General features: G+C 41.5%; 1 protein-coding gene across 4 annotated transcripts; it reads left to right on the top strand.

The window, feature by feature from the left end:
• The first annotated feature begins 7,679 nt into the window (after window positions 1–7,679).
• Window positions 7,680–110,029, top strand: arhgap29a (Rho GTPase activating protein 29a). 4 transcript variants are annotated; one of them, XM_067989953.1, is made up of 23 exons: window positions 7,680–7,855; window positions 9,534–9,882; window positions 47,988–48,128; window positions 56,011–56,104; window positions 58,092–58,164; window positions 61,544–61,604; window positions 66,375–66,512; window positions 66,830–66,894; window positions 74,199–74,309; window positions 74,948–75,028; window positions 75,207–75,395; window positions 76,262–76,399; window positions 76,590–76,780; window positions 77,115–77,290; window positions 91,374–91,499; window positions 93,365–93,463; window positions 95,334–95,497; window positions 97,137–97,325; window positions 98,834–98,971; window positions 99,066–99,298; window positions 104,915–105,179; window positions 106,435–106,543; window positions 107,675–110,029. In XM_067989953.1, exons 2-23 carry the CDS (start codon window positions 9,621–9,623, stop codon window positions 108,577–108,579), a joined length of 3,948 nt encoding a protein of 1,315 aa, XP_067846054.1. In that variant the 5' UTR covers window positions 7,680–7,855; window positions 9,534–9,620; the 3' UTR covers window positions 108,580–110,029. The 4 variants fall into 4 exon arrangements, with proteins under 4 accessions (XP_067846054.1, XP_067846055.1, XP_067846056.1 ...); XM_067989954.1 differs by lacking the exon at window positions 75,207–75,395; XM_067989955.1 differs by lacking the exons at window positions 7,680–7,855; window positions 9,534–9,882 and adding an exon at window positions 39,355–39,413.
• The last annotated feature ends 760 nt before the right edge of the window (window positions 110,030–110,789 follow it).

The raw sequence follows: 110,789 nt of genomic DNA, 5'->3' as shown, positions 1-110,789 counted from the left end.
AGTGGGTTTAGAAAGGGGGAGGAATTGGACCAAATGCATACATATAGAACCAGTCCTGTTTTTAAAAATTATACATTCTCTCCTCATTTTTATATTTGTCATAAATTTTAAGATAGTTAGCAAAAGGAGCAGAGGGGAAATGAAGAGAATTTTTTTCACAAATGGGCTATGGGCTTTGCACGGCTTTGCGGAAAGAGTGGGACAAACTGGATAGCTCTTTCAAAGTGCTGGCACAGGCCGAATGGCCTCCTTCTGTGCTGTAAGATTCTATGATTTGATGTCCACGTTTATAATAGAAACTACCCATGTAAACATGTTACATGAAAACTGTACCCTCCCACCAGTGGTGACACCCCAGTGTCTTCAAGGGGGAATGGTGTATTTACAGTGTTTTCATTACAAAGATGGACATAGGAATTTATAATGGGAAAAGTTGACCAGAGGTGCAGACAGATGCATGATTTTTAATGTATTAACAAATCGATCTGTAGCTTTGCATACGTTGAATATGGTCTCTATCTCAGCTGGGGGAATGGTGGAAAGGGAGACAAAATATTTGACAGTGAGTTTTCAAAAATAAAACCTTCAATCAAGCATGAGGGAGTATTTTCAGGAGAGATGGGGAGGAGACTAAAGCAAGAGGAGAAAGATACGTTTTTAAAAAAATCTTAACGTGTCAAGGTTTTTTTTGTAAAAATAGTCTCTGTAAAAAAGATAGATTCAAACTTGATGTCATCAAAATAAAGTACAATTCAACAAGCTTAATAATTAGACAAGTTTAATTACTAATTAAACGTAGCATCGTATTAGGTGCTCACTCAGGGGCCTACACCCTCAACAAGCTGGACCGAAGAAAGGATAGGAAACATCAATGCCTATCATGTGACCAAGCAAGCGGGTGAGAATTTAAGATATTTTGAAAAAATTCCAATGATGTGCACAGCAGTAAATGATAAACCTGTTGTTTAATTTTTAAAAATCAATTGAGAGATTTTTAAAATTAAAAAGTACTGCTTTTTCTAAATTCCTCAAATCTACAGAATGCAAAAATTCCTGGTAATAGTACGAAACATTGTCTCTAAAACGTTGTCACATGCATACCAAATGCCTCATCCAAATCATTTTCTCAGTGCACATTTTTAAATCCCAGGATGTACTACCTAAGTTGTTCACATACCACTAGCCAGTACTCCTGCTTCTTTATATAAAACATCTTTAGAAATGCAAATAAATTCACAACAGCTCATAAAACAACCTCCGCCCCCCCCAACACGTGCTATGATAACTCCCAACAAATAGCTCACATTTTTATGAGGAAAAATGATAAGGATGTGAAACAATTTGGTAATTATGACAGAATTTTGAGTAATACTTCTGAAAGTACAAGGACAAAATAAATTAATGTTTCAGAATGTTAATCTCATTAAACATTCTTTTTTATGAATATTGTTAAAGCACTCACAAACAGCGATGTTGGCTGTGTTTGTGACTGGCTATAACTGGGGTTGAGTATTCGTATCTATAGCAAAATCTGAAAAGCAGATTATTATGGTTAGCTTACTAGAATTTAACAAAGACTGTTTGCTTAGTTTAATTTATGACTCACCACTAACCTTCAATAAAAAGTTGCTCTGGGAAAGGCCAGTTAATGAGACATTATGTTTCAGTAGACCCACTTACAGAACAGCTGTTAATTCCATTTTGTTCTGAACACTGTACATTTGCTTACCATTATGTTATTTAGATTGGAACATGCACCTCTTGGTGCAGATTTTAAAATAGCATGAAGCAAATAGATTAAAATTAGTTTCATATAAACTCCCTAATTCAACATCTCACTTGCTTTACTCCTCTTTGCATAACACAACACGTGTTGGTGATATTAACTGCTTCAGGTATTGGTTTGGAAAAGGATGTGCTACATTAAGGATTATAACATAACTCATCACAACGCCAATCCAATAGGTCATGCTCTAGCTTGGTTGGCTTTCTGCAAATGCCAAGTGGAGACTTGATATCCCACTGGGAGGCAGGGAAAATTAGAAAGTAATTCGCCTTTGGTCAGACTTGTTGCTAGCACTGCTTCATCTAGAAACTCTATTTACTACATCAGAACAACCTGACATCCACAGTCAGATCAGCATACTTTTGTCCAACAAATATGATCCAACAAAATCTGTCATAGTTATCTACCTGATAAGTTCCTGACTAACTTATAATATAAAAACTCAAATATAATGAAACTTATATCAAAAAGTGCAATAGAACTAATTAATAGAAAATACAGATACTGAATATGATTGTATTTATACAGTTTGCGGGCCTGGCATCATTGTACACTTGTACCTAACTTTGACACACTTGGGTTGGGTGTAATTATTGTACAGTGATGGTTTGTCTCATATTAACCACAGTCTTGAAATTTGAAATACTAATTTAGAGATTAGTACCTTAAAGTTTTCCTTAAAGTTTCAGCTTTGCAACCATACTCCCCCCGGAACCCAAAGACTTTGGTTTCCTGTAAGCTGCATTATAGTCAACAGCAAATATCATCTGACCCCTGAGATTTATATAGCTGCTCAGAATGTGCTTGTTTTATTTTGTGTAACTAGTCAATCTCCCATGGTACTGCACTCAGGGACTCAAGATCAAGTACAGTCTTCAGGTGGGGTTAGAGGATGGGGGACAATAGGGCCATTCTATATATTCTGTTTTCCTCGACAGAATAAAGGATAGCAAACATCAATGCCTATCATGTGACCAAGCAAGCGGGTGAGAATTTAAGATATTTTGAAAAAATTCCAGTGCACAGCAGTACGAGGACCTGCTGTAAATGATAAACCTGTTGTTCAATTTTTAAAAATCAATTGAGAGATTTTTAAAATTAAAAAGTACAGCCTTTTCTATATTCCTCAAATCCACAGAATGCAAAAATTCCTGGTAATAGTATTCTGTTTTTATTTTTATATTTCCATAATGAATTCCTATGTCCACACTTATAATAAAAACTGCCAATGTAAATGTGTCATGCTGTAATTACACCCTTTTACGAGTGATGGCGCTGCAGCATGTCAATGCCATGGAAGAAGTTGTAACTAAAGCATGACAAGTTTAGACAGGCAGCTTCCATTATAAATATGAGCATAGGAATTTATAGTGGAAGAAGCTGACACACACATGCACAATTTTAAATGTATTACAGATATATAGGTACATAGCAAACCTTATGGCAATTTGGGAAACAGAGTTGGTTGGAGCATAGTTTTATGTGCATATACATACATATGTAGAAATTACAACATGGAAACAGGCCATTTGGCCCAAGCAATCAATATTGGTGTTTATCCCCTCCAACAGCAGTAGTTGTAATCCGTTATTTCTTTCTTTCCTGTTACTATTTCCCTTTATTCTCTTTTCCTCCAACCACTTATCTAACGCATTCTTGAATGTTGATGTGGTCTCTGCTTCAATCACAAACTGTGCATTCCATAGCCTCACAACCCTCCGCATAAAAACATTTCTCCTGCTCTCTGTCCTAAATCTCTGACAATTAATCTTGCACATATGTGCCCACATATGTTCTAATGAAAATAGCCCCAATTTTTCAAGCCTTTCTTCATATTTGTACTTCCAGGCAGGATCCTCGTAATTCTGTGCTGTACTCTCTCTATTCCTTTTATATCCTACTTATGGTGTGGAGCCCAAAACTGCACGTAGTGCAGATAGTGGTCTTGCTAAAGTTTAAATAGATTCACCATTACATCGCAATTTTTATATTTTATATCTTTTGCCATAAAATCCAATATTCCTTTAGCCTTTTTATGGACTTATCTACTTGAGGTGTTGCTTTTAATGTCTTGTGAATCTGAACCCCCAAATCCCTCTGCTCTTCCATATCACCCAACTTTTTCCCCTTCAAGTTATAATTATTACTTGTATTTTTTTTAAAAACCAAAATGCACCACCTCTATTTATTGACACTTTTTGCCCATTCCATCTTATCAATATCCCCTTGCATCTTCCTTTGGCCTCATAATTATTTACTGTGGTTCCTATTTCAGTATCATCTGCAAATTTGGACACCACTCCCTCTAGCCCTATATCTAAATCATTGATATATACAGTGAATAGAAAATTGTGGAACACCACTACCCACTTCCAACCACTCTATGAAACTGCCCTTAATTACTACTCTCCGTTTCCTCCATTTTAATCCAATTTGCTACACTCCCCCTAATTTCATACCCTTTAATCTTCTGTAAGTCTCCTGTGTGGTACCTAGTCAAAGCCTTTCTGAGAGTCCATTTACACCATATCCACTATATTCCATCCACTATATCTGCCACCTCTCAAAGAACTCTATCAGGTTTGTCAAGCATTATCTTCCTTTCTGAAATCCGTGTTGGATGTATCTAATTATTTTCTCTTCATCTTTATCAGATCTATAAATCAAATATTTAGTCATTTCATCTTAAAGATTCAAAAATTTCTCCTACCACAAATGTTAAATGAATTGGCCTGTAATTACCCAGTTGTCTCCATTTTGAAGACTGCTCTTACAAAGAGCAGGTACAGGCTTGATGGGCCAAACTGCCTCCTTCTGTGCTGTAACGATTCTATGATTCTATGAAAATGGGTATTATATTGGCCACTCTCTAGTCCTCTGGCAAACATCCACACGCAATAAAACCCCAAAATATAATTTCTAAGGTCTTCCCCCATTTCCCTTGGGATCTTCGGATGTATGCCGTCAGGTCCTGCCAATTTTTTGACCTCCTTTAGCTTAATTAGCTTCTCAAATACTTTCCTTTTATTTATTATAATATCTCTCATCTCATTTTTAACCAATTCAAAATTTACCTCCTCCCCAGTATCTTTGTTTTTTGTAAACAGTTTCTCTGCAGTACAGGCTGAGGAATTGGGAGATGCAGAATTGAGGTGCTACAGAGCCACTACTAAAAGTGTGATAAGTTTACATAGGCAGTTTCCATCCTAAATGTGTAAGGAATCTTACAACACCAAATTATAGTCCAACAGTTTTATTTGAAAATCACAAGCTTTGTGATTTTCAAATAAAACTGTTGGACTGTAACCTGGTGTTGTAAGATTCCTTACATTTGTCCACCCCAGTCCATCACCAGCAACTCCACATCATTCTAAATGTGGACATAGGAATTTATGGGAAAAAACTGATACAACATTGTGACAACAGGAAGTAAGATTTTGTAGACAGGGTGTGTGTGCGTAAGATTTTCAATATAATATAAAAGATATAAATATGTAGAACTCATACAATTTTTGTTCAAAATATTTCAATAAGTTTAAATATCATGAATGTAAGTCGTCTCTTTTATCCTGTGGCATCACAAGATGAGTGAAAGTGTTTGGTCAAGTGATGAGTTTTCACATCAATGAACAATGCAATTCTCTCAGATGAGACTAAATAGTGCCACTAATTCGAGTTCATAATCTGTGTACAGTATATATAGAATCATATAGCTCTGTAAAATAGAGTATATTCATTTTTAATTGAGTTTTGTTTCTGTGCTCATCAAGGTGAGGGATATTAGTGCAGGCAACAGAACATTTCTCATTTCAGACACATTGCAGCATAAAGCACTCCCAGGTCAAGTATAGTTGGGTTTGATGTGGAGTAGTGCTTCCTCTACTCTGCCTCAACCTCAGAACACCACAAAATGCACCAATGTGACATTTTTTCCATTTTCTACAGCTACATTCTATGAATGAGACTGCTAATTTAATGGCAAATAAAGGGTCATTCTATGCTGTGGCCTAACAGGAACTGGATTGAGATGACACATTCATTTTGCATAGGTCCCATTCAGTCTGGGCTGGATTTGAACCCAGTTCCAACATCTAGACCACTGGCCTTTAACCAGCTACCCAGGGTATATTATTTCTCAATAAAATTCTCCCCTCTTTCTGCTGACCAACGCATAAGACTGGTGTAGTATCATATTGAATAAAACTCACCTTTTCAGGCACATGATGAAGAGCTAAACAAGTGAGAAAAATCATCAACTATGACAATGCCAAAAAAGTTTTAAAAATGTAATGGTAAACTACTCAGAGAAAACACTGAAAAAGTAAATGCAATTAAATAGTTTTTATACATTATTTAAAAACAAAACAATGTTTGGAAGTGTAGTCAATGCTGGAACATACTCTTAATTTGGATCACTATTGAACTTTGGTCTTGCAGTTTATGACCTCCTATTTGGGTGGGTTGTGGGCTTGCAACACACTCTCAATTATTATATATTTTCTTCATAATAAACCTATTGCAAGATATTAACATGGTAATATTTTTAAAGTGCTTTTTTCCAAATAGCAAATTCATGTAAATCTGTTGTTATTTACAAGACTGCTCTCTGCAGAGCGACTCAAAGGAAAATATTTTTCAGTTACATTACTTGTGTGAATATTTTAAAATGTAAATTATGAATGAGCTATTGAAAAGTATGTTTAAAAGAGTGAAAATATCTTAAGAACATCGACTTTTTCTTCCTCTTGGAACCAAAAACGTATCAAAGGGCCTTTACATTCCTGTCATCTTGCAGAACAGTAAATTAGTGTTCCATAGACTGTGCGTTCCTTACCTCAGGTATGTGGACTGCACATAGATTTCATCTTTCGTTTCAGGACAGATGGAATGCTCTATTGGCCCAACAAATGAGCTAAAGTTAATCTTTCATTTCAGAAATCTAATCGTCTGACAAAGGTAAAGAGAAACATTGTGGGAAAACTACTGTATGTTGGAGATCTCTACGTTACACTGAAAAAATGCATAGTACCTTATCACCAAGTATCAGAGGAAAAGGGCTCATTATTTCTTCAAAAGATCTGTTTGCATTTTATGCTAAGATATTCTACAGATGATCATTTTTCTCACTTTTTTTCTGGTCTACCCCAGGCTATGCTTCAGTTAAGGACAAGAGGATGGCATTAAGACTAGTAGACTTTCATCAATGCCACTCTTGAGTAGCTGCTAGACTGTTCGTGAGAATTGGCCAGTGATTGTTTACTGTCCAATTTTACCTTCTTTCCCTTCCCCTTAACAGCATGAGGGTTCTCAGGCACAAATCCATGCGTCAGTCTATGGTAATACCATTGTGCCATTCTTTATAGACATGTAAATTACAAATCCTAGTCTTTTGTTTCAAAAAAGTCTAGACCATTATGAATGGCACATTTTGGGAGGAAATGTGGCAGGTACTATCACAATATTATTTATTACTGGTGTAAACCAACAAAGTCTTTGATCGCGACAGCACCTCTCCTGATGTTAGGTTTTCAAGTGTTGAATCCACGAATGCAGTAAAAAATACTTTTAAAAAAACAAACTAATTTATTCGTACTGAATGAGAGACAGTGCATAGCTTCGCCTGTGCAGTTTTCCTAAATGGTTGCATTTTGTTAGAATTTGTACTCTCAGACGCGGAGGCACTCACAACCTCCACTTAAATTCAAAAATACGTGCACAAACACCCCCCCTTGCAACCCGATCCCTTGCCCCAAAGCTTCACCTGTTACTGCTGTTGGAGCCAGATTTCTGTGTTGCGAGAGGGGGGGGGGCTCGGGCTCTGGCTCTGGCTCTTCGCGGCACTCGGCCAATCGGCTGTCTGATTTTGCAGTCACGTGGTGCGGGGTGGGCACTGGACAAGTGTGAAGGTAAACGGCGGCGGATGAGTTTTTCACACCGAGCAGCAACGGAGGGAAAGGCGTCAAAGTGTGGTTTTGAAGCAGTCGTGTTAACCTTTTTTAGAAGCAAACCAGAAAAGCAATGACAGTAAAAAGATCAACGAAATTGTTTTGCGATACCTTTGTGAGGCGGGTGAGTTCAGTTTGATTTCTCCTGATAGAGATTGCTCAGTTTTGTTTTCAAACCCCCCCCCCCCCCACAAAAAAAATATTCTTTCTGTTTCGATTTTTTTTTAAAAAACCAAAAAAAAAATGAAGAAACCAAATCGGCGTTGTTTGAAGTTCAGTGAGATATTTGAAGATTTTCTGAAACTTGAGTGCGTTTACTCGGACGGACTTGCCCCCCTGTCCCCTTTAAAAAGTGACCGTTACTCGGGTTCCAGGGCTCGCGTTTCACGGAGAGGAGTGTGCGGCGCGCGCCCGATCCGGGCAAGCTCGCGTCGCCAAAAGCACCGACTCCCTTCCCCACCGACCCTGAGAGCGAGCGGGGCTCACACACTACCCAGTCTGTTCGCAGTGGCTTAAAAAAACATGGGATGATTGGTGTGTGTGGTTTGGTGGGGGGCGGTGTTGGTGGGTGTGGAGCTATTTAAACTAAAGGAATGCAAGAAATTCATTGCAAGATAAGAGCACCAGAGGTCCTAAGTAAGGGGTTATCAGCCAATGGATCTGTTTTTAAACTGGGTGCTTGAAACCACCACGTCTGCACTTGCTTCAGCGGAGCACCAGTTTTGGCCCAGTATATGTAACTCCGTTGGAGATTAGTAAAACAAAAAAAAACCTAAAATACAGTTTATAGGACTATGTGTTTGATTAGAAGTGAAACATTTTCGAAGTGTGAATATCGAACCCAACTGATCAGTATATTCAAATGTGCAGTACTGCGTTTTATTATCCGTCTGTACTGTTTGCTGCTGAAACGTGCGGTGAAATACTGGTAAAATATGCTGTTGAAAAAATTGAAGCTTGCTCATAATACAGCTCTCAGAAGTAAACAGGAAAATCTCTTACGACAGAAGTTGCGGCGTTGATGATATGGGTTATCAAGTTAGAAAAATAAAACTAAGGATATAATTTATTGCTAGAGGAGTGTTTTTGTTTTGCTATTACCTGATTTCTATGTGTTACTTAGTGCTATAATTTTAATGAGTTTGTAATCTGTCTCATTTGTCCTCTTGACATGTTGCCTGTAATGTGCTGAGATTCCCATCCTCTCTGGGCCGGGCATTAGTTGGCTCATTGTAAATGTCCTTTTATAACCTTTGTTGATGCATAAATTGTTTGTGCTAACGTTAGAATAATGAATCTGATTAGTTCTGGTGACTTTTGCAGTATTTTGCAATAGAGAACAAAACTACAATGCCTTGTTTTAGTTGTGAGGGATTTGAAAAATTATTCCCTGTTACAAAACTATCCCTGCTTCAAAACTAGATCTAAAAGCTTGAAATGTGGAAAGTACCTCAGTGCTAACTACTCCATTGAACTGATATTACAGTAAACAAGTGAGTTGAGCCTTATGCAGTAACTTAGTGGGCCATTGTACCCAAAGGAGTTGATTGAAGTAGTATTAATCTTTCTGTGTACAGCAGTTGTGGGGAGAGGGAAAAGGATCCCTCTTAGTGCCCACTAAAATGTTTTTTTATATTATGCATCTGTGGCTTGTTGAGGGGACATTTCTCTACAATAAAAGTGCTATATAAGTGCAAGTTATTGTTGGAAGGGATCATTTTAACATTCTATTAAAACAGAAAAAAATATTGAAGTTATCTTGAACACATTTACTAAACCTTTGTTTTCCATTCTTGTTCTAGGATCTGTCATCCTAAACTTTTGCAGATGGTGTTTTAGCCTTATCTACAGATTGCCCTAAGAAATTCGCAAGCAGCGCAACAGCTGGGATGTTGCGACAGACTATCGGAAGCAATAAACGTGGTTTGGGTTTTGCCCGTTTCTCCAGTTCAAATTTCTTTGCATTACCCAGCTCAGGAAACTGGAGTATGGGCCGAAGTGCCAAAAGCGATTCTGTCAGCAGCATCAGCTCTAACTCAGATTGTTATGACAGTCCAGTTGTGGACCCAGAATACATTATGCAGTTGGTGAATGATGTCAGGAAATTTGCAGATGTACTGGAGCATTTGAAAGAAGTCTTTCTTTCAGAAGGTGTGTCATTTATTTAATGCTTATCCCTCAATTTCTTAAGGATTAGCTTGATTTGGTAACTTGAAATCAGCAGAATAGTGGCAATGACAAATTCTTGCAGGTTTTGACTCTGCCTAAAGCCTGACTAAAGGATTAGTGTTAGTTACATTTATATTTCCTTGTACAGAGGATCCTTTCTCTTCTAAAGCACCAAGTATTGGTGGTGGTCTGTACTATAGGCCTAGGTTGCCCAATAATAAAAAATAACTCTTCTAGTGGTGTTTAGAAATATAAAACAAAAGATACTTGGAGTGAAGATTTTTTTTCATTCTCTGGATGTGGGCGCTGCTGGCAAGGCTGGCATTTATTGCCAATTCCCAGTTCCCCTGAGCAGGTGGTGGGCCTTCTTGAACCGCTGCAGTCCATGTGGTTCAAGTGCTCCCACAATACTGTTGCTTAGGAAGTTCCAGGATTTTGAACCAGCAGCGATGAAGGAATGGCAATTATATTTCCAAGGCAGGATGGTGTTTGGCTTAGAGGCGGTGTTCCCACGCACCATCTGCCCTTACCGTGCTAGATGGTGGAGGTCGTGAGTTTGATGGGTGCTGCCAAAGAAGCCGTGGTGAGTTTCTGCAGTGTATCTTAATTGAACAGTTCAGATAATACAGACCACAAAAGCAAAAGGTTGTGTGATCTCTTGACACAATATTGCACGATTGTTCGGCGATTTAAAAAGTTTGTATGTTATATACTTGTTTCTTACTTGAGTTCTTGAAATCACGATCAATGATGGAAATGACAGTTGTATAATGTTTGATTTTTATTTTGTGTGTAGAACTTTTTATGTTAAGGTTAAATACTGGGGAATGGAACATTTTCCATTTCAGGCACCATGTCAGCATCAAGCACCTTTCTTCCCCTTCTCCTCATCCTCCTCCTTCCCCCCCCGCCCCAGCAAATCCTGAGCAAACAAAGCTCTGTTAAGGCACTTTTTATTGCATGAAACCCACGTTGGCACTGTTTTGTGTAGTTGGCTGAAGCCAAATGTAAAATTGTCAGGACTTGTTATGTCTGGCTGCTGCAAAGATGTTTTGAGCATTTCAGGAACCTGGTGGTAGTAGTGCAACATTAAAAGCACCTTTGTACAGTAAAGCTTCCTCTATTCTGCCCCAGACTAGGACCCCTTACTACACCAATGTGATCCTTTTTCATTTTTCACACAGCCATATTGATGCTTCTGAGTAAGCTTGCCATTTAATACTGAAAATGGGGCTAATTTCATGTCATTGCATGCACATTTTGAGACATTCGAAGTGAAGATCAGATTGTCTTTGCTTTCCTCCTAACACCCACTGTATTTGATGTTTTATAATATATATCGTGTCCTGGAACTGTGAAAAAGGCTTTTGCTTGTGTGAGCAGAAATTTGGTATAGGGGTGTGAAATTAGTGTCTTGATTCTCAAAGCTAAAACTCCTGCACCCCCCAAATTTGGACTGTTAGCGTGGATTTTGGACTGTTGAATTAAAGGCAACGATGAAGTGACTGATGGGTACATAACAGTGGCATTTACCCTAAAACCACACTGAAATGCGCTTTGTGTAGATTAGACTAACCTTAATTAAAGGCTTAAATATAACACTTGACTACTAATAAAATGGACACTATTAAAACAAAATGGATTCTATTAACAAAGGGTCATCATTGCCTTTAATTCAACAGTCCAAAATCCACGCTAACAGGACTATGGATTTTCCTAGCTGCATCATTTAGTTTAAACTCAAAAAGCTCTTTAAAGTTACTGTTTATTGTACAGAAATAAGAATCGACTAATGTGTGTGGATGATGGGTAGGGGGTGGACAAGGTGGTATTTCAGCACATTGTTGAGCTAAAATGCACCTTAGGTGTTTTACTCCACTACTGAAAAATTATATTTTGGATTAAGATAGCCATTTAAATTTGGTACTACTTGGTTTTTAGAATTTTTGGAGCTGGTATTTGTAGTAAAGGTCCTTGCCTGAGAACTCTTTAATCAAGACATGTGCATTGATCATTCGCTTTTTGATATTACTTACATATTTATGGAAAATTGGACATGAAGTTTCAGTGAAGTGTTTTTTTTCAAGAGTTTGTGAATTGTTTCCACATTTATTGGGTAAATTAATTTGAAAATAAAAGTTTTTTTTTAGTGGTTTGTAGAACCATCAGTCAGAATAAAATGGACAGGCCATTTGAAATGATGGGAAAGAAGCCATGTTGATTTAAATCTAGTAAACTTCTTGTTATGTAAGAATACTAGAAATTGTGGTAGGTGATCTGCTATGGACCAAAATTAGTTTAGGTCTGATAATGCTAGTTCAAAATTGAGTAAAGTGGTGTTGTTCAATTTTTAATGCTAGCCATCTGTAATTTTTGTCATTTTCACATGTATACAATGTAGTTCTCTGCTTCCCTTTCTCAAAATCATGTATTTGTGTACATTGTATGCATGGATGAATGCATTGGGTAGATGCACTGCAGAATTGTCGTTGTATACCATACAATCTGAGTCTGATATCGCTTGGTTCATTCCCTCCCTTTCTTCCCTCTCCACCCTCTTAAGAACTGACACTTTGACGTAGTATCAACTATCCATTGCTTGTGGACTTCAACCTCCGAGGCTATTTCATTTGGTCAGTGAACTTTATTAATTCTGAAAGTTGCTGAGTGCACAGTGAAAACTACACATGCAGCCAAGAAAATGAAGCCTCTTACTCTTCCATGCAGAATTCCATGATCAGGAGGGTGTCCGAATGACATCCACTGCCATTTTATAATCTGCTTTATAAAGCAATCTACCATACGATCAAACTACAACTTCTTCAACTTTTTGTTCAATAAAAACATATGGCTTAGAAATACCTGCAGCTCATCTAGAAACTGAAATTGGATGTCTACTGGTCCTTATGGGAGGAAAGTTAGTCAGCAGGGTTCAAATTTTGAGTATTTTGTATTCTTGGCTGGGGGAACACATCTTCCTATTTTTTTTTCTCCTTGCTGAGCAAATAATTGGCAGAGTTCAGCATTATTCTGAAGTCATAAACCACAAGAGCAAAGCTGCAATAGTTTATAATAGCAGAACTTTGTGATTGAATGACAGAATGTAGTTGACTGCAAGTCTACATAATTAAGAAAAAAAATTGCTGGTGTGTTTCAGCATAGTGGAGTCGACAGAAGTCAAAGGACAAAGCTGAAATTACACCTTCAGATCTTTGCACTCCTACCCTTTTCATATTATAGAACTGCTTGGATGAGATATTACCAAGGCTCCCTTTAATATTGTGGGTGAGTGGGAAATTCTACAGCATAGGAGCAGAAAACAAGCAACAGCATATGTTATGGTTTTCAATAATATTTTTGGTTGCTGAACCTATTCTGACAGTTGAAGAATGCAAAATATCAATTAAAAAAAATTATCACAAATTGGCTAAGTGCTCTGTCTGTAACCAGAAAAAATAATGGGCCATAATTTGCTGCGTCTGCTGTTAGTTAGACTTGTTCTTGCACGTTTAGGTTTCTAAAACTTTTGCGTGGCAAGTTGCTGACAGTGCGAGGTGATAACTTCGCAGCGAGGGAAGCAGGGCATCTGGAGCCTGAGTGAACAGGCAAGCAACTGTGTATTTCCTTGACCAATTAGATTGAAGGATTGTGAAATTAACAGTGCAAGGACTGAGAAGGAAGTGTAAATTAGAGTGGGTGAATTCAATGTCAAATCAGGTACAGAAAGAGAGGAAAAGAAAGATTGGATTGAGAGATAGAAAAGTTTACAAAAATGTAATTTAAAATTTTACATTTTTAAAATCTCCAACAACAACAACAAAAATCTGAAGGAATGAGACTCCACACTTGTAACGGTTAATTTTCAGTGCCAGAAAGGTTGGTTGTAATTAACACTTATCATGCCACTAAAGGGGTACTTAGACGTAACTTTCTGTGGCGAGTTTAGCTCGTAGCAACTTCACGCCGTTCAATGCATTTTAGTGGTGAGCCAGACAGCGCGATGCTGGTTTCGCAAAGCTAACATCGGAGCAGCGCATCTTGGATAGTAACCTTTGGATTTCCACATTTAACTGTGCATCTGCCCCTCAGCTGAAGTTGCTGTAGCGTTTGCACGTAAATAACGGCGAGCGCCCTTAGCCTCATCGTTATTTTGACGGCCAATTCTGGCCTAATAATTCCTCCTCCTGGCACTAGAGGTGGCTCTAAGCAGGTCTCAGTGCCTCCAGAGGCCACCGGTGGTGAAACCTAACTTACTTAGTAATGCTGGTGCTGATGGTGACAGCATTGTAAACTAAAGGGCTAGTATGAATTTGGGACTGCTGTAAATACCTTTTAATGGCATAATTTGCTCCCATAAGTAGTCTGATGTCTTACTTTTAGAGAGTTGATTCATACTACCCTGTGTCTACTTGTACAGTAGTGCAACTCAAGCGTGTAAAGACAATACCCCATTGTGACCTGAACCAAATATTTACCTCTCTGAAGGTGGACCAAGCAAACATTTTGGGAGATGAGCCCTGATACAAATTGATCTTTATTTCACAGTAAGGCGAACAAGCAGAACAGCATCTATAATTGGAGTCACGTAATTCAATCAGTACACCTTATCTTCATAATTCAAAATACAGGACATACCACACTTCCCCACATAAATGGGTTGTCTTACTTGACTTAAACAAAATTACGTCTAACTCTCCTCCATTTCTAACCTCTTAGTCATCGCCTTTGCTGGTCCTAACTGCCTTGCAGCTTTCTGTTTCAATAACCTGACTGACTGCCTGCGCCCCTGTCTTCATCTCTTGTCTTCTGTTTACAGCAAAAAAGGAAAAGTTGTCCCCTGTTGAGCCCCCAGAACAGAGACTTGACAACACAATTGGACAAGCTAACAAATTGCTTATTATTTACAAACTATATGGGGAAACCACATGAAAGCATTTTACTAAGTACCAAATGAACCTTTAAAAAATTTTCACAAATGCACTTTGCTTCAAAACACAACATTTAAAGGTAACTTTTTTCCCCCAAATCCTTTCTATGGGAAAGTGGTCAAAAGATCTAAAAGCATGAGAAGGGGCCATCGGTGACAAGTCCTTTTAAATTCATCTTTTTCTTCCTTCCTCCAACACAAGTTGGATATTAATTTTTTTTTAAAAAACAAATTGTTTTTGGGATGTGGCAAATCCTGCAAGGATGCATTTATTGCCCATCCCTAGTTGCCCCAAGAAGGTGGTGGGCCACCTTGAAGTGCTGCAGTCTTTGAGGTGGTACTCCCACAATGATGTTAGGTAGGGAATTATTGAAGCTTGCAGCATGTAGAAGTAGTAGACTCCCTTCCCTGAAGGACATCGGGATATTAGGATATTCTTCATGGTTGTTTTCCTGGTGCTAGCCTGTAAATTACCAGAGAATTCAATTTCACAACTTGCCGTGGTGGGACTTGAACTATGATCTCTGGGTTACAAGCCTGGTGCTGTAACCACTCGGCTATCATCAATACTCAGTAGAGTTGTGCCTTTTTCCAGTCAAACAGCTGTGAATTGGCTCTCAGTAAATATTCAATTTAAGAAGCACATGGCCCCTCTTGTAATATAGCTGTGCATTAATTGAGACATAAATTCAACATATTTCTATATTAAAATTGAGATACTTAGAAAAGAAAGTACATATTCCTAGACTTCTATTTTATTCTGTGGCATACATCCTAGTACAAAACTGCAAAAAGCAAAAGCATATACGTACTCATTAACATCAATAGGATGAAAATCTATCTGTCCGCTGTGGAGTTTCTGTGTGGAATTATGTTAAGGAGTGTAAATCCAATTCAAAAGGGGCATGAGTTCTCTGAACAAAACTGCTCCTTATTTAGAACCACCCAAAATTATATTTTCAGTCTTGCTTAGAAAGGCCACAAGAATGACTGCAATATAATGATGAAAATATCACATTGTTGTAGTAGGGAGTACTCGTAAGTTAGATGCTAACCTTTGGAGCGGTACTGATGAGTTATCTTATTGAGGCACAATTATGCAGGGACGCTAATGAGAAGTCGTCAGGTGGTAAGGGTTTAAAATTTCATCAAAAGCTGATCTGGTCATGTCAACCTATGACTCCTGAGCTTTCGGCGGCTGAAAAACTGCAGAAACAGACTCTTTTCAATGGTTGAAGGATCTAGAACAAGGAGACATAGATATAAAATTAAATGTAAGAGATTTATGACAGAGTAGGAAAAATGTTTTTAGACAGAGGGTTGTGAAGCTGTGGAATGTATTTATAACCCAAATATTGATTACTCAGACTTAGAAATTGACAAAACACAGTTTTTACAGTCAATAAAAGTTCAGTTTTGAACAAACCTCCAAAGTGGATCAGAAGAGCCAGGATGAAATATGGCAGCTAAAGTTTTAAACTTGGGGAAGAGGAGAGATTTCGAAAGGTATGAAAGATTACATTGAGAGGAAAAAATGAAGAAAAGGGAGATACTGAAGTACAAACAAAATTGAAATGCTTACATTTATTTTTGGTTAAATTATACACAGATCTCCCATGGTGTCGCTCACGACTAGTCAAAGAAAACTATTACATAGAATTGCACAGAAATTAGAACTCAAACAAGCCATTCTGCCCAATCAGTCCATGTTGGTCTTTATCCTCCACGTGGGTGTATTTACATTCCACAGTTTCACAACCCTCTAGATGAATGAAGCAGTGACCATGTCAAAATTTAAGGCATAAGTTAGATAAATGGTTGAAGGAGAAGAGAACAAAATCGTATGGGAACAGGGAATAAAAGGGATTAAGACTACTGCCCATGTGCCCCTTTCTTGTTCGTTTTTTATTTTAATGTTTTTTTTCTCCATGTAATCTTTCATATCTTTTTGAAATCCCTCCTCTTCTACCTCCCCAAGTTTAAAACTTTCCCTGACTCTTTTGATCCATTTTGGAGGTTTGTTCAAAACTGAACTTTTATTGACTGTAATAACTGTATTTGTCAGTTTCTAAGTCTGAGTAATCAATATTTGGGTTTTACTAGTCACAGCAAAAAAGGGCTGCTGACTAAGTACACAGGTTCTCCAGCCCCCGAGCCTAACGTTGCTACAGACAAGTAAATTTGTCTATGGAACTGGAAGGGTTAAAGCATCTCACCAATGCAGACCTGGGGGAATGTTCAATATTCTTACCAGATGTAAAATTTATGTGTGTTGGGTATGACACAAGGAGAGAAAGAAATAATTCCTTAGTACTGATATCACTACATGTTGAGCATAAGTATTCAAAAAGAAAACAATCTACAATTGCAGTGTTAATAAAGTGTTGAACAACTTAGTAGGATCAGTCCTTGATATTTTGAAATGCCCTTTTTCTTTTGCTTATACATCAATTGAAACTTAAGGTGTCTTAATTAATTGCCTATTCAGCTAACAGTGAAATGTCAGTTAACAATGTACAAACTGGTGATGAACTAATCATTCTGGATGCCCATGAAAATCCATGATCACTTCATTTCAATGTTATTTTTCTTCCCTTCTGTCCTCCAGCACATTGGGTAATTGCAAACATCCTACATTATACCATTTCCTAAAATGAAGAAATATATGTACTATACTAACTTCAGTTGCTTTGAGTTTTCTATCCTTCATGTTTTTCCCTTCATTCTACGTAAAAATTAAAATCCAGTATCCTAAATTTTGTTTATCTGACGGCTACAAAGCTCAATAAGGGGCATTCTAAGGAATACACAACCTGCTGCTGAGCACAATGTGTTATTTGTAGAAAGCTTCATGTAAATGCTATCAATATTTTTATCTGGTGTCAGTCAAAATGAAAATACTGTGTTTAGTATTGCTCCTTTTAAGCAGTCTGAGCACCTTTTTATGGAGATTGACTCCCACTGCCCTATATCTACTTGTGCGGTAGTGGGACCCAGGAGAATGAACTGCCCTCGTGATCTGGACCTGATTTCTGTGTATTATGTACTCTTTCAGTTGATCTGAAGGCAGACCGACTTAACACTGAGTAAGACAAAGTTTGGTTTGCATCGTAAGCTGCTTTATTCCACCGTGGGTAAAACATATAGAAGAATGAGATTGATGGGAATCACTTGATACAATGGGTACAAGATTTGTTGTATACTGTTACACACAAGCATCAGCCTGCTCTTGTGGGTCATCTAACTCAACAGCATTATCTCTCTGTACTCTGTACTCTGTCCCACTGCCTAGGACAGTGGTTCACTCTGTTCACAGCCTTCTGCTGCTTGACTGCCTTTTGGTTTCTGTTTTCTGATTTTTGAAAAGCCTTTCTCAGCCTGCATAGATATCAAGAGGTTTCCAACACCAAGGTGTGAAGAATTTTATTCAAATTCTTTTTAACCTTATTAAACCAAATTCCTGTTTTCTCTTAAAAGAACCTGTCATTAATATGACTCATGACAATCCATGTTTGATGTTGAAGCAAAAACAAATTTTAAAAATAATTACACATTTGCAACATTACTGCTGTTCTGTTTGCTTTAAACAAGTATTTGGTACAATACAAAACCAGTACATTCCCATAAAAGGCAAAGGCTCCACTTTCTGAATGACCAGATATGGCCAACAAATTGTTCATTGTTTAGTTCTCTGAGAGAAACAACTTCCCATATTGCATTGTAATTACCACTTGTCTGCCTACCAATCCAATCTTGGCATGGGACTTTCTTTGGAAGTCCCTTTTTGGGCAAGTGTTTGCTAAATACCACTGAGGGTTTTCCAGGATTTAGGAAGCAGGCCCTTGGGGATGGGGTCCTAGTGTCCAACAGGACTGGGAGAGGGTTTTGGAATATTGAGAGTCTAGCAGTATTGGCATTGCTGGGATTTGCCAGTTTTGTGAGCTTCTGGAATTTGTCAATATTGAAGAGGAGAAGGAACAGGAGATTGGGACTTTTCTAAGTATAAATTTTTTTTTTTGTTTCTGCAATCCTGGCACTCAGAGCACTGAAGCAGAAAAATAATGGGCGTAGAATCACAGCTGTGGGTGCTCAATTTCCCTATATCTAGCCAGGAGTGTATGAATGGAAAATTCAGTGTGCGATTAGTGAGTTTGCTGACAAACTAACAAAATGATGCCATAAAATGCTCAAAAATTCATCATTTTCTTAGTTTTTAAACGTAAAACATTCCGTAAGCCTCAAATGGTTCAAGGTTTTTTTAATTGAATTTTCAACAGAAATAGAGCCAAATGAATAAAGAAATTTTCTCTTTTTAAAAAAAAATCATTTCCTTTCCTATCAAAGAGACCTGATCACAGGTGCGTTCTCTCTCCCTGAGGCGTACATAATAGAATTGCAACAATTGTTAATACATTTTAAATAAATGTTATAATTTTCCTGAAATAAAGTTTTTTGGAAAAAATAAAAAAGCTCTCGAATCCTCAAGACAAGGGACTTCAGTGCTAATGCTCGCATTGATGTTTGGAAATTCTGAAAGCTGCTCATGCCCTGTATTCACAGATGTGCTTGGAAGCTCTGTCTAAATATTCGGAGGTAAAAATATTCAGTCCAAGTCATTAAAACACAGTGCTTGTGTAATTGTTATTGTGAAATGTGTTGGGGGAGGTTGTATTTTGTTTAAAACTTTATTTTGGACATTAGAAATTTCAGTTACTGAGGATAAAAATGGCAAATGAAACATTTTTCAAAAAGTATCAAGCATGATTAAATGTTAACATACTATTTTCCCATTATAAAATGTCAATATGTTTAGGTAGGATTTTTTGTATTTATATAATTACATAGGCAGTTTCCTTTGGAAATGTTGATTTTAAGGGGGAGATTTTTCTGTTGTTGGATCCACTGTAGATTTTAAGATATCAGCCACTTTTAATCGTGCCATTCCCAAACTTACAATGGAAATAGAACGAGTGGGGACATTTAGGTCAGTCAGTGCACTGTTTTTGTGCATTTATTCTGATCTTCACATATATGCATCGCGATCAAAATCCTTGTGCTCATCTACAATTTGCCCTACACAACCTCTGCAACCTCCTTCAAGACTATGTTTCTACATATACTTTCTGTTCTTCTGACTCTGTCCTCTTAATTTTGCATCACTCCTACCTCCACTTTATCATTGGTCACTGAGCCTTCAGCTATCCTGGCCTCAAATTCTGGATTTATTCCCATAAACGCCTTCCACCTTGCTACCATTGTCCATTCCAAGCCTCCTTAAAACATACCTCTTGATACTTTGTCATTAGCCCAAATTCTTTTACTATCATTGCTCAGTGTCTGGTAATTTTTGCTTCGGTGCAGCGTTTTGGTACATTATAATGGTAAAGATATTTGTGTGCCAGGCATTCCGTTCCTGTAAGCAGATCCTATGTCTTTCACATTTAGAAATTGACTCTCACTTTTCTATAGCTACTTATAAGACAGAGTAACCTGAGGATGTAATAAAGCGTTCCCCTTGATGTTCAAACTGGATATAGTGTCTTTTGCAAGTGCCCTCGTGCGCTTCTCTAACCTTTCTGGTAGGTGGAATCTTTTACACGACAAGGAGATGGGGCTGGAACAATTCATTTTAATTTGCTTTGTTTCACAGAAAATGAACATACAGAGCAACAGTTATGATTGGACTCCAATTCAATCAATAACAACTTGTCTTTACGTTATAATACAAAATAATTAACATGCCGTGTTTCCTATGTCAGTCGGTTGTCTTGCTTGACAAACATAATAACTCATAGCTATCCTCCTGCATTCTCCTTCTGAGCCTTTTGAAAGCTAACCCCACACAGCTTTCTAAAACTTGACTGTCCTTGAGCATCTCTGTCACCACTCAAAACAGGGACTATGCCAGACAACTGCCAAGCATTTGGGGCGAGGGATCTTCCAACACAAGGGATGTGAGGTGTTCATTGATTACCGAGGCATGTTAATGAGTTGCTTATCGTTTAAGTCTTCCAGGCAAACAACTTTTGATGTCTTGCCAGTTAGCATATTATCCATCTTTCATCTCAGTGCCTTTTTTTTGGAGACCTGTTTGCTTTAAAAGCCTAACATTTTAAAAATAACTTCAGTTCCAAACCCTTTCAGTGGAAAATTGTCAAAATACAAAAATGTGACTCCAAGTATAGATTGCGATTAAGAAAGAAAACTATCATGCCATACATTTCCTTCCCCCTCTCTTTCTCTCTAGACTCCCGCAAAAGAAAATCTTGAGTTCTAAAAGCCTACTGTTCAGGATATTGCTACTTCAAGAGATCATTGATATTTTTGAGAGGATGTGACATTCCTGAAGACTGCAGCTCACTAGTTTGTGGGGGCCCTGATTCTTTATAGAACAATGCGGCTTGAGATTTTATGTATTTTCAGCTAACGAGCAACAAATCTAGGGCAGTACGTTTAGAAAAGAATTGCCGCAACCAAAAATGCGGAGCTGTGACCTACCCAAAACGTAGCAGACTTGTTAGAGCCGCAGAGTCGGTGGCAAGAACCAGAACTAGTGCCTGAGGTACTGGGAGGGCTGCGGGACTGGGGGAAGCAGACCCTGAGGTACTGAGACCAGGTGGAGTTGAGTGGCTGGGTCCCGCTCCCATGCAGTGTCAGTGGGTGTCTCTCTTGGAGCCCCAACACCAGCAACGGCGATGAACTGATCTTGGGTCTTTCTGAAGCAACGTTCCAATCCCATCCGCTGCAGATGGTAGTTCTCGTTGATTTGGTGGCTTTTATGTGACCCAATTTGGAAAAGCCATGTTGCGACTTTTAGCTACGCCACTGCTGCGGAGATATAAACTAATCTTGCAATGATCCCTAGCTGAGAGGATTGGTTGGTGACCTGTTCCCTGGTATCTGAAAATGCTGGCTCTAATTTTTTTGCCAGGAAACATGTACTCTCTTTCTGTTTATAATTCAATCAAATCCAATCCAATCTGTGAAAGGACTTTAGTTACCAGAAATGAGGGGAAATAGGACACCCTAAACTTAGCAAACAGAGTAGGAAAGGTAATTCTAACTGTAATCCTATAATTGAAGGGAAATAGCAATCATTTTATCAGTGTCATGTGACATTCATGAATAAACTTAAAAACCTCTCGTTGTATAATCCTGTGTATGTTATCGAATCATACAGCGCAGAAGGCCATTCAGCCCCTCGTGCCGGTGCCAGCTCTTTGAAAGCTGTCCAATTAGTCCCACTCACCTGCTGTTTCCCATAGCCCTGCAATTTTTTGCTTTTCAAGTAAATATCCGATTCCCTTTTGAGAGTTACTATTGGATAAGCTTCTACCACCCTTTCAGGCAGTGAATTCCAAGTCATAACCACTCGCTGCATAAAAAAAATTCTCATCTTCCCTCTGGCCTAACCAGTGATTTATGAAGGTTTAGCATAACTTCCTTGCCATTGTACTCTATGCCTCTATTTATAAAGCCAAGCATCCCAAATGTGTTTCATTAACAGCCTTATCAACTTGTTCTGGTCACCGTCAAAGATTTGTGTATGTGGGCTCCCAGGTCTCTCTCTCCCTGCGCCCCATTTAAAATTGTACCATTTCATTTACGATGCCTTTCCTCCTATTTCCTTCCAAAATAGATCACTTTACACTTCTCTGCATTGAAATTCATCTGCTATGCGTCTGCCCACTTCACCTGTCTGTCTATGTCCTTCTGAAGTCTGCTATCATCCTCCTCACTGTTTACTCCATTTCCAAACTTTGTGACATTTCCAAACTTTGAAATTATTCCCCCTATACCCAAATCCAGGTTATTAATATATACCAAAAGAGCAGTGGTCCTAATACAAACCCCTGGGGTACACCACTATATACTTCCCTCCAGTCTGAAACACAGCCGTTCACCACAACACTTTGCTTTCTGTCTGTTAGCCAATTTTGTATCCACACTGCCCCATTAATCCCATGAGCTTCAATATTGCTAACAAGTCTATTATGTGGCACTTTATCAAATGCCCTATGAAAGTCCATATACACAACATCAACTGCACTACCCTCATCAACCCTCTCCATTATTTCATTGAAAATAATATTCACCTGTCTGTCTATGTCCTTCTGAAGTCTGCTATCATCCTCCTCACTGTTTACTCCATTTCCAAACTTTGTGACGTATCCAAACTTTGAAATTATTCCCCCTATACCCAAATCCAGGTTATTAATATATACCAAAAGAGCAGTGGTCCTAATACAAACCCCTGGGGTACACCACTATATACTTCCCTCCAGTCTGAAACACAGCCGTTCACCACAACACTTTGCTTTCTGTCTGTTAGCCAATTTTGTATCCACACTGCCCCATTAATCCCATGAGCTTCAATATTGCTAACAAGTCTATTATGTGGCACTTTATCAAATGCCCTATGAAAGTCCATATACACAACATCAACTGCACTACCCTCATCAACCCTCTCCATTATTTCATTGAAAATAATATTTTAGTTGAGTTCAATGATCTGACTTTTTTTTGTGTGGGAGAAATATGCAAGCATCTTTTGTAAACAAAAAGAGCCATTGCATTTATATATCTTTCCAAAATGCCTTGAAGTACTTTGAAAAGCAGCAACTGCTATGTAGGTAAATGGATGTATGTATTCATAACCTATATCTATTCATGTTTAACGTGAATTCATTACATGTTTTGTCTTTGACACAATTGTGTACAATTTTTGCTGTTTGGCTCAGATTTTACTACGTGTCAGTCATACACATCATGGCCTCATTTTCTAGTAACCATCACAGACACTCCTAATTTTTTTCCAGTCATTGATCAAAAACACATTTCACTGTCTTTGAGCTTCATTCTGAATCCTGTCCTGCCCGCCACCCCCCCACCTTGCATTTTTGAAACGGCATAACTTGTAACTCACTGTGAGAAATGCCTCAAGGAATTCACTAATATATTTTTAAAAGTTGTACTCGGCATGCGTTTTGTCCATTGTACTTCACCATCATGCCTGTACATGTGCAAATTTTTAGAAATGTAGAAATGTTTGTGTCACTCCAAATGTTGCTTTTTGTCATAGATGTAAAACAATCACTTTTTTTAAAAGAAAGGCCGATCACCTAATTCTGGATGCTTTTATGTGAAGCCTAACACTTGCAAACATTTTCTAATCCATCACAAAGGTTTGTTTATAAGTGTTATTTTTTTTCATGTTTGCTACAGTAGAAATAGACTTGCGATGGAAAATAGTCTTCCAGGAATAACTGATGGATTTAAATAGCTGTTAAACACTAATTCAGACTTTGGAGCCAATTATTTCCTCTGTTCTTAATTTTCTGAAAATCAAAAATCTTATTTGCTTCTTTTCTTATGCTTGAAAATTAGTGACTGGACTTTCCTTTTGTAACAAGCAACATTTTTTTTAAAGTTTCAGATCTGCCTTTGATTTTCTCTCTGGGTACAACATTGCTGGTCACTCCTGTAAGTGGTCTAAGTATTTTGCATTCAGGAGTGTGCCTATATTGCCCAATACCTAATTATGCAATAACGTAACCTTGGGGGAAGGGGTAACAATAAGACTCCCTAATGATGCAAACTTGATATTGCACCTCTCATACCTGCTGTCATGTGCTTTTCCAATCTTTCGGCAGGTGGATTGGAAAACACTTAAACACTGAAGTGTTCAGATGAAAGATCATCGACCAAAACTTTAATTCTGTTTCTTTTTCCACAGCTGCTGCCTGACATGCTGAGTGTTTCCAGCATTTTCTGTTATTATTTCAGTGAAATGAAGCCTAAGGCGAATCATTTAAGCTGCTTTATTTTACTATCAGCAAGTGAACATTCAGAATAACAGTTGTAAACAAACCTCACCTATCCTCAAAAAAAAATAACAAGCCACACCCTTGTCCCTTTTGTTGAATATGTTTATGGTATTACCTTTACATCGAATCTACAGCACAGAAACAGGCCATTCAGCCCAACTGGTCTTTGCTGGCATTTATGCTCCACATGAGCCGCCTCCTCCCTCCCTGGCACGATTTCCTGAGATGCGCTCCCTGCGAGTGCCACTAGTTGGTGCTGTATTGTGGAGTCTCTGTTTTCTAATGTACAGAAGATATCTGCAAACAAGAATTAGCAGGTACATTTATGGACTGAAAACATTATTTGGAAAAATCCTGACCATTCCAAGCAGTGGTTGTGAAGAGAGAATCCCTTTTCTTTATGCATGCAATGAAATCTCCAAACCCATGCTGGCTGGTGAGGATTGGATTCTCTATGGAGGGATGTGCATTGGAGCACAACATGAGCTGGTCCTGATGGGGGGGGGGGTGGGGGGTGGGGGGGGGGGGTGGGGGGTGGGGGGGGGGGTGGGGGGGGGGGTGGGGGTGGGGGGGTGGGGTGGGGGGGGGGGGTGGGGGGGGGGGGGTGGGGGGGGGGGTGGGGGGTGGGGTGGGGGGGGGTGGGGGGGGGGGGGGGGGGTGGGGGGGTGGGGGGGGGGTGGGGGGGGGGGTGGGGGGTGGGGGGTGGGGTGGGGGGGGGGGGTGGGGGGGGGGGGGTGGGGGGGGGGGTGGGGGTGGGGTGGGGGGGGTGGGGGGGGGGTGGGGGGTGGGGTGGGGGGGGGTGGGGGGGGGGGTGGGGGGTGGGGGGTGGGGTGGGGGGTGGGGTGGGGGGGGGGGGTGGGGGGGGGGGTGGGGGGGGGGGTGGGGGGTGGGGTGGGGGGTGGGGTGGGGGGGGGGGGTGGGGGGTGGGGTGGGGTGGGGGGGGGGGGGGGGGGGTGGGGGGGGGGGGGGGGGTGGGGGGGGGGGTGGGGGGGGGGGTGGGGGGGGGGGTGGGGTGGGGGGGTGGGGTGGGGGGGGGGGTGGGGGTGGGGGGTGGTGGGGGGGGGGGGGGTGGGGGGGGGTGGGGGGGGGGGGGGGGGTGGGGGGTGGGGGGGGGGGTGGGGGGTGGGGGGTGGGGTGGGGGGGGGGTGGGGGGTGGGGTGGGGGGGGGGGGTGGGTGGTGACATCAGAGGATTCTGAATATGGGTGTCAGCTGGCTGGATGGGTTGGGATTATTGGAGAAAAGGAACAGTGAAAACATGGAAACAGCAAAAGGCCATTCAGCCCCTCGAGCCTGCTCTGCTATTCAATTAGATCATGGCTGATCTGTACCTCAACTGTCTTAGCTCCATATCCCTTGATGCCCTTACCTAACAAAAACACTTCTGAAATAAGTCATTTTCATGTTTTATCAACAAATTGGTGACTGACAGACTGGAAAAGCTAGATAAGTATATGAGGGAAAACGGAATAGAGGGACATGCTAATCGGGTTAGATGAAGTAGAGTGGGAGGAGGCTCGTGTAGAGCATAAATGTCGGCAGAGACCAGTTGTGCCTAAATGGCCTGTTTTTATGCTATAAATTCTATGTAATACTTCATCCAACCCTTTCTTTCTTCACCGCTTTTAATTGCAAAAACTGACTTCCTGAATCTTAGCTTCAAGCTGAGGCGAAGGCCTGCCCCTTGCAGTCTTTGGTTTAAAAATTGATTAACTCACATGTGCCCTTCTTCTCTTTGTGTCCCAAGCAAGTGGAAGAGCAGTCCCTCTGAGTTCTTACTTGTTCAGTGATTCACCTCCAAGCCAGTCAATAAAACGGACTGCCTTTCCTCCCCTGCCCTCCCCCTTTCAGGGTCAGGGTCTGGTTCTCACGAAACAATCCCCCGCTTTTGGGAATCATCCTGGCTTGATAAGTCCAGGATGACTCAATTGACTCTCATTTATCTGTTTGAAGTAGACTGTGAGTTGTGGCATTCCACAAACTGGCTGTTCTAGTTTTAATTTACATCTTCAATGCCAGGCCCATCAACACCTCAAACTCCCCTCCTTCTCTTCCCTATCTTAGTGGCTGCAGGCTATTGCTTTTTAAACCTGTGCAAATTCACCTTGTTTTAAAACACAATATCTAAACATAACGCATTCCCAAATCCTTTTCTTGGGGGAGAGTGGAATCAAAAGTCCCAAAATGTGACATTTGCACCACCATTAGCAGTTTTGGACACAGGATTGTAGGGCAAGATTTACTGAGCCAGAATTTATGGTTATGAATATAGCAACACTTCATTGAATTCCTTAGAGAAAATGAGAAACATTAAAAATGGCTAAGCAACCACACACAACACAAGGTAGCCTGCGTGGCAATGGACCATATCAAATAATCTCATTGCTAAACCATTGGTAAACTTTTTTTTAATGGAAAGGTTAAAAGTGGTGTTAATCAACCCAAAATATGCATTAAAGCAAAATAGTAAGATTAAGAAAAAACTTGTCGCTTACAAGTGCACTGACTCCACAATCTACAGATCAGATCAAAGCTCTGCAGTCCTGCCACATCCAGTCGTGAATGGTGGTGGACAGTTAAACAACAGGAGGAAGAGGCTCTGAACAACACCATCCTCAGTGATAGCAGAGTCCAGCACGTGAGTGCAGAAGACTTAGCTGAAGCATTTGCAGCCATCTTCAGCTAGAAGTGCCTCCACCCGAAATCCCCACCATTACAGAAGCCAGTCTTCAGCCAATTCAATTTACTCCACGTGATATCAAGAAACGGCTGAGTGCACTGGATACAACAAAGGCTATGGGTCCCGACAATATCCCGGCTGTAGTGCAGAAGACTTGTGCTCCAGAACTAGCAGTGCCTCTAGCCAAACTGTTCCAGTACAGCTACAACACTGGCATCTACTCGACAATGTGGAAAATTGCCCAGGTATGTCCTGTCCACAAAAAGCAAGACAAATCCAATCTGGCCAATTACCGCCCCATCAGTCTACTCTCAATCATCAGCAAAGTGTTGGAAGGTGTCGTCGACAGTGCTATCAAGCGGCACTTATTCCCAAAAACCTGCTCACCGATGCTCAGTTTGGGTTCTGCCAGGACCACTCAGCCCCAGACCTCATTACAGCCTTGGTCCAAACATGGACAAAAGAGGTGAATTCCAGAGGTGAGGTGAGAGTGACTGCCCTTGACATCAAGGAAGCATTTGACCGAGTGTGGCACCAAGGAGCCTTAGTAAAATTGAAGTCAATGGGAATCAGGGAGAAAACTCTTCAGTGGCTGGATTCATACCTAGTACAAAGGAAGATGGTAGTGGTTGTTGGAGTTCAATCATCTCAGCCCCAGGACATTGCTGCAGGAGTTCCTCAGGGCAGTGTCCTCGGCCCAACTATCTTCAGCTGGGTTATTGAAGCAATGTTGCTTCAATGACCTTCTCTCCATCATAAGGTCAGAAATGGGTATGTTTGCTGATGATTGCAGAGTGTTCAGTTTATTCTCAACCCTTCGGATAATGAAGCAGTCCGTGCCTGCATGCAGCAAGACCTGGACAACATCCAGGCTTGGGCTGATAACTGGCAAGTAATATATCAGACAAGTGCCAGGCAATGACCATCTCCAACAAGAGAGAGTCTAACCACCTCCCCTTGACATTCAACGGCATTACCATTGCCAAATCCCCCAACATCAACATCCTGGGGGTCACCATTGACCAGAAACTTAACTGGACCAGCCACATAAATACTGTGGCTACAAGAGCAGGTCAGAGGCTGGATATTCTGCGGTGAGTGACTCCCCAAAGCCTTTCCACCATCTACAAGGCACAAGTCAGGAATGTTGATGAAATACTCTCCACTTGCTTGGATGAGTGCAGCTCCAACAACACTCAAGAAGCTCGACACCATCCAGGACAAAGCAGCCCGCTTGATTGTCACCCCATCCCCCACCCTAAACATTCAATCCCTTCGCCACCGGCGCACTATGACTGCAGTGTGTACCATCCACAGGATGCGCTGCAGCAACTTGCCAAGGCTTCTTCGACAGCACCTTCCCAAACCCATGACCTCTACCACCTAGAAAGACAAGGGCAGCAGGCATATGGGAACAACACCACCTGCACGTTCCCCTCCAAGTCACACACCATCCCGACTTGGAAATATATCGCCGTTCCTTCATCGTCGCTGGGTCAAAATCCTGGAACTCCCTACCTAACAGCACTGTGGAAGAACCTTCACCGCTCGGACTGCAGCAGTTCAAGAAGGCAGCTCACCACCACCTTCTGAAGGGCAATTAGGGATGGGCAATAAATGCTGGCCTTTCCAGCGATGCCCACATCCCATGAACAAATTTTTTAAAAGTTTAATAAGGTCTTCAATCTTTGTCCTGCTGGTCATTAAAGTTGATATTTTATAAGGAGAACGGTAATGCAACAAAATCTTAAAGCAAGGACACCTGGCTTCACTGTGCAACAATTTATTTTTTAATATATTAAAAACTGAAAAGTTTTTCACTGTTTCTATACTATATTTAAATTCTTGTCGAAGTACTTGGGTACAGGAGTAGGCCATTCAGCTCCTCCATCCTGTTCCGCCATTCAGTTGGATCATGGCTGATCTGTACTTCTACTCCATTTACCTGCCTTTGCTTCATATCCCTTGAGACCCTTACCCAGCTGCAGGGCAAGCCTGGGTGATTTGAAGTCCCAACCTGTGAACGGAATTGCTTTGGGATACTTATTCCGTGGTAATGTTGAAATGTGCTATGTGCAAGGGAGATTGGAAATGAAAAGTCATCAAGAAATACACCATTGAAACAGATGTTAACCAGTAGAAGATACTTTCTTAATTTATGAAGAACTGCTTTTATATTGGAAGCAATTTTCCTAGGATTGTTTTCAATAACCTATAAACTAGAAAAAGAAAATGCTGGAAATACACAGCAGGCCTATTAACATTAATTGGTTTCTTCTAAAACTCGCTTTCACCGCCACTTCTCTTTCCTCAGCAACTGTCTCTAGCTCCGACATATTCCACGTGGTTTCCAACTTAAATTCCACCCTTCATGTTTCGGATCCACCCATGATTACAGATTTCTCCATGATATTCAGCATTCCTCAAATCACTGCTTGCCAGTTCCTGAGATCCACGCTCAATGCCATGCGCCACTGCATGCACGCTTTCAACCTCTCTCTTCAGCAGCACCGATTCACTTTTTTTCAGAGCTATCCTGGTCCGCAGTTCCATTTCATTCTTCGCTTTAACAAAAAACTTTTTGTCTTCCTTTCAGGTGTCAAGGACCGCGAGCTTCAACAACTCTTAGATACCAACACCCCTCTTGATCCTTCTTCCCCTTAACTTTCCTCTGACCCCAACCCTCTCTCCAATCTCACCCTTTGTTGCGTTTTCATTATCCCCTCTGACCCTGAATGATCAGACCTCAGCAAAGGCCTTAACTTCATCCCCTTTGGCTCCCACCTCAATGAATTTCGAGCTCGACATGATGCTGAGCTCTTCTTCCGTCGCCTTCACCTCCACATCCACTTCTTTGACCAGGAGTCTTCCCCCCCCCCCCCCCCCCCCCACCCCCACACGGCGGACCCTTTCTCCCGCCTTCAGAATTCTCATTCCACCTGGCCCCCTCCCTCTGGCCTCTTGCGTGCTCTCGATCTTTTCATTGCGAACTGCCGGCGTGACATCGGCCGTCTAAATTTCTCTACTCCCCTCACTCACTCTAACCTACCTCTCTATGAACTCGCAGCACTCTCAAGTCCAACCCTGACATTGCCATTAAACCTGCTGAGAAGGGCGGCGCTGTTGTTGTGTGGTGAACAGACCTCTACCTTGCAGAGGCTGAACGCCAACTCTCCGACTCCTCCTCCACCTCCCCCTGGACCATGACCCCCACCGACAAACATCAAGCCATAGTTTCCTAGACCATCACTGACCTTATCTCCTCTGGAGATCTTCCCTCCACGGCCTCCAACCTCATAGTCCCCCAACTCCGCACAGCCCGCTTCTACCTCCTTCCCTAGATCCACAAACAAGACTGCCTTTGGAGACCCATCGTTTCAGCCTGTTCTTGCTCCACGGAACCTATTTCCTCCTACCTTGACTTTTTTTTCTCCCCTTGAACAGTCTTTTCCAACCTACATCCTCGACTCTTCTGACGCCCTCTGCCACTTTAACAGTTTCCAGTTCTCCGGCCCTAGCCGTCTCCTTTTTACCATGGACGTCCAGTCCCTCTATACCTCCATGCCCCACTAGGACGGCCTGCGGGCCCTCCACATCTTCCTTGAATGGAGGCCCAACTGGTCCCGATCCACCACCACCCTCCTCCGCCTGACTGAACTTGTTCTTGCGTTGAACAATTTCTCCTTTGACTCCACTCACTTCCTCCAAATAAAAGGTGTCGCGATGGGCACCCATATGGGTCCCAGCTATGCCTGCTCTTTTGTGGGATACGTGGAACATTCCTTGTTCCAGTCCTACTCAGGTCCCCTCCCTCACCTCTATTTCCAGTACATAGATGACTGTGTCGGTGCCGTTTCTTGCTCTCACCCAGAACTGGAAAATTTCATCAACTTTGCTTCCAATTTCAACCCTTCCCTCGCCTTCACGTGGTCCATCTCCGATTCTTCCCTTCCCTTCCTCAACTTCTGTATCTATCTTCTTCTGTCAACCATTATTAAAAGCCCACCGACTCTCACAGCTACCTTGATTACACTTCCTCCCACCCCACTTCCTGTAAGAACTCTCTTCCCTTTCACCCAGTTTCTCCGTCTCCGTCGCATCTGTTCTGACGATACCACCTATTGCACCCAGTGCTTCCGATATGTCTTCCTTTTTCCTCAACCGAGGATTCCCCTCCACTGTAGTTGACCGGGCTCTCGACTGTGTCCGTCCTACTTCCTGTACTTCTGCCCTCAGCCCTTCCTCTCCCTCCCAGAACCATGATAGGATCCCCCTTGTCCTCGCCTTCCACCCCACCAGCCTCCACATTCAATGTATCATCCTCTGCCATTTCCGCCACCTACAGTGCGATCCCATCACCAAACACATCTTCCCCTCCCCACCCCTTTCAGCATTCTGAAGGGGCCGCTCCCTCCGCGACACCCTAGTCCACTCTTCCATCACCCCCAACACCCACTCTCCTTCACACGGCATCTTCCTGTGTGAGCGCAGGAGATGTGACTCCTGCCCCTTCACCCTCTCCCTTCCCACCGTCCAGGGCCCCAAACACTCCTTCAAGGTGAATCAGCGGTTTACTTGAACTTCTTTCAATTTAGTATTCTGTATCCGCTGCACACAATGTGGTCTCCTGATTACACTTTGGGGAGACCAAACGCAGACTGGGTGATCGCTTTGATGAATACCTCCTCTCTGTCCGCAAGCGTGACCCTGACCTGCCGGTCACTTGCCATATTAATTCCCCTTCCCACTCCTACTCTGACCTCTCTACCCTCGGCCTCTTACACTGTTCCAATGAAGCTAAACATAAGCTCGTAGGCATTTCGCAACCGTCCGGATTCAACATTGATTTCAATAACTTCAGATCATGACCGCTGCTCCCATTTTTTTGGTCAGCTAGTGCTGGTAATGGGTCTGCTGCTGCCATTTACAGCTACTCCTGATCAATCTTTTGTTTCTTAACCTGTCCAATTGCCTCCTTCCTTGCCTTGCACCATTTCCCTTTTGTCCTTTAATCACTCCTGCCCTCTACCCTCTCATAGACCTTACCTTTTTGTTCTTTCCTCCCCTGCCCCCCGCAGCCCCCTTTCTCTGGCTCTGTACTTGCTCAAAAACTTTTAACTCTTTTAACATCGTCCAGTTCTAATGAAAGGTCTTCGACCTGAAACATTAACTTTGTTTCTTTCTCCACAGATGCTGTCTGACTTGCTGAGCTTCTCCAGCATTTTCTGTTTTTATTTCAGATTTCCAGCATCTGCAGTATTTTGCTTTTGAGCATTAATTGGTTAATGTTTTGGTTTGTAGACCTTTCATCAATTTTGACACAGGTTCTACACCTAAAGCGTTAACATGTCTTTTCTCTTTACTACAACAACAACTTGCATTTATATAGCGCCTTTAATGTAGTAAAACATTCCAAGGGGCTTGAGTGGAGCATAAACACCGGCATACACCAGGTGGACCAAATGGCCTGTTTCTGTGCTGTAATTTCCATGTAATTAATTAAAAAGTACAAGTGTTTAAGGGTTGCAGTCATCTGGTATAAGCCTTGAAAGAGACAGTCGACTGCCATAGTTCTCCAATGGGGAAAAAGCATATAATCCTGTTTGTGTAGTTTTTGATGCTTTCATTGTGGAAGAACTTACTATGGTTTGTAACTCATCAAATTTAAGTGCTGTATGGAACTGGTGGTTTCAGCATCAGAATGAAAATGATCTATTGGAATTTCGGTTAACTTCAAGAACTGACAATAGCTCAAAAATGTCAATAAACAGCTGTTAACAGTGTTGTTGGTTACAAATGCTTTTCAAACAATTCTGAACAAATTTGTATTTAGAATTTCCATTGCCTAGTATATTATTTTCAAATTTATATTCCATGCAAATTAATGTAATAATGAAAATACAAGTAAAACAAATTTTATGTTCCCATATTTAGAAATTGTTATTGATAACAGTGAAATTAGCCATCACCAAAATGACTCAAAATAGCATTTCAGGGAAAGTAAAACTTGTACACTAATGGTGGAATAACTGAAATACATCGCACGTTTTATTTTCAAATTTCAAGTATAATCACTTCTGTTTTAGATGTAATGTGATTTTTGACTGTTGCATCAAACTTTTTGGTAGATCTTAATACATTACATATTCTCTGCTTCCATAGAGAATTATGGATTTTAGCTTAAGAGTAATGAGCCTGTTACAAGGGAGATGAATGCCATAAGAAACCAGTACGAAGCAGGAGTGTGTTATAGATATTCTGTGAGCCGCAAGATTAAGCTGTAGCTTTATATTTTAAAGCAGTTTGTCACTTCTCTTGATCTCTCTTTGCCCTGCACAATTCCTGGTTGAGGGAGTGGGAAAGTGCTGCTGTTCCATCTCCCTGATGTAAGGGGTGCAAGAGTGTTTACATTTTTTCCTTCCTCTTCCGTGTGGCAAAGTACTTGTCCCATTAATCTTTTTTTCCTCTCAGGTCAGAAACTGTTGGGATACAACCACATCTAATGCAAAGATCAGTGAGGTTAGGCTATAAATCTTCAGTTGTGATGCTTCAGAATTGTTTCGGTAGTCATTTGATATCTCTATCTCTAAAGTTACAATGCCCTGTGAGCACACTTCCCAAGTCTTTGTACTTCATTCATTTGTCCTCCAGATATAAACATAGGAACAGGAGTAGGCCATTTGAGCCCTTTGAGCCTGTCCCGCCATAAAAATGAAATCATGGCTGATCTGCATCCTAATTCCATCTACTTGCCTTGTCTCCATATCCCTTAATACCCTTGGCTAGCAAAAATCCATCAACCTCAGATTTAAAATTATTAACTGAGCTAGCATCTACTTTTTGTGGGAGAGAGTTCCACACTTCTACCACCCTTTGCGAAGAAGTGTTTCCTAACTTCTCTCCTGAATGGCATGGCTCTGATTTTAAGGTTATGTGCACTTGTCCTAGACTCTCCACTAGTGGAAAAAGTTTCTCTGTATCTACCTTATCAATTCCTTTCAAAACCCTAAAAACTTCAATCAAATCGCCCGTAACCTTCTACATTCCAGGGAATTCAAGTATAGTTTATGTAATCTCACCTCATAATTTAACCCTTGGAGCCCTGGTAACACTCTGGTGAATCTGCGGTGCACTCCTCCAAGGTCAATAAATCACATGATCAGAAGCCCAAGGGGAAGTTTTTAACATGCCCACTTTCGCACTCAATCTCCTATTCCTGCTTATTATGGTGCTCCCCTGTTGTATTGCCAGGTATTCTTTACATTTTTCTGGTCGTTTCAGTTGCTTTTATATTGCTTCAACATGTTAGAGATTTTTTTTGTGTGTCTATGAACTTGAGTTTGGGCTGCGACAAGGTTTTAAAATGTGTCAGCTTTGGCTTTGTGGTAGTGCTCTCATTTCTGAGTCATGTTCAAGCCCCACTCCAGAGACTTGAGCACATAATGCTTGCTGACACTCCAGTGCAGTATTAATGATTTTTATTAATGGTGACTAAGCCCTTTTTTAAAAGCAATTTTTTGCCCTTTTGTAATCTTAATGTCCCATAGTGAATTGCGCAGCATCTGTTCTCATTCCCTCTCTGTGGACAGCTTCCTTTTGTGGTGTAACTAACAAGTTTTACTACCTTATTAGTGACTTGAGTGTTGAAATTCCTTCCTCAATATTATACAGAGTTCACTAACAGCTTGTTGTAAGACAGTTGTTCTGCTTTGTGCCTTGTTTTTCTCGTCCCATATGACGAGTTCTCGGCTATAATGTCTGGAACAGGCAAGCTATTGAACCCTGAGTGAGGTGAGGAAAATTCTTGAGGTTGTAGTAGTCTGCACCCTGTGCACTTCACAACATAAAGTTAGATGCAGGTGTTATCCGTATTCTGAAACTATTAAAAAAAAATCAAAGTAATGATTAAAAGTTCAGACATGTAGCATCTTAATTTGCACAGATTGTGCAATCTAGATATGTGGTCAAAATAAAGGGTGTGGCAGGCTATTTTTTTTTAAAAGCCCTCCCCTGCCCCTAGCATAACGCACACTGTTCCGTAAATGAAGGACGAGTTGTGATCACTTGGACTGCCTTTATAATCAGCTCCTACAAAGTGTATGTGAGCTGCCTTGGGTGACCTACCTGCCTATATATAATGTGTGTCGAACACATATGTATTTGTGTAGCTTATCTCAACATGGTGTGTGTGTCTGAGTTGTTTTAGCTGCATTTTATTTCTAATTTTATTTGTTTCATGTGGCAGAATTTATAGAATTAAGTCTTGCATGTGTCTGTCGTGTCACATCTTTCAAAGCCGTCACACCCGAGGGTGCCAAATATTCACAAGGTTAAAAATTAGTGTTGGCTGAAATAAGCACTTACCTGTTAAGTTGCCAATCAAATATTTACTTGACTAAACATAAATGAATCAAAAGCATGTCGGCTCCTTATGTACGTACTAATGAGAAATGAGATAAGTAGGCAACAGAAAACAAATCAAATTACTCGATTTAAAACTACCAGTCTCGAAATGGTAAGAAGCATAAACCAGCAAATTGCTCAAGTAGTTTTGTGAACTTAGTTTGAACAGTCATATTTTTCATCTAGCTGAAAATATACCCATATAAGTAACATTTGTGGCTTAAGAACCCATGAAAAAATAAATAATTCAGAATAAAATGCATATTTTTACAAAGGTGCCTGTACAATAAATCCCTTGAAAATATTTCCTTGCAATGGCCTACCCTAGTGTTGGAAGTCTTAAAATTAATTTGGAGTGTTTGCCTGAAGCTTGAATTATTGAGATCAAGCTCCAGTAAAGTGTTTTTTCTCCCATGTATGCTCTGTTCCTGGGTTTGGCTGCACCTGAACCTGGACCTGAGTCCTAGATTGTGCTTACCCCTCACCCTCCCCCATCAGTGGTCCTAGCCTCATTTCTGACCCCCTCAGTGTTTCCAGTCACCTCTCAAGTAGACCTAATACTGCCACAACCCAAGCCCCTCGCCTTCTTTCTCAACCAGCCACGTTGCAGCACCTCACCGGCCTGACCCTGCCCCAGCTTCCAACCTGGTATATGTTGCTTTCCATCTTCCTATGAATCCTATGCCATGAGACATTGGGAATTGCAGGAGAAAAAGGAGACTACGAGGAGAGACGGAGATTATGAAAGTTGTATACAATGAGAAGTGTGTAACAGAGCGAGAGAATGGAAGATCAAGACAGAGAACAACTCAAAAAGTATTGAGTGGGGAAAGAAGTCACTAGATAAACACCTGAAAGGAGAGAGAAATCCCCGCACCCCCCCTACCATGAGCAGCGTTATTTGTGGTAAATTATACTGTTCTATTGCTTTTCATTTGGTGTAATACTCCTGTCGTTATATAATAGCTTATCCTCTGACTCACCATAAGGATTACCATGGGTAATCTGCTAGTTTTAACTGTGGTCTGGTTTTATTACCCAAGTGATATTTTAGTCAGTAACTTGATAATTGCATCTTGTGCTACATGTTTCAGTTTTAACTTTTTTTTAACACTCATAAGAATTTGATTCATTTGCATTAAATATAGTTTTAAATTTGGTTTTCAACACGTAGTCATTTTTGTTTTGAGTATGGACCTTAAACAATTTTTGTTTAGAATCTAAATTTGGATTTGGAGCTGTCCCTGCCATAGGTTTATGGTGATTTCTAATTGTTTTATCCAGCACTTTCCTTTTGAAACGCAATAACTGGTACAAACGAAAACAGAGGTGAGGTGAGAGTGACTGCCCTTGACATCAAGGCAGCATTTGACCAAGTGTGGCACCAAGGAGCCCTAGTAAAATTGAAGTAAATGGGAATCAGGGGGAAAACTCTCCAGTGGCTGGAGTCATACCTAGCACAAAGGACGATGGTAGTGGTTGTTGGAGGCCAATCATCTCAGCCCCAGGGATTTGGTGCAGGAGTTCCTCAGGGCAGTATCCTAGGCCCAACCATCTTCAGCTGCTTCATCAGTGACCTTCCCTCCATCATAAGGTCAGAAATGGGGATGTTCGCTGATGATTGCACAGTGTTCAGTTCCATTCACAACCCCTCAGATAATGAAGCAGTCTGTGCCCGCATGCAGCAAGACCTGGACAACATCCAGGCTTGGGCTGATATGTGGCAAGTGACATTCGTGCCAGGCAATGACCATCACCAACAAGAGAGAGTCTAACCACTTCCCCTTGAAATTCAACGGCATAACCATCGCCGAATCCCCCACCATCAACATCCTGGGGGTCACCGTTGACCAGAAACTTAACTGGACCAGCCATATAAATACTGTGGCTACAAGAGCAGGTCAGAAGCTGGGTTTTCTGCGGCGAGTGACTCACCTCCTGACTCCCCAAAGCCTTTCCACCATCTTCAAGGCACAAGTCAGGAGTGTGATGGAATACTCTCCACTTGCCTGGATGAGTGCAGCTCTAACAACACTCAAGAAGCTCGACACCATCCAGGACAAAGCAGCCCGCTTGATTGGCACCCCATCCACCACCCTAAACATTCACTCCCTTTACCACCGGCGCACTGTGGCTGCAGTGTGTACCATCCACAGGACGCACTGCAGCAACTCGCCAAGGCTTCTTCAACAGCAGCTCCCAAACCCGCGACCTCTACCACCTAGAAGGACGAGCAGCAGGCACATGTGAACAACACCACCTGGACGTTCCCCTCCAGTCACACACCATCCTGACTTGGAAATATATCGCCGTTCCTTAATTGTTGCTGGATCAAAATCCTGGAACTCCCTTCTTAACAGCACTGTGGGAGAACTTTCACCACACGGACTGCAACAGTTCAAGAAGGTGGCTCACTACCACTTTCTCGAGGGCAATTAGAGATGAGCAATAAATGCTGGCCTCGCCAGCGATGCCCACATCACATGAACAAATTTTTAAAAAATAAATAAATCTAGTCCTTCATGGAAAAATATATATATTATATACAATTCTAGTTTTTAAATTGCATATAGCAATTAGCGTTCGATGATAAATCTGATTATCATCTTGGGCAAGTTATAGTATGTTTACTATAAAAAGGTTTTAATTTTACTGGTTTCCAATCAGTCACTTTGAAATAGATCTATTGAAATAGACCTGTAATGACTGGACATGATTGGCATTTTTGTTTCTTCAAACTGCATCCTCCACACACCACTGGAGTAGGGCAGGCCTGAACTCACATTCTGGGGCGACCAAATTACAGTGCTTACCCCATGGTGCTTTTGACATCAGCATATGATGATGCAAATAATGTCAGACTTCATTGCATCCATATTATTGTGCAGTATGAGAGTGCTAAGTGCATGTTGGAGTAGCAGTTCATTTATCTCCAGATGGGAACAACATTCTCCTATTTTCCTGCTCCAATGCAGTTCAAAAAATATTTTTTTCACTTATGTTGTTCTTGAAGTCTTTGACCTTAGAACGGACATGGTCATTGAAAATAATCAGCCTCTGTAACTGAGTGTGAACTGCAACGTGTACTCTAGACATAAATACATGGGCCTAGAAATCAGATTGCGCCCAAAAAACGTGCGCCGGGGATGGGGCGTGCTAGTTACTATCAATCCGTGCTGTCTGCTAATTACAGTCCTTCGTGTGTGCAGCCAGCATTACCCACGCTACTCATTGGCTGCATGCCAATCGGGGTGGGGGATGCGATATCGGGAGTCTAGGACACTACTTAAAGGCAACCAGCACCTCTGCATTCTGGCTGCAGAGACACAAGAACAAGTTGCTGAGTAAATGGCTGAAGGAGGGAGCGAATGGGCATCAAGGTTCTCCGATGCTGCACTGGAGTTTGGTGCAAACAGTGGAGAGGAGGAGGGACATCCTTTTTCCCCCAGGGGCAGGAAGCCTTTAGGCATCTTCTTAGGAGGCAGTGGGAAGAGATTGCTGAGTATGATAGCTTCTATGGTGTCACAAGCTGCTGCCATGGTCATGAGCAAAAAAAAACTGATGGAAAAAGAAAGTGAAAGTATCAACTGAGCAAATGGATCGCAATTGGTAAACATCGTGTAAATAACATTTAAAACTAGGTGAAAATCTCACATTTGTGAGAGTTTTCAACTGAGAGTAAGTAATTAGGTCCTAATATTTTTTTCAGCATTGTATGTTTACTATAGTGTTGTCACTGCAGTTTCAGTAGTATAAAGGTAGCTTGTAAAATTTTCATACTATATCCCCATGAACTGTGAAAAAGATCCAGCAGTACAATTATTGTAGATTTTGCCCTTCTAAATTTTGTTTTTTGTCTGAGGAGGTCATTTTGAGCTCCAGGATACATGAATGAGCTGCTTGTTTGTTACAAGACTGTTGATGGGAGCGATATAAAGTGATGAATTAAGAGTGTTGTACAAGCTCATTGGCTTGTGTGATTTCTAACTCTTTTCTCTTCCCAGCCCACGGTGTGTTGGTACCAATAGGCTAAAGAAGCCTCGCGCCATCGCTGCACACCCAATTTTGCCCCTTACTACAGCAACAAAAAACAGGTTGCTTTTATATAAGTGCCTTTTAATGTCTTAAAATGTCCCAAGGTGCTTCACAGGAGTGTTATCAAACAAAATTGGACACCAAGCCACAGAGATATTAGATCAAAAGCAAAATACTTCAAATGCTGGAAATCTGAAATAAAAACAGAAAATGCTGGAAATACTCAGCAAGTCAGGCAGCATCTGTGGAGAAAAAACAGAGTTAACATTTCAGGTCAATGACCTTTCGTCAGAACTGGAAGAAGTTAAAGACTTAACCGCTTTTAAGCAAGTACCGAGCCAGATTTGCCTTTATAAATGTTTGCAATCTTGAAACGACCAACCTGCAAGCTGCATTTAAGATGTTTGTTACGGACATAGGTAGCTCAACCATGTATTGCATGAACTACATAACATACCAAGATGAATCCACCATTAGGGAAGTGCTCCTATTTTGCCCTCACCTCTCCATCAATGCCAAACCCCAGCCTCTCCTTTCTTCACTTCCATCCCACCCCACCATACCGAGAGATTTCTTTTTTGGCCATGAGCAATGTGATACAAGATCATCTTTTTGTGTAATAAGTGTCTTCTTGCATCTAGCAGTTCAATGCATTTAATGTATAATGCACAGTGCATTACATGATATAATATTCCTCTTAAAATAGTTTTTACCTCCAACGTGGTGACAAAACAGCATAGGCTCCAACTCAACACAAGCAATACCACTGAAAGTCTGCTAATATATATATATTTTTTTTAAAGCAGTATAGTTCTGCAATTATCAACTTGATACTTTTGAGTTAAAAGTTGACATAGTCTGCATCCAAACAGAATGAAACCTATAAAATCCAAACTGAGTAATACCCGGTAGGACTAATTTTGTTTCATTACAAACTCTGCTTATATATTTCCTTATAAGCACAGTTAACATTTTGGCTGAAGTCATGTAGATTTCTGAAGTGTCAAATGTAGACAGTCTGTTAATTATACTAGCAGATCTTGCTGCCAGTTCTTTCATGTGTATTCCTTATTGAAACAAAGCTACTTTTTAATTGGAAAACAACAGGTAACTTATTTATCAACCATGTTTGCTGACAACTGATTGAGACTGATTGAGGATGTTGCCATAGCATGGCATGTGACTCCAGAGATCCTGGTGTGCCACTAGTGTAGAAGTTTCTACGAAATACAATAACGTATTGAGTCAATATGATTTGGTAACTGCACAGTATGGGTGTGAAGAAGGTAGAAGTGAATAGCTGGCCTGTGCCAGAGTTTTAGAATTTGTAAGAACAAGGTATCTAATGATCTGGATTAAATTAATGAAAAGAACGAACGAACTTGCATTCACACAGTGCATTTCACAACCTCAAGATGTCTAAAAGTATTTTTGAAGTATTTCTGAAATGTAGCCACTTTGTAATGTAGGGGAAAATGAGTTACAGCATCTATAGTAAGTCTTATTTAAGCACTTACTATGAACTTTAGGATTTTTTTTTTCTTCCCTTTTCAGCCAGACTGTCTTCTAGATCCTAGCAATTGCCTCAAAGTTATGGCGTAAGAGGAGGCCATTTAGTTGTTCTTGCCTGCACTAGCCCCTCTCGCACTAATTTTATAGTCTCATTTTTCTGCTTTTTATCCCCCTTACCATTTTATATATTCAAGTAATTTTCAATACCACCTTGAATGTTATAATTGATTTTAGCAGAGATCACTTGTGGGAAAACATTCCACATTCTGATAATTGTGCGTGAAAAAGTTTCTTCTAGTCTCCCTGTTTATCTAGTACTTCTCTTGAGATCTTAGCCCCTTATCTTCAGTTTATCTACCAGTAGGAATTATCTTCATTTACCTTGTCTATTCCTTTTTATCATTTTGAACACATCTATCAAATCCCCCATTCCTCTCAAATCAGTTTGGAAGAATACAGCCATAGTTGCTTTAGCCTTCCCTTTTATAACTCGGACCCCTCATCCCTGGTATCGTCCTGATAAATCTGCATTCCAGAAAGCATAGAAGTCAATTTTCTGGAGCTTTAAAACCAATGCGCATACTATTTTTTTCCTAAACTGGTTGCTATTGTCCATAGTTATTAAACACTTCCTGTTAGAGTTGAATTTGCTTTGGAAAGCATAACCATATTTAGTTGCTCTTTCAAAGTACATAGGCTAGTATTGGATTGCTGCACATACTGACAGCAGAGAGATAATAATGCTTTGAGGCTTGAGAGGAAGGTTAGATTAGTGTCGTTGCACATATCAGAAATTATCTGTGAGGTAGCAAGCTTATTGTGTTGTGCTAAAATTGCCTGCAGCTCAAATAACACACTTGTCCATTCAGTGGACTTTCTGTTTCCTGTAGCAAGTTCAGATTTAATCCAGATCCACTGGTGTTTCCGTACATCACTCTACTTTTTTTTTCCCCAATTGCCCTTTTACTGAATTAAAACTCATTGTGCAAGAAAATTAATCTAACTGCACCCCAAATGGCCAGGTATCCGACCTTTGCATAACAACAACAACTTGCACTTATATAGCATCTTTAATGTAGAAAAATGTCCGAAGAGGCTTCACAGAGGCGTAATCAAAAAAATGGACCCCGAGCCAAAAGAGATATTAGGGGTGACCAAACGTCACAAGTGGGCTTTACAAGGGTCTTAAAGGAAAGGAGAGATGGAAGGCCGAGGCATTTAATGAAGGGAATTCGGAGTGTGGGGTCTTGACGGCTGAAGGCACAGCTTCAAATGGGGGGGGGGTTGCTGATGCATAAGAGGCCAGAGTCCAATGAAAGTAGGGAGGGGTCGTAGGGTTGGAGGAAGTTATAGAGATAGGGACGGGCAGGGCCGTGAAGGAATTTAACCACGAAGATAACATTTTAAAATTTGAGGCGATGGGAGACTCTGAGCCTCTGTAGGTAATCAGAGACAGGGGTGATGGGTGAGCGGACTGGTTGCAAGATAGGAAACGGGCAGTAGAGTTTTGGATGAGATTAAGTTTATGGAGGGTGGAGGATGGGAGGCTTGCCAAGAGAGCATTGGAATAGTTGAGTCTGCAGGTGATAACGGCATGGATGAGAGTTTCAGTAGCAGATATGCTGAATTTGGCGCACTGATGGGTAATGTTATGGAGGTGGAGAATAATTCAGGGTTGGAAACTCAGCTCAGGGTCAATTAGGACACTGAGGTGGTGAACAGTTTGGTTGAGTGTGAAAGTGGCCGGAAAGGTGGCATGGGTACAGAATTAGTGGCTGGGGCCAAAGACATTGGCTCCAGTCTTGCCAACGTTTAACTGTTGGGGAAATATTGTCAGGCAGTAGGTTAGTTGCCCTCCGGCAACAGTTCCAAATGCAGGACCTATATAGAAATTTCTCTACTTTTTAAGACATGGCGAGGAGAATGACATTTTTTAATAATTTATTTGTACACTTTAAGCTCCAACATAAGCGATGAGGGGTAAGTAATTCCCTTGCATTCCAAACTCAGCCACTCAGTTTTATCAAACCGTTACAAAGAATAAGAAGATTAAAACCGGATGGACCACTCAGCTGTGACCATTGAATTCGGACGCCGCCACCGCCACCACTGCCAACAACAAGCATTTAACGTAGCAAAACATCCCAAGGTGCTTCACAGGAGTATTATCAAACAAAATTTGATACCGAGCCACATGAGCTATTAGGTCAGGTGACCAAAAGCTTGGTCAAAGAGGTAGGTTTTAAGGAGCGTCTTAAAGGAGGAGGGAGAGGTGGAGAGGTTTAGGGAGGGAATTCCAGAGCTTAGAGCCTAGGCAAATAAAGGCACGGTCGCCAATGGTGGAGTGATTAAAATCGAGAATATGGAAGAAGCCAGAATTGGAGGAGCACAGAGATCTCAGCGAGCTGGAGGAAGTTACAGAGATAGGGAGCGGCGAGGCCATGGAGAGATTTGAAAACAAGGATGAGAATTTTAAAATCGAGGCGTTCCCGGAACTGGAGCCAATGTAGGTCAGCGAGCACAGGGGTGATAGGTGAATGGGACTTGGTGCAAGTTAGGATACGGGCAGCAGAATTTTGGATGAGCTCAAGTTTATGGAGGGTGGAAGATGGGAGGCTGGCCAGGAGAGCATTAGAGTAGTCAAGTCTAGCAATGATAAAGGCATGGATGAGGGTTTCAGCAGCAGGTGAGCTGAGGCAGGGCAATGTTTCTGAGGTGGAAGTAGGTGGTCTTAGTGAAGGAAGCTCATTTTAGGGTCAAATAGGATGCCAAGGTTGCGAATGGTCTGGTTTAGCCTCAGGCAGTGGCCAGAGAGAGGGATGGAATTGGTGGCTAGGGAACAGAATTAGTGGCATGGACCGAAAACAATGGCTTCGGTCTTTCCCATATTTAGTTGGAGGAAATTCGACGAAGGCACACCCAGTCCAGTTGACTCTGCGCAGTCCTCTGGGGACTAGTGCCAAAGTTGGGAGAGCTGTCCCACAGACCACTCGAGCAACAGCCGACATTGTCATACTCTCAGAATCATATCTATCACTCAATCTCCCAGATGACTCCATCACCATGCCTGAGTGTGGCCTGTTCCACCTGCAGGACAACTTGTGAGAGGTGGGGATGCAGTGGTATACAGTGGGAGTGGCCCTGGGAGTCCTCAACATTGACTCCGGACCCCATGAAGTCTGATGGCTTCAGGTCAAACATGGGCAAGGGAACCTCCTGCTGATTACTGCCCTCCCGCAGCTGATGAATCAGTCCTCCTCCATGTTGAGCACCACTTGGAGGAAGCACTGAGGGTAGTAAGGGCACAGAATATACTCTGGGTCAGGGACTTCAATATTCATCACCAAAAATGTCTCGGTAGTACCACCACTGACCCAGCTGGCCGAGTCCTGAAGGATATAGCTGCCAGACTGGGCTTGCGGCAGGTGGTGAGAACCAACATGAGAATAACCTACTTGACCTCGTCCTCACCAATCTACCTGTCGTAGATGCATCTGTCCATAACGGTATTGGTTGGAGCGAACACTGCACAGTCCTTGTGAAGACCAAATCTCGTCTTCACACTGAGGCCACTGTCCATCGTGTTGTGTGGCACTATCACTATGCTGAGTGGGTTAGATTATGAATAGATCAAGCAGCTCAAAACTGGGCATCCATGAGGCCCTGTGGGCCATCAGCAGCAGCAAAATTGTATTCCACTGCAATCTGTAACCACATGGCCTGGCATATCTCAAACTCGTCCATCACCATCAAGCCAGATGATAAATCCTGGTTCAATGAGGAGTGTAGAAGAGCATGCCAGGAGCAGCACCAGGTGAACATGAAAATAAGGTGCCAACCAAGTGAAGCTACAACACAGGACTACATGCATGCTAAACGGCGGAAGCAGCATGCTATAGACAGAGCCAAACAATCCCACAACCAATGGATCAGATCAAAGCTCAGTCACGAATGGTGGTGGATAATTAAGCAACTAACGGGAGGAGGAGGCTCCATGAATACCCCATCCTCAGATGGCGGAGCTCAGCACGTGAGTGCAAAAGACAAAACTGAAGTGTTCGCAAGCATCTTTAGTCAGAAGTGCCGAGTGGTCGATTCTTCTCGACTTCCTGCAGTCCCCACCATCACAGATGTCAGTCTTCAGCCAATTTGATTCGCTCCAAGTGACAACAAGAAACGGCTGAGAGCACTAAACACAGCAAAGGCTACGGGTCCAGACAACATCCTGGCTGTAGTGCTGAAGGCCTGCACTCTAGAACGAGAAGTCCCTCTAGCCAAGCTGTTCCAGTTCAGCTCCAATGCTGGCATCTACCCACAATGTGGAAAATTGCCCAGGTATGTCCTGTCCACAAAAAGCAGGACAAATGGAAACTGGCCAATTACCATCCTGTCAGCCTACCCTCAACCAGCAGCAAAGTGATGGAAGGTGTCGTCGACAGTGCTATCAAGCAGCACTTACTCACCAATAACCTGCTTACCGATGCTCAGTTTGGATTCCGCCAGAACCACTCAGCTCCAGAACTCATTACAGCCTTGGTCCAAACATGGACAAAAGAGCTGAATTCCAGAGGTGAGGTAAGAGTGACTGCCCTTGACATCAAGGCAGCATACGAACATTGTGGCACCAGGGATTCCTAGTAAAACTGGTCAATGGAGATCGGAGGAAAACTCTCCTGCGGCTGGAGTCGTACTTAGCATAAAGCAAGATGGTAGTGGTTGTTGGAGGCCAATCATCTCGGCCCCAGAACATCGCTGCAGGAGTTCCTCAGGGCAGCGTTCTAGGCCCAACTATCTTCAGCTGCTTCATTAATAACCTACCCTCCATCATAAGGTCAGAAGTGCACAGTCGCAATTCCTCAGATAATGAATCAGTCCATACCTACATGCAGTAAGACCTGGAATACGTCTAGACTTGGCTGATAAGTGACAAGTAATATTTGTGCCACACATGTGCCAGGTAATGACCATCTCCAACAAGAAAGAGTCTTAACAACCTCCCCTTACCATCACCAAATTTCCCACCAACATTACCCCGGGGGTCGCCATTGACCAGAAACTCAACTGGACCAGCCATATAAATGCCGTGCTGCTAGAGTAAGTCAGAGGCTGGGTAATTGGCTCACCACCTGACTCCCCAAAGCCTCTCCAGCATCTGCAAGTCAGAACTGTTATAGAATACTCTCCACTTGCCTGGATGAGTGCAGCTGTAACAAAACTCGAAGCTCGACACCATTCAGGACGAAGCAGCCCATCCACCACCTTAAGTATCCACTCCCTCCACCATTGGCGCAACGTGGCTGCAGTGTGCACTATGTACAGGATGCACTGCCGCAACTCGCCAAGGCTTCTTTGATGGCACTTCCCAAACCTGCGACCTCCACCACCTAGAAGGACAGATGCATGAGAACACCATCATCTCCAAGTCACACACCATCCCGACTTGGAAATATATCGCCGTTCCTTCATCGTTGCTGGGTCAAAATCCTGGAACTCCCTACCTAACAGCACTGTGGGAGAATCCTTCACCACATGGACTGCAGCAGTTCAAGAAGAAAGCTCACCACCACCTTCTCGAGGACAATTAGGTATGGGCAATAAATGCTGGCCTTGCCAACGATGTCCATATCCCAAGAATTAACTTTTAAAAATCTCAAATCAAATTTTGTACGGTATTGGTAACATTGTGCTAAAGAGTAAAATACTTTCAGGAAGTTCTTTTTCCTTCCTAGGTCTTTGACCTAGATATTATGCTACAGTAAAGGAAATGCATGTTTATGCTATTTCCATTGTCCCTATAAGCAACAGGACAAGTACTTTTTTATTTTAAAAAGCTTGATATAGAATAGGTGTTTCAGTAAGTAACCTGTTTTTGTATTCACATGGAGCATAAACACTGGCATGGATCTGTTGGGCTGAATGGCCGGTATCTGTGTTGTACATTCTATGTATTCAATATAGAACTGTTGCACTGGTAGATTGATGGGCAATTTTGTCCATTGTGCTGTTACCAGCAGGTATGTGGTACACCCACTGTCAGTGGCACACTAATATAAAGAAGGTGACCTCCACACCTCTGACAACACACAAAACTTGACTTGTTTTCTCAATTGCAATAGCAATCATCAGAAGTAGGAAATACTCAAGTGTACGTTTTAATGACCCTCCGGTGGACACCATTTTTCCAGGGTTTCTGTGGCTCTTCTACAGTAGGACGAGTGGGAGAACCCTCACGGAAAGTCACCCTTACTGAGTCTAATTTAAAAGAAACAATTTTTACAAGAAATAATTTTTCCCAACAAGTTAATTTATCAGTGGCAGGTTATTCATGCCCAATTTAATCACTGTTTAAAATATCACTAATTTTTAACTTTGGCCAGCTGTTTTTAGTGCTAGTCATTGAACCAGAATATGGTCTCCTATTCACTGTGCCTTAACTCCTTTTGATGCATAGAACCAGAGAAGATTACAGAACAGAATGAGGTAATTTGGATCATTGTGTCTTGTCACAACTCTTTGCCAGACCAATCCAAAATTAATCTCACTGCTCTGCTCTCTTCCCTCAGTCCTGAACCTTCCTTTGCTTCAAATGTTTAGTGAAGTACTTTGAGTACAGCATGTAAATGATTAAACTTTATTGGACATAGCTCTTTTTAAGGAGGCAAGCTAAACTGTTAACCTGAAGCATTATTAATGTTTTTCTTTCAGAAAATAAGAGTTTACATCTTATGGCCCATGAACGTCTAGGAGAGCTGTTAAGAGTATTAAAGGTGGTGATTAGCAAACATCAGTCGTTAAATTCAGTGGATATTCTAAGTGCAACAGGGACAGTCATTTCTAAAGTAAAAGGTAAGATTGAACAGTTCTTCAACTGCACAGTAATGTGTAAAATGGTTTAGCAAATTGACAACTGTTCATTGAAACTATTTTAAGTCGAGTGAGTTAAATGCTTTTAAAATATACCTTATACATAAGAGACGAGTACTGATTATATAAAAGCACAATACTTCTGCAAAATTCTAGTTGACCTTTCCATTCATGCCACCTCGCCCTCTTTTACTCTCTGTTTCTCTCTTGAGCACTCACGTCACATCCCACTGTCATGCCACCTCGCACACTCTCTCGGGCCACCTTGCTCTTGTTCTCTCATACTACCTCTCTTATACCACCTCTCTCATACCACCTCTCTCTTACGCTCTCATGCAACCTTGCTCTCTTTATGCTACCTTGCTTTCTCATGCCACCTTGCTCGCTCACTTTCTCATGCCACCACATGCGCGTGCTCTCTCTCGCGCCACATCGCTCTCTCGCGCCACATCGCTCTCTCGCGCCACATCGCTCTCTCGCGCCACCTCGCTCTCGCGCCACCTCGCTCTCGCTCTCGCGCCACCTCGCTCTCGCTCTCGCGCCACCTCGCTCTCGCTCTCGCGCCCTCTCGCTCTCGCGCCCTCTCGCTCTCGCGCCACCTCGCTCTCGCTCTCGCGCCACCTCGCTCTCGCTCTCGCGCCACCTCGCTCTCGCTCTCGCGCCACCTCGCTCTCGCTCTCGCGCCCTCTCGCTCTCGCGCCCTCTCGCTCTCGCGCCACCTCGCTCTCGCGCCACCTCGCTCTCGCTCTCGCGCCACCTCGCTCTCGCTCTCGCGCCACCTCGCTCTCGCTCTCGCGCCACCTCGCTCTCGCTCTCGCGCCACCTCGCTCTCGCTCTCGCGCCACCTCGCTCTCGCTCTCGCGCCACCTCGCTCTCGCTCTCGCGCCACCTCGCTCTCGCTCTCGCGCCACCTCGCTCTCGCTCTCGCGCCACCTCGCTCTCGCTCTCGCGCCACCTCGCTCTCGCTCTCGCGCCACCTCGCTCTCGCTCTCGCGCCACCTCGCTCTCGCGCCACCTCGCTCTCGCTCTCGCGCCACCTCGCTCTCGCGCCACCTCGCTCTCGCTCTCGCGCCACCTCGCTCTCGCGCCACCTCGCTCTCGCTCTCGCGCCACCTCGCTCTCGCGCCACCTCGCTCTCGCTCTCGCGCCACCTCGCTCTCGCGCCACCTCGCTCTCGCTCTCGCGCCACCTCGCTCTCGCTCTCGCGCCACCTCGCTCTCGCTCTCGCGCCACCTCGCTCTCGCTCTCGCGCCACCTCGCTCTCGCTCTCGCGCCACCTCGCTCTCGCTCTCGCGCCACCTCGCTCTCGCTCTCGCGCCACCTCGCTCTCGCTCTCGCGCCACCTCGCTCTCGCTCTCGCGCCACCTCGCTCTCGCTCTCGCGCCACCTCGCTCTCGCTCTCGCGCCACCTCGCTCTCGCTCTCGCGCCACCTCGCTCTCGCTCTCGCGCCACCTCGCTCTCGCTCTCGCGCCACCTCGCTCTCGCTCTCGCGCCACCTCGCTCTCGCGCCACCTCGCTCTCGCTCTCGCGCCACCTCGCTCTCGCGCCACCTCGCTCTCGCTCTCGCGCCACCTCGCTCTCGCGCCACCTCGCTCTCGCTCTCGCGCCACCTCGCTCTCGCTCTCGCGCCACCTCGCTCTCGCTCTCGCGCCACCTCGCTCTCGCTCTCGCGCCACCTCGCTCTCGCTCTCGCGCCACCTCGCTCTCGCTCTCGCGCCACCTCGCTCTCGCTCTGACAACTCCACGATCAAGGAACTTTCAGATGAAGTGGTATCAGAGACTGGTGCATAATTAGACCAAGACACACAAGTAATTCGGCACCTATTTTTAAGTTATAGATTCCGTCCTTTATTTTATATTTTCGTTATAAATTCTTGTGACTACATGTATAATAGAAAGTGCAGCACCTCCACTGGCGGGTGGCTGCAATTGTAGCCTAACAAGTTATATAGGAAGTTTCTATTATAAATGTGGACATAGGAATTTATAATTGAAAAAGTTGACGGAAAGCGCAAGCCAATGTAAGATTTTTCATATTTCAATAGATAGATGGTGATATATTCTCTATGTTAATGTTGTAAAAGAGCTGAACGTGCCTGTGTTTAGGAAAGGCTACAGCAGCAGAGAAAGGTATTTTGAGCGTGGTGAAAGGTAAGTAGCAGAAGGAAGTATATTTGAGTTAAAATAGCACCACCTAGTGGATTCGGGGCCAAATAATGACTGCCATTATTGACATAGGGAAATAGAGAATTTGCATTATAAATGTTGACCAAAAACTGTCTTAAAAACATTACTTTTTGGACAGAAAGTGTGCTTATACATTGCACTTATTAATTGCCTCAAATAAAATCAGAGCAGTCAGGAAAATCTTGCAATCAATAAAATATTTTTTTTGATATTTTTTCAGCTGCTATTTTTGCCCTTTAATCAGCAACTCTTGTGTCTGTCTGTGTGGTAGCAATCTTGCCTTTAAACCAGAAGATTGCATGTTCAGGCCCCACTCCAGGATTTGAATACACAATAGAGGCTGATGCTTCAGAGCAACAGTGAGGGAAAGGAGAGAACTTGCATTCACGTAGTACCTTTCACGTCCTTGGGATGTCCCAAAATGCTTCATAGCCAATGAAACACTTTTTTGAAATGTAGTCCTTATTGTACTATACCAAAACATGGCAGCTAATTTACACACAGTAAGGTCCCACAAACTGCAATGAGGTAAATGACCAGATAATTATTTTTGCTGGTATCGATTGAGCGGTAAATGTTGAATAGTGCCATCTCCGGTGTAGAACTTCCTTAGTACTGCACTGAAGTGTCAGCCTAGATTATGTGTTCAAGTCTCTTGACAATAAGAGGTTATGATATTGCTAGGATCGGGTGGAAGAGGGATGACTTGGCTGCTTAAAAGGATTTTGAGAGACAGTGATGTTTTTGGTTCCTGATAAATAAATTGTTTTCCTTACCAACTACAGATATATGAATCAAGAAATAAATGTTTCCCTCATGTAGTACTATTGCAATAAATAAATCTCTGCAAGGGGAACTAGGACAGTTCAAAACTATGTGGCTGCATAATTGTTTAGTAGTGTTGGGGATGGAGTCAAAGTGATGGTGTGTCAAATTGCTAATCATGTTTAGAGAGAAAGTGAGGATGACCAGGACCTAACATGCCAACACCCAGGTCTGCACATTGGAAGTAAAAATGATGGAGTATCTGGTGACTGCTTCACTAGAGCTCAGACTGCTACCATCGTGGCTGTGGGGACTACCATTTCCTCAGCCTTTCAATCCGTGTAGGAGAGCATGGAAAGGGGGCTTCCAGAGCATCACCATGCTCCTTCACTCTGTTCTCACGCAAAGAATTGGGAGTGTAGAGATGCAGCCCCATGACAGGGGCATTTGCTCCGTGGGCGAGACTTATGCTGTTCTTTCTCAGGATGACAGCACGCCTGCTCCCCTGCCAGCCTCTGACCCAGTGCCTTTGTTGGTTCCACACAGCTAGCTGGCCCAGACTGCCCTGGCCACACCAAGTTATGGCTGTCTGCAACCGAGCTCTCAAGGCCCAGAGCTGCGAGGTTGCCCACCATGGCCAACTTAAGTGCCTTCAGTGAATGATCAGCAGCCTTTCACCTCCCAGGCTCCCGCAACAGGGTAACCATCTCTGAGGAGCACCAGAATAGATAAACAAGCACCGGCACTATGAGATTGCACTAAGGTGATTTCACTTCACTATTAAGGGAAGGAAAAAGTTATTAAATCCACAGTGTGCATGATGTGAAGAGATTATATCTGTTTTGCATTGATATTTGTCTTCGTATTCATAATAAGAGGAAGACCAATGAGGTAGTAGTGTTGGAGGGCATTCAGCAGGTGGGTGGAAGGAATGGATCAAATGGTGTTTGACTGTTGGTGTGCTGGGGGGTGGGGGAGGCTTTTCTTAGGAAAATCTCTCCCCAATAATTTGTTGCCTTGCAGGTCTGGCAGCACTGGTCGGCCTTGGTCATCCTCTTCTTTCTCGTTCCCTTCTTCATCTTGCTCCCTGCACTACTTCCTCATGTGGTGGTTGCAAGGCTTAGCTCCTCTGAATGGCATAGTTGTGTAGCATGAAGCAAGCCACTACAAATCTGAAGACTTGCTCAGGGCTATACTCCTCCGCCTCTCCTCCGTCGTCCAGCTGAGTGGGACCGCACTTGTCTGGTTCCATTCTCATCTATCCAGTCGTAGCCAGAGAATCACCTGCAGTGGTTTCTCTTTCTGCTCCCGCACTGTTACCTCTGGAGCCCCCCAAGGATCTTGACCCCCTCCTATTTCTCATCTACATACTACCCCTTGGCCACGTCATCAGAAAACACGACGTCAGATTCACCATGTACACTGACAACGCCCAGCTCTACCTCACAACCGCCTCCCTCGAACCCTCCACTGTCTCTCATTTGTCACATTGCTTGCCCGATGAGCAAAAATTTCTACCAACTGAACATTGGGAAGTCCGAAGCCACAGTCTTTGGTTCCTGCTGCAAACTCCATCCCTCTCCCTGGCCACTGTATGAGGCTGAACCAGACCGTTCACAACCTTGGCGTCCTTTTTGACCGAGATGAGCTTCCGACCACATACCGCTCCCACCTCCGTTACATTGCCCTGCCTCAGCTCATCTGCTGAAACCCTCATCCATGCCTTTGTTACCGCCAGACTGGACTATTCCAATGCTCTCCTGGCCGGCTTCCCATCTTCCACTGTCCATAAACTTCAGCTCATCCAAAACTCTGCTGCCCGTATCCTAAGTTGCACTAAAACCCATTCTCCAATCACCCCTGTGCTCACTGACCTACATTGGCTACCGGTCCGGGAACGCCTTGATTTTAAAATTCCCATCCTTGTTTTCAAATCCCTCCATGACCTCACCTCTTCCTATCTCTCTAACCTCCTCTAACCCTCCGAGATCTCTGCATTCCTCCAATTCTTGCCTCTTGCGCATCCCCGATTTTAATCGCTCCACCATTGGCAGCCGTGCTTTCAGCTCCCTGGGCCTTAACTCTGGAATTCCCTCCCTAAGCCTCTCCGCCTCTCTACCTCTCTCTCCTTCTTTAAGACGCTCCTTAAAACCTACCTCTTCGACCAAGCTTTTGGTTAGCTGTCCTAATATCTCCTTATATGGATCGCTGTCAAATTTTGTTTGTTAACGCTCCTGTGAAGCGCCTTGGGATGTTTTACCACGTTAAAGGCACTATATAAATGCAAGTTGTTGTTGCTGTTGTTATACTACAGGACTCCACCGGATCAGTCCAGGCACCGGAACCTTTGTTTGAGGACGCCTATGGTTTGATCAATGAGAGCTCTGGTTTGACAGGCATAGACGTGGAGTGCTGATACAATGAAAGCTAGAGTTCCTGACAGGAGTCATGAGCCAGGTGTAGGGGAATACCCCCTATCTCTCTAAGGAGCCAGCCTGACATCCACTGGTCTGAGTCAAAGACGGGGGGATTGAGGACTGGTGCACTATGAAGGCATCACGACTGCTGTCAGGAAACCATTCACTGCCTGTGGTCACAGACCAGCTGAACACTCAAGTAGTGGAACCTCTTCCTGTTATAGGGGAAAACACAGGGAAACCTATGTGCAGTCACTGACACATTGCACCTGGGGAAATCCAGCGACGCGGGTGAATCCCGAGAGATCTCTCCTGTTGATCAGCAGCCTACGTTGGGACAGTGATGTATTGCTGCCTCCTTGCATTGAGGGCATCTGTCACTTGATCGATGGCGGTATGGAGAGCAAACTGACTGATGTTGCTGATGTCACCTGTTGCAGCCTGGAATGAGCTTGTGGCATAGAAGTTGAGAGCAACCGGTACCTTCAGCGCTACAGGTAGTGTGTGTGCTGTGGTGTTTGGTTCCAATTCCTGCTGCACCAAGTGACGTAGGTCAGTGACTGCCTGCCTGCTGTGGCGCAGCTTCCTCGCACTGCTCCTTTGTCATGTTGAGGTAAGACATCCTGTTCATGTAGGCCCACATCTTAGGTCTGTGTTGCTGTTGCTGCTGCACACGTACATGCTCACGCATACACCATTTTAAGTGTTTGTAGCTCTAGGCGCTCATTTTTGCAAAAAGTTGATATTGTCTTGCTGTTTAATGAGCAATATTTCCTTTAATGAACAAAATGAGGTATTTGATCAGAAGTGAAGCGTATGATGCCTGAAGTGTGACACTTTTGAGGTGTGAACCCTCTGAGAACACACTTTCAGGTGTGATACATTAGAAAAGTGTGATGCAATGAACAAGCGCTTGATGCAAGATTTTTTTGAATCTGTTTATAGATAGATGTGATTTCTAGAAGCCTTTCTCATTTTTTCAAGGAGCACTGTTTGTTTTAATGCAACATGCCAGTAATCCATTGCAGCTCAAATGGCCTGCTGTTTACACTAGAAAGTTCCATTTAAAATATGGAGCAAAGCAAAGTAGGGATAGACTGAGTAAGAAGGGGCAGATTGGAAAAAGTCACCAACAGGAGAGGACCAAGCTATTGAGATGTGTGTGAACATTTAGTTCCAATAGTGGTTTCTGAGATCCATAAACCACTGCTAGTAAACTTGTGTGTACTGTAAATATATTTTAAGAAGAAAACTATGGGTGTGGTTCTGTTTATAAAGTTGGCTAAAGATACTCCACTACTCAGGAAGTTATGGAAAGGTTTGCAGGGATTTGCTGGAAGCTTTGGATGTTTGCTAAATAAGTTTGGCAGTTGTAAAGATGTGACGAAATACTTGACCACAAATTACAGTTTTCCCTAAAATTCAAACTGAAGTTGTTTTTCAGACTCATGCTTGTGACTTAGATTGCACACATCTGAACAAAAACTGCAGGAAGTTTGTTTCCTTAAAACAAAACTTAATGAGATCAAAGGATTAAAAGCAAAAACTTTTAACAGAAGCCTTCCTGCAACAGGAAAAAAAATCTCCCAGTTTACTTATTCTGCGCACAGTTTTGACTGGTGTTAACGTTTGTAAGAGAGACGCAAAATGAGGATTTTGGCAGTGGCTTTTGTGATCCACCAGAGCTCTTTAAAATTTGTGTAATAATGGTTCACTGCAAAGTAATGAAACATATTTGAGCATATAAGCTTCTCTTGTGTAGTTTACAACGGGTAAGTTGGTTATGAAGGCAAGTATTTAGGCAGTTTGTGGTATGCTTCGAGTTTTATTCCAAACTTCAGAGTTTGCTCTTTCTGTGGGGAGGTGGAGAGGGGAAGGAACTGAAGCATTGAGTTGTAGTTGCCAGCTCCTGGGGAAGTGAGGTCTTCACAGTGAATTTTTATACAGGTTTGTAGAACCTGGAGAATCCTTTTTTCCCCATTGCCTTTTTTTTCTGTAATGATTGTACTAAGAAGATTGCATTGTAGTTCCTTCAAAGGAAGTTAATTAAAAAGTATTTAGTTATTTCTTATTTACATTACTTTTCACCCATTAGTGTGTTCAGTGGCACAGGAAACTGGTGCCTTGACCAGATTGCAGTCCCAATTTCAATATGACAGAAGTTCCAAGTGGACCTGAGCCTTTTGCTTATGCTTGGATGAAGAATGATTTGGTGCAATTTGTCCATGGATTTTGTTATAGCTGTGTTGGTATGGTCTGCTTGGCAGTTATGATATTCTCTTTTGTTGGGTTGTGTTATTCACAGAATCTATTTATAAAATTATAGTAAACCAGTTATATAGGTGCATATTTAAAGTTGAAAACACTTCAGTGCTCATTTAGTTGGTATACGTTCATTGAAGTAATCCTTATTGGTTAATCTTTACTGTATATTCATGAAGTGAACGCTAATATCTACCTTGTACAGTTGTACTAAACTATAATTTTCCTTCAGGTGCAAACTACAATGAAGTAAATGAAGACAAAAGAGAACATTTCAGTGAAATATTTGCTTCTATTGACACTTTGGCTTTCACATTTGGTAATGTGTAAGTAACACAACTTTTAGTGTAGGTTTGACTTTCCTTCTCTAACCTATGTACCTATCATAGGTATTTTAGGCTAAATCAATATTGATGATGATAAAGTTGAACTAATGTACAATTATGTCTCTGAAGCAGTAGCTCAAGATATTTTTTATAAATTAAACCAGTGAAAAATCATATTGCACCAGCCTTCTCATTGAACTGATTGGTTTAGTAATTGTGTGATTCTTCCTCCTTTCCTCATTCCCCACGCCCTTCAATTTTGTTCTTTTGTAAGTTCTAATTTTTGCTGGGATATAGTTCTACCGGCATTAATATCTCTCCAATGGTTTGTCCAAGTATATTGTGAACTTATATAGTGAATGTCAACAAGCTATTCAACTATTGCAGTCAAGTCCAATCCTGTTTTCAGCCCACATTGGCATATGAGCACTTTACAACGTGGTCACTGGTTAGCGATCAGGAACGAGAACCCTTCTGATTTTTTTTTTTAACCCATCCTTGTGTCTTGCCAGTCGTAGTACCCTAATTGCTATCCAGGTTGAATCCAAAGCTAATTCAACATAGACTGTGACATGATCCTGGGATCTTCTGGTCTGTAAGGTTTAGTGCTGTGCTTGGTGCTTTTTATCCACTACACTGTCAGAGAAACTGCATTTATGTGTTTAATTTATTGTTTTAAAAATGCATTTTTAAGGAGATATTGGCTAGGATTTGAAAATAAGCACTTGGTGAAATTGCTGCTTCGATGTTAAAGATGAAAAATGTTTACTTTTATTTTCCAGGGTCAATAGCAAGTTTTTTTTAAAGTACATTTTTTTAATGAGATACAATGTGAGATTAATGAAAAGGATTGAGTTTAACATATTTTCTTATGAATACCACAATTTCCCATTGTCGTGAATAATAAAGCAAATGTTATAAGCAGCACTTCAAGGGTTAAAGGGTTATTTTTTGGAAGAATATCCTCACGTTCATTTTGATTTTATATATATGTTTTGCAACCGTCCAGTAAGATTGCTGCTTTACCGTATCCTGTTTTGTAGCCACAAATTTAAAATGACTGGGTCATGTAACAAATCCTTTCGTAGCTTAGAGCTGTGGTTAAACCAGACAGAACATGAGCAGTCTACTTTTAAAATATCCAGTTACTAAAAAAGAAACATTAGGTAGTTTTGTGAAATAAATTTAGTTTCAAAAGTAATATCCAGATTGCCATTATTGTCACTTGGTTTATATAATGTGATAGTCCTGTTGTTTACTTAGTGTGTGCCACTTTTTATTCGTAACTTGAAATTGCTCCCAATATTGCCTCCACCAGTGACATACCTGGTATATATCTCATCCTAGTATTATATAGTTCAAATTGCTGTCCAGACAACCTAAGTTTGGAAGGACCAAAACTATAGTCTTCAACTTAAGTGGATGTGATATGAAAATTTCACATAACCCCCCACCCCCCCACATTGTGTTTTTATTTTAACCCTTTTAACAACACTATCTGGATTAGAGAAGTTAAGTTTGGGGATATGGGGTGTCTGAAGTATGTAAAATGTAACACTGTTGCTGAACAGTTCAGTTGAAAATATAAAAGGGGATATTTTCAAGATGTTGCATAAAACTCAAAATCCTGAAACTCCCTACTTAACAGCACTGTGGGAGAACCTTCACCACACGGACTGCAGCGGTTCAAGAAGGTGGCTCACCACCACCTTCTCTAGGGCAATTAGGGATGGGCAATAAATGCTGGCCTTGCCAGCGATGCCCACATCCCATGAACAAATTTTTTTTTTTAAATTTTAAAAGGAGCCTGAATAAAATTTCAAGGCATGGATTTTTTTCTCTCATGTATTGCTTAACAAGATGTATTATGTAGTTGTATAAATTACTGACGTTTTCAGAAGAAAGGGAATAAAGGAAATTGAAAGTCAGCTAAAAGAAGTATGAAAATATAACTGAATCTTTTAAATCAACCAATTCTGACTTACAGCATTTCAGATTTCCTCATGGGAGACGTGGACTATAGTACATCTATGGGACTCCCACTGAATGGGAGAAGCCGCGTAAGTTCACATAAAAATTTACACTAACTAGAAGCAATTGTGACCCACAATTGTTAGAGGATATGATGCTGACATTAGTTTGCTAAATCAGCCCTACAACCCTCCAAGATCACTGCGCTACACCAATTCTTGCCTCTTGCATATCCCCAATTTTAATCGCTCCACTGTTGGTGGCTGTACCTTCAGCTGTCCAGACTCTAAGTTCTGGAATTCCCTCCCTAAACCTCTCCGCCCCTCTACCTCTCTCGTCTCCTAAAAGGCACTCCTTAAAACCTACCTCTTTGACCATAGAATCATAGAAAGGTTACAGCATGGAAGGAGGCCATTCGGCCCATCGAGTTGTGTCGGAGCAACCTAGCTAGTCCTACTCCCCCGCCCTATCCCCGTAGCCCTGCAGATTTTTTCCTTTCAAGTATTTATCCAGTTCCCTTTTGAAAGCCATGATTGACTCTGCTTCCACCACCCCCTCAGGCATTGCATTCCAGATCATAACCACTTGCTGTGTTAAAATAAAAAGTTTCCCTCATATCACCTTTGGTTTTTTTGCCAATCACCTTAAATCTATGTCCTCTGGTCCTTGACCCTACTGCCAATGGGAACAGTTTCTCTGTATCTGCTCTGTCCAGACCCTTCATGATTTTGAATACTTCTATCAAATCTCCTCTCAATCTTCTCTGTTCCAAGGAGAACAACCAGCTTCTCCAGTCTATCCACGTAACTAAAGTCCCTCATCCCTGGAATCATTCTAGTAAATCTCTTCTGCACTCTCTCCTAAGGCCTTCACATCTTTCCTAAAATGTGGTGCCCAGAACTGGACACAATACTCCAGTTGTGGCCAAACCAGTGTTTTATAAAGGTTCATCATGACTTCCTTGCTTTTGTACTCTATGCCTCTATTTATAAAGCCCAGGATCCCGTATGCTTTTTTTTTAAACCTCTTTCTCTACCTGCCCTGCAACCTTCAACGATTTGTACACATATTCCCCCAGATCTCTCAGTTCTTGTACCCCTTTTAGAATTGTGCCCTTCTTTATATTGCCTCTCCTCATTCTTCCAACCGAAATGTATCACCTCGCATTTTTCTGCGTTAAATTTCATCTTCCAAATGTCCGCCCGTGCCACCAGCCTGTCTATATCCTCTTGAAGTCTATTACTTTCCTCCTCACTGTTCCCTACACTTCCAAGTTTTGTGTCATCTGCGCATTTTGAAATTGTGCCCTGTGCACTCAAGTCCAAGTCAAGAAAAGCAGTGGTCCTAGTACTGACTCCTGGGGAACGCCACTGTACACCTCCCTCCAGTCCGAAAAACAACCGTACACCACTACTCTCTGTTTCCTGTTACTTAGCCAGTTCTATATCCATGCTGCTACTGCCCTTTTTATTCCATGGGCTTCAATCTTGATGACGAAACTATTATGCAGCACTTTATCAATCACTTTTTGAAAGTCCATATACACCACATCAACTGCATTGCCTTTATCTACCTCATCAAAAAAACTCTTATCAAGTTAGTTAAACACGATTTGCCTTTAACAAATCCGTGCTGGCTTTCCCTAATCAATCCACACTTATCCAAGTGACTGCTAATTCTGTTCTGGATTATTGTTTCTAAAAGTTTCCCCACCACCGAGGTTAAACTGACTGGCCTGTAGTTGCTGGGTTTATCCTTATACCCTTTTTTGAGCAAGGGTGTAAAACATTTGCAATTCTCCAGTCCTCTGGCACCACCCCCCGTATCTAAGGATGATTGGAAGATTATGACCAGTACCTCCCCAATTTCTAGCCTTACTTCTCTCAGCAACCTAGGATGCATCCCATCCAGACCTGGTGACTTATCTACTTTAAGTACAGCTAGCCTTTCCAGTACCTCCTTTATGAATTTATAGCCCATCCAATATCTCAACTACATCTTTCTTTACTGAGATTCTCGCAGCATCATCTTCCTTGGTAAAGACAGATGCAAAGTACTCATTCAGTGCCTCCGCCATGCCCTCTGCCTCATTGAATAAATCTCCTTTTTGGTTCTTCATCGGCCCCACCCCTCCTCTTACTACCCATTTACTGGAAGAGTTTTGGATCCCCTTTTATGTTGGCCGCCAGTCTATTCTCACACTCTCTCTTTGCCCCTCTTATTTCCTTTTTCACTTCCCCTCTGACTTTTCTATATTCTGCCTGGTTCTCACTTGTGTTATCAACCTGAGATCTGTCATATGCCCCTTTTTTTTCTGCTTCATCTTACTCTCTGTCTCTTTTGTCATCCAGGGAGCTCTGGCTTTTGTTGCCCTACCTTTCTCCTTCCATGGGAATGTACTTAGACCGTACCCACACCATCTCCTCCTTAAAGGCCGCCCATTGTTCAATTAGAATCATAGAGTCTTACAGGAGGCCACTCGGCCCATTGTGCCTGTACTGGCTCTTTGAAAGGGCTATCCAATTAGTCTCACTGCCCTGCTCTTTCCCCATAGCCCTGCAATTTTCTGCCCTTCAAGTATTTATCCAATTCCCTTTTGGAAGCTAGTATTGAATCTGCTTTCATCACCCTTTCAGACAGTGTAACCCAGATCATTATAACTCTCTGCATTTAAAAAAAATCCTCCTCATCTCATATCTGGCTCTTTTGCCAGTTACCTTAAATCTGTGTTCTCTGGTGAACCGATCCTTCTGCCAGCAGAAACAGTTTCTCCTTATTTACTCTATCAGATCCCTTCATGATATTGAACGCCTCTATTAAATCTCCCTTTAATCTCCTCTACTCTAAGGAGAACAATCCCAGCTTTTCTAGGCAAGAGACTAGTGATGATTGGAGCATGATTGGTCTTATGATCAGGAAGCACTTTCAAATGTTAATGTGTTTGTTGCACTGTAGTGCCATATACATGGCACTTTCTGTCAATGCTTTTAGCATACCTCAACCCATAAGACATGTATATGCATTTTAGGTATGCTAAATACATCATTGCTGCCTGAGCATTCATTAAGATGAGCGATGTCCATTGTTTACAGCACACTGATATAAACTCAAATTAGATACAGTTTTGTTGGTTTGGTATTGTTTTTACAATGTACGTATACAGATTTGTTTGTTTGTTTTTGCATGTTTAATAGCTATAGTGTAAAAGCAGCAGCATCTTGAATTTGCTAATTTTAGGAAATGCACATTTACATACTATTTATATGTCATTCAGCTATTACAGGCTTAAAAAGAGCTATTGCTAACTGAGCTACAGCTGTTAAAAGAAAACAAACTTTATTTAAAAATTCCCTGCTGACAGATGGATCTGATGTTTTGGAGTTCAAATATGAATCGTTCCGTCCCAATTAATACTTGTCCAGCTCTATAAATAAATGCTGACTAATTTGTTTCTTTTTAATTTAAAAGTCTTATGAAAACCTGTCAGTGGGATCTAGAGGATCAGTTCAGGAAAAGGATGACCTGCAAGGTACAAATATGTTTTTAAAAATTGTTTTTTAATCTGTTTTTATTCCATGAAGTTTGATTTGTTTTGTGCAAATTGGCTGCCGTATTTCCTACATTACAACAGTGACTACACTTCAAAAAGTACTTAATTGACTGAAAAGCACTTTGAGACGTCCTGAGGTCGTGAAAGGTGCTACATAAACACTAGTTCTTTTCTTTGTTTCTTGTCTTTCTGTCTTTGTCTTTGTTTGTTAAACCTCCACATGTCTGTTCTCCCAAATATATTAGAAATTTTCAGTCTGCTTTTGTGATCCTAGGATAAACCAAGGGTCTACCAAGTTCTTGGTGCCTGAGCTTGATTCCAATTTATTTTTTTCTTCCACTCTTTTCCTCCCACCTCTTCAGGGTTCAGTTCAATAAAACCAGCTTCAGCGATCAGGTGAGAAAAAGAGTTGAGTGCAGTCAAACACATTCATTAGGAGCTTGTATGGCTGCAGAAAGCTGCTATGGTTGTTGCCTTGGACCCTTCTGCAACTGTCTCCAGTTCTGGTTACCTAGGTGTGACCCAGGACTCTAGTAGCCGGATCAGAACCTGATATCTCAGTGATGGACAGTGACTGATCCTGAGCACAACATGTGTATCTTTCAGCAAGCGCACCTGAATCATATCTCATCTTGGGGTCCAGTTGGCTGAAACCCAGAGCTCAAGCATGTGTAGCACCCCGGATCACAGGGATCTTTCCACCAGCTAGGATTTTGTTCTGTCATTCTCTCTCTTTATCAACTGCTCTTTCCCCCACCATGCAGTTGGCAGACAAAATCATATGCGACAAATTACTGTACTGCAACCCACAGCAATCTTATCCAGAACATGTGAACCATACTTGATGCTGCAGGCTTCGGATGGGCGCCATTTAACGACACCCTGGTGGTGATTTAGGTGCAAGTTTTGCAAATAAAAGAAATCATCCAGCATTTACTAATAAGTTAAAGCTGGGAGATGCTTGGGTCAAGAAGTTGTATACACACTTTTGAGATGTGGTTAGTTTCCTATCAGGTTCAGGGATTAATTTGTTTTTAGTACACCCAAATCAATTTGCTCACATTGCGTATTTCTTGGAGAGCTTAAAGCCAATGTATATACTAGTGGCTAGTTGGAAAACCTTTTACATCAGTCTGCCATGGTGTTCTGAAGACAAATGTTGTGTAATGTAAGTTTCCATGATCATAACATAGCTGTAGTAATTATTAAGGCTGCTCAATGTGTGCCATGACATTATGGATGCAATGTGCATTGCAACCCAATTTTTGGTAAGAAAATATTATGAAATGTCAGGGGTCTTTTTCTTAAATTCAGGAGGAAATCCGTTTTTATTGATTCAAAAATATCCAGGAATTTATTAATGAAAATCAGCAAAAACTAATTTTGAAGGTACCTACAAATATGGTCCTTCCCCTTAGAATTGGTGGGAATCCTTCCTGTAATAGGTTGCTGCAAAAATGAAATTAGTGATTACAAACTATTTTCTTACGAAATCAACAAAGATAAGTGTTTAAGATTTAGGTGTCAGCCGTGGCTCATTGGTAGCTCTCTCGCCTCTGAGTCAGAAGGTTCAAGTCCCACTCCAGAGAGGTGAGCACTTAATCTCGGCTGACACTCCAGTGCAGTACTGAGGGAGTGCTGCTCGAATGGAAGTGCTGTCTTTTGGATGAGACATTAAACCGAGGCCCCGTTTGTCGTCTTAGGTGGACATAAAAGATCCTATGGCACTTTTTGAAGAAGAGCAGGGAAGTTTCATCAGTATCCTCAACCATTTATCCCTCAGCCAACACCACTAAAACCAATTAATTTGTAATTTATCTGTTTGTGTGACCTTGCTGTGTGCAAATTGGCTGCCAAGTTTCCCTACATTACAACAGCGACCGCACTTCATAAAGTACTTCATTGGCTGTAAACCGCTATCCCAAGGTTGTGAAAGGCACTACATAAATTCAAGTTCTTTAAGATTTAGGTTTCTTTCGCATGTACAATAACTGATATGTACCACTGGTGCATTGGTGAAACAATAGGCTTTATTTTAGCACCCACTATCGGGTGTGTTCCTGGTGGGGGGGGCTCTGAAAATCGGGGAATCCTGGAGCGGGTCGGGAGCCCGACTCCAACCCGCCCACTTCCGGGTTCCCCACAGACGCGCCGACGTGCGCGCGCAGCCTCCGCATGTGGGACTCCCGCAGGCAATTAAAGCCAGCGGGGTGCCACTTGAGAGTATTTACCTTGCTATTTCAGGTCATTTACAGACCTGATTAAGGGAATATGTCAGGTGGGGTGGGATTTTAGAAACAACTGGGACTGTTTCCCATACTGGGGGAAACAGTCCCAGCTGAAATGGACGTGTTGCAGCTATCAGCCTGTGGCAGCTGCAAAGGTCCATTTGACAGGTGGGGGAGGGGAGACCCTCACCCATTGCAGGAGGCCACTCTGTCACTTGGGACAAAGTTTGGCCTCCACCACCCTCCTCCTGACAATCAAATTCACCAACTTGCACACTTACCCCGGGGTCCAGAGACATGTACCTACCTTGCGGACCCCCTCAGATGTACATCTTGCGGATGGGGGCCGCCGTAGCTGCAGTCACGACCTCCTCGGAGGGCGAACAGCATCACCAGCCTCGCCGGCCAAGCCGTCCACCTCTGACACGTGGAGCTCCACAACACAGTGCTGTGACACATCCACCTGCACAGCAGGAGGGAGGGCAACCGCAGAGAGAGATGCGTCGCAGGGGGCACTACCCTCGCAACAGGGTCCACAAACCGAGGCTCAGCTTCCTGGACTTCTCTGAGCAGCAGTGCACACGGAGGCTCAGAGTCACTCGACATATAGTCGTGGACATCTGCAGCCTCCTTCATGCCGAGCTGCTCCTGGCTGGCCCGAGCACCATCTTCTTACCTGTCGCTGTCAAAGTCACCACTGCCCTCAACAACTTCTCCTCCGCATCCTTCCAGGGTGCCACCGGGGACATCGCCGACTTCTCTCAGTCGTCTGCACAAAAGAGCCCTGCAAATACACCGACACCCACTTTGCAGTGACACAATGGGTGGCATCAGGTGTGGGGCTTCATAGTGATCCTCAGGAAAGGACATTATTGCACAAACCAGATAAGATTCGCAAAGATGTGGCAGCAGTGGTGCCAATATAATATGTGATGTGAGTTGATCAGAAATTAAATATAAGTAAAAACCATGACAAACCCTCAAACACCCTTGTGCATCCCCTTCATGCTCACAACACGTTTGCCTTACGCTTCCGACTGCACATATGTGATGCATGCCCTGTGGCTGCAGCACAGGTAGTGGCAGGTTGAGTGAGGCTGACTGTGAAAGAGATGCATGAGAGGGTGAGTATGAGATAGAGCCATGAGATTGTATGAGGATTGGGTTGAGTGGTAGTGGCGGGATGAGTACTGGCGAGGTGAGTAAGTGCAGGTAAGATGAGGATGAGGTGTGAGGGGTGATGTGACCGAGTAGTGTTGGCTGTGCAGAAGGAGATGTGGGGTGGGGGCGGTGATGTGGCAGACGGAGTGTAGGGGAATGAGTAAGTGTACTCACTTTGGCTGACCTACTTAGATCATTGCAGCGCCTCCTGCATTGTATGCAGGTGGGCAATATGTTGGTGGTGCAGGTGACCTCCTCTGCCACCTCGAGCCAGGCCTTCCTGGTGGCAGAGGCAGGCCGCTTCCTCCTGCCCGCCGGGGGAAGATCTCTGTCCTCCCCCTCCTCCTCACCCCATCTAATGATACCTGGAGTGAGGCATCATTAAACCTGGGAGCAGCCTTCCCCCTGGGCTGCTCCATGATGTATTTTTTCCTATTTGTTGCAGCATCTGTCAATGGAGGACTGCCCCTTTAAATTGGGCTCCTCCAGCTGACAGACCTTACTGCGCATGCGCAGTCCGCCCGACGCGCAGATAAGCAGTGGGGAACCCGGAAGACCAGGTAAGTGGATCCAATTAGGCTGCGATCGCGCGCGGGGCAGACTGATTTCGCCGGGCGCGTTACCCACGTGCCCAATAGCCCCCCCGCCGCAAACCCGCAGCCCTGGCAATATCGAGCCCAATCACAGCAAGGTACTCTGGATAATGTTTTCTTCCTTTTACCACCACCAGGTGTCAGCCAGTATGCTGTTTTTCTATAATTTTCGACCTGATGGCTTGGCTGAAAACAAACCTTTTTGAGTTGGTTAGATAGGTTTGGCAAAAGTAATGAGCAGCTTTGGAACACTGAATCAGTTAGTACAGATTACCACTAGGCTATTACAAATAAGGCATTTTTGGCAGACAGAACAATGAAGTATGAAACATCTAGTACCGAAGCAGATACTTTTCTGTTTAAAAAAATTAAAGCATCTAATACTAAGAGAAAACAGTTATAATAAAGTATAAATGGTGTATGTATTGCATTCCTTAATTTAATGCAGAATTTATATCTGACAGTTATCATCTACCAACTTTACTGTGCATTTGTATTATATTTGCATGCTGAGCAGTTAACTGACTGTAAAGAACATTTTACACTACCAATGATTCAGAAGACGTCGTTTCATTTTCAAGTGTTTCCTTCCTGCTTCATCCTCTTCCCTTCTCAATCCCTACAGTACATTTTTTGGTGTCAACTTGCATTAAGGTGAATTTCAAGGTCACAGTAGCTTTTCAGTCCAGACATCTTGGATGTCAGCTTGTTGCTGGAACTTGTTTCATGTCTCATCTTTGTTCCTTTGTTTCACTACCTGTTTTCAGGGACTCTCCGAGCAGAAGAGGTTGACAACATGCTACTTAAAAATGACAGTGGGATAGAGTCAGCTCTAATGTACACAAAAACTTGGTCAAAATATACCAAAGAGATTCTGGCCTGGTTGGAAAAACGGCTCAATCTGGGTGAGTTCTTCACTGTGCTGTCTTATCTTATTTATTAAAATAATTTAAAATCTGTTGTCTGGATTATGCTACAGTATCTATGTTCCTAATGTCACTTACATATTCAGTAACAATTTTGCAGAAGTAAATTACATCTTGCCTAATTTGTACATGTGCATTCTTGGTTATATTTGGTGTCATTTTAGAATTTTATGCTTTTGTGCCATATTATTGGTAATTGGTAAAAAGTTACTCAGACTTCTGCAAAAATTATTCATGAAGTGATGTAATTGTTTAATAGGGAATATATTTCTAACAATGTTTTTTAACTTGTGCAGATGTGGAATATGCAAGAAGTTTTTCAAAATTGGCAGAGTCAGCTAAGACATTTATTGATCAACAGGTAAATATCAAAATGTCCAAAGTTAACGGAATGCATCATTCCTTCAAATACCATTGCAAAATAAGCTGTTTAACAAATTATGAACTTTTCCCATTTGCAAATGTATTAAAAACTGTATTAAACATTATATTTATGCATTAAATTATAGTTAAGCTACCTGGAGAGAAACTTTCTGTTCATGCTCAGGATTACTACCAGTGCCACGTGCTAGTGAGTATAGGAACAGGAGAATAGACCGGATGAATGCATGGCTGCCGGGATGGTGTAGGAGGGAGGGATTTAGATTCCTGGGACATTGGGACCGGTTCTGGGGAAGGTGAAACCTGTACATTCGGGATGGGTTACACCCGAGCAGGACCGGGACCAATGTCCTTGCAGGGGTGTATGCTACTGCTGTTGGGGAAGGTTTAAACTAGAGTGGCAGGGGGATGGGAACCTGAGCGGGGAGTCAGAAGGGAGTAAAGTTGAGAGCAGCAAGAGAGGGGAAGACCCAGGGGAAATTTACAATACAAACAGTTGTTCAAGAACAAGTGAAAGGGAAAAACGTAGAGCAGCAGAAAAAAATTGTACTTTAGACACCACAGATAAAGTGAAAACTAGAAGGCGTAAGGCGATTAACCCAGCATCAAAGCTGAAGGTCAGGCTAGGGTGTGTGGCCCAACTAAGAGTTCTATATACAAATGCACGGAATATAAGGAATAAATTAAATGAACTACAGGTTCAAATTCAAATTGGAGGGTATGACATGATAGCTATTACTGAGACATGGCTGCAGGATGGTCAGGATTGGGAACTAAATATACCGGGTTATAAGGTCTACAGGAGAGATAGGGAAAATGGAAGAGGGGGAGGAGTAGCCTTAATGATTAGAGATGAAATCACTTCAATGATAAAGGAGGATATAACGAGGGGTAAGCAGCCAACAGAGACCTTATGGGTTAAATTAAGAAATAGGAAAGGATCGAAGACTATAGTGGGAGTTGTATATTGGACACTGGCAGCAGCTCTGAAGTGCTAGATTGTATAAATGCAGAGATTAGACAAGCGTGTAAGAAAGGCATAGTGGTCTTAATGGGGGACTTTATCTTTCATACAGATTGGGAAAAGCAGACTAGCAACTGTCAGAAAGGTAGTGAATTTATTGTGTGTGTCCGGGATAGTTTTCTACAGCAGTATGTCCTGGAGGCAACAAGGGGGCAAGCCATACTAGATTTAGTAAACAGCTTGACTGTGCGTGAACATCTATCCAATAGCGATCATAACATGATCGAGTTCAATGTTGTGTTTGTAAGGGAAAAAAGTGAATCAGCTGCTAAGATTCTAGACTTGGGTACGGCCGACTTCAATGGGTTGAGACAGAAACTGTCCACAGTAAACTGGGCAAATCTGTTGATGGGTAAAACGACTGATGATCAGTGGGAAATGTTTAAAGAAACATTTAACGTGATACAGAATCGGTTTATACCCCTGAGAGGCAAGAACTCTACTTCAAAAAAAAAACAGCCATGGACAACTAAAGAGGTAAAGGACAGTATAAGACATAAGGAAAGGGCATACAAAAAGGCAAAACATGGGACAGATCCTGGCAAATGGGAAAGATACAAAGTTCAACAAAGGGTCACAAAACAGATAGTAAGGGCTACAGAAAGAGAGTATGAAAAGAAACTTGCAAGGGATATCAAAACCAATGCGAAGAACTTTTATAGTTATATTAGGAAAAAGAGGGTGGTCAGGAGCAGTGTTGGCCCCTTAAAAACTGAAAGTGGGGATATTGTCATTGACAATGGGGAAATGGCGGACATGTTGAACAATTACCTTGCGTCAGCAGTTACAGTAGAGAAAGAGGATAGCATGCCGGAAATCCCAAGAAAACTTATATTGAATCGGGGACAGGGACTCGATAAAATTAACATAAGTAAAACAACAGAAATGAAGAAAATAATAGCACTAAAGAGTGACAAATCCCCAGGACCAGATGGCTTCCATCCCAGGGTTTTAAAGGAAGTAGGTGAGCACATTGCAGATGCCCTAACTATAATCTTTCAAATTTCTCTAGATTCAGGAACTGTCCCTCTAGATTGGAAAATTGCACATGTCACTCTGCTTTTTAAGAAAGGAGAGAGAGGGGAAGCAGGGAATTATAGACCAGTTAGCCTTTTTTTATTATTCATTCATGGGATGTGGGCGTCGCTGGCAAGGCCGGCATTTATTGCCCACCCGGAATTGCCCTTGAGAAAAGTTAGCCTAACATCTGTTGTGGGGAAAATGCTGGAGTCTATAATTAAGGATAGGGTGACTGAACACCTCGAGAATTTTCAGTTAATCAGAGAGAGCCAGCATGGATTTGTGAAAGGTAGGACGTGCCTGACAAACCTGATTTGAATTCTTTGAAGAAGTGACTAAAGTAGTGGTCGGGGGATGTCAATGGATGTTATTTATATGGACTTCCAGAAGGCATTTGGTAAGGTCCTACATAAGAGACTGTTAGTTAAGATAGAAGTCCATGAAATCGAGGGAAAAGTACGGACTTCGTTAGGAAGTTGGCTGAGCGAAAGGCAACAGAGAGTAGGGATAATGAGTAGGTAATCACATTGGCAGGATGTGACCAGTGGAGTCCTGCAGGGATCTGTCTTGGGGCCTCAATTATTCACAATATTAACGACTTAGATGAAAGCATAGAAAGTCTCATATCTAAGTTTGCCAATGACACAAAGATTGGTGACATTGTAAGCAGTGTAGATGAAAACATGACATTACAAAGGGATATTGATAGATTAGGTGAATGGGCAAAACTGTGGCAAATGGAATTCAATGTAGACAAATGTGAGGTCATCCACTTTGGTTCAAAAAAGGATAGAACAGGGTACTTTCTAAATAGGAACTTTTGAACAAGAGTAGGCCATTCAGCCCCTCGTGCCTGCTCCGCCATTTGATAAGATCTGTGATCTAACTCCATATACCTGCCTTTGGCCCATATCCCTTAATACCTTTGGTTGCCAAAAAGCTATCTATCTCACATTTAAATTTAGCAATTGAGCTAGTATCAATTGCCATTTGCGGAAGAGAGTTCCAAACCTCTACCACCCTTTGTGTGTAGAAATGTTTTCTAATCTCGCTCCTGAAAGATCTGGCTCTAATTTTTAGACTGTGCCCCCTACTCCTAAAATCCCCAACCAGCGGAAATAGTTTCTCTCTATCCACCCTATCTGTTCCCCTTAATATCTTATAAACTTCGATCAGATCACCCCTTAACCTTCGAAACTCCAGAGAATACAACCCCAATTTGTGTAATCTCTCCTCGTAACTTAATCCTTGAAGTCCGAGTATCATTCTAGTAAACCTACGCTGCACTGCCTCCAAGGCCAATATGTCCTTCCGAAGGTGCGGTGCCCAGAACTGCTCACAGTACTCCAGGTGCGGTCTAACCAGGGTTTTGTATAGCTGCAGTATAACTTCTGCCCCCTTGTACTCTAGTCCTCTAGATATAAAGGCCAACATTCCATTTGCCGCCTTGATTATTTTCTGCACCTGTTCATGACACTTCAATGATCTATGTACCTGAACCCTAAGTCCCTTTTGACATCCACTGTTTATAACTTTTTACCATTTAGAAAGAACCCTGTTCTATCCCTTTTTGATCCAAAGTGGATGACCTCACATTTTTCTGCATTGAATTCCATTTGCCATAGTTTTGTCCATTCACCTAATCTATCAATATCGTTTTGTAATTTTATGTTTTCATCTACACTGCTTACAATGCCACCAATCTTTGTGTCATCGGCAAACTTAGATATGAGACTTTCTATTCCTTCATCTCAGTCATTAATAAATATTGTGAATAATTGAGGCCCCAAGACAGGTCCCTGCGGGACTCCACTAGTCACATCCTGCCAATGTGAGCACCTACCCGTTATCCCTACTCTCTGTCGCCTTTTGCTCAGCCAACTTCCTAACCAAGTCCGTACTTTTCCCTCGATTCCATGGGCTTCTATCTCAGCTAACAGTCTCTTATGTGGGACCTTATCAAATGCCTTCTGGAAGTCTATATAAATAACATCCATTGACAATCCCCTGTCCACTACTTTAGTCACCTCTTCAAAAAATTCAATCAGGTTTGTCAGGCACGACCTACCTTTCACAAATCCATGCTGGCTCTCTCTGATTAACTGAAAATTCTCGAGGTGTTCAGTCACCCTATCCTTAATTATAGACTCCAGCATTTTCCCCACAACAGATGTTAGGCTAACTGGTCTATAATTTCCCGGTTTCCCTCTCTCTTAAAAAGCAGAGTGACATGTGCAATTTTCCAATCCAGAGGGACAGTTCCTGAATCTAGAGAACTTTGAAAGATTATAGTTAGGGCATCTGCAATGTGCTCACCTACTTCCTTTAAAACCCTGGGATGGAAACCATCTGGTCCTGGGGATTTGTCACTCTTTAGTGCCATTATTTTCTTCATTACTGTTGCTTTACCTATGTTAATTTTATCAAGTCCCTGTCCCCGATTCAATATAAGTTTTCTTGGGATTTCCGGCATGCTATCCTCCTTTTTCAACTGTAAATACTGACGCAAAGTAATTGTTCAACATGTCCGCCATTTCCCCATTATCAATGACAATATCCCCACTTTCAGTTTTTAAGGGGTCAACACTGCTCCTGACCACCCTCTTTTTCCTAATATAACTATAAAAGTTCTTCGTATTGGTTTTGATATTCCTTGCAAGTTTCTTTTCATACTCTCTTTTTGTAGCCCTTACTATCTGTCTTGTGACCCTTTGTTGATCTTTGTATCTTTCCCATTCGCCAGGATCTGTCCCATTTTTTGCCTTTTTGTATGCCCTTTCCTTATGTCTTATACTGTCCTTTACCTCTTTAGTTGTCCATGGCTGTTTTTTTTGGCAAGTAGAGTTCTTGCCCCTCCGGTATAAACCGATTCTGTATCACGTTAAATGTTTCTTTAAACATTTCCCACTGATCATCAGTCGTTTTACCCATTAACAGATTTGCCCAGTTTACTGTGGACAGTCTCTGTCTCATCCCATTGAAGTCGGCCTTAACCAAGTCTAGAATCTTAGCAGCTGATTCACTTTTTTCCCTTTCAAACACAACATTGAACTCGAACATGTTATGATCGCTATTGGATAGATGTTCACGCACATTAAAGCCGTTAACTGAATCTGGTTCATTACTCATTACTAAATCTAGTATGGCTTGCCCCCTTGTTGCCTCTCGGACATACTGCTGCAGAAAACTATCCCGGACACACGCAAGAAATTCACTACCTTTCTGACAGTTGCTAGTCTGCTTTTCCCAATCTATGTGAAGGTTAAAGTCCCCCATTAAGACCACTATGCCTTTTTTACACGCTTGGTAAAAAGTTAAAAACAGTTGATGTCCAAAGGGACTTAGGGGTTCAGGTGCATAGATCATTGAAGTGTCATGAACAAGTGCAGAAAATAATCAAGAAGGCTAATGGAATGCTGGCCTTTATATCTAGAGGACTAGAGTACCTTCTCGAGGGCAATTAGGGATGGGCAATAAATGCTGGCCTCGCCAGCGACGCCCACATCCCGTGAACGAATAAAAAAAAAACAAGGCAGAAGTTATGCTGCAGCTATACAAAACCCTGGTTTGACCACACCTGGAGTACTGTGAGCAGTTCTGGGCACCGCACCTTCAGAAGGACATATTGGCCTTGGAGGGAGTGCAGCGTCGGTTTACTAGAATGATACCAGGACTTAAAGGGTTAAGTTACGAGGAAAGATTACACAAATTGGGGTTGTATTCTCTAGAGTTTAGAAGGTTAAGGGGTGATCTGATTGAAGTTTATAAGATATTAAGGGGAACAGATAGGGTGGATAGAGAGAAACTATTTCCGCTGGTTTGCGATTCTAGGAGTAAAAATTAGAGCCAGACCTTTCAGGAGTGAGATTAGAAAACATTTCTACACTGAAAGGGTGGTAGAAGTTTGGAACTCTCTTCTGTAAACGGCAATTGATACTAGCTCAATTGCTAAATTTAAATGTGAGATAGATAGCTTTTTGGCAACCAAAGGTATTTAGGGATATGGGCCAAAGGCAGGTATATGGAATTAGATCACAGATCTTATCAAATGGCGGAGCAGGCACGAGGGGCTGAATGGCCTACTCCTGTTCTTATGTTCCTATGCTCACAGTACACTCTAATTCTTTTGCTGTGTGAGATCTTGTTTTTTTAAAAAAAATAACCTGCAATAAACAGCATTTCAAATACAATTAATTTTTAAAATATCTTTTTTTAAATGTGGTGGGAATGGGAAAACTGCATAGTTTATATCTGTATCACACTGTTGTTTACTCTGCATCAGTTTGTCAGGAAAATATTGAGCAGTGATTGTCTGCCTCGTACATGTTTGAACTTGCTCAGTCAGTTTGTTGGACCTCCTGGACACCTTTATAGAATTGCCCTCATAGTATTTTTAATGGTTTGGGAAAGCAGGTGCTCCTGTTGGTGCGCTCTGAACATTCAAATTTACCAGCTGGGAGCAGAGCTCCATGCATGTGTAGTTCACAGGCAGTGAATATAATGGGGTCTTGTACTCTGTGACTTCTAGTCTAATATCAGTAGTGAGCTAGCCTCATTTATTTCATAAAAGTGGCAAATAAATTACCTGTAGGTTAAAATAAGTTTTAGCACTAACATCGCAGTAGTAATGTTCAAGAGGGTTCAGCAGGGAACTATAGGATTAGTACCAGAACGAAGATGACTCGGTATGAAAAACAAACGTGTACCCTGGGACTTTCATCTCTAGAAAAGACAAGAATAAGGATATTTGATAGAAAATTTTATGAATGGGTTTCTGAAGAGTTTTCCTGCCATGGCATTACCATTGTCGAATCCCCCACCATCAACATCCTGAGGGTCACCATTGACCAGAGACTTGACTGGACCCGCCACATAAATACTGTGGCTACAAGAGCAGGTCAGAGGCTGGGTATTCTGCGGCAAGTGACTCACCTCCTGACTCCCCACAGCCTTTCCACCATCTACAAGGCACAAGTCAGGAGTGTGATGGAATGCTCTCCACTTGCCTGGATGAGTGCAGCTCCAACAACACTCAAGAAGCTCGACAAAGCAGCCGGCTTGATTGGCACCCCACCCACCACCCTAAACATTCACTCTCTTCACCACCGGCGCACCGTGGCTGCAGTGAGTACCATCTATAATGCCACCTCATAGGAAAAAGGATTATTGGATAGGTAGGCTAGATGGGCTAATGGTCTTCTGACCAAAATATATTAATATTTGTATAATTTATTTAACAGGTACACATGCCATTTCAATCAGTGTATATGACTGCCTTTGAATATGATGTTGAGTATAGTCAGGCTCTTCTTCAAACAGGAGTAGGCCTCCAATCAAATAAATTTATTCAGGTGAGATATTTGCAAGTTTTGTATTTCTTTTGCTCAGCAAAATCCTTTTTGCCTAAACTCATTGCAGAGAGTGGTTATTATTTCACTATTGCAAAGTCAGAAACTTACCCTATAATATATACTTGTATTTTATGACACCAGTTGCCCATCGAAGCATGAGGAGTTTGCAGTCAGTAATTACTGAATCAAAACTTCTGTTTTGAATTTATTTCCCACTCAAATATAACTTGCTGGTTCCTCCCAGGCTTATCAAAATGTTGACTATTCTTTGTATTCTGGGAATGTATGATTTCATTTCTGTCTCACGCATTTTTTTCTCTACTTTTTGATATCCACATGCTGTTCCTTGAGTGACCTGTTGGAAGGTGTCTAATAATAGTATGGGAAGTGAGCAGTTTCCTTTTCTCTTCCCTTCTTCAGTTCAGCATTTCTTCCATGCAGTTTAATTAAGATTAAGAATGTATTGGGTAGCAAAATTACCTGAATATGGGATTATTTCAGATGCATATGTCAACATTTGAAATTGCAGTTTGACGCTTGCATCTAAATCCATAATAATATGGTATTAATGGTTTTAGAAACCAGAAGGGTTGTCAACTATGGTATAAAATGGAACTTTGTTTTAAATGTCTTTGCAGCCACTTCTGTTACGAAGAAATGAACTGGATAAGCAGCGTAAAGAAATTAAAGAACAGTGGCAGCGAGAGCAAAGGAAAATGGTACTATGTTCTACATACTCTTTAAAATGAGCTTTAACCTGTCTATAACTACAGATTTAAAATAGTTTTAAAAACTTAAGTTACTGCTTTTTGACTTACTCCCCATTTATTGTTTGCTATATTTTTTTGGAAAAGAAGTGCACATCTAAATATTAAGATCCTTTTATGTACTTGACAGCATGAGGCAGAAACATCCCTTAGGAAAGCAAAACTATTGTACATTCAGCGCCAAGAAGAATATGAGAAGGCAAAGTCTTCTACAATTCGAGCAGAAGAGGAACATTTGACTTTAAGTAGTGGGCTAACTGGAAATTACAACAGACATCGTGAAAAAAAAAGAAAACTGGAAGAAGATGCTTTACAAAAAGTAACTTTTAATCCATTTTAAAACCTACAGGATGTTTTCTCCTAGATTAAAAGCCACCACTCTTTTTGTAGCTCCATAAAGAATGCTGCATGTTTTTAATTCAATTTGAGGGTATAGACGGAAGATTTGTATTATGTGCTCCAAAATTTGACTCGCCAAGCTGCATAAACAGTACTATATGTTTGGCACAATAAATGTTCCAACTACATTGGTTTGACAGTTAAAAATGTTAACTGATTTTCTCTACACTTATTATCCTGATCTTGATAATTCATTTAGGGTATTTTAACTGATTGCTGTCATTTCTAATCCTTGGATATGATATACTGTGCAATACATGGAGCATTTGCTTGGAAGTTAAAACTGCTATTTGATAGACATTAACAAATAGTAAGTGTCATTGTTTTTTTAAAATTCAATCAAAGTTAATTAATACTGCATAAGTCTATCATATATATATAGTAGGTACAGACAGAAGGAGGCCATTCGGCCCATCGTGCCTGCGCCGGCTCTTTGAAAGAGCTATCCAATTAATTCCATTCCCCTGCTCTTCCCCATAGCCCTGTAAATTTTTTCCCTTCAAGTATTTATCCAATTCCCTTTTGAAAGTTACTATTGAATCTGCTTCCACCAGTCTTTCAGGCAGTGCATTCCAGATCATTACAACTTGCTGCATAAAAAAATATTTGAGGTGTGGACTGAAGATTTCATCCAAACGTCACCATTTTAAATGGATGCAGTATCCTAGTGCTAAAGTTGTCTGCACGGTGATTTTTGCCTTAAAGGTTTAGTTACTGTCAAAACTAGGACAATAATGACTGGATCCATGCAGAATTATTTATAATTTTAAAATAACTGTTTTGCAGACTGAAGAGGCTGGAGAGCATTTCAAAGCTTCTACATCAGATGCCAATGAAAAACGAAGTAATATGGAAAACATCAAGAGTGATATACTGACACAACTACGTGAACTAGTCTACCAGTGTGATCTCACCTTAAAATCAGTAAGACCGTGTTTCGCAAATCATGCTTGCATATTTATAACTTGTATGAAATAGTTTCAACTTAAGAGACTAAAATTGATAAGTTTACATGTAATTCCTTTGATTACATTCAAAAACTTAGAATTGTAAGTTGCAAAACTACGATCTTTTGCAGAGTGTATTTCAATAAAAATAATTATGTCTCTTTCAGGTGACAGTCAACTTGTTTCAGATGCAGCATGCCCAAGTGGTGTCCCTTCCTGTTAACTATCAGTCTCTTTGTGAAAATACCAAGTTATATGAGCCAGGGCAACAGTATTCAGAATTTGTCAAATGTTTACCAAAGGAGGAAGTTCCGATAGAGCCTTACTTATTTCAGTTTTCGGTTTCATCAAATGGAGGGTAAGTGCATTGAGTGCTAGTCTTTAATTATTTTGGGGGAAGGACCTATCTGGAAGTGTGACAGTGGCACAGTAAGTTGGTATACTGTAACAAATAGATTTTCTGGGGCATAGACATACATAATGTGGGATTGTGCTTGTGTTTTTTTTTTCCCCACCACCTCACTGAATTGCCAATCTCAGCCTCGCTTACAGGGGCTGAACTGAGGCAAAAACCTTCCCTTCATTCATTTTATCCCTCCTTCTCCTCCCCACCCCCAAACCCCTAAGAATAAATTGATTGTAATAAATTGTTGAAAATTATTTCCTTTACAGTTGTTTTCTTTCCTCCGTAGGCTTCCATTTATTAAAAGAGCAACAAATAGCCCCCATTCATCACAAGGAAATTTGTCACAGACTTCAGCTACCTCAGGTGATCTTCCTCTTCATTCACCTGATGTTGAAAATCCTCTTCACATTAGGCCCAGTAATATCAGTGAGAAGCAATCAAGTAGCAGCACTGATATGCAAGGTAATTAAAAGGAACAAAATTATTTTTTCACGTATGCATTACGTTCAATGCCTGATAAGATTATAATACTTAATTGCTTTACATTAGCTCTTATGGGTTCAATTATATCTCTGGTGACCAGATTGATTTGAAGCAGTAATTGATTTCATCCTTTCCCAATGATATGTTACTGGGTTTTCAGCACATTTCATTGCTTGACGAGATACTTTGAAGATTTGCATAAAAGAAAACTATTAAAATATATCCTTTCTCCAGCTACATGTTTTTATTAGATTAATTTTTAATTAATTTAAAAGTAAATAACTAGTGTCGACAAATCTGAGCTATTGTTGCTTAAGGAAGCAACATGGTGGCAAGAGGCAGCAACGCAGAACTAAATTTAGGGGAAAAGTTAGTGATACCCAGAAGCTGGGAGATGCTTGAATTTCTTCTTCCCTTGACCTCCAAAAACTAAAGTAACTTTGAAAAGTTATTGAGAAAATAATAAGATGCCTGTTTCTAAGAAACTTTTGTCATCTACCTTGCGCCTTTCACAAATATAGGTCCATCCCTGTGTAGTCTTTATTTTCTTTTGTTGTTACATCGAAACTACAGCTCACAAACAGGCCATTCGGCCCAACTGGTCCATGGCAGCATTTATGCTGCACATGAGCCTCCTCCCTTCCTACTTCATCTAACCCTATCAGCATACCCTTCTATTCCTTTCTCCTTCATGTGCTTGTCTAGCTTCCCCTTAAATGCATCTATTCTATTTGCTTCAACTAATCCTTGTGGTAAGACATTCCACATTCTCCCCACTCTTTGGGTAAAGAAGTTTTTCTTGAATTCCCTATTGGATTTATTCGTGACTGTTTTAGATTTATGACCTCTAGTTTTGGACACCCCTACAAGTGGAAACATTTTCTCTACCGCTACCCTATCAAACCCTATTGGGTCATGCCTCATCCTTCTCTTTTCTAGAGAAAAGAGCCCCAGTCTGTGCAGCCTTTCCTGATCAGTATATCCTTCAGTCCTGGTATTATCATTGTGAATCTTTTTTGCATCCTCTCCGATGCCTCTATATCCTTTCTATAATATGGAGACCAGAACTGTGCACAGTACTCCAAGTGTGGTCTAACCAAGGTTCCTTACATTTGTCCACCCCAGTCCATCACCGGCATCTCCACATCAAGGTTACATAGGGAGAGGAGTAGGCCATTCAGCCCCTCGTGCCTGCTCTGCCATTTGATAAGATCATAGCTGATCTGTGATCTAACTCCATATACCTGCCTTTGGCCCATATCCCATAATACCTTTGATTGCCAAAAAGCTATTTATCTCAGATTTAAATTTAGCAATTGAGCTAGTATCAATTGCCGTTTGCAGAAGAAAGTTCCAAACATCTACCACCCTTTGTGTGCAGAAATGTTTTCTAATCTCGCTCCTGAAAGGTCTGGCTCTAATTTTTAGACTGTGCCCCCTACTCCTAGAATCCCCAACCAGTGGAAATAGTTTCTCTCTATCCACCCTATTTGTTCCCCTTAATATCTTAAACTTCAATCAGATCACCCCTTAACGTTCTAAACTCTAGAGAATACAACCCCAATTTCTGTAATCTCTCCTTGTAACTTAACCCTTGAAGTCCGGATATCATTCTAGTAAACCTACGCTGCACTGCCTCCAAGGCCAATATGTCCTTCCGAAGGTGCGGTGCCCAGAACTGCTCACAGTACTCCAGGTGCGGTCTAACCAGGGTTTTGTATAGCTGCAGTATAACTTCTGCACCCTTGTACTCTAGTCCTCTAGATATAAAGGCCAGCATTCCATTAGCCTTATTGATTATTTTCTGCACCTGTTCATGACACTTCAATGATCTATGTACCTGAACCCCTAAGTCCCTTTGGACATCCACTGTTTTTAACTTTTTACCATTTAGAAAGTACCCTGTTCTATCCTTTTTTGATCCAAAGTGGATGACCTCACATTTGTCTACATTGAATTCCATTTGCCACAGTTTTGCCCATGCACCTAATCTATCAATATCGTTTTGTAATTTTATGTTCTCATCTACACTGCTTACAATGCCACCAATCTTTGTGTCATCGGCAAACTTAGATATGAGACTTTCTATGCCTTCATCTAAGTCGTTAATAAATATTGTGACTAATTGAGGCCCCAAGACAGGTCCCTTCGGGACTCCACTAGTCACATCCTGCCAATGTGAGTGCCTACCCATTATCCCTCCTCTCTGTCGCCTTTTGCTCAGCCAACTTCCTAACCAAGTCTGTACTTTTCCCTCGATTCCATGGGCTTCTATCTCAGCTAACAGTCTCTTATGTGGGACCTTATCAAATGCCTTCTGGAAGTCCATATAAATAACATCCATTGACATTCCCCTGTCCATTACTTTAGTCACCGCTTCAAAGAATTCAATCAGGTTTGTCAGGCACGACCTACCTTTCACAAATCCATGCTGGCTCTCTCTGATTAACTGAAAATTCTCGAGGTGTTCAGTCACCCTATCCTTAATTATAGACTCCAGCATTTTCCCCACAACAGATGTTAGGCTAACTGGTCTATAATTCCCCGGTTTCCCTCTCTCTCCTTTCTTAAAAAGCAGAGTGACATGTACAATTTTCCAATCTAGAGGGACAGTTCCTGAATCTAGAGAACTTTGAAAGATTATAGTTAGGGCATCTGCAATGTGCTCACCTACTTCCTTTAAAACCCTGGGATGGAAACCATCTGGTCCAGGGGATTTGTCACTCTTTAGTGCTATTATTTTCTTCATTACTGTTGCTTTACCTATGTTAATTTTATCAAGTCCCTGTCCCCGATTCAATATAAGTTTTCTTGGGATTTCCGGCACGCTATCCTCTTTTTCGACTGTAAATACTGACGCAAAGTAATTGTTCAACATGTCCGCCATTTCCCCATTATCAATGACAATATCCCCACTTTCAGTTTTTAAGGGGCCAACACTGCTCCTGACCACCCTCTTTTTCCTAATATAACTATAAAAGTTCTTCGCATTGGTTTTGATATCCCTTGCAAGTTTCTTTTCATACTCTTTTTCTGTAGCCCTTACTATCTGTTTTGTGACCCTTTGTTGATCTTTGTATCTTTCCCATTCGCCAGGATCTGTCCCATTTTTTGCCTTTTTGTATGCCCTTTCCTTTTTTCTTATAATGTCCCTTACCTCTTTAGTTGTCCATGGCTGTTTTTTTTGGCAAGTAGAGTTCTTGCCCCTCCGGTATAAACCGATTCTGTATCACGTTAAATGTTTCTTTAAACATTTCCCACTGATCATCAGTCGTTTTACCCATTAACAGATTTGCCCAGTTTACTGTGGACAGTCTCTGTCTCATCCCATTGATGTCGGCCTTACCCAAGTCTAGAATCTTAGCAGCTGATTCACTTTTTTCCCCTTTCAAACACTACATTGAACTCGATCATGTTATGATCACTATTGGATAGATGTTCGCGTACAGTTAAGCCGTTAACTAAATCTGGTTCATTACTAAATCTAGTATGGCTTGGCCCCTTGTTGCCTCTCGGACACACTCAAGAAATTCACTACCTTTCTGACAGTTGCTAGTCTGCTTTTCCCAATCTGTGTGAAGGTTAATGTCCCCCACTATGCCTTTGTTACACGCTTGTCTAATCTCTGCATTTATACAATCTAGCACTTCAGAGCTGCTGCCAGGGGTGCTATATACAACTCCCACTATAGTCTTTGATCCTTTCCTATTTCTCAATTCAACCCATAAGATCTCTGTTGGCTGCTTACCTCTCGTTATAGCCTCCTTTATCATCGAAGTGATTTCATCTCTAATCATTAAGGTTACTCCTCCCCCTCTTCCATTTTCCCTATCTCTCCTGTAGACCTTATAACCCGGTATATTTAGTTCCCAATCCTGACCATCCTGCAGCCATGTCTCTGTAATAGCTATCATGTCATACCCTCCAATTTGAATTTGAACCTGTAGTTCATTTAATTTATTCCTTATACTCCATGCATTTGTATGTAGAACTCTTAATTGGGCCACACACCCTAGCCTGACCTTCAGCTTTGATGCTGGGTTAATCGCCTTATGCCTTCTAGTTTTCACTTTATCTGTGGTGTCTAAAGTACACTTTCTTTCTGCTGCTCTACGCTTTTCTCTTTCACTTGTTCTTGAACAACTGTTTGTATTGTAAATTTCCCCTGGGTCTTCCCCTCTCTTGCTGCTCTCAACTTTACTCCCTTCTGACTCCCCGCTCAGGTTCCCATCCCCCTGCCACTCTAGTTTAAACCTTCCCCAACAGCACTGCAAACATCCCCGCGAGGACATTCTATATAAGTTTAACATAACGTTTCTGCTTTTCAATTTTATCCCTCTAGAAATGAACCCTCATGCTTGATTTGTCTTTTTTTATGGCCTTACTGACCTGCATCACTGCTTTTGGTCATTTGTGTATCTGTAGCCCTAGATCCCTTTGCTCCTCTATCCCGTTTAGCTTCTTATTATCCAAGCAGAATGTGGTCTCCTTATTCTTCCTTCCAAAATGCACCACCTCGCACTTATGTATATTGAAATTCATTTGCCAATTACATGCCCATTCTGCAAATTTATTAATGTGCTCTTGCATTTTGACACATTCTTCCTTGTCAATTTCTTGTCGTTCACAAATTATGAAATTGGACTTCCGATTCCTGAATCCAAATCATTAATCTAAATTGTGAACAACAGTGGTCCCAGTATCAATCCCTGTGGAACACCACTTCTCACCTTTTGCCAGTCTGAGCAGCTACCCTTAACCCCTACTCTGTTTTCTTTTTTGAAGCCAACTTGCTATCCATTCTGCTACCTGTCCCCTGACTCCACATGCTCTGATCTTAGTCATGAGTCTACAATGCTGTACCTTATCGAAGCACTTTTGAAAATCCAACTATATTACATCAACTGCATTACCCTTGTCTACTCTTTCTGGTATTTATTCAAAGAATTCAATAAGATTGGTCAAGCATGACTTTCCCTTCTGAAATCCATGCTGACTATTCTTTATTATTTTCATTCTCTAGATGTTTCTCTAATACATCTTTGAGTAAAGATTCCATTATCTTTCCAACCACCAACGTTAAGCTAACTGGTCTATAGTTCCCTCGACTTATTTTGTCTCCCTTTTTAAATATAGGAATAACATTAGTTGTCCGCCAGTCTTCTGGCATTATTCCCTTTTCTAATGAATTTTTATATATATGTAATAGTGCCTCTGCTATCTCCTTCCTAACTTCTTTTAATATTCGTGGATGCAATCCATCTGGACCAGGGGTTTTATCCCCTCTAAGTTTGATTAGTTTATCAAATATCTTTCCCCCCCCCCCTTTCTATCTTAAACGTTTTTATATCTTTTTTGATCTCTTCTTCTAATGTCATACCCACCTTGCTAGTCTCCTTGGTAAATACTGAGGCAAAGTAACTATTCAATATTTCTGCCATTTTGCTGTCATTACCTGAGAGTTTATCTCCTGCATCCCTTAGTGGCCCTATCCCTATTCTGATTTTTCTTTTGTTATTTATGTGTCTGTAGAATACTTTACTATTTATATTCCTTGATAATTTAATTTCCTGGTTCCCCTTTTGCTTTCATAGTTTTTTTTTTACTTCTTTCCTGACCTTTTCGTATTTCCGTTTGTCATCCTCTCCTTTATTGTCTATGTACTTAGAGTATGCCTTTTTCTTTAGTTTCAATTTTACCCTTATCTCTTTATTCATCCATGGTGTTTCATTATTTGCTAGTTTGTTCTTGCTTTTTAGAGTAATATTTTTCTCCTGAACTCTCTTGATCACCATTTTAAATATTTCCCACTGCTGTTCTATCTTTGTCAAAAAAATTTTCCAGTTTATCTTCCCTAGTTCCATTCTCATCCCCTCAAAATTAGCTTTTTTCCCAATCTATTACTTTGGTCTTTGTTTTACTTATGTCTTTCTCAATCTTTATTTAAAACCTCATTATGTTATGATCACTATTCTCTTATCTGCTCAAGTTCATTTCCCATTACTGGATCCAGCAGTGATTCCTCCCTTGTCGGGCTTCTCGCATACCGTGTAAGAAAGGAGTCCTGTACACAATGTAAAAACCCTATTCTCTTTCCCCCTTTCTCTGCCTCTTGCCAGTTTATTTGGGGGTAGTTGAAATCTCCCAAGATTATTATTCAATATTTTTTACTCATTTCATGGATTTGCCTACATATTTCATCCTTCACTCCCTTTCCACTATTAAGTGGTCTGTAGAATATACCTGTTAACCTGATCAATCCCTTCATATCCTTTGTCTCAATCGTAAACAATTTTACAACACCAAGTTATAGTCCAACAATTTTATTTGAAATTCACAAGCTTTTGGAGGCTTCCTCCTTCCTCAGGTGAATGTTGTGGAAATGAAATCCTCGAACCCTTCGCATTTATAAATCACAGAACAATACCTGGTGATTACAGATAGTCTTTCCAACTGCCCATTGCCAAGGCAATCACAGTGTGCAGACAGAGAGGTGTTACCTAAAAGGCCACCGAATATACAAACCACATAGAAAAGACAGCAAATGACCCGTTATATTAAAAACAGATAACATTTGTTCGCTGGTGGGATTACGTGTAGCGTGACATGAACCCAAGATCCCGGTTGAGGCCGTCCTCATGGGTGCGGAACTTGGCTATCAATTTCTGCTCGACGATTTTGCGTTGTCGTGTGTCTCGAAGGCCGCCTTGGAGTATGCTTACCCGAAGGTCGGTGGGAGACTTCTACTGCCTCCCAAAGATACACAAAGCCAACACACCCGGACGTCCTATCGTATCAGGCAACGGAACCCTGTGTGAGAACCTCTCTGGATACATCGAGGGCATCCTGAAACCCATTGTACAGGGAACCCCCAGCTTCTGTCGCGACACTACAGACTTCCTACAAAAACTCAGTCCCCACGGACCAGTTGAACCAGGAACACTTCTCACCACGATGGACATCTCTGCACTCTACACCAGTATCCCCCACGATGACGGCATCGCTGCGACAGCATCAATACTCAACACCAACAATAGCCAACCTCCAGACGCCATCCTACAACTCATCCGCTTCATCCTGGATCACAATGTCTTCACCTTCGATAACCAGTTCTTTACCCAAACACACGGAACAGCCATGGGGACCAAATTCGCACCCCAATACGCCAACATTTTCATGCACAAGTTCGAGCAGGACTTCTTCGCTGCACAGGACCTCCAACCAACACTATACACCAGATACATCGACGACATTTTCTTTCTATGGACCCACGGCGAGGAATCACTAAGGAGACTACACGATAACATCAACAAGTTCCATCCCACCATCAAGCTCACCATGGACTACTCCTCAGAATCAGTTTCTTTCTTGGACACACGAATCTCCATCAAAGACGGGCACCTCAGCACCTCACTCTACCGCAAGCCCACGGACAACCTCACGATGCTCCACTTTTCCAGCTTCCACCCTAACCACGTCAAAGAGGCCATCCCCTGTGGACAGGCCCTGCGAATACACAGGGTCTGCTCAGACGAGGAGGAACGCGACGGACACCTACAGACGCTGAAAGACGCCCTCGTAAGAACGGGATATGACGCTCGACTCATCAATCAACAGTTCCGACAGGCCACAGCGAAAAATCGCGTAGACCTCCTCAGAAGACTAACACGGGACGCAACCAACAGAGTACCCTTCGTCGTCCAGTAGTTCCCCGGAGCGGAGAAACTACGCCATGTTCTCCGCAGCCTTCAACATGTCATCAATGACGACGAACACCTCGCTATGGCCGTCCCCACACCTCCACTGCTCGCCTTTAAACAGCCACCCAGCCTCAAACAGACCATCGTTCGCAGCAAATTACCCAGCTTTCAGGAGAACAGCGTCCACGACACCACACAACCCTGCCACGGTAACCTTTGCAAGACATGCCAGATCATCGAACCAGATACCACCATCACACAAGAGGACACCACCCACCAGGTGCATGGTTTATACTCCTGTGACTCAGCCAACGTTGTCTACCTCATACGTTGCAGGAAAGGATGCCCCAGAGCATGGTACATTGGCGAGACCATGCAGACGCTGCGACAACGGATGAACGGACACCGCGCAACAATCGCCAGACAGGAGGGTTCCCTCCCAGTCGGGGAACACTTCAGCAGTCAAGGACATTCAGCCACCGGCCTTCGAGACACACGACAATGCAAAATCGTCGAGCAGAAATTGATAGCCAAGTTCCGCACCCATGAGGACGGCCACAACCGGGATCTTGGGTTCATGTCACGCTACACGTAACCCCACCAGTGAACAAATGTTATCTGTTTTTAATATAACGGGTCATTTTCTGTCTTTTCTATGTTTCTGCCTCTCTCTCTCTTTTTTTTTGGTGGTTTGTATATTCGGTGGCCACACTGTGATTGCCTTGGCAACGGGCAGTTGGAAAGACTATCTGTAATCACCAGGTATTGTTCTGTGATTTATAAATGCGAAGGGTTCGAGGATTTCATTTCCACAATATTCACCTGAGGAAGGAGGACGCCTCCGAAAGCTTGTGAATTTCAAATAAAACTTGGTGTTGTAAAATTGTTTACAATTGTCAACCCCAGTCCATCACCGGCATCTCCACACTTTGTCTCAATCCACATGGATTCTTGTTACTTATGTCCCTTTTTTCTAATGCCATTGCGTTGTCTCTAATTAGTACAGCTACCCCACCCCCTTCCTTCCCTATCCTTTCTAAATACATGTTTCATAGATTCATAGAAAGTTACAGCACAGAAGGAGGCCATTCGGCCCTCCGTGTCCGTGCCGGCCGATAAAGAGCTATTCAGCTTAATCCCACTTTCCAGCACTTGGTCCGTAGCCCTGTAGGTTACGACGTTTCAAGTGCACAACCAAGTACTTCTTAAATGAGTTGAGGGTTTCTGCTTCTACCACCCTTTTCAGGCAGTGAGTTCCAGACCCCCACAACCCTCTGTGAAAAAATTTCTCCTCAGCTCCCGTCTAATCCTTCTACCAATTATTTTAAATCTATGCCCCCTGGTCACTGACCCCTCTGCTAAGGGAAATAGGTCCTACCTATCCATTCTATCCAGTCCCGTCATAATTTTATACACCCCAATTAAATCTCCCCTCGGCCACCTTTGTTCCAAAGAAAACACCCCAGCCTATCCAATCTTTTCTCATAGCTAGAATTCTCCAGCCCTGGTAACGTCCTTGTAAATCTCCTCTGTATCCTCTCTGGTGCAATCACATCTTTCCTGTAACATGGTGACGAGAACTGTACGCAGTACTCAAGCTGTGGCCTAACCAATGTTTTATACAGTTCTAGCATAACCTCCCTGCTCTTGTATTCTATTCCTCAGCTAATTAAGGAAAATATTCCGTATGCCTTTTTAACCACCTTATCTACCTGTCCTGCTACCATCTGTGGACATGCACTCCAAGGTCCCTTTATTCCTCTACACCTATCGGGATCCTCCTATTTATTGTGTACTCCCTTGCCTTGTTTGTCCTCCCCAAATGCATTACCTCACACTTCTCTGGGTTGAATTCCATTTGCCACTTTTCTGCCCACCTGACCAGTCCATTGATATCTTCCTGCACTCTACAGCTTTCCCCCTCACTATCAACCACACGGCCAATTTTTGAATTTTTGTGTCATCTGCAAACTTCTTGATCAAGCCCCCCACATTCAAGTCCAAATCATTAATATATACCACAAAAAACAAGGGACCCATTACTGAGCCTTGCGTAACCCCACTGGAAACAGCCTTCCAGTCGCAAAAACACCCGTCAACCTTTACCCTTTGCTTCCTGCCACTGAGCCAATTTTGGATCCAACTGCCACTTTCCCTTGGATCCCATGGGCTTTTACTTTTTTGACCCAGCCTTGTCAAAAGCCTTGCTAAAATCTATGTACACTACAGCAAACCATTACCCTCATCTACCCTCCTTGTTACCTCCTCAAAAAATTCAATCAAGCTAGTTAGACACGACCTTCCCTTAACAAATCCATGCTGACTGTTCTAATTGACGATTTATGCTGTCCCTCAGAATTGATTCCAATAATTTGCCCACCACTGAGGTTAGTGATTGTCCTATAATTACTCGGTCTATCTTTTTTAAACAACGGTACAACGTTAGCAGTCCTCCAATCCTCTGGCACCATGCCTGTAGCCAGGGAGGATTGGAAAATGATTGTCAGAGCCTCTACTATTTCCTCCCTTGCTTCTCTTAACAGCCTGGGATACATTTCATCCGGGCCTGGCGATTTATCTACTTTCAAAAATGCAAAACCCTTTAATACTTCCTCTCTCACTATGTTTATCGCATCTAATATTTCACACGCGTCCTCCTCCTTAACTACAATCTCTGCATTGTCCCCTTCTTTTGTGAGGACAGACGCAAAGTATTCATTAAGGATCATACCCACGTCATCCGCCTCCACACACAGGTTACCTTTTTGGTCTCTAATAGGCCCTACTCTTTCCTCAGTTATCCTCTTGCTCTTTATGTATTTATAAAACACTTTTGGGTTTTCCTTAATTTTACCTGCCAGTATTTTTTCATGCCCTCTCTTTGCTTTCCTAATTTCCTTTTTAATTTCACCCCTGGACTTTCTACATTCCTCTAGGCTTTCTGTAGTATTGAGCTCTCGGTGTCTGACATAAGTTTCCCTTTTTTGCCTTCTCTTACCCTGTATGCACCTTGTCATCCAGGGGGCTCTGTGCAATATTTAACTGCCAGTCCTATTCCTTATGTAGCCGTGTTTGTTATTCCTACCACATCTGGCTCCTCGCAATGAATTATTGCTTCCAGTTCCCCTGTTTTTGTTTTGGATTTTAACAATTTTTAGTAATTGTTCCCCTCACTTTATTTTTAACAGTCATTTTGTACTTGTGTTCTATAACTGTATTTGTTCCCTGACCATTTATGTTACCCTTATTCCTTACCTTGGTCTGAGGTAAGGAATAATTTTTTATGCTACTTTCATGGGGAAGATCATTTATGCCAGTAGCACATTTGTGTTTTAATTTTAGTTTGGATACTCCATTTACAAAGATTACTCAAAAGCTTCAGAATACTTCAGTAGGATGGTTTCTTGTGCTGTTCCTTTTCTTCAAGTTCTCTGAAATTTGTATTGTGAATCATTGTCAATTGTTCCTCTTCATTGTAGAATAAATTTAACTCCCATTATTTTTATGTTCCTAAGTTTATTGATGTCATCTTCCCATTGCTCTGTCAAAATTTCTTTTGCTGACACCAGAAATCCAATATCATTCACCACAGCATTCTAGTTGAGAATGCATTTTACATTCATCGGAAGACAGCACCATCTCTAGATTTTAATGGGAAAAAATTGCAACTGCTTATCCCAATACAAGCATTGATACTGCGTTCTTGACACTCAGTTACGCAAGGTTTTCCTGATAAGTAGATCCTCTCAGTTCCGGTATCAACATTGTGATACCTTTTTTGCATCTTCTCCAATGCCTCCATATCCTTTGTAAAATATGGAGACCAGAACTGTGCACAGCACTCCTAGTGTGGTCTAACCAAGATTCCATACAAGTTTGATATAACTTCTCTGCTTTTTAACGCAGTGCATTTTTCATGGCCTTATTAACCTCCATCGCCACTTTGTGATTTGTACATCTGTTCCCCTAGATCCCTTTGCTCCTCTACTCCATTCAGACTCTTATTAACCAAGCACTATGTGGCCTCCTTATTCATCCTACCAAAATGCACCACCTCACTTAGCTAATTTGAAATTCATTTGCCGATTACATGTTCATTCTGCTACTAGTTTCTCCAATAATTCTGCATAACTTTTTGTTGAGAAGAAGTGAAGTTAGACTACATGGGATGCTAAATACCTGCAGTTCACAAGATAATTATAGATGAAAAAAGGCATTCAGCCCATCGAAGTTAATCCATCCAGAATAACCCTAAGGTTCTGCCATTTGAGCATGTAATTAGTTCTTAAATGATCGCCTCCACTACTCTATTTGCGAATCCATTCCATATGTTATAATTCTTCTTATGAAAAAGAACTTCCCTATATCAATCCTAAATTTAATTAGTTTGAGCCTGTGGGCCCTTGTCCTACTCAGTTTAATTGATAATACATTTCTGGATTTACCCTTTCTATACTGCTTACATAATCTATAAGATGATCTCTCAGATGCCTCCTTTCACAGCTGAAAATCTCATGTTTCTCTACTCTTTCCTCATAACTCAGACCTCTAAGACTAGGGATCAGCCTTATGGCTATGCTGTGCATGACCTTTAACACCCAATTGCCTCCCCCGTGTCAATGTGACCAGAACTAGACTCGAAGTGTGGTGCGACCAGAGCACCGTACAGTTTGATTATGACTTTCTCGGATTTGTATTATTTTGACTTTATTGATTGGTGCTCTGCATTGGTTGAACATGTTGACCATCAAGCCTACTAAGACTCCTGACTCTTCTTCAACTTCATTTACAACACTTTTCTTAGGGTTGATGTGTGGCTCACTTTTCCTTCCTATGTGTATTTTATATTTGTCAGTATTAAATTTCATCAGCAAAGGATATGGGGAACAGGCGGGAAAGTGGAGTTGAAGCCAAAATCAGATCAGCCATGATCTCATTGAATGGCGGAGCAGGCTCGAAGGGCCAGTTGGCCTACTCCTGCTTCTATCTCTTATGTTCTTATTGTTCCTTCCACTTATATATTTTGTTCAACTCATTCTGTAATTTTTGAACTGCCTCCACCAATTCCACCGCCCTTTGTAGTTTGGTATCATCTGCAAATTTGACCAGTTTCCATTGGATTTCTGAGTCCAAGTCATTTGGGGAGTTTTTAACTCCCTACACCCAGCGGAAATGAGGCGGTAGCAGAGTTAAAATGGAGGCGGTATACTTACTGCTCAGTTCCTGCTCTACCACTGGGCAGGCCAAGTGCCCACCTGAATCGGACAGGACCCTCGTTAATCTACTTAAATCAGCCTCCTATGATGTACATAGGACCCCAATGCCTACTGAGTGGAGTGTCTGCCATGGACGCTCTGCTTGGTTAATAACTAACGGTTCAGCAGAAGAGGCCTGAAAAGGTAAATGTTGAAATTATTTTTGTGGGGCCAAATGGAGCAAGCGTGCTCCTCCGAGCTTGACAAGAATATGTGGGCTGCTGCGACCCCAGGCTCCTCTCCCCTGCCCAGACCTATGTTTTCTACATTTTTCATGGCCAGGTTGAATTACATGGAACATACAGCACAAAAACTGGCCATTTGGTCCAACAGATCCGCAAGAGCTTCCCTGACCTCTGGGCCAGAACCAACGAGCTGTTTGTGATCGCCCATTCAGGGCATGCAGCTCACCATGTATCTGTTAATGGGGCGTGCTCCCAACGGTTAGTTGCCGGATAGTTAAAATCTACCCCATTGATATAAACTTGCTTGGTGCAGAATGGTCTCCTTAAAAGGGATAAATATACTAAATGAAATCCCACTGGATTGCCAGATTTAACCTATATAGATTATAATTTTATTTGAAGAATGAGAAATGTTGTACCTAAAGCTGTATAATTAGTCCTGTTTTGTAATTTTACTGGCTAAATTATCCCTCGTTTCTTTGGTCCACCTGGACACAAACCCTTTCTGTAACGTACTGAAGAGGTGACTTTCTCTCACACCACTGCCGTGCCCCTTTGGTTAGTCGCTAGGAGACATGAAGTGCCCAAGATGGAACTCCATGTCATATTTTCCCCTTGCTCTCGTAAAGACATAACTTCCACTCAAGGTCTAATCAGACAACACTCCAATCAGAAGTTTAGCAGAATGGAAGATCAATCCTGCATCATCCCATGCTGTGGCACTGGGTATTTGTAGTCCAGTGCTCAATGCTGCTGCACATCCTCTTCAGTTTTACCATTTCATGGGAAATAGTTTGTCTTTTGTTTATAATTTTACTGTCTGGTTATATGAGATGATCTGTTGTGCCAAGGATATGGCTTCCTCAGGCAATATTATTAGTTGTGTATCATTACCAACGCTTCACTGTTTTTGTTGCAACAGTCCGGAGTCATGGGCCATTTAGAGCTTGGCCCTTGGGCACCCAGGGTAGTGGTATGTGTAGTGATTCGGAAAGTGGAGGAGGAAGCAGTGAGTCGCGATCCATGGATTCTCCCTCTGCTAGTCCAGGTGTGTAACCAAAAGCTTTTATTGCAATTACTGTACTGGGTGACCTTGAGCTGTTAGGTTTTAGAGCATTCTTCAGGTACACTATATTAATCGATTTGTGGTACCCATTCACCAGACGATCTGCTATTCCTGAAAAATGTTTTAACTCCGATTTTATCAATTTGTTTCAAATGCTAGGAAAACTTAGACATTGGATGTTGCAAAACTGATTTTCCAAGCATGCCACAAATATAGTAATATAATGTAAAGCACCTGAATAGATAGATTGGTTATATCTCTGGTTGCTGGTACGATGGGGAAATGGTGCTAATATAGCAAATGTGAACATGGATCATTTCTTTAATTATTAGACTCAAAATATTTAGAGGAAGTGCTTCCTCGTGACGCAGTTGATAAATACACTGCTCGGTATGGAACTGAGCAGTACAGACCAGGAGAGTCTTGGGTTTAATTTCCACCTGTGCTCAGTTAATTGAACTCAACAAGGGCACTAGCAGGGTAGTACACCTGGCACCAGTGCCCTTTGGGTAGAGAAGGTAAAAAATATCAGCTGATATTCTGCTCATGATCACTATATCCGGCAGTTCTTGGTAGAATGTGTAGTCGAGAACATTTGGTGAGAATCAGGATCAGGCAAAGCTGTGATTTTCTGTTCTCTTTCCCTCCCCTCCTCCCTTTTCCCACCAGCACTCCCTATTTTCTCTCTCTCTTCACAGCCCCCTCTCCACCATCATGCCCCATTTTCTCTCTCTCTCTCTTAGCCCCCTCCCCACCCCCCCCACACCCCCAACATGGTCAGGTAATATGGCTGACTTTTCTTTAAACTTCTCTAACCCAAGGGCATTTAAGCAAATTGTAGTGCATTACCCTGTCCTGCAGGGCACTTTCAAGCAGATATCAGGAAAACTTAGCTCACTTTGAATACTTCTCTATAGTTTGTCAACTGTGGAATTGGCTGGTGTCCACAGTTGCTATATTAGCCAATGCATTAACATTATTTTTCCACCAGTGCCTTATTAGGAGAGCAGGGAAATTTATAGAGCCCTTTGTCTTTTACATTTGTTAATTAGTCCTTTCAAGGGAAGGATTTCTGCTACATACTTGCATCTGTTCTTTGCCAATACTCTGCAATGCATTATGCTGCATAATCTAACACAAAACCATCGTGAGAAAATAGCTTAGAAATTCTGCACTATTATGATGTGGAAATCCAGCACACTGAAAGCGGAGAGGCAGGAAATTAGGGAAGAGCATGTAGACCCCACAGTGTTGTATTCAAACAACAATCAATCCAAGAAATTGCTGTTTGTGCCCCACCAGCAAGGGAGCTGCAACAAAGGCTTTGAAATCTTTACACCGATCACCCTGTGTCTTACCTCCTCCCCCTGTCACCCCTCTGACACAAAGCAACACTCGAAAATGGGGAGAGTGCCCCATTAATGCCAGTACTAGTTGGGACGTCCACTTCTACTATTTAAATGTCTCCATTCCTGGGTCTGCGATGGGGTTATGGCAGGACCAGATAGATGGACAGAGGTTCTGCCCCACTGCACTTCAGTGATATGGTGACACAACTGGAATAACTAGGCTGATGTATTGACAATACTGAAGAAATAATTAACATTCTAATCATATTTTGTACATACACCCATGTACTGCTATAATCTATGATGAGTTATCTCTAATTGAGCCTGGTGCAGACTGCTTAACCAGTTGAGTCTGAAGTTAGTGGCACAACCTACTCTGTTGCAACATCTGTTCAAGCTTCAAATGTGTCACATCTTAATCAGACCAGGTTTGATACTGAGCTACCTTAGCAACATATAGTAAAGTGCTAAATATGGTTATTTTATTGGGTGACCTAGGTGATTTTAAACGAAGGCTGCCCCGAACACCCTCAACAGGCACCATGTCTTCAGCAGATGACTTGGATGAAAGAGAACCACCATCACCATCAGACAATGGTGTGTATTCAGTTCATCCATATTTATATTTTTTTTGTTCCGGTATGTTTGAGGTCCATTATCAAGTGTAGTATTTTCCCAAATTACTATTACAAATCATGTTGTCTTGTGCTATGTAAATTAATTTTTCTTTTTGTTAGTTGCATTGTTTCCATTAAAGGTTGAATGATGGTGAGATTAAGGTCATGCTGTGGAAAAAACATTCATTAACATATGCTTCTCCAAAATCTGCTGAACTGTTTTCAAGTACTTAAAACTTTGCACCTCTTTCTCTCATCAGTAACTGCCTGCCTTTTGAAAATAGGCATAATGAAAGCTATCCACAGATCTGGTTCATATGTTTACAAGAAGCTATTGCAGTGACCAAAAGCTTAAAAAAATGTTAAAATTGACCTTTTTAATCTTAATTTACTTCCTACATACTTGGAGCCTTCTGAATTTGATGGATTTTTGTGAGCACTGCTCATTTCAGGTTAAACATATCACGAGAGAAAAACTACATTGGTATGGTGTGGGAATTTAAAATTGCATCAAATATATATTATGCTACTGCAATGGAGAAACTGCTCTATACAAAAAAATTGTTTTCCAAGTAAGTAATTTAAGAGAAGATGCATATATGTATATTCGATTTGTGCATTCCAGTGTTTTCAATATGACATGGAAAATGGTCAGAAAAGTTAATTGACAGCAATCTGTTTATAAATATTTTAGGATTTTAAAAAAAATTGGATTTAAGAATACTTGTGCTGATCAATAATGTAATTAAATTTTTTATCTTGTTTCCAAGTCACCATATATTTGCATGCTCGATTGCCTTGTTTTTAAGCATAAAGTAGATATTATGCTGTTTGTGTTTTCTAAATTGCAAATTTATCAATTAACTACTCATCTTTCTAATGTTCAAAGCAATTTTCACAGTTTAAAAATACATTCTGATGTATAATGTACATTAGCATAAACAGTACTATTCACATTTGTCTCGGCAGATTGTATATAGTTGTTAGCTGGCTCTCTGTTCTATATTATTCTCCCACCCCCAGGGCTGTTAGTTCAAAAAGTAACTAATGCCACTTCGATTGATTTGTTGGCCTAGAAATTCAGCCGCGTAGTTCCTGTTTTCTGGCACTAAATGACCCCTAAGCCTTCGATATGACGGACAGGAAGCGCGCGTACATTTCCGGCCAGAAGTATTGGATAAGGCAGGAGCGCACGTGGAGAACGTTTTCAGTACAGAATAATTTATTTAAATTAGTCATGCATGTCATGCAGGACCCATTTCCGATTTTCGAATGCCCCAGCACTTCATTCACCACGTTCTGAACTCACACAGCACAACGTGGCGGTAACTGGCAGGAAGGCCCCCATACACCTGAGTGTTGAGCCAGGATGAGCAGTCGCGCTCCTGGCCCCGCTTTAAAAGTAGGCAAGACGCTGCCAATCTCTTTTTCCCCCCCCCCCCCCCCGAGGCCCGCAATATTCCCCCACCACCACCACCGATGCTCGATCTCTTCCTTCACCAAGGCCCGTGACCTCTCTCTTCACCGAGGCCCGAGATCTCCTTTCTCCACTCCACCCCACCCCCCGGCCTTCGCTTACCTGAGGGCCGCTGTGACTCTATCAGTGGCCCGATCTTGGTTTACTCTTTGCATTAGGCTCCTCCTGCCACATCGCCTTGATGTTAATGAGGCCTGAGGCCCAATATTGAGGTGTCCTTGGACCTCACTATTCAAGTGCAGAGATCGTCCAAAAATGGACAATCTTGAATTTCTAGACCCCGGTGTTTACTTGATGTACTGTGTCACAAGCTAAAAATAATGAAACACCACTATAAGCTAATTTGTGCTATGCTCCTTTCCTTGTAACATAGGCTTAAATGAGATTGTGGCAGAGATGACAAGTTCTCCAGGGCCCTTCCGCAATACTCTTATGTCAAAGGCAGCACAAACACACAAGCTGCGAAAGTTGCGAGCTCCATCGAAGTGTAGAGAATGTGACAGCCTTGTTGTGTTCCATGGAGCTGAGTGTGAAGAGGTAAATTATCTTCAACTGAAGAGGTAGTTATTTTCCACATTGATATTTCAGGTGGACGAAGGAGATTGGCATTTCCAATGGTTGAAGGAAGAGGGCCTATTTGTAAAGACAAAAGCATGATTTTTTTTCCCCATTGCCTTTAGTTTGTTTTACCTTTTTAACATTTAATATTGTGTATAGAATAATTGATATCTAGAATTACAAGGATGTTGTGACAAAATAGGAATTTTCATCCTTGGTTTTATATTTTAAATATCTATGGTTTAAAATAGAAGCTGCTGCTTTACTGATTGCAAAATGGTGAATAAGAGACACTCCATCGAGGTTTCTTTTGATTGAAAGGGTGGGTAAGATGATTAAAATGTTAATATATGCAGCATTTGTCAGATTAATATGTAACTTCCAGTTGTTCATTGCTGACCCAGTCTGGCTGAAATGCAGGAAAGGAAGTAAACTGTTGTAGACCATTATTCATTAAAGTGGGAAGAATTTTGTTTTGACTTCTTCAAAGATGGTGCTTTTTTTCAAAGGAACCCTGAGAAATCAATGTCTCAGGTCTGACTGCTAGTTTTTTTTTTAGTTTTCATGGGCATTTGATACTCATATATTACATAGAATTACATAGAATGTACAGCATAGAAACAGGCCATTCGGCCCAACAAATCCATGCCAGTGTTTATGCTCCACAGGAGCCTCCTCCCTCCCTACTTCATCTAACCCTATATTCCAATTGTAACATCTCATCCTGGAAGATACACATCAAGACAGCATATTCCTTCCCAAAGAACAAGAGAAGGCTCGTCTGATTTCATTTGAAGAAATTGTTCCACTCCAAGAAACTAAGAAAAGATGAAAGCAGCATTCTGAGAAGGGTAGATTAATCCCTCGTGCACTGTTTCCAGTTCTTGTAGAAGTATTTTGCGGTGTAGTATCTTTGCCTGTATTTTCCTTTGCTTCTGCTAATACATTTTAATTGTAAATCTGTTTTATTAGTAGTTTACGAAATGATCTAGATTCAGTATTTTCTGCCTTTTGAATTAACAAGAGACATAGTGGGCATCCTACATGTTCAATTATAGTAATCTGATTGTGAGACATGAGCTACACTAATTGTGACACAGAGAATAAAGGTCACAGGTTTTTGTCCATAGGAAACAGTCTGCTTATGGAAACAATTATCAAGCTGTTTAAATAAGAAAGAGATTGCCCGAACTTTTAACTTTGGCTAGGGTGTAAAATGGGTAATATTGAATCGGCTTCCCGTTATACATCCTGTTATCCTCTATTAATGTTAATGGAAAGGAAAATCCAGCGTGGTGTATAACGGGCAGCCGATCCAATTTACACCCCTGCCGAAGATGAAAGTTGGAGAAAGCCTGAGCTGTATTCTAATTCAGCCCTTATTTCTTGAGTGGTTTATAAAAAAAAAAAATCTCAATCCTAAGAGTGCTTCTTTCTCTTACTCTTACTCTCTAGTAGCAGTGATCTTGTATAACAAGCTCCATATTGAACAGTTTTGTGAATATTTGAGGATAACTAAATGAAATGTCAGCCTAGATTATGTGGTCAAGTCTTGGAATCAGGCATGAACTGAGATTAGTTTTGTGAACTAATATTTGCAACTAATTTCACTCTGCAGTGTACTTTGGCGTGCCACAAAAAATGTCTGGAGACTCTGGCTATACAGTGTGGCCATAAGAAACTTCAAGGTCGGCTGCACCTGTTTGGGGTGGATTTCACTCAAGCTGCAAAAAATTGTCCTGATGGAATTCCCTTCATTATTAAAAAATGCACTTCTGAGATTGAAAGCCGAGCTTTAAATATAAAGGTATGATTATAACTCACCAAGCATATGTCCTGCAAACACACAATTATTTTTAATTGGTTTCATATCATAAGAGTTTTACTGCTAAATTGGGTTTGAAAATATTTGTATTTTTGTTTCGTACATGCTAGTCTTTTTAAATTCAGTCACCTTTTAGTTCAGTTGCTTTCTTAAAAATATATACACATGCACACATACATTTATACACACATACCCTTTCAATTAAGAGTACTCTATGTTCAACAATACCTTCCAGTGATGTGGGATATGAAAGCATGTACTCCATACATGAAAACCATGTATAACTTGAGACCTAACAGGAAAACAAACAGTATATTAGTGATATAGTAGATAGAAACCTTGTACTATTTTTTTAGAAATAAAGTTAATTCTTCATGCAGGTGACTGATGAAATTGCTATTCTATAGAATTTACTCTGCAATTTTTGATATTTTAACATAGGACTTATTTCCTTCATAATAAAATCCCGAGCTCGAGCTCGAGCTCGTGATTTTACCATGAAGGAAATAAGTTCAATGTGAAACAACCACTTAGTGGCTGTATCTCACCAAATAATCAAGAAGTGTTCAAAATAACATTTGTTTTTATAGTAGTGTAAGAATATTACTAATTTCACTGATAACAGATAGTAGCCATTACCAACATAAGTACTGCAAATGGTGTACCAATTCCATATAGTATTGATATACTGTCAATTAAAACTCCTTTCCAATCACCTAGTAATGTTATATTTCTGGTCTACTGCCAGAATGCTTTTAACAACTCCGGTCCTGCAACATTTTGTTTTATTTGTTCTCTGGATGTGGGGGACACTGGTAAAGCCACATTTATTACCCATCCCTTGTCCTAAAAAGGGTGGTGAATTATCGTAGCAATTATTCTTACAACTGAGTGCCATGCTAAGCCAATTCAGAGGGCATTAACAGTTAAATATGTAATGTGGGACCAGTGTCATGTGCAGGCCAGAACAGATGGAGGTGTCAGGTTCCCTACTCTGAAGGACATTAGTGAACCAGTAGGTTTTTACTGCTATTTGCCAGCTTTCATAGTTACTTTTTTCAAGTGCCAGTCCACAAATCACAAGATTTATTGAATTCAGTTCTCAACTTGCCACGGTGGAGTTTAAGCTCTCAACCTTTGGCTTGCTAGATAAGTGGTGCCTGATCATAGGATTGTCATAATGCTGATGGCTGAGTGTATTAATGAGCAAGACAATCTGATAAGCAAATTATAATGGAAAAACTTAGAAATGGTTGAAACAGAAAATGTACATTATGTAAAACAAATTGTACTCTTGCAGTTTAAATGTAAAGCTTCTCTAAAGTGTCACAATCATTGTCTTGATATTCTCCAAATCCTCTGTACATCATTTTCTAACATTCACATTATTTTCTTTTGCAATACCCATATTCTATTTCAGTTATACTTCCCACATATGAAACTCATTAAAAATGTTAATTCACTTAATAAGGGATTGTTATCTGTTCAAGGGTATTTATCGGGTGAATGGAGCAAAATCAAGAGTTGAAAAGCTGTGCCAAGCTTTCGAAAATGGGAAGGATTTAGTGGAACTCTCAGATTTGTATGCTCATGATATCAGCAATGTGCTAAAACTGTACCTCCGCCAGGTAAACCCATGTAGGATAAGGCTCTGCAAAACATTCATTTAAAATCTGATCCTTTATTACTGGAATTTAATCACCTGTATTTGTTGTCCAATAGCTCCCAGAGCCATTGATATCATTCCGTCTTTACAATGAATTTATTGGCTTGGCCAAAGAAAGCCATAATGTTAGTGATGAAGATGATGGGAAACCAAACATCCTGACAGCACACAAAAAATGGTCAACCAACATAGGAATAAAGAGAATCCTTTTTAAAGTTAAAGATCTACTCCGGCAGCTGCCACAAACCAATTACAACACTTTACAGTACCTCATAAACCATCTTCACAGGTGTGTAAGAGTTAAAAATATTTGGACATTTTACAATTGTAATATGGTTGAGACCTTTAAGCACTGCTGAATATCACACGTAGGATGTATGAGTAATTGGTGATTGGCATAAATGTATATTAATGAACATCTAGGAATGATCATTGAAAATCTAACCAAGGGCTTCGGAAAACATGAGCTGTGAGAAAGCTTGAGTAATTTTTATAAAACTAAGTATGTTTCTCTTCTCTTTTGCACCCTCCCCCCTTTTTAATTTTTTTTTCATTTATGTACCTGGCTTAAAACCTTTCGCTGAGACGACGGGTGTGTGGCCTGCTACCACATTGTCACTTGAGTCCTTTGTAATGGGCTGCAAGGAGCTTTCGAGGTGTGACAGTCCCCTTTGATTTCTCTCACTGCTGGGAGATGGCATCACTTGCTGAAAGTGGTTCCAATCAGGAGCTGAGTAGCATGGGAGCTTACAAATTAAAAATCTTGAAACGTGACCCCAACCCGCCATGTTTACACCCATTGCCGTTTTTACAGTGGCGTGTATGTGTCCCCTTCTCAAGAGGCGGGAAACTTCATTATAATATTTAAATCAGGCTCTCACAATGCAGTTGGGAGCCTGATTTAAATTTAATGCTGGCCAGCCAGGTTTCCAAGGGCTCGGGACACCTGGCAGTAAAATGGAGGCCGGATCAAGCAGATAAGTGCTTTTCATAGCACTTCTTGTGAGCCAGGAGGAGCAGATGTGCTCCCCCGGCCCCTCAAGCAAATCTTTTGCCAAGCACGGCCTCTTCTCGCTGCCGCAACCAGCCGACCCCTCCAACCCCCGATCTTGAGCCGCCAACCCCGTGATTGGCCAACCCTCACCAAGTCCCGATCTTTCTTTCCCTCCCTCCCGATTTGCCGGGCTCCAACCCCCCCCCACCAACAACCCCTGATCTTTGCCTCCCTCCCGATTGCTGGTCTCCCACCTTTCGCCCCCTCCCACCAAGCCCCGATCTTTCCCCCTGTCCCTCCCTCTCGATTGCTGGGCTCTGACCACCCCCACCCCCACCCCCACCCCCTCCAACCCCTGATCTTTGCCTCCCTCTCGATTGCTGGCCTCCAACCCAACCCCCAGTCTTTGCCGATTGCCAGGGACCTTCCCCAAAAGTCCCTGGCTGCAGCCTTCTGCCGCTGGCTTTCCTGCCTGGCAACTGGCAATCCTGTCAATCTGGCCGGTTGCCAGGCGGGAAACGGAATAACAAAATGAAAGAGGTCGGGGCCGTAATGTTTAAATGACTAGCTCTGAGACCCTTCTTGATAATTTTGATCACAGCCAAGAGGGTCTATAAATTACAAGCTGTGGTATTTAATCAACCCAATCTATTTGGTATGCAGAATTCAATAACCCTTGGAACTCCTACATTTTTTCCCAAAATGCTTTTGGAATTTACCTTTTTTATGACATTGTTATACCTTTTATATTTTGTGCCTCATTTGTTGGAACTGTAGTCAATGTGTTGAACAAGCTGAACTCTGACTTCTTACGTAGATCAGATGATAATATCTTCACATATTGTCAACATAATTTTATAGTCTTCAACCATAGCTAACGCTGTTTCCAAACAAAGGCTGGCAAGATGGCTGGTGGTTTGCATCCTCAGTTTCTACAGGCAGGGAATTTTCAGGCTGATTTAAGTGACGTTCACAAGGCTGAACAGCTCTTAGTCTAATCTCAGTTGAAAGTATCCGCAGAGTAGCCACATGGATTAATGTGTACATCTCCAAAAAATATTCTTCAGACATATCAATTGAAGCTGACCATGGCAGAGGTTTTATCTCATCCAAGAGGGCCTCTTTATTCTTCCTCAGTTGGTTATAGTATACGGTGAATGAGAGAATAAAGATGAATTATGTTCCGAGTAGTGCTGGTCTTCTATTTATCAAGATCTTACTCATTTGTTGTGTTCCCCCCCTCCCACAATCAGCCTCTCTTGCCAGCTATTCTATTGTCATTGTTGGAATGTTCCCTGTTGGGTCATTTTTTTTTTAAACATATGAAATATAACTAAATGAGGGGGGACTTGAATTTATTTTTATTGTAAATTATCCTCCATCTACTAAGTTCCCATTTTTGGATCAAGGCATTTTTGGTAATGTTTTTAAAACAATATTTTCATATTGATTTTTAAAAATTATTTAGGTTAATTGGCTGAAAAGAACTATGGGTTTGCCTCAAAGTTACAGGAATTAGATTACTCGCTTGTTAATATTAAAGTGACGGTCTGATTTTCTGTTATAGAAACATACAAAATAGGAGCAGGAGTAGGCCATTCAGCCCTTTGAGCCTGCTCCACCATTCAATATGATCATGGCTGATCCTCTATCTCAATACCATATTCCTGCTCTCTCCCCATACCCCTTGATGCCTTTTGTGTCTAGAAATCTATCCAGCTCCTTCTTCAATATATTCAGTAAGTTGGCCTCCACAGCCTTCTGTGGTAGAGAATTCCACAGTGAAGAAATTTCTCCTCATCTCAGTCCTAAATGTCCTACCCTGTATCCTGAGACCGTGACCCCTCGTTCTGGACCCCCCAGCCAGGGGAAACATTCTCCCTGCATCCAGTCTGTCTAGCCCTGTCAGAATTTTATATGTTTCAATGAGATTCCCCTCTCATTCTTCTAAACTCAAGTGAATACAGGCCGAGTCGACCCAATCTTTCCTCATACGGCAGTCCTGCCATCCCAGGAATCAGTCTGGTGAACCTTCGCTGCACTCCCTCTATGGCAAGTATATCCTTCCTTAGGTAAGGAGACCAAAACTGCACACAATACTCCAGGTGTGGTCTCACCAAGGCCCTGTATAACGGAACATTTAGATAAGCATAATTTAATAGGACAAAGTCAGCATGGCTTTATGAAGGGGAAGTCATGTCTGACAAATTTGCTTGAGTTCTTCGAGGATATAACGTATAGGGTGGATAAAGGGGAACCAGTGGACATAGTGTATTTAGACTTCCAGAAGGCATTCGACAAGGTGCCACATAAAAGATTATTACTTAAGATAAAAAATCACGGGATTGGGGGTAATATTCTGGCATGGGTGGAGGATTGGTTATCGAACAGGAAGCAGAGAGTTGGGATAAATGGTTCATTTTCGGACTGGCAACCAGTAACCAGTGGTGTTCCACAGGGGTCGGTGCTGGGTCCCCAACTCTTTACAATCTATATTAACGATTTGGAGGAGGGGACCGAGTGCAACATATCAAAATTTGCAGATGATACAAAGATGGGAGGGAAAGTAGAGAGTGAGGAGGACATAAAAAACCTGCAAGGGGATATAGACAGGCTGGGTGAGTGGGCGGAGATTTGGCAGATGCAATATAATATTGGAAAATGTGAGGTTATGCACTTTGGCAGGAAAAATCAGAGAGCAAGTTATTTTCTTAATGGCGAGAGACTGGAAAGTACTGCAGTACAAAGGGATCTGGGGGTCCTAGTGCAAGAAAATCAAAAAGTTGGTATGCAGGTGCAGCAGGTGATCAAGAAAGCCAACGGAATGTTGGCTTTTATTGCTAGGGGGATAGAATATAAAAACAAGGAGGTATTGCTGCAGTTATATAAGGTATTGGTGAGACCGCACCTGGAATACTGCATACAGTTTTGGTCTCCATACTTAAGAAAAGACATACTTGCTCTCGAGGCAGTACAAAGAAGGTTCACTCGGTTAATCCCGGGGATGAGGGGGCGGACATATGAGGAGAGGTTGAGTAGATTGGGACTCTACTCATTGGAGTTCAGAAGAATGAGAGGCGATCTTATTGAAACATATAAGATTGTGAAGGGTCTTGATCGGGTGGATGCAGTAAGGATGTTCCCAAAGATGGGTGAAACTAGAACTAGGGGGCATAATCTTAGAATAAGGGGCTGGTCTTTCAAAACTGAGATGAGAATAGACAGTTTCCTAGAAGTAAAGGGAATTAGGGGTTATGAGGAGCGGGCAGGAAATTGGACATGAAGCTGAGTTCGGATCGGTCAATGCCCTGTGGGTAGCGGAGAGGGCCCAGGGGCTGTGTGGCCGGGTCCTGCTCCGACTTCTTGTGTTCTTTAGATTTGTGGTTGGGATCAGATCAGCCATGATCTTATTGAATGGCGGAGCAGGCTCGAGGGGCCGATTGGCCTACTCCTGCTCCAATTTCTTATGTTCTTATGTTCAGTAGGACATCCTTGCTCAAATCCTCTTGCAATGAAGGCCAACATATCATTTGCCTTCCTAACTGCTTGCTGCACCTGCATTTTGTTTTCAGTGACTGGTGCACAAGGACACCCAGGTGCCTTTGTACATCAACATTCCCCAATCTATCACCATTTAAATAATATTCTGCCTTTCTGTTTTTCCTTCCGAAGTGGATAACGTCACATTTATCCACATTATACTGCATCTGCCATGTATTTGCCCATTCACTCAACTTGTCTAAATCGCCTTGAAGCCTCTTTGCATCCTCCTCACAACTCACGATCCCACCTAGTTTTGTGTCATCGGCAAACTTGGAAATATTACATTTGGTTCCCTCATCCAAATCATTGATATATATTGTGAATAGCTGGGGCCCAAGCACTAATCCCTGCGGCACCCCACTAGTCACTGCCTGCCACCTCAAAAAAGTCCCATTGTTTCCTATCTGTTAATCAATTTTCAATCCATGCCAGTATATTACCATCAATCCCATATGCTTTAATTTTGCACACTAGCCTCTTATGTGGGACTTTATCAAAGGCCTTCTGAAAATCCAAATAAACCACATCCACTGGTTCTCCCTTATCTATTCTACTAGTTACATCCTCAAAAAACTCCAGTAGGTTTGTCAAACATGATTTCCCTTTCATAAATCCATGTTGACTTTGTCTAATCCTGTTGATATTTTCTAAGTGTCCTGTTTATCACATCCTTTATAATAGACAATAGCATCCTTTATAATAGACAATAGCATTTTTCCTACTATTGGTCTGTAGTCCCTTGTTTTCTCTCTCCCTTTTTTAAATAGAGGGGTTACATTTACCACCCTCCAATCTGCAGGAACTGTTCCACAATCTATAGAATTTTGGAAGATGACAACTCGTGCATCCACTATTTCCATAGCTACCTCTCTTAGTACGCTGGGATGCAGATTATCAGGTCCCGGGGATTTATCGTGTTTCAGTCCCATTAATTTCTGCAGCACTTTTTTTTACTAATACTAATTTCCTTTAATTCCTCCTTCTCACTAGTCCCTTGGTTCCCTAGCATTTCTGGGAAGTTATTTGTGTCCTCTTCCGTGAAGACAGAACCAAAGTATTTGTTTAATTGCTCTGCCATTTCCCTGTTCCCCATTATAAATTCTCCCATTTCTGATTGTAAGGGACCTACATTTGTTTTCACTAATCTTTTTCTTTTTACATACTTGTAGATATTTTTACATACTTATCCCTGATTTCCCACCCCTTACAAAAAAAGAAGTTGGCAAACTAAGACAATCGTGTGGTGTATCAAGGATAGTTTGTAAACCAAGATAACAAAGTTGAGTCATTTTTTTTGTTAAACTACAGAACGGATAAACAGCCAAGTCCAAGGTTTAAACATTTCACGTTTACATTTTTCCTCAACAGGGTGGCAGAGAAAGAAGAAGAAAATAAAATGTCAGCCAGCAACCTTGGAATAATTTTTGGGCCCACTCTCATACGACCAAGACAAACAGATGCTACTGTATCATTGTCTTCTCTTGTTGATTATCCATATCAGGCTCAAATGGTGGAGCTACTCATAAACCACTATGAAAAAATATTTATTTCTTCATTGACTCCATCATCACCTTCACAAACTGGAAATTTATTAATTGATGAGAAAGACACGATTATGATTTTATCACAGGAGGTAGGTTTCAACAAAGGTCATCCAATAACTAACAAAGAAGTAAGTGCTAGTATTAGAAAAATTATTACAAGTGAAATTATTAAAAGTGGTGCTTCTGAAAATTAGCCTTTTTCCTCTCCACTTGCAAGACTTTGAATACATTTTAAAATACATTTCTAGCAATGAAGCAAAGATCTAGCTGAAAGGCACCTTTTGCAGAGATTTGTGTGGTTCAACAAAGATCTCAATTTAGTACGTTATTTAAAAATGTCTTTCCAACTTGTATTTCTCCTCTTCTCTTCTCTTCCCCCCCACCCCCCACACTCCACCCTCTAAACTACTGGGCCCATCATAAAAATCATGATAACTACCTTCCACAGATGTTAATCTTTTGACATCGTCTGTGTTCACAAATTTTAATCTAGAATTGGCCTTGTTGCCTTATATAAGAGTCCATATACAGCATCAGGTGACAGAGTAACTGTTAGAATTTATTACAACTTGAAGAAAAAAAAAATTCAGAGCACTTTAAAGGATGGGAGTGAAAGTGGACACTGAACAGGAGGAAAAGAGAATTTGAGGGAAAGGACGAAGTCAAGATTGAAGAGAGCCTGGGGGAGGGAAGCTTTTAAAAGCTGGGATGGAGGTGGCAAAGTGTAGAGAGTTTGAGGGTAAGCACATAACTGCTGCTACTGAAGCAGAAAACACAGAATAATCTGTCATTGAATTAATGTAAGGTACACGTGATAGACACATGGCTGGAGGAAAATGGTCAAGTAGGTGAAATGAGGCGATGGAGGAAAGTGACGACAACAATCTCCCTTAATTACTTCCTGCCACTGCTTCTAATCAAGTCCGGAGATACACAGTTCCCATTGCTTAAAAGGGAGGAAGTAGGGGCTCTGTGTTTTTAGTTTAACTAGAGGCTTGACAGCAGTTTGCACAACCCATGAAAATATGGGTCACCAGAAGTCATGTATGTCATTGGCTATAGGAGCACTCCACATCTGCAGTCAACTGCATTCCATTAATGTACAGCCATCTTTTTAAAAGAAAGCCTGAGTAAGATTTAGAAGTATTAGCATAAATCACTGAACGTTGTACAAAATAATATTACAGCATGTACTGTGATACCTCAATGTTTTAAAAGTATTCTGTAACAATTAGACTTTTTTTGTACAACAATTAAAGTGAAATGGAGATACAATGCTTTTACTTAATGTATTAATACTCCCCTAACTTACAAATGTAACAGGGACATATTTTACATTGGCAGGGCTTTGGGTTGTCTGGAAGTGAGGGGGAATCTTCAGAAATGGCATCGTCCAGTGAGACCCTAAATGAAGGAAAGGATCTAAAATGGAACAGAAAAGGCAATGAATCAGGTTTGTAGCCTGGTATATATCTATAAAAATAGTGATTGTTTTTGAGATTTCAAGAATTGAGTAAAACCAGAAATTGAAAATCACTTTTTTCAAATTAATTTGGTAAACTTATATAGAACCTTGGTTAGACCACACTTGGAGTATTGTGCACAGTTCTGGTCTCCATATTATAGAAAGGATGTAGAGGCATTGGAGAGGGTGCAAAAAAGATTCACAAAGATGATACCAAAACTGAAAGGATATACTTATCGGGAAAGGCTCAACAGGCTGGGGCTCTTTTCTCTGGAAAAGAGAAAGCTGAGGGGTGACCTGATAGAGGTCTTTAAGATGATAAAAGGATTTGATGGGGTAGACTTGGAGAAAATGTTCCCACTTGTGGGGGAGTCCAAAACTAGAGGCCATAAATATAAAACAGTTACAATAAATCCAACAGGGAATTCAGGAGAAATTTCTTTACCCTCACCACCGCCTTCTCAAGGGGCAATTAGGGATGGGCAATAAATGCTGGCCTTGCCAGCGACGCCCACATCCCATGAACGAATTTTTTAAAAAACAGAGTGGGAAGAACGTGAAACGTGCTACCACATGGAGTAGTAGAGGCGAATAGCATTGATACATTTAAGGGGAAGCTGGATAAGCACATGAGGGAGAAAGGAATAGAAGGGTATGCTGATAGGGTTAGATGAAGTAAGGAGGGAGGAGGCTGGTGTGGACCATTTGGGCCGAATGGCCTGTTTCTGTGCTGTAGTCTTGATGTAATAGAAAAGATTTTCAAGTAGAAAACAGTGGCATCAAGTTGCAGTAATATTACTACCACATTTGGAATAAGATTATTGTTTCACAATTATGATGCAATACTTTAAGAAATTAAGCCAACACTAAATAAGTGTCAGCCTTAGCTCCGTAGTAGTACTCTCACCTCGTAATCAGAAGGTCATGGGTACAAGCCCCACTCCAGACACTCCCAACGCAGTACTGAGAGAGCAGTGCTTTGCTCGCCATCAAATAATGTAATAAATGTAGACTCTGATTCATCATTGTTAATCATTAAAATGATGCAAATGTTTCTTTAGCTTTGTTAAATAATCTACTTTGAGTACTTATTACGGTATAAATTATATAACATTTCAGGTCCGGATGTGTGTCTCAACGCAGAAAGACCTGTTGAATTGCTGAAGGACTTACAAAATCCACAAACGTCTGAAGTACGCAAGACCAGCAGGTCATCACTAATTGACAAAGCTAGTCAACAGCTTGTTAAAGTTAATATGCGGCCTCCCAGGTTGAAGCCAATTATTCCAAGACCTGCTAGCTTGCCTGTTCCTGAAACCATGATTTCTTACTCCCTGAATGACAAAAATTCAAAAGGGTGCAGCAGTACAAACAGTGAAAAGAGTCCCATTATTGAAGAAGTCCCGGAAATGAAAACTCCATCTCGTACACCTACATGCTGCAGACATTCATACTATGATACCCAGTCACTACGTAAAACTTGGGACCGACAGTATAAATGTTATGATATAACTCAAAAGACAGCTATGATTATGGCAAATGTTGCTCCAGAAAACAAAAACAGTGACACTTCTTTCTCTCCACCCCTAGCCCATAGCTCTGGCAATAGCTTTGCAAGTAGTTTGCTTCCCAATAAACCATATACAGTGACTGTTAAGCCAGTAAGGACCACTAAGACTGATGGGAACTCATTAGATTCTGCCTCCCTTTATGCATTTCGCCCTCCAAGAACCTTGCAGCCTCCACCTGGCACTTTTTACAAACCTCCCTCTAATAAAATCAAGCATACTGGAGACTCTTTGCCCAAACCTATCACAACATTAGCTAATAGCTCTGATTCTGTACAAGGTGGTAATGGGACATTTAATCCTATAGAAGATAATGAAAATGGTGTAGCTAAGGAAATGGAGAATCCACCAATTACAGCCAAAGAAGCCCAAGGAGAACATAAACTGACATTTCAAAGACTGCGATCAAAACGAATTCCACCAGACTATGAATATAGAGAAGCCCATTTTGTTTAAAGGCCAATTACCTGAACCCTTGAAGTGTTGATCTACCAAGTAACTTTTGAATATAATTTTGAAATGTTTTATTTTTCTATGTGAGGAAACAGTGCCATAACACAATCTGGAATACAAAACTTTGACAGTGAACATGCACCTTGAAGTGATTAAGTTCAAATTCCTCTAGGTAGCTATGCCAACATAAAAAGTATATTGCGGTTTTAACATTTCTGAAGCTTCCTAGCTTACTAACAAAAGCTGGAGCAGTTAGTCTTTGAGATACCAATATTGGGTTTTAAATGAGATATTATTTTAGGATTTAAAATCATACAAGTCAAGAAGCTTAAGTTTACCCAGTAAAAGTGGGATAATTGCTAAATACGTGGCACAGTATAAGCTTATAGCTATATTTTGTGGCAATTGTAATATGTTAATACTTGTAGAATTTTTTGTAATCATCCAAAGCAATCTTAAAAACTGCACAAACAGGCCACAAGGCATGTTCCTTAATGTGCAAAACCCTGAAATGTATCCATATTAATGTTTTGTCCACACATTATAAGCCAAGAGACTTTTAAAGTGCATAACTTGTAATCTTCATTTTATATTGGTGTATGTAGTACGGTCGGTGACCAAAATGATGTACTCATTAGGGACTCTGTGTCTTAAAATGTGAATTGGAAAAGCATTACCGTTAATTTGTGCATAGTTTAATATTTATATATGTTCATTTTGTTACATGTACGCTTTTTTGTTTACATTACTTTGTACAGAAGACACTACACTAAGTTTCTTAAAGCAAATATATTAATTCCTGTATATGAAGTGTAATGAGTTGAAAGGAATGTCTTAACCTTTGGAAAGTTGCCTTATGTAATTTATTAAAATCTAGGTTTTATATATGTATTTTATAAATGTTAAATTTGTGTAAACTAATTAGATACCATCTATATAAGATCAATTATGAACTTTTTCTGTTTTTTGTACTGGTAATGCTTTTAGGTGGATTACTTACGCCTTAGGAAATTTGACTGAGGTGTAAATGGGCAATGTTTCACATCAATGTTTGTGATGGCTACTCCAAGAATGTCTCTACTTTTCTGTTTTGCATTTGTATGTTGCAACTTTTTATAGGAAGTTTTACCAGTGATGTACTGTTCTCAGTATTCCTTAAGGTGGGAGACCTGCAAATTATGAGGGTCTCAAATGAAGGAAGGGTGAGAACATGGTCACTTAGACATTCTGTGAGCATTTTGGTATGATATGTGTGATAAAATATGGTGCCTTATGTTTACAGTTGACGCATGTTATCTTTGGAGAATGAAAATGCTGGTAATGCTTGCAGAATGAAGTCAAATTGTTTGTTTCTATCTTAATCATTCTACTATATTGCAGTATTGGAAATTCTGAACCATAGCCTCCTTGTATGGCACGCGATGGTAATAAATGTTTTTATTATTTCCTAGAACACTCATTAGTGAAAAGAAATCTCAATAATATAGTGACAGTCAAGAGATGCCACATATGTTTTACACTTTCACACCACCTCTACCACACCCACTTCCAACAAAAAAAGCCAAACTATTTATTTTTATAAAAAAGATAAAATTATTTAGCTGCCTGCCTTTCAGTAAACTAAACTTTCAGTACTAGTGTCCTGGTCGCTCTCGGCGAGATCAGTTTTTCCACACTCCACTGGTCTCACAGCTTGGATGTATGGAAAAAATCTTAGTATCTCGAGATGATCCCTCCTCCTTGCCAAAGTGAGATACTCTTCTTGAACCTTATTCTTTATCTATTATTATAGCTGGGGTGAAGGTGTTCTGTTCCAAATAATATTTGGTCACAAATCAGTCCCAATCTTCAGATTCAGTTATAACCGGAACATCCAGCTCCCTAACAATTACTCAGGTGATTGAATTCAGTACTGATGGAGACAATATAGTTATCCAAAGCAGTTTACTCAACTCTGGCTCCACAATAGAATCATGTCAACTCCCAACACTGATCATCAATAATAACTGAAAGGAGCGTAGAGTTGGCTGAGGAGCCTGCTATAAGATTCTTTCAACCATTGAAAACTTCTTATCATTTGGTTAGCTTTGTTAAGATGGTGGTCATCAGAAAATGAAGTAAACTTAGGTAATCAAAGAATAAACGATAACTGCATAAAGTATTACATTTAATGACATTACTGTTTATATTTCTAACTTAAAACAACCAGAAAT

The sequence above is a fragment of the Heptranchias perlo genome, chromosome 9 (genome assembly GCF_035084215.1).
Source record: "Heptranchias perlo isolate sHepPer1 chromosome 9, sHepPer1.hap1, whole genome shotgun sequence".
Classification (NCBI taxonomy): domain Eukaryota; kingdom Metazoa; phylum Chordata; class Chondrichthyes; order Hexanchiformes; family Hexanchidae; genus Heptranchias; species Heptranchias perlo.
Note: the sequence above shows the minus strand (reverse complement) of the source record. Positions and strands in the feature narration are given on the sequence as shown.

Bases quoted from the DNA above. Each gene is read 5' to 3' on its own strand.
- arhgap29a (XM_067989953.1), top strand. From the start codon at position 9,621: ATGTTGCGACAGACTATCGGAAGCAATAAACGTGGTTTGGGTTTTGCC. The intron at 75,396-76,261 runs GTAACTTTTAAT...ACTGTTTTGCAG, and splicing joins AAGAAGATGCTTTACAAAAA to ACTGAAGAGGCTGGAGAGCA. The intron at 106,544-107,674 runs GTTTGTAGCCTG...ATAACATTTCAG, and splicing joins CAGAAAAGGCAATGAATCAG to GTCCGGATGTGTGTCTCAAC.